The sequence below is a fragment of the Ursus americanus genome, chromosome 34 (genome assembly GCF_024610735.1).
Source record: "Ursus americanus isolate L20-20 chromosome 34, mUrsAme1.1.p, whole genome shotgun sequence".
NCBI classification, from domain to species: domain Eukaryota; kingdom Metazoa; phylum Chordata; class Mammalia; order Carnivora; family Ursidae; genus Ursus; species Ursus americanus.
Genome location: NC_142160.1, coordinates 28,087,192 through 28,209,087, shown reverse-complemented (window position 1 = coordinate 28,209,087; position 121,896 = coordinate 28,087,192). Strand labels below are relative to the sequence as shown.

The 121,896-nt window shown below is 43.6% G+C and overlaps 1 protein-coding gene, 1 non-coding gene and 1 pseudogene across 2 annotated transcripts; 2 read left to right on the top strand and 1 right to left on the bottom strand.

Moving 5' to 3' along the window:
- Nucleotides 1-232: 232 nt before the first annotated feature.
- Nucleotides 233-12,699, bottom strand: LOC123781444 (syntaxin-18 pseudogene; annotated as a pseudogene).
- An 18,505-nt stretch (nt 12,700-31,204) lies between these two features.
- On the top strand, nt 31,205-68,334 carry HSD17B3 (hydroxysteroid 17-beta dehydrogenase 3). The gene is made up of 11 exons (XM_045780842.2): nt 31,205-31,358; nt 34,752-34,798; nt 53,811-53,886; nt 55,562-55,669; nt 56,935-57,002; nt 58,251-58,286; nt 61,102-61,136; nt 62,219-62,300; nt 62,960-63,025; nt 64,411-64,560; nt 68,236-68,334. Exons 1-11 carry the CDS (start codon nt 31,205-31,207, stop codon nt 68,332-68,334), a joined length of 921 nt encoding a protein of 306 aa, XP_045636798.2.
- Nucleotides 52,822-52,927, top strand: LOC123781478 (U6 spliceosomal RNA). The gene has a single exon (XR_006776738.1). It is a non-coding gene; the product is annotated as a U6 spliceosomal RNA (small nuclear RNA).
- Nucleotides 68,335-121,896: the final 53,562 nt, after the last annotated feature.

Below are 121,896 nucleotides of genomic sequence, written 5' to 3'. Positions count from 1 at the left end.
CTTTTTTTTTTTTTTTTGCATAATCATTTGGATTTAGTTTTCTCCCTTCTTTTCAACTTCATTGTTTTTCAGCTACAAAATAAGCTTAAAACCAGAGGTTTGGGGATACCCTCTGCGAGAGTACATGTCTGTCTCAGCTCTGGGATAACATCTGGTCACAAAGCACGCTCTGATGCTAGGGAGCCTGGACCGCGCACCGTTGGCCAGGGGAAGGGGGCAGCGCCGAGGTTGCCTAGGCAACCTGTCCTACCAACCGAGGAAGAGCAAGGAGGAGGAGCGCATCGCCAGGGGAAAGAGCGCCGCCACACTCGGAAGCCGCTCTCCATCGCCCGCCATGATATCCTGTTACTTCTACAGCTGACTGGTGAACGCCAGCAACCTCGGCTTCTTGTTGTAAAAGCTTCTCCGTGACTACCTGTTAGAGTCTGGAAATTTCAACCACTTTTCCTCTGATTTGCCCCACTTCATCCAACAGGCTGTTCACTTCACCCAGTAGGCACTGATTTTCTCATCCGAACATTTGTATTTCTTCTGGGGATGATTCATCTTCCCTGTTGCCATCTCCCCAGGTGCCCGATTCAGGTTGTGCTTTGCTGGGAGTCTTGTTTGCATATTTCTCGGGAACAGGTTCTTCCTCAGGGTCTTCTGAAGGTGTCTGTGAACTTTCTCAGAAGACATAGATAATCTCGTCTTTGTATTTGGTTCTGGTTCCAATTTAGATACTCTTTACTCATCACCACTTGCTTAACTCCGGCGGCTCTTTGTCCTAACCTGCCCTGAAATCCGAAACAACACCCCTGTGCTTGCTGGAAATGTATCTCCTGTGGCTTCTGAGCAGATCCTCACCAACGTCTGAGCGTCCTGGTCTATCTGGTCTTCTGTGTATGTTATCCCTCCAAATTCAGGCACGATATGGCTATAAGCATTATTATAATCTGTCCTGTGTTCCAGAAGATAACTTCTCAGTTTGCCGGTGCACAAAATCTGGTGTGGGACAGAAGCACGTGGATGGTGACCACCTGGGTGCGGTAAGGTCTAGTACAGAGCCGGTGTGCAAGGCACAGAGATAGAGGCCACAGGCCTTTTTTTCTCCCAACCTACAGCCATCCAATCCATCAAATGAAGACAGCACCTTCCTCCAAGGGTTATTGTAAGAATGAAATGTAATAACGCGTGGAGAGTGTTTTGGCATGGCTTGGCTCCTAGTGACCGATAAAGCTTAGTTATTGTTGTGAATAATATTATTATTGTTATCATTCTTGTTTCTAATTATGGTGGGGAAGGACTCTACAGAGAAGGCATATTGGAAGGATGACTAGGAATTTATCAGATGGGGACAAAGACGGAAGACCACTTCAACTTTAAAGTCTTGGTTACATAGCCTTATGAATCATTTTTGTTTTCTGTGAATGAATATGTGTACTTGGGGATACATTTCAGGTGCTGGGACTTGGCAAGGGTCAGCAACCTAGCTGACCAGTAGCTGCTGCTCTGTGGCCATGTTCAGGAAACTGAGGGTCCCATCAGCTCAGAATCTGTTTCCTTTCTGTCATCAGACACTGAAACACGTGGACAAAAAAAGAAATACAAATGTTTGGATGAGAAACATCACCTTACGATGAAGCCAGAAAAAACCCAAGCCCTGCCTGGCAATGCTCGGGTTCAGGACATACTGTCTGTGTTCTTTCTGACTCTTTCCCCTACTCCTCCCATGATGAGCCTCAGAGCCTTTTCTCTGCCAGATGTGTCCACAGCCTGGACCAGAACATCGGCATTACTTGGGGGCTTGTTAGAAATGCTGGGTGCACACCATATCAGGGTGCACACAAACAGAATTTGCATTTTCACCCAGGTGATCTGAGAAGCACCACCCCAGACAATTGGTCCAGACCACACTTCTAGTACCGGGTCTCAGCGAGGGGTTCAGGTCTTTAGGCGGCTGGGGAACAGGGATAGGGAAAGAGTACATCTTGACTTTCCCTAACCATATTTAGCATTTTTCATTTGAAAATGTAGACAAAACCATGTACTTTTAGCTGCATTTCTGCTTTTGGTATCAGGAGTTGAGATATTTTCATATAGCTGTACAGTTTCTGCAGAAAAATCATTTATGTCCTGCTAAGGATTCTGAGTTATTAGGTAACTCAATTCTTGATATTTAATACAGTCACAAAAAAGCAGATGTTTAGTACATCATATTTAGAAAATATTGTGATAGCTTTTTTTGGTAATTAGTTTCCTTTATATTTTTACGTATTTTATTTTAGGCATTTAAAACCATTATTTAGGGAAGGAGATTGTAGCCATCCCTGAACTATTGCCGGGGTCCATGGCACTGAAAAAAGGGAAGGATCCCTGCATTAGAGGGAAAGAGAAATTTCCAGGAAATTGTTCCATTGTTGGCCTTTCTACCATGAAGGTTTGTGGCCTGAGTGGGTGTGGAGGCACCCGGGGGCAGTTTTTGCATCTGCCACCTGGTGAGAGGGGTCATTCTTCAGCCAATGGTGGCCAGCTGTCTGTGGGGCCAGAAAGAGTGAGAGCAGGAGAGAGTTAGAGAGGGGTAGACAATGGCCCGTAGGCTTCACTGCCATACCCTCCTCATTCGAAGATCAGAACAGAGATGTGGATACTCAATTGTGTCACAGTACAGAACCTTATTCTTCAAATTCTGTGACTGCTTACCTGGAGTGTAACGTTCAAGGTCTATGCAAAGGTGGGACGGCAGTGTGAGGAGCTTTGTGGACCCACTCTCCAGTGAAACACACAAAGCTAGAGAAAACCATAAAAACAACCATTTAAGATCTCTGGAAATTATCCTAGGGGCATGCAACAAATGAAGAAACACTGATTCAAGAAAACCTAATAAACTTGGTAATGAGAGTGTGGAATTGGAGCCTTGACCTACCTCCTTCCTCTCCCCTCAGCTCAGCTTGATGGAAGCTCCACCCCCAGATGGGCGTGGACAAACCAGCTCCTCCTCTGAGCTGCCAGTCAAGGATTACTGTATTTAATTAGGAGCCGCAGGCCACCAGTGTTTCTCACCTTCTCCAAGTTGGAGAGGCTCAATTCCCAGTGAGTGCAGGGCCTCCGCCTACCACCCCCCACCCATAGGTCGGAGGAGGCCCTTCCCAGGTGTGGTAAGCCAAGAATCCTGGGTTCCCAATCACCCTTGCCCAACTTGATTGTAGGGCAGAGGTGTGATACCAGAAGCTGTCAAGACCAGAGGCTACTGCCCTGACTAGTATTGGGAGTAGTGGCTCAGAGTGCCCAGAAGAAACAGTCTGTGCAGTAAAGAATTTCACCTTATGCCATCCCGATCAAAATATCAATGCTATTTTTCAAAGTGCTAGAACAAACAATCCTAAAATTTGTGTGGAACCAGAAAAGACCCCAAATCGCCAAGGAAATGTTGAAAAAGAAAAACAAAGCTGGGGGCATCACGTTGCCTGATTTCAACCTATACTACAAAGCTGTGATCACCAACACAGCATGATACTGGCACAAAAACAGACACATAGACCAATGAAACAGAATACAGACTTCAGAAATGGACCCTCGACTCTATGGTCAACTAATCTTTGACAAAGCAGGAAAAAACATCCAATGGAAAAAAAGACAGTCTCTTCAATAAACGGTGCTGGGAAAATTGGACAGCTATATACAGAAGAATGAAACTTGGCCACTCTCTCACACCATACACAAAGATAAATTCCAAATGGATGAAGGACCTCGATGTAAGACAGGAATCCATCAAAATCCTAGAGGGAGAACATAGGCAGCAACCTCTATGACATCGGCCAAAGCAACCTTTTTCATGACACATCTCCAAAGGCAAGGGAAACAAAAGCAAAAATGTATTTTTGGGACTTCATCAAGATAAGAAGCTTCTGCCCAGCAAAGGAAACAGTCAACAAAACAAAGAGGCAGCCCACAGAATGGGAGAAGATATTTGCAAATGACACTACAGATAAAGGGCTGGTATTCAAGATCTATAAAGAACTTCTCAAACTCAATACCTAAGAAACAAATAATCAGATCAAAAAATGAGCAGAAGATATGAACAGACACTTTTCCAATGAAGACATACAAGTGGCTAACAGACACATGCAAAAATGCACAACATCATTAGCCATCAGGGAAATTCAAATCAAAACCACTTTGAGATACCACCTTACGCCAGTTAGAATGGCAAAAATTGACAAGGCAAGAAACAAATGTTGGAGAGGATGTGGAGAAAGCGGAATCCTCTTATGTTGTTGGTGGGAATGCAAGTTGGTACAGCCACTCTGGAAAACAGTGTGGAGGTCCCTCAAAAAGTTAAAAATAGAGCTACCCTATGACCCAGCAATTGCACTACTGGGTATTTAACCGAAAGACACAGACGTAGTGAAGAGAAGGACCATATGCACCCCGATGTTCATAGAAGCATTGTCCACAATAGCTAAATCGTGGAAGGAGCCGAGGTGCCCTTCAACAGATGACTGGATTAAGAAGATGTGGTCCATATATACAATGGAATATTACTCACCCATCAGAGAGAATGATCACCCAATATTTGCATCAACATGGATGGGACTGGAGGAGATAATGTTAAGTGAAATAAGTCGAGCAGAGAAAGACAATTATCATATGGTTTCACTCATTTGTGGAACATAAGGAATAGTAAGGAGATCGGTAGGAGAAGGAAGGGAAAAATGAAGGGGGTGTAAACAGAAGGAGAAATGAACCATGAGAGGCTATAGACTCTGGGAAATGATGTGAGGGTTTTAGAGGGGAGAGGGGTGGGGGAATGGGATAGACTGGTGATGGATATTAAGGAGGGCACGTATTGCATGGAGCACTGGGTGTTATACAGAAACAATGAATCATGGACCACTACATCAAAAGCTAATGATGTACTGTATGGCGACTAACATATCATAATTAAAAAAGAATTTGACCTTACACAGACAGATGTCTGGCCTTTGCCCTTGGCTTCTAGGTACTTCCATGCCCTTGGAATATTATGCCTGATAGAAATGTCATTGTTCGCCTGGTGTCTTTGGGTCATACTGGATAGTCTGGTGGTGTGATTTAGGATGGGGGCTAGCCACACTAGGAAGACCAATAATGTGGTTTAGGGTGGGGACTGTGGGTGAGGCCTGGGGAGGCTGGGGACTGTGATCAGATATCTGGGCAATCAATCATGCCTAAGTAATGGAGCCCCAATAAAACTCTGAACACTGAGGCTCGGTTTGGCAATAATCCATGCATATTATCACACACTGATGCCGGGAAAGTCAAGTGTCCTGACTCCACAGAGAGAGAACAATGGAAATCCCATATTTAGTGGACCCCACTCTATGCTCTCTCTTAGTGCTGGTGGCTTTGGAATGGAATGCTATTGTGCAATTTGACTTTTTAGGGTTATTGAAAATTACTTCGGTGGCAATTTCTTTTTCAGAAACTCTCCAGGGGATTGGGCACTTCTGTTTTGGGCAACTCTTCTAGACTGAGTTGTTCATGCATTCCAGTCTCAAACTTGCGGTGTTAGCCTGAGGATCAGGGGGTGGATAGAGTTACCGTGTATACAGTTTTGAACAGAATGGTCCTGTACTGTGTATTTTATCTGGAAAACCAGTGAGGAAATGACATGTAGATGACTTGCATTTTCCAACTACGATCTTCCTCTGTTGTGACTGTACAGGAGGGCGATAGTTGTGTGGGGGTGGCTTCTGGAATCACATGGCTTGGGTTTATGTCCTAGCTCCGTCAATTTTAAAAAACAGATTTATTGGGGCACCTGGGTGGCTCAGTCAGTTAAGCGTCTGCCTTCGGCTTAGGTCATGATCCCTGGGTCCTGGGATTGAGCTCGCATTGGGCTCCCTGCTCTGTGGGGAGCCTGCTTCTCCCTCTCCCTCTGCCATTGACCCTGCTTGTGCACTCACTCTCGCTCTGTCCCTCAAATAAATAAATAAAATCTTTAAAAAAATCATTTAAAATAAATAAGTCACAGGGATGAAAAGTACAGCATAGGGGCACGTGGGTGTCTCAGTCATTTAAGCATCTGCCTTGGGCTCAGGTCATGATCCCAGCGTCCTGGGATCGAGCCCCATGTCAGGCTCCTGCTCAGCCAGGAGCCTGCTTATCCCTCTCCCTCTGCCCCTCCCCCCTGTTTGTGCTCTCTCTCTGTCTCTCTCTCACTCTCTCTCTCTCAAATAAATAAATAAATCTTTAAAAAAACTTATTGAGGTTTTATTTAAATACCATAAAATTCACCAGCTGCAAGTGTGTAATTTAGTGATTTTTTGGGTAAATGTATAGAGTTGTGCAACCATCACCAAGTCCAGTTTGAGAATGTATCCATCACCCCAAAAAGAGCCTACATCCCGTTTCTAGTCAATTTCCAATCCCACCCCCAGCCCTAGGCAACCACTAACCTACTTTGTTCAGAATGCATGCCAAGAAAATTTGCCAGTGATTGTAGGGCACCACTGGGGGTAGAGGAATAGTGTGAGGTTTGACTGCATCCTCCCAAGCACTGAGTAGCAGCTTTAAGTTCTGTTTACTAATTTACATGTGTGTCGTATTTTATTCACTTAATTTGCATTTCTAATGATGCAGAGGGTTAAATATTATACCACATGTTTGCATATTCATTGTGTTTCCTCTGTATTTAATCCTTTGCTTCTGTCTTTCACCTTAAGATGTTCATTGACCTTTGGCTTCGACATTATGTTCTGAATCTGGAGCCCCCTTTAGGCCCATATCTGGGCCAGGCCTTAAGCATTTGCATTTTTGTTTTTTAAAGATTTTATTTATTTATTGGACAGAGAGAGACACAGTGAGAGAGGGAACACCAGCAGGGGGAGTGGGAGAGGGAGAAGCAGGCTTCCCGCTGTGCAGGGAGCCCGATGCGGGACTTGATCCCAGGACTGCGGGATCATGACCTGAGCCGAAGGCAGATGCTTAATGACTGAGCCACCCAGACGCCCCAGCTTTTGCATTTTTTATCCCAGTTTCAGAGGCCAGTTCTCAAACTATTTGTCTCCATACTATGTGGAGTTGCGAGATATGTATGACAGGGAAATTTTTCGTTACTATTCATTGAGCTTTGAAAATATTGTATTTATAGGGAACAGATTGGTGGTTGCCAGAGGGGTGGCAGGATGGGTGAAATGGGTGAAGGGGGTCAAAAGACAAACTTGCAGCTATAAAGTACGTAAGTCCTGGGATGTAATATACAGCAAGGTGACTATAGGTAGCAATAATGTATCGCATATTTGAAAGTTGCTAAGTGTGTGGGTCTTGAAAGCCCACATCATAAGAAAAAAAGAATTTTCTAACTATATATGGTGATGGATTAACCAAACTTATTGTGATCATTTTGGGATGTATACACATATCAAATCATTATGTTGTACAGCTAAAACTACATGATGTTATATGTCAGTTACACCTCAATAAAAAATAAACATTTAAACAATTTGCTGATTTAAGTATACTTATGATAACTTTCCAGCATAAACAGTTTTTTAAAAAAAGATTTATTTATTTATTTTAGAGAGAGAGAAAGAGAGTGAGACAGCAGGGTAGGGAGGAGCAGAGGGAGAGGGCCAGTGAGAATCCCAAGCAGACTCCCCACTGAGCACAGAGCCCAACATGGGGCTCAGGCTCATGACCCACGAAATCATGACCTGAGCTGAAATCACGAGTTGGACGCTTAACTGACTGAGCTACCCAGGTGCCCCTATACGGTTTGTTTTCAAAATAAAAAATATATAATAAAAAATTTTTAAAAGACTACAAAATGTGTTTAAAAGTTTTACACTGTATTTAATGTTTGTTGCTATAATAACATCATTCATTTAGTTGCATTTCTTGAGCGGGGAGATAATGACAGCGAATCATAGACTAGAAAAAACATTTCCACACTGAAGAACTTGATTTTCAAATGGACCGAGCTACTCGTGTGAGTAGTAAAAGACAAATTTAGTTAAGAGTTTTTCTGAATCCACAGTCAGATATTGGCATAGAATTTCTTAACTTATTAAATGGAGTTGAATATATAAATGCATATCTATCTATCTATATCTACCTATATAGATATATATGTTTTAAAGATTTATTTATTTATTTGAAAGAGAGAGCACAAGCAAGCAGGAGCAGGGGGAGAGGCACAGGGAAAGAGAGGAAGAATCCTTAAGCAGACTCCCCACTGAGCATGGAGCCCGCTGCAGGGCTCCATCCCAGGACCCTGAGATCATGACCTCAACCAAAATCAAGAGCTGGCTGCTTAACCAACTGAGCCACCCAGGCGCCCCGAACATGTTTTTTAATATTGTGAGGTAAAGGTGGGAACTTTGGTCTAAAATCAAGCACCCGAGTGAGCTGCCACTTCCATTTCTCATAATATGGAAGGCTAAGTTACCTACATCTGTTAATTGTAGAATAAAATTTGTTTGAAATTGCAGTATAATTTACATGCAGTAAATTACAGAGACTTTAAGTGTGTAGTACAGAGTTTTAATAATGGCATACTCCCATGAAACACACACACTTACCAAAATATAGAACATCTTCATCAACCTAGGAAAGTTCCTTATGACCCTAACCACTCGATCCTGCATTTCTACCAAGGAACCAGTATTCTGACTTATTTTACTAATGATTGGATCTGCCTGTTCTTGAACCTCCTATGAGTGGCATCATTATAGTATGCACACATAGGAGATAGCTTTCAAAGTGGATCTCAATGATCCATCCCTCCTTATACTCACATCTTTGTGTAATCTCCCTTTGAATGTGGCTGGAATGTGGGCTTGCTTCTCATGCATAGAACACAGCAGAAGTGATGTGATGTTCCTTCCAAGACTCAATCACAAAAGAGTGGGTTCTTTCTCTCTCTGACTCTTCCCCCTTGCCCAATCTGATGAAGCAAGCTGCCATGTTGTAAGCTATTTTATGGAGAGGCCCACATACCAGGGAACAGCTGTGGGTGTGAGTGTGTGTGAAAATAATTCTGGCAACAAAAATGAGTGAACTTGCAATGCATTCTTCTCAGCTGAGCCTCAATATGACTGCAGTCGTGGCCACACTCTGATGGCAGCCTGTGAAAGATCTTGAGCCAGAGACAACCAGCCAATCTGTGCTTGCATTCCTAGCCCGCAGAAGTCATGAGATAATAAGTAGTGTTGGAAGGCCCAAAGTTCTGGCTGAATTTTCCTACAAAACAGATAAATAGTGCTGGCTATGTCTGGCTTCTTTTGTTCAATAAAATGTCTGATTTTCACTCTTGTGTTTTGTGGGTGGAGGAAGATATATTCTTAAAAATCTTGTAAAAGCATCAAATGCTATCAAGACAGCAAGATACTCTCGTGTAGGAGTAAGCTCTAGTCTAGAGAAATATATTGTGCACTGAAACCACATTAGCCCTACATTTGCTAAATGGGGTGACTTTGAGCCTCCATAAGGCTGGGATCCTAAAGGCTTTTGCATACTCAGGATGTAAGTGATCTGAAAGAATAGGGAAAATAGTCGATAATATTGTAATAACTTTGTATGGCAACAGATGGTAACTATACTTTCCATGGTAAGCACTGAGTAATGTATAGAATTGTCAAATCAGTATATTGTACACCTGAAATTTATATAACATTGTTTGTAAACTATACTTCAGTTTAAAAAAAAAGGGATGGGGTGCCTGGGTGGCTCAGTTGGTTAAGTGTCCAACTCTTGATTTTGGCTCAGGTCATAGTCTCGGGGTTGTGAGATCAAGCCCCGTGTCAGGCTCCATGCTCAGCATGGAGTCTGCTTGAGATTCTCTCCCTCTCTCTGCCCCTCCCCCAACTCTCTCTCTTTCAAATAAATAAATTAATTAAAGGATAGATTCAAGACTTTCCTGAATGAACTTTCCATTGTAAATTTGGCTTTGAAGCCATGTAAACATGTAAATGTTTTATATATTTATAAAACAAAGTTAAACAACAGAGAATTAAAAAAGATGCAATCCCTGAAAAAAATGAAAGTAAAAGAAACAAATACACTTACACCTCAGAGGACAAAGCCAATGTGTTAAGAATCAAGATATTCAGTGTTAGAGAAAAATAATTCAAATATAAAATAAAAGATATTAAGTAAAACTCATATAATCCTAACTTTGACTCATGAAGTATATTCACTTAAAAGAGTTTCCCAATTTTGTCCTAGAAAGCGTTAGAAATAATGACAATTTTACTAACAAAGAGTACTCTTGGTGTCCAATCTATATAGTCTCTAGATGTGGTTTTCTACTAAAAGGAATCAGGCTCCTTGGAGAAAAGGCACATTCTGTGTCTGAAGCAGTTTTTCATTCTGGAAAAACACAGACACTAGCAAAGACTGCTGGGGTCTTGTCAATCTTGTCCAAAGAACCCAGGAGTGAACTTGAAGAGGACCCACTGGCCAAAGCCTGGCCACATTGAGCACCGATAAGAATAATAACTACAGAGGATTGAAACAAATAAAAAATGTTGAAAATGTTTCATAATGATTCTCTCACCAAAAAACCTGCAAAAACAAAAACCAGACAAACCACAAAAAACAACCAACCAGGTCTTTGGTCCACCTTGCAGGATGCCAGGGAACCAACTCATTACTTAGAAACTGGTAAATAAAGAGAAAGAATCAAAGAGAAAGAATCACCTTTTCTGTATTAACTATACTTCAGTGTTCTGTGCAGTCTTGTAGTTTACGTATTTTGTTTTTTAGAATAAAGGAATAAAAATGATCGATTTAGAATATCACCATTTTGCAACTCATAATTAAAGGCTAGATCTAGGCACTGATCATGAGTGATGCCAGTGTCAGAAAAAGAGACAACCAGACATCACAGACCTCCTCTAGAAACACTCAGCACCACCTATGAAGAAGGCTTGCCAGAGAACCAAACCCCAAATTGAATCGAGTCTTTAGGGCAGGAGTTGGTAAACTGGCCTATAGTCCAAAATCTGGCCAGCTGACTTTTTATAAATTAAATTTTATCAGAATACAGTCCTTCACATAGTTATAGTTTTTTGTTTTTTTTGCTTGTTTCTGGTATTCAGAAAAAGAAAAGTGTATTTATCGAGTACTTCTTATAGCCCAGGTATTGAAATCTATCTATCATCTATCTATCTATCTATCATCTATCTATCTATCTATCTATCTATCTATCTATCTATCTATCTATCTATCTATCATCTATCTATCATCTATCTACCTATCATCTATCTACCTATCATCATCTACCTATCTCTCTCTCTCTCTCTCTCTCTCTCTATATATATATATACATATATATAGCTAATTTTTACATTATTGTTTCTTTGTTGTGTTTTTTCTTTAGGAAAGCTTGCTCTCCATTTCTGGATGAACTACATCCACAGAAAACATTAGCTTTGCCATCTCTGACTCTTAAAATTTGGCCGCAAAGTCAAATATATATATATATATATATATATATATATATAGAGAGAGAGAGAGAGAGAGAGAGAGAGAGAGGGAGAACGTGCAAGAGAGAGAAAATATTATATAGAGAGAATATATAATATATAATCAATATATAATACGTAAAATATATATTTATGTATTATATATTATATATTATACATAATACTGTGGATATATTTTTCATTTAAAGGTTTTAGTCCTCATTTTATTTTATTTTTTTTAAAGATTTTATTTACTTGTTTAGAGAGACAGCTTGAGTGGGGGGAGGGGCAAAGGGAGAGGGAAAAAGAATCTCAAGCAGACTCCATCCTGAGTGTGGAGCCCAAGGTGGGGCTCGATCCCATGACCCCGAGATCATGAACTGACGGAGTCACCCAGGCTCCTCAGTCCTCATTTTATAGGTGAACAAGCTTGGTCTCAGAGTGATTCTATAACTTGCTCAGAGAAGGATCTCTGCCAATGGGAAGAGCTGGGAAGTTATAATAAGAAGTATCAGCTCAGCTCGTTCTTAAAGTTTTGGTGGAATTTTAATTCAAATTTATGATTTTTAGTTACAAAAGTAATACATGTTCATTGTGGAAATTTAAAAAGTATTAAAAAGCACAAAGATGCAGTTAAAAAAACAAGCCCTTAAATCCACCATCTCAATATAAAAACATTGTTAACATTTTGGTGAATTTCCCTATATTTCTTTTCTGCTAATTGTCACATCTAAATGTATAATTGGGACTCACTGTTTAGTCACCTGCACTTCTATAGATGTTATTTCATTTAAACTTCACAGTAGCTCTGCAAAGTAAGAAGCATTAATCCCATTTTAAAAGAGTAACTTGAGGGGCAGAAAGTTTAGCTTGTCCAAGTCACACGACAGAACCAAAATGCATGTCTGGAATGTCTTTCTCAGAGTCCGTGCCTTCCTCCTAGCTGCCTCCCAGACCATGAGCTGTGCCATGGAGATGGCAGGGCATGGAAAGGAAAGAATCACTGGGAGGGATTGGTTCCAATGTTGGATTTGGTGACTGCTTCTATCTGTAAAGGAACGAGAGAAATTTCCAGAGGACTCTAATTTTTCCAGCCTGGGTAGCTGGGAGAAAGCTGATCTCACAAATGATACTGATTTCATAATCTGTTTAATGATACATGTAATCTCTACTAGGCAAAGTATTTCCTCAATCCAGACTTACCTCTGCTCAGGGCTCTAGTAACCATGTGATCCAGTGAAGTTTTATAAAATTTGTAATCACCAGTCATTCTGCAGTAAGGAGACCTGGTCCTGGCTGAAAATCTTGGGAGAGTCAGCATGGAGGCTAGAGCACCTCGTTTGTGTAAACCAAGGCTTACCCACACTGTGCTTTTCCATCATGGCTACTCTGTACTCAGTGGGGCAACCTGACCAGGCACCAAGCTAAAGTGTAGTAAAAAAAAAAAAAAAAAAAAAAAAAAAGTTCTCTTCCCTAAGTGGAATTTATTTTTCTCCTAGCAGAAATGAATGGGAACAACAAATTTTTGCTAAAGAAAAGAAGAAATAAAAGCATAAAATATACTTCTTCTCTAGGCAGCATGTTACTGTCTTACATCACGGACATACCAGTGAAATTATTTGTTAGAGCAGCACAGAGAGTTTTATGAAAGGCCAGAAATGCCACCCTGGGATTTGGTCCCCCAGAGTTCTACCACCAAATGAAGGGAAAGAAACATGGGTGTGTAGGAGTCAGGTATGTCTCTTCTGATTCCAGACTCTAGATCTAAGCCATACTCTGCCCCATAGACAAGGAAACGTAGCCCTGCAGACAACAGTGGGAGAGGGCCTTTGATACTGTTGGGGAGGAAAAAGTTTTCCTTTGCCTTTCGAGATTCTGTTAACTGGACCAAGAATTAAATTCATATGAGACAAATTAACAAGAGAAAATCAAATTTAGTTCTATATGTATGGGAAATATAGACATGAGAGTCCAAAGGCAGTCAGGCAAAATTAGCTATGTATGCCATCTTGAACTAAGGAGAAGGGGATAGGGGTCTGGGACTTCAAAGGGAAGGAATGCAATTCACAGAAAGATGAAAGAGAGCAAGTATTTGGCAAACCAATGTTTCCTGGACAATTCGGAAACAATGGGACATATAGAGAACTTTGTTTAAAACAGCCATGCTAGCTTCCTCCTTGTCTACCATTCCTAGTTCATATCATGATATAGTTAGCTATGGTGACATGACAGCTCTCCTCCTTCTTTTAGGCAGAGTTGAGAGAGGGAGGTCAAATTTCTTCCTGAGTCTTTTGGGCCTTGATTGTTTTCTGCTTAGCATCATCTGCATGCCAAAGTGGAGCAGCTTGGAGCAGCTGTCCTTGGTTTCTCTCTACAACACAAAAAAGGAGGAGTGGGCACTTTTCCTGGGATCCTTAGGATCCTCAAACCCTTTGGAGGTCTGTCTGACAAATTCATCTTTGACCAAGAAAGCAAGTGATTCACTGGTCAAAGAACTCCACTTCAACTACTGGCTCAATACCTAACACCCAACTCCACCCTCCACATTCCCCAAGCCCAAGGGAATTTGTTTTGTTCCTTTTTTCTCTTAGATATTCTAGACCTTCCCACTTCCAGGAAGTTCACCCTCAGGGAGCTAATGTTTACATTATTGTTTCTTTGTTGTGTTTTTTCTTTAGGAAAGCTTGCTCTCCGTTTCTGGATGAACTACATCTGCAGAAAACATTAGCTTTGCCATCTTTGACTCTTAAAATTTGGCCGCAATGTCAAATTCCCTTCATCTCTCTCTAGTGCGAAACTTCCTACAATCCTTTTCCCTAACATATACCACAGATCACTCACACGAAAGCTTTGGAGAGAAGTCCAGGCCCTTACAAATATTCTATAGAGATCCTTCTTCAGGCCTGTTTCTTCTAAATTTCCCCAGCTTCTGATTCCCCTTTGCTCTCTCCTATATATTTTTATCACATTGTACACAACTGTTGTGTCCTCTATTATGTACTGGAATAGATAAAACACCTAAATAAACATTTGATATTGGGGAGATTGTTAATGAATCCCTTTCAATCTTTTCCTTTTCATTCTCTTTTTTGCATTTCCTCATTTCACGAGCTTCCAGTTGAGATCTATACCTGCTCCCTGAGACTGCAATTTGCACCTTACCTGTACAAGGATATATCATTTCTTCCTCAAAAAGTTCTTAAACATGATAAATTTCATGGCACCACCCACACCTGTGAAAGCTCATTTTCTCCTTTTTCATTCAATGGTAAATATTTATTGACTAACTACTATTTCCAGGCACTGTTCTCACAAAACAGATAAAGTCTCAAGCCAATGGAGCTAACATTTTAGTGGCAAGAGACCAACAATAAGCAAATAGATAAACCAGTGAATAATATACTCAAAAGATAATGAACCAGAGTCATGGAAAAGAGTGCTGGGGAGGGGTGGACTGGCCTTTTACCAAACCTTAGCAAAAATAGTTACTTGTCTTCATGTTTATCAAACATTTAAGCCTTTTACTCTTTTGGCAGCACATGAAGATGCACTGAGATAGCTGATCAACAACACCTGCTTTTGCCAACCAACCCTTCAATGGGAAGAGTAATAACGCTCACCTCTTGAGGACTGAACAAGACAAGTAATCCTTGTAAAGTACATAATGCACCTTCCAATGCACAAAGCATATTAAATATAGGCTGGCCTGAAAAAAAGGGAAAGAATGGGAAGCTGCTATCAGCAAAGGCCATCTCATTTGGTCTAATTATAGTTTACTCTCCGTACTATTTGTGCTTTCTTCAGGCAGCTCATAGCTTTATGAGCAATTGACCCTTGAAGCGAGTAGCTGCTCCTGATAAAGATCTAGCAGAAAGTGATATGGTCAACATATGGCCCAGTTTAGAGAGGAATGTAGGCTGAACTTGACAGTAGCTGGTATGTCTCACTTTCCTCCCTGGGGCTCCTCTTCACCCACAGGAGCTCACTAGTCATCTGACATACAGGCAAACCTGGAATTGAGGGATGTAATTGTCCATGGGGCAACCTTGATCAACGGGCATGAGGGCCAATTCATAAACACACTTTACTTCTGTACTTAAGGCAGAAGAGGTTGCAGTGCATTCTATGGCTTCTCAGAGCCTTCCCCATAGCTACTGCACCAATTTATATTCCCAAAAACAGAGCATGAGGGTTCCTTTTTCTCTGCATCCTCACCGACACTTGTTAGTTCTTGTCTTTTTGATTTTAGACGTTCTGACATTTGTAAGCTCATATCTCATTGTGGCTTTGATTTGCATTTCCCTGATGATTAGTGCTGTTGAGGATCTTTTCCTTGTCTGTTGGCCATCTGGATGTCTTTCTTGAAAAAAAATGTTTATTCAGATCCTCTGCCCATTTTTAAATTGGATTATTTGGGTTTTTTTGTGTTGAGTTAAATTCCTTATATATTTTGGATATTAACCTCTTTTGGATGTATCATTTGCAAATATCTTCTCTCATTCAGTAGGTTGCCTTTTTGTTTCATTGACAGTTTCTTTTACTGTGCAAAATCTTTTTATTTTGGTGTAATCCAAATAGTTTGTTTTTGCTTTTATTTCCCTGTGGGAGGAAACATATCCAGAAAAATGTTGTTAAGGTCACCATCCAGCGATTACTCCTTATGTTTTTTTCTCAGAGTTTTATGGTCTCAGGTCTCATATTTAGGTCTTTAATTCATTTGGAGTGTACTTTTGTATGTGGTGTAATAAAGTGGTCCAGTTTCATTCTTTTGCATGTAGCTGTTCAGTTTTACCAACGCCATTTGTTGAAGAAACTGTCTTTTCACCATTGTATATTCTCGTCTCTTTTGTCATAGACTAATTGACCATATAAACATGGGTTTAGTTCTGGGCTCTCTATTCTCTTCTGTTGATCTATGTGTCTATTTTTGTGCTAGTACCATAATGTTTTACTACAGCTTTGTAGTATAGTTTGAAATCCGGAATTGTAATACTTTCAGCTTTGTTCTTCTCTCTCAAGATTGCTTTGGCTACTCAGGGTCTTTTGTGATTCCATACAAGTTTTAGTTTTATTTGTTCTAGTTCTGTGAAAAATGCTGTTGGAATTTTGATAAGGATTGCATTGAATCTATAGATTGCTTTGGGTAGTATGGACATTTAAATCAAGATAGGAAGTTTCAGGGATGTTTGGGTGGCTCAATCGGTTAAGCGGCTGCCTTCAGCTCAGGTCATAATCCCAGGGTCCTGGGATCGAGTCCTGCGTTGGGCTCCTTGCTCAGCAGGGCGCCTGCTTCTCCCTCTGCCTGCTCTGTTGGCCACTCCCCCTGCTTGTGCTCTCTCTCTCTGACAAATAAATAAATAAAATCTTAAAAAAAAAAGATATGAAGTTTCAGTCATCGGATTATCCCAGAGTTTCTCAACCAAGGACATTTAGACTGCTCTTTCAGTGTATATTTGGCTCTAGCTTGGCCATGCACATTATAACTGTTTCTGTTTATGTAAGCAAAATCCAGAGATCACATCACTTGTTACAGAATTTCTTTTTGATTTACAAAGTTTACATTGCCACCTCTATAGCTGGTGGACACAAGATCTTACATTTTTTTGAGTTGGAAAACTGTCATTTGGAGGGGTACAATGAACTGTCATTTTGAAGGTTGTATTTTTAGGGTGCAGACTGTCCTTTAACTCTGGAAGCAACATTTTGATGAACCTTTGGTAATGCTAATGCATCTACCACTCCCTGAGTCCCATTTTATTCGTATATATGTGTATATATGTGTATATGCAAATGCTTCAGACTGAGATGTTAAATATTGTTTTGGAATAAAAATTGAATATAAGTAGCAAATTAGTGACCGGCAACATTAATTTCCCCCCCTAAATGTAATTTAAGCTGTTTTATATCTAAATGTTTTCATTTGCCTTTGGGAAGGAACAGAGAGACAGCAGCCTAGAGAAGCAACAAGATGGCAAGGAGTGACCAGCAGAAGAGGGGTATTGTTCCAGAGCCAGAGAATATAAAATTGCCTGGCTAGATGGGGAGAACTTGGAGAACAGTTTCTTTAGGGGTTCCCAAGAATGACTTGAGAGGGAAAACTTAATAAAATACTGAACTTCTTGATGGCAGTAGAATAGAGACTTAGACTATTGTTATTTGGGCATTACTAATTTCTGAAGGCTGGAGAAGATGGGAACTTTTTAAATTTAAATTTAATTAGCCAACATATTTTGCTCGGCATAATACCCTCCAGTTCCACCCATGTCAATGTAAATGCTAAGTATTCATCTTTTCTGATGGCTGAGTAGTATTCCATTGTATGTGTATATATACCACATCTTCTTTATCTATTCATCTGTTGATGGACATCTCAGCTCTTTCCACAGTTTGGCTGTTGTGGACATTGCTGCTATAACATTGGGGTGCAGGCGCCCCTTTGCATCACTATGTTTGTAGAAGATTGGAACATTTTAATCACACATAATTCCTGATTCTCTTGCACATCTCTCTCCTCAACCCCTTTCTTACTTTCTTTTAAAAAAGATTTAATTTATTCAAACTATACAAAAACAAAAACATTTAACCCATTTCTTCCATCCCTCAACTCCTACTTTTGGGAGGTTATAAATATACATATTTATATCCCACATATAAGAGAGATCTTACAGTATTTGTCTTTCTTTGTCTAACTTATTTCATTTAGCATAATGCCCTCAAGGTCCATCCATTCGTATTGTATGTATGACTAAGTACCTGTGACTGCTTTTGCATTACCATGGCCAGGGTCTTTGCAACAGAGACCATAGGGTCCACTGAGCCTAAAATCTTTACTATCTGGCCCCTTAAGGAAAAGTTTGCTGTCCTTGCTCTAGATCTAATAGTTTAGAAGAAATAAAGGAGACAGAGGAACATGTTTAGAGATGTGATCAGCAAAATTCAAAATGTGGAAAACTCTACAAGATAAACAACTTAATTTCTTTAACAAACAAATTTTAGTAAAAGAATTTTTTTTAAAAGAGTGAGAGAGGGAAACTTTAAGAGATACATCAACTTAATGCGATGTGTAGGTCTTTAAGAAAAATCCTGATTCAAAGGTCAACTTAAAAATATGTATGAACAGGACATCTGGGTGGCTCAGTCAGTTAAGTGTCCAGCTCTTGATTTCAGCTCAGGTCATGATCTCAGGGTTGTGAGTTTGAGCCCCGTGTCAGGCTTTATGGAGTCCGCTTAAGATTCTTTCTCTCCTCTCCCTCTCCTCTGCCCCTCCCCTGCTCATATTCCCTCTCAAAAAAAAATTTAAAAATATGTATGAATAATGAGAGATGTTTAAGTATTGACTGTATTTTGATAGTATTAGAGAATTACTGTTAATGTTTCAGTTGTAATAACAGCACTGTTTTTATGTTATTCTTTTAAAGAGTCCTTGCTGTTATGGGGTGGGGAGGGTAAGAAAAGTGGGTATATGCAAAGTAACAATGGCCAGTGAAAGAATAGTTAATTTCTGGTACATAAAACACACTAAATAAAAGGCATTTATTTAGTATTTTATAGTTACTTGTATAATGTTATCGTTACCCATAACATATGAGTAAATGGGAGTTCATCAACTTAATTTCCTATTTTCTTATGTTTTGGTATTTTTCTCAATATAAACTTTTACAAGTATAAATATTTTAGGAGAAATTCTAAAAATGTATTGAGAGACATTAAGAAGACCTAAAAGAAGAGGTAGACCATGTTTTTAGTTAAAAGACTCAATACTGCAAAAACGTCAATTCTCCCCAGATCGACTCCCAGTAGGACTCACCTCAGGTTTGTCAGCATCCCAGTGGGGGTTTCCTGTCCCAGGCAGCAAGTCCCTGCTAATCAGTCTTATCCTCCTAACTGTGGAAGAGCTCTGTATCAGGCAACCCAGAGAAATTCCTCACCACGCAGAGGAGCTGCAATCCCACACTCTCCAGTGAGGTTTGAAACCCAGCTTGGAGCCACATTTGTGTGTTCCTTAGATAATCGCCTTCAGCCCTAGGGTCTTTGGAGTTCTTTTTTATGGACATTTAGTAGCTAATTCCCTACAAATAGTTAGTACTATTTTGTATTTAACAGTGCCTGTGATAAGGGAAGGGAAGGCAAGCTGAGGACAAAGCAGAAGCTGACACCCTGCAACTCCACCCCCCCCCCCATGGGATGTATGTGACATTCCTCAGGCACTCCTGGCTGCCCTAAAGGACAAAGAAACAGTCCTTACTACCTACAGCCCCTTGACAAGTCCTTGAAACAGGCACCGTGACATTCCTCTAGGAACTCAGCTGCCTCAATGTTAATCCTTTGCTAAGGGCAAAAGGCAGTCCTAGCCTGACCCCCTCCCCCCCCACCAAGATCCTGTAAGTCTACTTCGACGTATAAAAATTCCTTTGGAAACTTCCTTTATCTCTAACCCCCCCCAAGATACGTATTGGCAATCATCCCCCAAGCATATGGCCCACCGATATACATCTGAAGGGTCTCATGACTCAGGTTTTATTAGACAGTAATAAATGACCTTTTCCCAACAACAGCTAGCCCCCTCAAGGTTCTTGCTTCCAAAATTCCTTAGAGACTTACGCTATCCCTAACCCCCTCCCAACTTGAGTGTATATAATGGGCCATTCCTCACAACCCCGGGGCAGCAGCTCTTTCTGCCCACGGGTCCTGTCCCCGTGCTTTAATAAACCACCATTTTGCACCAAAGACGCCTCAAGAATTCTTTCTTGGTCGTCGGCTCTGGACTCAACCCCACTGAACCTCACCTGTATTCCACAACCTCATCATTTGGCGCCCAACGTGGGGCTTGAGTCTTTACATCTGGACTCTGAGCTTCGGTGCCAACTTGGTGAGTATGTTCTGTACTCTTCCTTTACTCTCATTTCTGGGGCTCTTCAAGGAGTACGGTCTTATTGGAACACTTTCATGTTGCTAGGTTAGGCTGTAATTCTCTAGCCCATGGCTACTCTGTGGGGAGGAGAAGGCCTGCCTTTTGGCTGGAAGTTAGTACCCTGGCCGGGATGGTACTAAGACCCAGATACTTGAGGCCCCCTCTTTACTGCTGTCCTTATACAAAGTTGTCTGTCTTGGGCACGGGACAGCTACCTAAGTGACTAGCAGAGCTGCCAATCTTAAGACTTCCGTGTGAGGTTTCCTCCTGATTGATCTAATGCGATCCCCTCCACATTCCTGGTCTAGCCGCTTCTGGCTGCGGGACCTCCACCTGGAGTTGGCCGAAACCAGTACCGGACCGAATTACAACCCAACCGGGACTGTTTCCCAGGGAAGTTGGCTGTAAGGACCACATGTGTTGGAATGTCGCTTAGACCATGATGGACTTCTATCTTTACTGTTTTCCGTCAATGTCCTCTACTAATTACTTAGGCTACAAAATTTGGTAATTTTCCCTTGTAAAACTTTTCTAGTGTTCTCTATGGGTTAAAAACAGCTGGTTCTTCAAGGCAAGATAAAATAAGGTGTGACCTTCATGGCACCACCTTCAAGGCATGGTATTTTCAGTCCATTCACCAGGCACCCATCGGCAGCCTAGGATGCGATGGGGTAGGGGAGGGACACCGGCATCCTTCTTATGGGCCTTTTATGGCAGGAATGCCTTCATGGGAAGGCAGGATTGTGATCAATAGTGATTTTTGTTGAGGGACGCCTCTGGTCGCTTTTGACACACAGGAACCTCTGACATATCCTGCGTGGGACGCCACCTGGGAGTCGGGGGGGGGTGGATTTGGTAATGGACCTTCTTTACTTTTCTGAGTGTGGCCTCAGTAGGCTGCTTCTTCGGTTCCCAAGGACTCTCCCTTGGGGTGCCTTCTAACCCATTGGAAACAATTCAGATTGCAGAATTTAGGAAAGCACTGATCTCCTGTAACACTGCATGGCTGCAGTGGGGTCTATCAGAAGGAACAGGGCAAACGGACCTAGGGTACCTTCATTGCTCATACCTAGGCCTTCATTGCTCTACACCAGGACCCCGGCATAATGGCCTCTTGCAGAATGTGTTTGCCCAAATGGGTCAGCTAGTAAACTCTCCTGACATATTGGATGACAATTATCTAAATAGGCCTCCTCCAAGTTAACCCAGGTTGCTGGAGGAAACACAGGCCATCCCTAGCAAAGGGGACTCTGACTCTCTTCTCTCGCTGTTCCTTCTAACAGATGTGGGGGCATCTCCCTCACTCATTTCCTGGGTTAATGGCTATAACTGGAGCCATCTGTGGTTAGTCTCCCTCGGGACGGGGACTTTAAGGAATATTCCCAAGCAGCTGCCGAAACTCCCTTTGTTTTGGGGAAATTCCCTGTCTTCTCTGGCCCGACATGGACTGCCTATTCCCCCTTGTTGGCGGGGAAACATGGCCTCTGCTCCTGTTGGAGCTGATGAGCTCTAAAACCGGGAACCCTCTCTCTGCCTTCTGGCAGCACTCTGCCCCTACTGTCTCCCCCTCCCCCTTCTTTCTGCACCACCTGGGGTGCAGCCTGCACAACTGGTTTCTGTACCATCCTCGGTGCCTCAGGCACCATGGCTGCTCCTCCTCCCCTCACCATCAAGGAGCGAGGAAGAGCACACCCTGGACCTAACGTTACCCACTCCAGATTTCCCCACCAGTGTCTCAGGTAAAAACTGAAAATGGGGTGGGCACAGGTGGAACATAATTCAGTATTTAAACTAAGTCAAGTTTGTTGGTTTAATTAAGATAGACCCGTCTTTAAAGTTATCAGCACTAAATGTAAAACTTTTATTCTATCAAGGTTTACTGAAGGTCAAACAAACTTGTGTTACCTCCGTTGTGAGTTGTTAGTAAAAATATGACTAAAATGATGGTTAATTGCCTGTCTCATCAAAGTTTTCATGAGTAATTGTTAAAATAGCTTTCAAAGTCTTTGGTAACCTGAATCTTTATTGCTTGGGTGGTAAATGGGATTGAATTCATTGGACATCTAGGTCCTTTTAAAATAAGATACAGTGCTGAAGCATTGAGTGCTGGATGTAGGTTTGTGCTTTTGACTACTTATTGCAAAAAACTAAGGATATTTAAATCTGGTGGTTAACATGTTTTGTGCTTAACTGATTTATAAATTTGCCATCTAAGGAATTCTGGCGTAACAGTTCACAGTTGGTTACTACTTAGTTTTCACTGGAGACTAAGATTTCTAAAAAAAAAAAAAAAAAAGCAAAACTACTAAATGTAATGAAGGCTGATGGAAATAAGGGAAGCAACTCTGTATGTAGAAAAGTAAGAGATACTTAAGAAGTGTAAGGAATGGGAATGCATTTTTGCTGAAGGTAAAAGAAGGTAATTTTGTCCTAAATAAGATGGTTTTATGGAAAAACGGCATGGGATAAAATCTGAATGCAAAAGAAAGTTGTAGAAGGAATTTTAGGTGTGGTCAGAACTGACTAAGTGTGAAATGAATGGATTTTTAAGATACAGTGGTATAAAATCTATGTCTGTTTTCTCTGTTTAGAAAGACAAAGGTTTCTTGAATTGTTCATCTGCTCTGGATAAGAAAATGGAAACAGTTTTCTCTTTGCCCAGAAAACAAAGTTTCTATGTTTTGTCATTAACAGGTCTTCAATTACTTAGTTAAAACTTCTCCGTATTAAGCTAAGTTTTGCTGACAACTATAGAACCCTACATATTTGCCTTCAAATCTCATATTGTCACCTTGGTTAAATAAAAATAGAGTTTAGTAGTGATCTGTAATCCGATTCAGGCTTGTGCTATAATTTTAAGGTTTTAACAAATTTTACCAAGATTTAAATTGTAAATGAAGTCTCTTTAACTCAATAGACCTTTTTCTTTGGTGTGCTGAGTTACTCTGGAAGCACTGTTAAACAAGTGATAAGCCTTAGGTTACATTTGGGTAAATGCGGTAACTATTCTAGAGATAATATGCAATTCCTAAAGTTTTAATGTTTTAATATAAGGTCGTCATCACTCTTTTCTGGCTATCGAAGTGTTGTGTGTTACGGAAGTAACCTGACTTCCTTGCCAGCTATTCTGTAAACTCATCAGTTACTAACCATGTCCATTCTGTGTTTTTGTTATTTGTAATTGTTCTTATTCTCTTCCAAAATGAGTTTCATCTTCAAGGAAGTTCATATAAAGGACTTTAAGGACAGATACAGGTTTTTGATATCTTTATGGAATCCTAAAACTGAAATGGGTAAGAATTTCCAGAATTAACTAAAGCTGCGTTCAAACTAAACAAGAATTAGTAACATGGGACTAAATTAACTAAAAGATTATAGTGTGGTGACTCTTGCTTAAAACATTACTGGTTCTCTAATGTTTGCTCTTCCAGATTGAGGAAACTTTCTCTTAAGACATCAGTGATATACAGAAATAAGAATAAAGCAAATTAAAGCATTTAACTTTTCTCTCTACCTGAACCCTTTGAAATTAAAAAGGTCTCAGCAAGTATTCTTTCTACCATGGCAATCATAATCATTTGCATAAGTTCAATAAGTATTGTTCTCCTTGTAACAGGACACCATTAGAAACATTGGTTATTTTACCATAAGGCTCTGACTGGAATGTCATGTTTGAGAGACATGCATAGACTCAGATATGACCAAACAGCTTTCAGGAACTAAGATTGACTTTACGAAACCTGGAGCCATAAAGCCCCCTGGAAATGGCCTGATACCTTGCTTACAGAGTTCCCAGCAGCCTCACCAGGTGAGTAAAGAATGTCACTTCCTGGCAGGTGCAGGAACCTCAGGATACTTTGGGGACCTCGTGGAGAGGAATCCGCCCAAATCTACAGGTATTACAGGCATATCTGATGGCAAGTACTTGTCTTGGCTTCTGGCCTGGAGAGGCTACTAAAAGTTCAACCTAGAGATTCCTTATAAAAGTTCCAGCAAAGCAGATTCTAAGAGATCTATACGATCAGTCACTATTCTTGCTGAATTTATGTAAATAATTAGGCCAAGTTTGTTAAAACTGGCTTGTTTTGCAAACAAATTAGTCCTGATTTGGCTATCTCTGGAAATGAGGGTTATTTTAGAGAGAAAAATTATGTTTAAATAACCCATCTTTGTGGATGTTAAATTCTAGATCTGATTGTCCCTAAATGTTTGCTTAAGCTAGACAACTTAAGGGAAACTTAAGAGAAATAGCTTTTTCTATTCCTATACAATAGCTCATGTATAGATAATCTTCATGCTTTTTATTCTATGGGACTAATAACAGGACCCATGGGCATATAATTAATTATTTGAACAACTGGGAAATGGGATTAATTCCCCAATGATCGTATAACTTGGCTATCACCTTGACCAATTCTATGTGGCTGGGATGATGAAATCATTCCCTAAAAGCCAGAGCATACCCCACTCCATAGGGTTAACTATGGGCTTGTGGAGATAATGGATGACCCCACTTTCCTTGTGACTGGACTGGATGATGACTTGGGGACGCCTTTATCTCTTGACAAGTCTTCCCCCCACGCGCCAGTGATTCCTTGTTAAGATATTAAGGCTAGACCTCAAACAAAGAAGGCTTCTTAATGCTTTCATCTGGCATAGTTAATTTATCCTAGAAGCCACCTCTCTGAATGTACAATCATAAGGAGAGGGTTTAGCCGAGCAGATAATAGCTCTCCTGGTAAAAGGGAGCCTCAAAGCTCACTGTGGGGCAGTCCCTTACTGTAATGACTTCACATCAGTTCCAAGAACAAAAGCCACCAATGGGTGATGGGAAGCCGACATATTAAATACCAGGCTATGCTTATAGGTGCACCTGAAATAATACTTAAAACCTGTAAAACTTTAAACCCAGCTACCCTTAAGCCTGGACCTGACCATTGTACTTCTATAGAGCATAACCCTAGAGGTTATTGATCTTGTTTATTCTAGTCAACCAGATTTAAGATGTCTCTGTTGAAAATACAGAGGAAATTGGTTCACCAATGGTAATAGTTTCATGGAAAAAAGGGGTAAGAAAAACTGGATATGCTATAGTCAGGTCTGACTCGGGACCGTTGAGGGCAAAGCCCTGTTAACAACATGTCTGCCCCCAAAACAGAATTAATAGCGCCCACCTGTGCTTTGCAATTGGCAAAAGCCTTAAAAATGTTTATACTGACTTCATATATATTTCCCTGGTCTTCCATGCTCATGGTGCAATTTGAAAAAAAAAAAAGGGATTATTATCAAGCCATAACTTCCCAATCAAATATGGGTCTGATCATTGCATGTATGGCCCTCCAAAACCAAGTAGCCCTTGAAATCCTGACTGCAGTTCAAGGAGGCCCAGTATTAGATGACTGGCTCCTGGCTGGGACCCCCAATGGCTCTGCAACTTAACCTGTGTCTATAGCTTCCTCCTTGCTGGATAAGCCACTGTACTCTGGGTTTTGCCTGGATGCATGGATGCATTATTAAAACCATTACCAACTCAGCCAACTTTCCAAATTTAAAACCATCGTGGACATGTTCTGTGTCTCACTGGTATGACCACCTAGCATCTATCTTTGTTACCTCTTTGAGACTGGAGAATGTTGTTTGGCATCTCTACGCCCCTATTCAGCAGGAAGAAGTTACAGAAGATGAGACCTTCCACCTTCAACAACCTTAAAGATTTAAGGGTCATAATTGTTCAGAGGGGAAATGATGAGGGAACGGAAGGCAAGCTGAGGACAAAGCAGAAGTGACACCCTGCAAACACCGCCCCCTCATGGGATGTATGTGACATTCCTCAGGCACTCTTGGCTGCCCTAAAGGACAAAGAAACAGTCCTTACTACCTACAGCCCATTGACAAGTCCTTGAAACAGGCATGGTGACATTCCTTTAGGAATTCAGCTGCCTCAATGTTAATACTTTGCTAAGGGCAAAAGGCAGTCCTAGCCTGACCCCCTCCCCTCCACCAAGATCCTGTAAGTCTACTTTTTTTTTTTTAAAGATTTTATTTATTTATTTGACAGAGATAGAGACAGCCAGCGAGAGAGGGAACACAAGCAGGGGGAGTGGGAGAGGGAGAAGCAGGCTCATAGCGGAGGAGCCTGATGTGGGGCTCAATCCCGTAACACCGGGATCACGCCCTGAGCCGAAGGCAGACGCTTGACCGCTGTGCCACCCAGGCGCCCCTGTAAGTCTACTTTAATGTATAAAAATTCCTTTGGAAACTTCCTTTATCTCTAATCCCCCCCCAAGATACGTATTGGCAATCATCCCCCAAGCATATGGCCCACCGATATACATCTGAAGGGTCTCATGACTCAGGTTTTATTAGACAGTAATAAATGACCCTTTCCCAACAACAGCTAGCCCCCTCAAGGTCCTTGCTTCCAAAATTCATTAGAGATTATGCTATCCCTAACCCCCTCCCAACTTGAGGGTATATAATGGGCCATTCCTCACAACCCCGGGGCAGCAGCTCTTTCTGCCCGTGGGTCCTGTCCCCGTGCTTTAATAAACCACCATTTTGCACCAAAGACGCCTCAAGAATTCTTTCTTGGTCATCGGCTCTGGACTCAACCCCACTGAACCTCACCTGTATTCCACAACCTCGTCACCTGTCTAAATTGCTGTGTGGTATGTTATCTTCTGAGTGGACCTGACTAAAACACTAGTAGAACTGAAGTTGTATAACATGTAGGACCCAACAATTGTGTGTGTGTGTGTGTGTGTGTGTGTGTGTGACAGACAGACAGAGGCAGAGAGAGAGAGAGACAGAGAGAGAGAAAGAGAGGAACTTGCACATCTGTGACACAGTAGAAATACAAGAATATCCACAGCAGTATTGTTCAGCATAATCTAAAACTGAATATAAATCCAATCATCTGTCAGTAGGAGACAGGCTGGCTGCAGTATGTGAAAGAAAGAGAGAAGCCACGGATAGCTCCAAGATTTCTAACCTGAACAACTGGAAGATTAGATTTGCCATTACCTGAGATAGGAAGTCTGCAAGAGGAGCAGGTTTTGACATTTGGAGATAATATCAGAAGTATAGAGCTTTTACCTCTTTGGTTAGGTTTATTACAAGATATCTTATGGTTTTTGGTGCTATTGTAAATGGAATCAATTCCCTAATTTCTCTTTCTATAGTTACATTGTCAGTGTATAGGAAAGCAACTGATTTCTGTGCATTGATTTTGTATCTTGCCACATTCCTGAGTTGCTGTATGAGTTCTAGTAATTTAGGGGTGGAGTCTTTTGGGTTTTCCACATAAAGTACCTTGTCATCTGCAAAGAGAGAAAGTTTGACTTCTTCTTTTCCAATTTGAATACATTTTATTTCTTTTGGTTGTCTGATTGCTGATGCTAGGACTTCTAGTACTATGTTGAACCAGTGGCAAGAGTGGGCATCCTTGTCATGTTCCTGATATTAAGGAAAAGGCTCACAGCTTTTCCCCATTGAGAATGATATTCACTGTGGGTTTTTCATTGATGGTTTTTATGAAATTGAGGAATGTACCCCCTGTCCCTACACTCTGAAGAGTTTTAATCAGGAAAGGAGGCTGTGCTTTCATTCTTATTGGTTTCCATAAATTGCTTAAGTTCTTCTTTAATTTCCCGGTTGACCCAAACATTCTTAAGCAGGATGGTCCTTAGCTTCCAAGTGTTGAGTTTTTTTCAAATTTTTTTCTTGTGATTGAGTCCCAGTTTCAAAGCACTGTGGTCTGAGAATATGCAGGAAATAATCTCAGTCTTTTGGTATCAGTTGAGACCAGTTTTGTGACCCACGGTATGGTCTATTCTGGAGAAAGTTCCATGTGTGTTAGAAAAGATTGGCTATTCTGTTGTTTTAGGGTGGAATGTTCTGTGTATATCTATGAGGTCCATCTGGTCCAGTGTGTCATTCAAAGTTCTTGTTTCTTTGCTGATTTTCTGCTTAGATGATCTGTCTATTGCTGAGAGTGGAGTGTTGAAGTCCCCTACTATTAACATATTATTATCAATATGTCTCTTTATTTTGGTTAACAGTTGGCTTATGTGGTTGGCTGCTCCTATGTTGGGGGCATAGATATTTATAATTGTTAGATCCTTTTGTTGGATAGACCCTTTAAGAATGATATAGTGTCTTTCTGTATCTCTAACTACAGTCTTTAGCTTAAAATCTAATCTCTCTGATATAAGAATGGCTACCCCAGCTTTCTTTTGAGATCCGTTGGCATGAAAAATGGTTCTCCATCCCTTCACTTTCAGTCTGGATGTATCTTTAGGTTCAAAATGTGTCTCTTGTAGACAGAATATGGTTGGGTCATGTCTTTTTATCCAATCTGCAACCCTGTGGCATTTATGGGAGCCTTTAGGCCATTCATGTTGAGAGTGATTATTGAAAGATATTATTTTAATGTCATCATGTTGCCTGTGAAGTCCTTGTTTCTATAGATTGTCTTTGTAAATTTCTGTTCTGTATCACTCCTGGGGTCTTTCTCCTTTTATAGAACCCCCCTTAATATTTCTTGAAGGGCTGACTTGGTCATCACATATTTTTTCCGTTTCTGCTGGTCTTGGAAGCTCCTTATCTCTCCATCCATTCTGAATGACAGCCTTGCTGGATAAAATATCCTTGGCTGCATGTTCTTCTCATTTAGTACCCTGAATATGTCTTGCCAGCCCTTTCTGGCTTGCCAGGTCTCTGTGGACAGGTCTGATGCTATTCTGATGGTCCTCCCTCTGTACCTAAGAAATCTCTTCCCCCTTGCTGCTTTCAGGATTGTTTCCTTGGATTTAAGATTTGCAAATTGTACTATTATATATCGTGGCATTGTTCTCTTCTCATTGATCTTGGGAGGGGTCCTCTCTGTCTCTTGGACACAAATGCTTGTTTCCTTCCCCAGATTAGGGAAGTTCTCAGCTATGATTTGCTCAAATATATCTTCTAGACTTCTCTCTTTCTCTACCCCCTCAGGCATTCCAATAATTCTGATACTGGAATGTTTCATTGAGTCACTAATTTCTCTCAGTTTGATTCCTTGGCTTTTACTTTGTTTTTCCCGTGCTGCCTTGGTTTCCTTCTTTTCTATCATCTTATCCTCTAACTCACTAATTCGTTCTTCTGCCTTATTTACTCCAGCAGTCAGAATATCCAGTTTAGACTGCATTTCATTCATAGCATTTTTAAGTTTGACCTGATTAGATCTCAGTTCTGCTCTTAGAGATTCTATATTGTTGTTAATATTTTTCTCAAGCCTAGATATCACCTTGATAATTGTTACTCTGAAGTCTATTTCTAACATCTTGGTTATATCCATATCCATTAGGTCTGCGGCAGAGGCCACAGTCTCTGCTTCTTTCCTTTGTGGGGGGATTCTGTTGAGGGGTGGTTGAAGGAATGTACAGAGTCCAAATTATTGATCACAACCCAAGCAAGATGCACCTGTTTTATGGGGACCTTAGGGTTGTGGGCCTCTTGTTCTTCCAGCCTGTCTTCTGGGGGAGGGGCCTGCTGCCCTATTTCTCAGGCAACCCTGCTGGGGCAGAATTGCCCTACTTCTTGTTTGGGGGGGGGGCGGAATGGGCTCAGTGAAAACCGGTTTTGGGGGCTTTTGTTCTCTGGCGGCTTTCCATGTCTCTTCTGAGAGTCAGAGCAGAAGTGACCATATCCAAACCTCTGTCTCAGAACAGAGAGATCGCAGTCTGCTCTTCACTGATCTCTCCAGGCTACACTGTCTCCCTTTCTGTCTGTGCTGCTAAAACCCTCAATCTCCTGGGCTGTGTGCCCCACAGCAGCTCTCCCAGCCTTTGCTCCCAGGGCCGGGCATGTCTCTGCCCTTTGTGCTTCTAAAACCACCAGCTGTCCCCCTGTTTGTGCGTGCCCCATAGCTCCAGATTTCAGCCTGGGGGGCTTCCCTAAAGTTCTTTCCCTCCCACTACAGGTCTCTGAGTCTGTGCCCTGTCCTTAGCACAGGAGGTTTTTGCCTTCCCGGCGCAAGAGCACAGAGGCTCCCTCCCCCTTCTGTTTATCTTCCACTATCTGCCTACAGAATCTCAGCTCCCCACTTCATACCTCGAGACCAACTGCCGGAGATGTTCTGTTTGTAGAGATCCGAATATATCTTCTTACACCTCAGGATGATTTTGTGGGTGTTCAGAATGGTCTGGTAAATTTTCAGCTCAATTCAGGGGACTGGTTGAAATAGGGTTCCCCTACTCCTCCAGCATTTTTCCCCCTCCTGAACACACTCTTTAAAGTAATTGACCATGAGCCACTTGAACAGATTACTCAATAACACTTTTTCAGGGGACTGATATATGACATTATCTTATTTATTGGCATATTGTCTGTCTCCCCTACTAGAAACTCATCTTCACCAAGGCAGTGACATGGTCTTGTTTACTATTAAGTATTCCCAAACCCTTGAACAGCAATGCTACCTGGTAGACAGTCAATAAGTATTTGTTTAGTAAATAAATGCATGACTTACAGGATTTTGCATCCTTCTTAGCATCCTTTATAGCTTCCAAATTTAGGGAAAGAACCCTGCACAGCCATTTTTTCTTTGTCCAGGCTTTATCTTTCTTCATGTCTTCCTTTTTCTTCTTTACCAGCTCCCCCATGGTCACAAAAGCCTGAAGGCACTGTAAGAATATTAGAAAGAATACTTTATTCCAAAGCCTGTGAATCAGAGGATTGTGTAAAGAAGTTACTCTAATCTAAATGTCTCTACACGGTGGAATGCAGTTGGTGACTCCAAAGGGTGACTGACCCGCCTCCAGAGCAGCCACGCCCCCGGAGGTCTGTGGAGGGGCCAGGCCATGTCTGAAACTGGTCCAGTGCAGTCATGGGGGTGGCTCTGGAACAGTTCTTCATTTTTGTAGGGCTGCTGGTGTGCCTGGTGTACCTGGTGAAGTGTGTGAGATTCTCCAGATGTATTTTCCGGCACTTCTGGAAAGTTTTGCCAAAGTCTTTCTTGAAGTCAATGGGACAATGGGCAGGTAAAGACAGCTTTCCATCTCTTGTTTCTCGTTATGTCTTATTATTATGTATATCTTGAAAGATAAATTGCATCTTTTCCTTTTGAGAGCAAAGGTGTAATTCCTTTGGGTGACTTTTATTTAGCTGCCTGGAAAGCATGAGTGAAACTGGAATTGTCTAAAAGACAAGCTACGGGGCATGAGAAGAATTAACTGGAAGAATGCCACCCAATTCTTGCCTCTGTGCTTGTCCTCTCATCCTTATTACTTGGGTTTTCTCCTTTTTGGAGTTTCTTGTGACACAAATAATAAGTACTGCAGAAATTTCTGCATCCTTTTCTCCAGATTTTTGAAGGCTCAGGGTACTGCCATTTTGTGGAAGGGTATTTCAAAATTCCGAAGTACAAATAATTTTACTTCACTTTATTTAAAAGAATTTCTCTGAACCCTTTCATGAAATGAGGGTATTACAAAATCAAGGTAACAAAGTCCTTATAGGAACACATGTTCAAGATGGTTAGATGGAATCCGGGTCTGGTTTGTGTCCCAAGTAGATTAATCACTGCCTACCAATGGTTCTATCTTCTGGAACTACCACACAGAGTTTCAGCCTGATGACTAGATTTAAGGTGAAAAACATGAGACTATGGTGTCGGCATCTCTTTGAATGAAGTGCTGAGGTTACGTGAAGAAATCCAAGAAATCCAGTGACTTGAAAAAAAAAACCAGAGAATTTAAACAGCTTTAAAAGTACCATGGCAGGCTAACTAGGAGAGATTATAAACAACCTTATAGGGCTTCCAGATAAAATACAGGATACTGAGTTAAATTTGAAATTTTGGATAAATAAGGAATAATTTTTTAGTCTATGACATCCCAAATATTATGTGGGACATACTTATACGAAAAAATTATTTGTTGTTTACTTGAAATTCAAATTTAGCTGGGCATGCTGTATCTTTACTTGCTAAAGCTGGCAACTATAGCAGATATTTAAAAAATTGCCATCTGAAAATTGTTTGGAATGAAAAATGGGTTTTTAACTGTTGCATGTTACATTTGAAGTGTGTGTGTGTGTGTGTGTGTGTGTGTGTGTGTGTGTGAACACTCCTTCAATCTTGGGGCAGTATCTCCAGAAAACTTGGTAAATAGCTTGCACTTGAGTGTTCTGGATCCAAATATCCTGCCCCACGCAGACCCAAATGTCCACACACTTGGAGGGGGTGGGGTGGTTCTTAGAACTCCGTACAATGGCTGCTCATCAGTGTAAGGCAAAACCCTTCCGAAAACACACACTCCAAAGAAGTTCACATGGGGCCAGAGACAAGAGTATTTGTTAACTCACATTAAATACACATAATCTTAACCTCTTCTTTGAGTCAATATTGAATAGAGTTATCACTAGCAAGATTACAATGTCTCTGAGCATAGGTTGATCTCTGGAGGAGCATATATTTCTGGTGGGGAGCCAGAAGAAAATCCAATTATTAAAGACAAAAACATTCAACTTCTCAGAACTCTGTCGTTGATTAGGAAATTATGTCACTGGCGTATCTTTATAGAATTGTGGTCCCAAAGTCAGATAGCCAGGTTTCAAACCCTGTTGTCATTATTTTTAGCAATGTGACCTTGATTGAGTTACTTTCTCTCTGTCAGCTTCCTCTTATATAAACTAAGGAAAGCAATGGTCCCTGCATTATGAGCTTGTTTTGAATATTGAATGAGAAGATGCATCTAAAACACTTCAAACCGTACATGGCAGAAAGTAAGCACTCAGGGGCACCTGGGTGGCACAGCGGTTAAGCGTCTGCCTTCAGCTCAGGGTGTGATCCCAGCGTTCTGGGATCGAGCCCCACATCAGGCTCCTCTGCTATGAGCCTGCTTCTTCCTCTCCCACTCCCCTGCTTGTGTTCCCTCTCTCGCTGGCTGTTTCTCTCTCTGTCAAATGAATAAATAAAATCTTAAAAAAAAAAAAAAGTAAGCACTCAATAAAAACCAGCCATTTATGATGTTATTATCTTTTTTTTTTAAAAGATTTTATTTATTTATTTGACAGAGAGAGAAACAGCCAGCGAGAAAGGGAACACAAGCAGGGAATGTGGGAGAGGAAGAAGCAGGCTCCCAGCGGAGGAGCCTGATGTGGGGCTCGATCCCAGAACTCCAAGGATCACGTCCTGAGCCGAAGGCAGACACTTAACGACTGAGCCATCCAGGCGCCCCTGATGTTATTATCTTAACTATAGTATGGACCCTATATTGGGTGATTTTGAAGATTCCCATAAGGGAGGGGAAAGTGAGACAGAAGATAACCCTGAGCATAGCACCTGTACCAAGAGGAACAGGTAATATGCATGGATTTACCTGAAAGGACCCAAGTGAACAAGTAAAACTATTAGCAGTTATGAAAATGAGAGTACTCTGGGGCACTTGGGTGGTTCAGTAGGTTAAGCGTCTGACTCTTGATTTCAGCTCAGGCCAGGATCTCAGGATCATGAGATCGAGCAGTGAGTCGGGCTCCACACTCAGCGAGGAGGCTGCTTATCCCTCTCCTTCTGCTCCTCCCCCTGCTCACACTCTCTCTCTCTCTCTCAAACAACTAATAAATAAAATCTTAAAAAAAAAAAAAAGAAAATGAGAGCACTCTGCCAGTGTGTTTCTGGAAGCTTGTACAGCTTGGCTCTTACTCTCCAATAAGCTAAATGTATGTTTTAGTCACACTTTGGGAAAGTGTACCCTCTGATTGCTATGCAAAGGTAAATTGCAGATACATAAATACTGAATTGCAGTCCAATTTCCAATTGTGACAGTCGCTTGAATGGGGTTTATCCTAGAGCTCAGTCGTAAAATAGGTGTTAGTGTTGGATATAAAAGGACTAGGTCAATCTGACTGATACACTGACTGCAGATTCTTCAGGTCCCTTTACGTCACTGTATCCCCTTTTGGCATTTCTGTGTTTTTCTCTTTGTTAAGCTCCTTATCTCCCGTGGACTTGGAGTGCTACTGTCCTGTGAGGGTGGCATGGGAAGAGGGAAACACTCGACTTTTAGGAGGAAACTTGAAATGTCCTTACGTGATAGTTGGGTGTGTGGGTAGAGAGATAATAGGGTACATTGTTTGGGGTCCTAATGAAATGTTACCTGGCTGAGGTTCTTTGTTTCATTTTGGAGGCTATCTTCCACAGCCTTACCAACCCCTCCAAAAAAAAAAAAAAAAAAGGCAGCTTCATTTGGAACATTTGATGAGGGGAGTCAGGGCTGGGAGCTCCAGAGCTGAGTGGAGTAGGGCTGTATAGCAGAAGGGTGCTGCTTTGAAATTCTGTGTCCTAGGCAGTAAGCCTGCAAACACCGTAGCTGGTGAGAAAGAGCATTTTAAAGATGAATTCTGTTCTTTAAAGTCATTTCTGCTTTTTGCAGTGATCACTGGAGCAGGAGATGGGATTGGGAAAGCTTATTCATTTGAGGTAAGTTGCGTTCTTGAGAATTTCCCTTCCCCTTGTATTGAACACACCATGATCACATGACAGGCACCCCCAACACCTTCTGATTATAAAAGCCATAGACATGAATTTATGAAGGCAAATATTTTCTACAAAAAGAAAATTTAGAAATCATAATCTCAGTCTCTGGAAATCTTTTAAAAAAACACAATGATATTAGAGGTGCCAGTATCATTCCTTAGGAGTCGTTTTAGAAATTTATGGGGACGATGTTATTTTCTAATGTAAGTATACCATAAAAGTTTATATGTTTAAATACAATTAAAACTATAAACTATTTTCCTTTTATTTATCCTTACATTGTAGGTAAGTTATATATTGATTTTTAAAAAATTATTTGTATAAGCAGGACATACTACCTACAACTGTCATTTCAAGAAGATTAATGGGCATTATAAAATATTATGTAAAGAGAGGATATGATAGGGCTGAGAGTCCCTGGAATCCAATTAGTGTCTCTGGGTATTGACTTCCAGGCTTCGTGTTTACCTGAAGATAGATAGATATATGGGTAGTTATAGTTTTTAAGAAGGCACTTAGAGTATATGTAGTTTTGTATGTTGCCATTGTTGTTATGATTATTATTCTTAGAAATTCCACATTTTCATTCATGAAATATTGCTTCCTGGAATTCTTATTATTTTATTTCTTCATCATGCCTATTACATTGACCTCTAGAATCATGTAAAACACAACAGAAAAAATAGAACCCTCAAAATTAAAAAAGGATGAAAAAATCAATAATGTTTAAAAATATAATGAAAAGGACTTCAATTACAAAAACTATATTCAATGACAGTGCAGTACCCATGTATTCTCTTCTCCCCAAAGGCCGGCGTCATGATAGATGCCAAACCATCTTGTGTGAAATGGACAGTGAAATGGATGGGGCAAGACTGCAGAGGCAGTCTTTCAGGTCTGTCCCCTAACCTCCAACGATCATTTCTTTGGTATGGACATTCTGCTTCCACTCTGTTTTTCTGAGCTAAAGAGTTCTCCGCTCTTATCCTGATTTGTATATAGCAACTTTCTGATGACGGTACTGCCCCACACTCAGGAGACAGGTGGTCATATTTGAGTGTGGAGGTGGGGGAGACCTCAGCAACCACTTTCCAAAGCTTTGTGTCTGCCTCACCCAAAAATCAGAAGGAAAGCTTTTCTAGCTATTTGCATTAGAACTGTATCACCTTTTATATAACTATTTTCCACTTTAGACCAGGTTTCTGGAGAGGGCCTAATCCCTCATCCAAAAGTTCCACGGCCTTACCTCTTAGTTCTCGAAATCCAGGTTCCTTCTTCATGATTTTGCAGATTCTTTCCTCAAATTCATGCTGACCTGACCTACTAATGGTCCACTTGATGTCTTAAGACTCGGACACTTTTCTTTCTACTTAAAGGAGACCATGTGAAAACTTAGCCATTAATTTCTTTACTGTTTTCCAAAAGCAATGGCCTGGGGGTCAGGAGCTGTGGGTTCCGGTCCTCGCTCTGGCAATAACTCTCTGGAGATTTTGGACAAGTCGCCCATCCTTTTATCTCACCCAGATTGAAATCTTCCTGGTTCTTGGTATGTTGAGTGACTTTTGATTTGTGATCATTTTTAGTTTTCTGTTATGAGACTCTGGATCTTATTTAAATCTGTTTTGGGTCTGTACCAACACTGCTTCAGCAGAGGGAGGAGGGGGTTGCAGCTTCCTCCTACCAGGTAAGTTAGAAGCGCAGGCTTTCTGCTTGGCCTCCATTAGGTGGGTGCTGCCTCCTTGTTACTGTTGGGTGGGGGTGAGAGTGCTGGCTCCCTACTGGACCACTCAGGGTGGGAGAGGCAGGAGTGCCTCCTTAATTGCTCCCCATGAGGCTGCCAGTGGTACTTGGGGGAGGTGGCCTCACCACCACTGGGGTGGTAGTGAAAGTCCTAACTCTCCACTAGTCTTCCTCTTTTACCATCCCAGGTGATGGGTGAGGGGAGGGAAGGAAAATGTTGCCTTGGCACTTCTAGGTGGAAGTAGAAGTTCAGATCCGCTGACATGGGAGGGGGTGGCTGGGATGAATGTCCTTCCTCCCCACTCAGCCTTCCTTGATGCCACCCTGGCCAGGGGTCTCACCAGGGTGGAAGTCTCACCTCCTGACTCAGCCTTTGTGGGTGGGGGTGGGGTGGGACCATAGACTGTTTGTTTGTTTGTTTGAGCTGTTTACCTGGAGTAAAGCAGTTCTTTTCTAAAGTTTTCTGCCTTGCTAGGCTGCCTCTTTTCTGGTGCTTTGGTTAGAGAGAGCAGGCTTTTGTTGGGACTTTTTATGTCTGTGTTTCTGAATTGCCAGCTTTTCCACCAATAAGTCTGGGATATATGAGGCAAAAAGAAAACCCAGGAACTCCCTACTGTGCTGTTTCTTGGGTCTTGAGGCCCCTAGCTCATCTTCTCCCTATCTTTTAGAGTCATTTCTATCTTTATGTATTATGTCCAGATTGCACAATTTAGTTGCATATCATGGTAGGAATGGGGAAAAGTACTTCTCCATCTTTCTGGATGCCTATTCTATATTGCATTTTAGCATTGCATTTGCATTTAGTATTTATATTTAGTGTGGCAAGAGAGGCTCTGCCTCCTGCTAAGGGAATTTCAAGTAGTCCTAGAAGAAGGTGGAAAACAATTGTGGTGAGGGATGGGCTGGGGGAGGAAGCGGGAGAGGGGTCCACTCTTCCCTCCCTCTGAGGCCACTGCTTCACCCTGTTTTGCTCCTTTAGCCCCTGAATTTCTTTTACTCACTGCCATACAGAGGAGGCCTTGTTTTCCCTGGCATTCCCGCCACCTGTTACAGATTATCGGCAACAAGCACCTTCCCCCAGGCAGGCCCTAACGTAAAGAAGGAAACAGGGCGCATTCATCTCTGCAGCAGTCCTTCTGTAGGGTGGTGCCACAGTGGGTTCTGGGAAAGGGAGGGCTTCCGTAGCTTAACTCCCTGAAGAAAAAGAGGCAAAACCCGTGTATGGAGCCTGTCAGCCCGGACATTCTAGAAATAAATTTGAGCCCTGCTCAAATGGACAAAGGGAACAATGCTAGCCCGATTAGTGTTTTCCACGCCCGCCTTCTGGCCCAGACCACTTCACACAGAACCTTTAAAATGTCTGTGGCTCTTGAGAGGAATGGCACAACTCAGGAGAGGCTGGAAGCCCACCAGGAAGTAAGCAGCCTTTGTGCTGAAAATGCAAATTATTTTCCATTTAATGGACAATCTTCTCTTTAGGGGGCTGATGAAGTGAATTGTGAGACAAAGGTGCTTAATTCTTTGACCACCATTTTGATAGATTCCAAGGGTCAAAATGAGGGTTTGGAGGTGGGTGTGGGGGAGAGTTTTCCATAGGGAAAGAGAGAGAGAAAACTCTGGGATATCACTGGCAGGGTCAGTCTTGAAAAGGGACAGTCCTGGTTTTTTATGTTTTAATCTTTTTATTTTTCATTAATTTTTAAAAATTTAAATAGACTTAATTTTTTGGAAACAGTTTAAGGTTGACCACAAAATTGAACGGAAGGGGCAGAGAGTTCCCATATCCCCTCTACCCCCAAACATGTAGAGCCGCACACTATTGACATCCCCACTAGAGTGACATTTGTTACGATGGAAGAACCTACACTCACACTTCATTACCATCCAGAGCCCATAGTTTACCTCAGGGTTCACTCTTCTTGACTTGATTTTGCATGGTGGTTGTTTTTTTAGAGGAAAGCATGAGACATGCACAGCTGAAAATATTCTTGTTTTAGAAAAACTTCTTTCCCCTTTCCCCTTTGCTCAGTCTGGCCATAATGGAGCTTTATCTAGAGTCACTCAAAATCGACATCATAGTCTTTGAGAAATTTTCTGTGGTTTTTAGAACCTTTTAAATAATAGCTGTGTTCCAGCCAAACCATCCCTATAAACCCCTTGTAAGTTGAAAATATCATAAGTAGTAAATGCATTTAACATCCTTAACCTACCCATCACCATAGCTTAGCCTAACCTACCGTAACATGCCCAGAACACTGACATTAGCCTGCAGTGGGGCAAAACCACCTAACTCAAAGCCTGTTTTATAACAAAGAATGGATGACCTCTTGTAATTTATGGAATGCTGCCCGGAAAGTGAGCAACGGAACGGCTGTGTGGGTCCAGAACGGTCGTCAGTGCTATGGGTCTTCCACCGTCCCGCCCGCTGGCTGACGGGAGCTGTGACTGCTCAGCATCGAGTCAGAGGGTCGTACCACATGTTGTTAGCCTGGGAAAAGATCAAAACGCAAAACTCAGAGTATGGTTTCTACTGAATGTGCATCACGTCTGTGCCATTGCGAAGTCGATAAATCCTAAGTCAAACCACCATAAGTCAGGGACCATCTGTATAATGCTGCTGTGAGCATTCATATGCAAGTTTTGGTGTGCATATACAATTCCCTTTTTCTTGGGTAAAACCTAGGAGTCTAATTGCTGGGTCGTAAGGTAAATTTATGTTTAAGTTAGGTGAGTCTTGGTCCCCATTTCTGCAGTGGTTGGTTATCAGTTAAAGCTAACACCCAGGGGTGGTGTGTGTTGGATTTCTTCTTGCCCCTCCAGACCTACTCTCTGCCTTTCCTCGCCCTGCTCTGTGCCCCAGGAGGCTGACTTGCCCCAATGGGCTCAGCTGGACTCTGGGTTCAGCTGGCTTTGACAAGTGGGAGACACTGGCAACAGATAAGAGGTGGGGAAGAGAGTGGGGTTTTTTTCCAACTGTCTCCCTGCAGGTCAAGGGGGCTGGCTGTGTCCCTTGGCTGCCGGCATAGCTCTGTCAGGTGGCCCTTTCCACACAGCTGCCTTCTCCAGTTCTGGCAACTGTTCATTCCCCAGTGCTTTGGGGCACACAGGTGACAGAGGCTCTGCTGTTATTAGCCCCAGAGTATTGTGGTTTCCTCACACTGTACCCATACATGGTTAAACATCCTTTCATTAAACTCTCCTCAAGTTACCCAATCTGGCTGTGCTGTTTCTAGCCAGGACCCTGGCTAAATCCAGTGTTCAGTTAACTTTTAAAGACGCTAAATCAGAGTCCATCACCATCTGTGCTTCAGTTAACTGGACTTTCATTAGGGTCTTCCCTTTGCCTAAGAGATGTTATAAATCATTTCCTGAAGAAATGCACTTCAAGATACGGGGATTGGCTAGAAATCGTGCACAGTCACTTCCACTCCCGTAGGAACAAAAGTGTCAGAGCTGTGAGGGCAGCAGAGTAGGCCCTTGGCCTTGAGTGGATTTAGTCCCTTGTCCCACTGCTTTGTGAGGTTTCCCGACCCCACTAGAGGGTTGACCACGCCCTGCCTCCAGCAGGGGGGCGTTACCGTGTCTACCTGGGCCGAGCTGCGCGAAAGACACTCACGGAGTGCCTAAGGGACAGGGAGCTGGGACTCCACTAACGTGTAAGAACAGGTTCACGACTGTTTTGATGCCGGCTTACTAATAAATGTTTCTGTGTGGCAGGGTTTGCTTGGAGCCTTGCTTGCATTTTGTAACACACCATCTGCTGGCTGGGTTGTGGGGGAGGAGAACTATAGCCTTGGTCTACCTCGAATTACTGGAGGCTACAAGAAAGTCCCAATAATTACAAACCACCATGTAGGCTTAAATTTACTGCGTCCCGGGGTTCCAGCCATTCAGGGTTCCCAGTGGGTGCTGCCCAGCCACAGACAGGGCTCCCCAAAGGACCAGGTGCAACTGCTCTGGCTGGTACAAAAAGCAGCCCAACTAACCCCAAAGAGGGCCAGCCCCTCTGGCTTCCCAGCTGGCTTCAGGCCCACCTGAGCTCCACAGTGCACCCACCCACTCCACACACATGTCCCTCTCCTTCCTCAACCCCAGGCAACCACTAATCTGGTCCCCATTCCTATAATTTTGTTATTTCAAGAATGTTATACAAATGGAATCATATGCTATGAAACCTTTTTGGATTGACTTTTTTTTCGACTCAACACAGTTCTCTAGAGATCTATCTTGGGTTCTTGTATCAATAGTTTGTTCCATTTTGTGGCTGAGTAGTATTCCATGGTGTGAACGTGCCAGTTTGCCTAACCAGTTACCCACTAAAGGGCATCTAGGTTAGGTTGTTTCCAGGTTTTGGCAATACAAATAAAGCTGCTATAAACATTTGTATGTAAGTTTTTGTGTGAAGAGAAGTTTCTATTTTTCTGGGATAAATGTTCAGGAGTACAACTGCTGGGTGGTGTGATAGTTGCGTGATTAGTTTGTTTGTTTGTTTGTTTATTTTTTTAAGAAACTTCCTATTTCCCAGAGCGACTCTACCTTTCCCACCAGCAAGGGAGGAGTAATCCATTTTCTTCATATGCTCTCCAGCATTTGATGTTGTCACTATTTTTTATTATCACCATTCTGATAGTTGGTAATGATGTCTCACTGTGGTTTTCATTTGCCTTTCTCTGATGGCTAATGGTGTTTATGTACATTTTTTTAGTTTAAAAGAGCTGTAAAGAAGAAAACAGCCAAAAAACCATCATCTACTTTTTGTTTCTCTGTGAATGCCCAGAGAATACTAGAAGCAAAATGCATGACTAATGATGGTGTGGCTTCGTTCCTCCCCTCCGGGCAGTTCGTGGCACTGCCCAGCATCTGCGATGGCCCTGCTGGGGGCGCTGCTCCCCGTGCCAGTGTGGCGGACCGGGGCAGAGGGCTTGTCCCGTCAGGGCTCCTGGCAGCTACAGGTAATGGCACAGAGTTGGCCCTCGGATTAAAATCACTTGGCCAGCTCTGCCTCAGACCAACTGAAGAAAAATAACTGCTTTGCCCTGTTTTTGAGTATCAGCACACACTTACTTGGCAACTTATGGCGGTGTTTTGTCTTTTCAGCGAGGAAATTCTTCTTCCTAATGTCTAACTTCCTCTCCTCTGTAAAGTACGCCTGTCGCCTCCCAGGTTATTCTCTCTCATCTTCGCCTTATGTGAAAATAGCAGCTTTTAGTTAGTTTTGTGTTCCCCTGGACTCATTGCCTTGTTACTGCGTGGCTTGACCTCAACCCTGTGATTTCGAATCCAGGCTTTGACTATCCCACCTTCCCCGTAGTGTATGTGTGTGCAAGACTGAGAGAGACAGAGGTTGTCAGACAGGAGTGTATATAATCCATTAGTGTGATTACAAAAAGTAATAAAATGAGTAATGTGTTCCTTACCACTCAGCTTAAGAAGGAGAACATCCCCAGTGTCCTTGCAGCCTGCCATCTGGTCGCACATGTCATGCCTTTCTGTTCCCCCTCTGTTACCCCACCGATGAAGAAGCATGGTCATGAACGTCGTGTTAACAATCTACTGACTTAAAAAAAAGTTATATTACACATGCATGTATCCCTAAACAACATATTGTTTGTTTTGAACCTAATGTAAATTGATTCGTTTGTCTTCTGTGATGTTTCTTATTGGTCAATATTATGCTTTTGAAATTCATCCATGCTGATGTGTATAGAACACAGTTCATTCATTTTCAGTATTGTAGAATATTCTGTGACATATGTGTATCCTTTGCTTTATTGACAGACATCCTGGTAGCTTCTATTTTTGCTAGTACAAACACTTTGTCCATGTCCTCCTGAAGGTCTTGTGCAAGAGTTGAGAACATGCCCCGGGGTAGAATTGCTGGCTTGTAGATTATATGTTGTCAGCATTACTGGATAATGCCAACTAGCTTCCAAAGTTTTGGTGTTAAAGTTATATTGACCTCATAAACTGGGGAAATTTTACCTTTTTCTAATATTTGAAAAAGATTGTGCAATTTAGGCATGATCCTTTTTTTAAAAAATATTTGATAGAACTTATTTGTAAAACCATCCGTCACTGGAGTTTTCTTTGTGGGACAATTTAAACTACTCATGTATACCATTATCAGCATCACCTTACTATTATTATTGTTATTATTTTTAGTGGTTATAGAACTATTTGAATTTTTAATTTTTTCTTGAATAAGTTTTGGAAATTTATATTTTTCTCGAAATATATTCATTTCACCTAAGTTAAAATTTATTGGTATAATTTTTTGTAGCATTCTCTTCCTATGTACAAAAAATGAAAGCAGGAAAGGAATTTAGTCCAAGGTTGTCATCTGGTTCACAAAATAACTGAGAACGTTCAGAAAGTGAGCAGAAGTATCGAGAGGTGAGGTGGTGGGGGACACAGCCAGGTCTCCCCGTAAAACAAGTTGCACCAGAGTGTTTACTCTCTCCCCACTTTCTCTCTACTTTCTGGAATTCCAATTACTCAGATGCCATTTGTGTTTTTTTCTGGAACTCCTATTATTCAGATCCTGGAATCATCCTCTATTTGTCTCTTTTTTTCTCATAATTTCCATTTTGTCTCTGCTTTCCTTTCTGCAAAAGGATTTCATTAATTTTATCCTCCATTTTATTGAACGTTTCACTTTTTGCTATCTGCTTTTGAGATTTGAAATTTCTAAAAACTTAAGAATGAAAATTTTTTTTTTAGAAATTGAAAATCGTTTCCATTTCTGAGAGCTCTTTTGTGTTCTGTTTACACCTTCGTAGAACAGCTGTTCTTTGTATAGAGTAACAGCTTCTCTTAAAAAACTCTCTTCTCCTTCCCAGTTGCTTTTTTTCCCGTTTGGCCCTCTGTCTTTCATGTTTGCAGCTTCCCACAGATAATCCTTGGTCTGTCTGGGTTTGAGAGCCAGATGAAGGGCCTGAGGACTCTGCCTGGACTGTCCGCGCGTGGGGTGGGTCCTAGAGTGGAGTGTGATTGGCTCGGGAGCCCCCAGGCCAGTGTCTTGATGTGGGTAAGATTCCCCAGAAAAGAGCTAACCTCCCGCCCACGTGGCTGAGGACTGGCTGCCATCTTTCTGGAGTCAGAACTGGCAGGGCCATAGTTTGTGCAACCCCTTGCTCTCAGAGAGGACCCCTGTCTTCGACGTGTGGAATGGAGCTGGGCATCTAGGGCTCTAATGGCTTCTCCAACAGCTCTTAAACCCCCCCCCCCCATTTAACTCCCCCTTCACCCCAGGTTTGGTGCTGATAGTGTCTGAGACTTTTGAGGATTTTAATAGTATACATTTTCTCAGTTCTCAGCCTACCCCATTGCTGGTGTAAGGCTTGGGGCGCCCATCTACTTCCTAGGAACCAAAAATTTGGGATTGCTCTTGTCTCTTATGTCCCTGTGGACTTATGTTTTTCTTGAAAAAAGTTGCTTCCCATAAAATGGGATTTCAGGAGGTAGCAAAATTAACTATTGTGTTGTTTCCTCTCGAAACCCCTTTTCTGTATTTTAAATCTCAGCTGAATCTCTAATTATTCCCGCCTTTTCATTCCTAATGTTGTTTATGGTTTATTTGTGCCTTCATTAAGAAAATAGAAATCTCCCAGTTTCATTAGTTTTTTTTTTAAAGACTCAAGTTTCAAAAGAATGTTACCTGCAATTGTTTAGTGCATATACATGCCCGTTAGATTTAGTGTATTATTTATGCGGATTCAGTAGCCTGTGTCCTTCCCAAATGTTCGTGTGTATCATCCAACAATTACCAAAAAGGGAAATGAAAATCCTCTATTCTGATGGTGTATTTTTCAGCTCTCCTTGCATCTCTCTGAAGGCTATTTCGTTAGGAGATCCAGGGTTAGAATTGCTGTACCTTTTTGATGACCTGAACTTTTTACTAGTCTTTATTTCTAGTAACACTTACATGCTTTGGTGGCCGTTTTGATTGGCATTAATAAAGCGATGCCTTTTTTCTGTTGGTTGGTATTCACCTTATGTATACAATCGTTTTCTCCTTTTAGTTTCAACCTTTCTGTGACCTTATGTTTTGGCTATATTTCTTGAAAATATCATAAAGTGAGATTTAAAAACTCTGCTCTGATATTCTTTGTCTTTACTAGAACATGGTAGTCCAGTCATTTCTGAAATCTTGTAGATATTAGGGTTATAGTCCAACTGTTGTGACCCTTTAACCAAATAACTCAAAGGATCGACCAATATTTTATCCTCAGTGTTGTGAGAGCACAAGTCTCAAAGATACATGATAGCACTTGTTAAAGTTTTATTCAACTTAGTAAGTAAGGATCCAGTAGGAACCCAAATTGCTGACTGCAGGGTGTTTGAGGAATAAGGATTTGAATAGTCAGTTGGAAGGGGATGGGGGATTATATTGCCAAGTTAGGTACCAGCTGGGCTAACTTTCTACAGGGTAATAACTGTGTCACCTCTGGGTTAGTTTCTCTGCCAGACTATTATTAAGTCCTGACACGTCCTCCATCCCTAACTTTGCTGGCTGTGAGCTCTCTGTACCTTCTTTGGCTAAGGACTGTTAAAATTCCATAACAGCAAAATTACATGCCCCAAAGTGTCTGATGAGGTCAAGGCTTCTTAGAAAAAATTCTAGGGTGATTTAAAAAAAAAAAAATCAAGCAATCATCATTTTGCCTGTATTTAAGTTTGGGATGAAGTTTTCTTTCAGATTTAACATGGAAATATAAAATTCTTTGTCAGAAAGTGTGCAAATAGGCTTATTCATTGATAAGGTTAGGGGTAACCTTAGCTAAAAAATAAACTAGAATGGCTAAAGGCAGCTGTAAAATAAGATTTTATACAGAAGAAAATTAACTTTGGTAGCATGGGTATTGTAAAACTTAGAATTGGCATAATTAACAGTTATTAAAATTAAATTAATTAAAAAATTAAAAAATATTAATTTTAATAATAACAGATGGTAGGGAGATGACACATCTACTACACTTATTTCGATGAAAACGTAGGTCTACCCAGGCAGGTGTGCTCTAGTGTTTTCTATTTTCCTTCCTTCCCTGTTCCTCACCCCACTCTCTTTTTATTCTTCTTCTTTCTCTTTTTTATTTTTTTCTACAGTAGAATTATATATATATATATATATATATATATATATATATATATATATATATTAATTGACGTGTAGTTGACATACATTATGTTAGTTTCAGGTGTATGACACAATGGTTAGACAATTTTATACATTACTCAGTGCTCACCACAGTAAGTGTAGTTACCCTCAGTCACCATAAGAAGTTATTACAGTATTATTGACTATATTCCCTATGCTGTACTTTCCATCCCTGTGACTTACTTATTATATAACTGGAAGTTCGTATACCTCTTAATCTCCTTCACCTGTTTCGCCCATCTCCTTTGTTTACTGCAGCATTATTTATAGTAGCTAAGATATGGAAACAATGTAAGTGTCCACTGAGGGATGAATGGATAAAGAAGATATGGTATGTATACACAAAGGAATGTTACTCAGTTGTAAAAAAAGAATGAAATCTTGCCATTCTCAACAACATGGATGCACCTAGAGGGTTTTATGCTAAGTGAAATAAGCCAGACAGGGTAAAAAAAACAACAACAACAACAAAAAACCAAAAACCAGATGCCATATGATTTTACTTATATGTGGAATTTAAATAGCAAAACAAATGAAAAAACAAACAAAAACCGGAGGTAGACTCTTATTTGTTAATCAGAGACACGAAGATTGAGTTGCTATCATGGATCCATACAAGGTTCCTCTCTCAATTTCTTTTTTTTCGTTACCATCTCCCATTTCTCTTCCTCCCACCTGCAACCTTGCTAATATGTTTGGTGTGTATTCTTTTGCTTGTAAGAATTTTTATGAAATGTTTACTGTTTTGTGAACATTTTTTCATTTATGGAAATGCTTCACTAATCCAGATACAGAAGAGGTCTTTCTGTATTTAGTTTGGGGAAAAAAGCCGCTGTTCTTGTTTTTTGTAACTTATTTTTCAAAAAGATACAAATTTGTCTTTGCTATAGTACGATCACGTTCAGTTCTCAATTGCCCAATATTAGGCAAAGCCGTGGAGGCCTTGTGTTGAGACAGTGGAGCCAGTGGATAGAAACGTTAGGGCTGGGACCGAGGTGAGACATGTGTGGTGACCATGAACCTGAGCGTGAGACCCTCTTTAAAATTTTGCACCTAGGTCCTTTGCTTCCGTCATCTCAGTTTGAACCCTGGACAAAGCCTAGATCCCTGAGTCATTTCATGGAGGGGTCTGGCCCGGACTGTCGGGTTCTCTGCAGAAAGCATGGTGTGAGGAAAAGCAAACTTCTCCTGCATTATGCCACTGATGTCTGGGTCTATTTTGTCACTCCAGCTTTGCCTATCTTGTCTTGCTTACTACAAAGTGAGAACAGTAACAAAGGAAACACAGTGAACAGGAAAACTAAAACAAGATAGCCATGGTAAATTTTGCAGTCTCAGTAAATGTGCCTTGGTTATATTTCTTGATAAATAACAGATACTCCGGAAGAGCTAAAAAAAAAAAAAATCCAATGTTAAATATAGGAAGGCTGAAGGTAAAGGGATGGAAAAAAACGTATCCTAGGAAAATGCAAGAAGAAAGGAAAGGAGTGGGAGCCATATCAGTATCAGACAAAATAAAATTCAAGATAATAAGAGAAACATTCATATTGATAAGTTTCATATTATTCATATTGAGCCGATCCTATTTCTGACAATAATAACTTCAAAATATTGTAAGTAGAAACTGATTGGAATAGAAGCATTTGATGAATTTGCCACCATTGTGGGAGAGTTCCATGACTCTTTCAGAAACAGAAATATACAGTGTGACCAGTTTTTTAGATAGGTGGTCTTGCCAGGACTCACAGGGCACACTCGATCACAGTTTCCCTTTGTCTCTTTGTTTTTAATTAATTGTTTATTTTTTAAATAATTTTTTATTATGTTATATTAGTCACCATACAGTATATCCTTAGTTTTTGCAGTAGTGTTCCATGATCCTTTTGTCTCTTTGAACCTAGAGTTCCACAGCTCTGGTTCTTTCTCTGCCTCTGGTCCTGTTACTTCACTGATCCCTCTTAGGTAAAACGAGGTCTTCTGGTCACTTCCAGATGCAAACAGATTTCAGTTCCACAGTCCCAGTGTCCAATCACCTGCAATAACCAAGATGCTGGTCATGAACTGAAGTTCAGTCTTCTCCCTTCCTGCAGCTGGGACCTGCTTTGGAGACCACACTCATGGGGAGTGATATGGCGCTGTGCTCTGTTTCTCTTTCCTGGTTGCCCACTGAGGTGTCTGCGCCTGCCAGGGGTGGGGAGCAGGAGTTTGGAGTGGGTGGGCGGAGAGAAGGAAGGGTATGCCTGGTATTATCATGAGAGGGAGACTGGCTGTCTGGGCTTGGAAATGGTTTCACGCTCACGCTCCCTATGGGGCACTTTCCTGGGTTCTCTACCCCAGTGAGCTCCTCTCACATGGCTCTGGTGAATGGGCTCTCATCTTGAACCCTGACCTCCTCAGCCCTGAATTCTTCCCCCAGCTCTGGTTCTGCTGAGGTCTGTTTGCCTTGGGGTGGACATTTTGCATAGAATTTCACCTCACACAGGTTCTCTCCCATTATCTGGTCCTGGAAAAAAACAAGTCTGAAGGGTGGCCTAGCCCACAGCAGCAAAAAGCTCCAATGTCAGAGCACCGAGAAGCCATGACTCTTGCTCTGTAGATTTGGGGGAGCATTTGTCAGATGGGTCTACAGTTTGAGCATAATGAGTAAGAGATAAACCTTTGTTATGTTAAACGGCTGAGATTTCAAGATTACCTTGTGACCACAGCATTGCTGATTAACTGATTCAGGCAAAAACAAAGGTGGGGAGCGATAAACAAGAAAGCATATACAACAGGAAGTGAGATGAATGGTATCCCACTCCCTTGACTTGAGGCAAGAGGTAAGTAATGCTCCTCCCTCACCCTGGCCTTGGGAATTGGAGGCACAGCTTGGCTGCAGACAGAAACAAAGAAATCCTCTTCATGAAACTCTCTTAATTGCCACGCTCTTTATCTTGTCATGGTTTTTTTTTTTTTTTTTTTTTTTTTTTTTTAATATGAGTGAGGGGTGACCTAGGGATGGGCTCAAGAATCAAAAATTATTGGTTCTTAGATTTATTTTGAATATATATATTTTTGTTTTTCTCTCTGAAATCCCTTTGTGATCTGATTTCTATTGGGTCTTTGCACTTCTGTTGAAACTTGTAATTTAACATCAAGTTTATAAGGAATTTGAATACCCTCTCATACCAGTTTAACCAATACTTGGTAAGCCATTTGGTAAACCTCAACTTTAATTTGAGAGACAAAAATATATAAAACCTAGCCAACGAAAAGCAAATACACATTCCTTAAGGATATATGTGAAACGTTCATAAAAGTCTACTTATTGTGCTACAAAGAAAATTGTGATAAGTTACAAATAGCAAAAAAAAAAACCAAACCATTATGTTTACTGACTACCATCAATAGAATTAAAAGTGATTTTAGAGAATGATATCCACCCTCTCATCTATATTAAAAAATTATACTTTGGTGTTGCTCCAGTATTAGAGAAAAAATAAAAATGAGCACTCCTGTGATTTATGGTCTAAGTGCTATGTCAGTGAAGATTTTTGGCTTTAAATTCCTGTTTTAGAAAATAAGGAAGACTGTAAGTAGTCTTCGCTTTCAAGAAATTCGAGAAAGGAAACAACAAAATAAACGCAAAAGAGACGAAGGAGGAAGTTAATAAAGAGAAGAACAAAAATGGGTGACAGAAGCAACATAAATAAACTGCTCATCCAAAGCTGCTTCTTAACAACAACAACAACAGAAAAGGGAAGAAATCTTTGGAAAACTCAAGAAAAGAGAAAAAAAGAAAGAAAAGGAACATTAGGATCCTAGCTACAGTCAAGATTTTTTTTTTAAAGTAGAGGAAGAAGAAAAAAGAAAGGAATAAAAGACTATTTAAATCTTTGTGTTACTACATTGAAAATCTAGATGAAAAACACGATTTTCCTATGGAAACATAACGAGCAAAGTTGGCTCAAGTCATGCGTGAGATGGAAGAGGCAGTTATGAATAGCTCTTCCTATATAAGAAACCCAGATATTTTTACAAGTAAATATTATGAAATCTTCCAGGAATAAGAAGAGAAATCCCAAAACATTTCTAGGATGCCCAGCCAGTTTGATTTGCCTGGGACTAGGGCAGATCCTGGGATGTGGGACTTTGAGCTTTAAAACTGGAAAAATGCTGGGACAAGTAGGTGACCCTACAGGTTTCAGGAATTGTGTAGACAGATTAGCATGACTCTGTTATCAAAATGGGACAAAGATAGCATAAGAGAATTGGGATCCAAGTTAAGTATTAGCAAACTGAATCCAGCCATTTAAAAAAGAAGTGATTTGGCAAAAAGGAATAGATGAAAATATTCCCAAATTGATAAAAAGTGACTTTCAGAAATAACAGGAAACCTCATACTTTGTATTGAGAAACATTGTGTAAGTGTTCTCAGTATGGTAGAGGACAGACCATATATTTGCTTAACAGAGTGCAGGAGGTATTAGCCAACATAATGAGGGCAAAAATATGCAAATATTGGAGAGGGAGGGACAAAACTGTACCTTGTAGAGAATATCATTGTCTGTGATGAAAAGCCAAGCATTGACGAAGAAGCTATTACAATGAATAAAAGAATTCGGCTGGATGGCTGCGCCGAGTTCCTAATCAGAGAGAGTAACAGAGTAGGATATAGAGAACAAACAGCTGAGGCTGTTGGGTGCTTGCCGCGTGGCGGGCTGTGCACCACGCACTTCTAGTGTGTTTTTTCATTTGATTCTCAGAACAATTTAATGAAGTATGTCGATTGGTGTCTTCGGTTTGCTAATGAGGAACGTCTGGTCTGAGTAACTTGTGCGCACAAGTTTAAGTGGTGGAAAACAGGAATTGAACCTACGTATTTCATTCTAGAGTTTCTTCTGCTTTCCATAATAACTTAATTCATGATGACAACAAATAAATGTAAGGTATTGGTGGCAGGAACAGCTATATGTCCTCCCAGACCCCTACTCTTTTTTCCACAGTGGAGACTTGTAGCTGGAGGTGGCTGCCCAGCAGGGGCATTCCCAGACTCGCTTCCAACTACGTGGGTCCATGTGACTAATGCAAACTAACAAGAAATGTCCAAGATTTATAGGAAGAAACTTCTAAAAAGTTTTTAGAAAAACACATAACATTGGGTTAAATGGATACCAAATTTATGGATGAGACAACTGATTACTGCAAAGATCATAAGATTATAAAATATTATTTCCTCTATATATCTCTAATTTCTATATACTACTTGACTAGACAATTTTATCATTTATTTGGAAAGTTAAACTAAGAAGATAAAACAAACACATTTTGAAAGAGAATAATAAATGGTAGGAACTTCCTGTTCCACATATCAAACGTCAAAGCCTATTATAATAAGATTGTGATTCAATCAGAAGGGGCACTGGCACAGAAACTGGCCGGTAAGTCAGTGAAACAGACCAGGTAGGTCATAAACAGACCCATGTACATATAAGAGTTGGGCAGATGACTAAGTTAGCATTTTAAATCAAGAAGGAATGGAAAAATAGAAAAATGTCAAGAAAATTGCCACCCACCTTGAAAAAAATAATGTTGGGTGATTTCACACTCACATTATTCTCAAAAATAAACAAACAAGAAAGATAAAAACACTGTGAAGGGTTATAGGAAAATATCTTTATATCCTTGGAGTTAGGGAAGTTCGTAAAGGAAATTTTTAAGAAGCCATAGCAAATATCTACAAACTTGATAACATGAAAATTAACATATAATGTATGGTCAAGGTGCTGTAAATAGAGGAGAAAATACTTGCTAAATATATAGTGGGCAAATAATGAATACACAGAATATATTAAAAAACCACAAGACACCTACCAATTTTTAAGAAAATGACAACCCAGTAGAAGAAGGGGCAAAGTGTTTACACTGGTAACTCACAGAAACATACAAAAACTGCTCAGCCCCACTGAGAATTGGAAAAATACAAATTAAAACAATACAAGGCTATAATTTCTAAACCATTAGGTTGGGAAAAGTTGAAAAGTTTGCTAATAAAAAATATTGGCTTGAGTGTGAAGAAATAGCTATGGTTATATTTTTGGTGGGACAGTTTCAAGGAGCGGCATTTGGCAACGCTGTTAAAATTTAACAAGCGAGCGCCCTTTGATACAACAATTCCACTTCCTCTTGCCTATCTACTCTAGGAATTAATTCACTTGTATACACAAAGAGCTAAATAGAAGGGGGTTTATTGTAGCAATACCGGTAATAGGAAAACTTGAAAATAACTTCAGTGCTCACCCAAAAGTGAACTACGGGACACTATGAAGCAATAGAAAAGGATCAACGGGGGCGCCTGGGTGGCACAGCGGTTAAGCGTCTGCCTTCGGCTCAGGGCGTGATCCCGGCGTTATGGGATCGAGCCCCACATCAGGCTCCTCCGCTATGAGCCTGCTTCTTCCTCTCCCACTCCCCCTGCTTGTGTTCCCTCTGTCGCTGGCTGTCTCTGTCTCTGTGGAATAAATAAATAAACAAAATCTTTAAAAAAAAAAAAAAGAAAAGGATCAAGGGACTCAAACTGGACTGATAGGGAGATAGATACGCTATTGAGAGATAAGACACATCATTAAGGTAAAAGCACAGTATTTACAATGCCATTTATGAAGTGCGAAAGGAAAGAAATCCCACAAAACGAATGTTTATTGCTGTGTGTACCTCCATACGCACGTAGATGCCGAGAAAAAGACAAGAGGGTCAACAGCAAACTGAAGGAGCCTGGGGGCGGGTAAGGAAGTGGGACTGGGGGATTTGGGGACGTCTTTTACAATGGGCTTGTACTTGCGTATTTCATAGTATAATTTAATAAATTAAAATAGAAGAAGACATAAATGCTGATGCCTCAACCCCAGACATTTTTATTTGGATGGTTTGGGTGGGGATTACTGTTTCCTTTGACACCTCCCTGGGTGACTTGGAAACCATTGGCTTGAACATTGACCTGTTGGCTATTGGAGATCCCATGTTATGTCTTTAATTCAGCTTTGTTTTGTGTTTTCTGTAATATATCATTCCGTCTTACAACAGTGGCACAGTGCTCGCTTCTGCAACACACACACTAAATCTGGAACGATACAGAGAAGACTAGGAGGGCTCTGCACAAGGATGACACGCAGATTCATGAAACGTTCCGTGTATTTGTTAAGATGGCAAATTGTATGCTCTATGGATTTTATCACAATTGAAAAAATAAAAGTATAAATCACTTAATTAAAACCACAGAGAAAGATTTCACTTAACAGACTCCGTGGTCACTAACTCACATGTCATCAGTCTCGGCTTATACGAATGCTGGCTTTTCCTTTGGTCTTCAGGGAAAGCTCTAGCTTTTCTCTCTGCGACAGTTTCAGGTGTGAGGAGTCTGGGCCTGTCCGTGACAGGCACGGCGAGGTGGCCTGTCCATTGTGCCATGTTAGTGCGTGCCTCCCCTGCACGCTGCCACTCAGCCCCCTGCGTCAAGGCACCATCTGCTCTGAAGAAGAGCTCCTTCCTGATCTCTGGGAAGCCTCGGTTTACCCTCTGTTCCTTATTCTACTTTTTGTCCTGCTGGGAGCCAGAGAACAGAGAGAGCTCAGGCTCACGACCATGCCCGAGTGAAGTGAACCTTGAGAAGGTCCTTGTGAATAGCAAGCAGCTCAAAAGTTTCTGCAGAAATACTGCTTTGTAACAGGGGGAGCTGCCCTAGACTTGTTATCTACATGGTAGTATAAATCTTCCAAATGTGGAATTCAAGCACACATTTGAGCCCAGACATTTCTGATGAGAAGGCGTTTAGATTGTGGGTCTGTATAAATAGTTCTTGGCACATAATGAACAAAAAAGTAGACTACTCTTGTTATGTCACCTCGAGCCCGGCCCAGTGTGGCTGTTCCGCTCATGATCCAGAAACCTTTGTCACAACCCAGGAGGGGCAAACCCACTGTGCTGTGGCCAAGGGGCTGATGCTCCAATTCACCGTGAAAACAAGCCTTCCCTATCTGCTTACATCTTTCTCTTTTTTGGTTTTCCCACCCTTGCTCCCAGCTAGCAAGACAAGGACTCAACGTCGTGCTCATTAGCCGGACACTTAACAAACTACAGGCCATGGCCACAGAGATTGGTGAGTGACCCCGAGAAACCAGGGAGATGTTTGTGGAGCCCACCAACCAAGTCTGCTTCTGTCCTGCGTCGGAAGCTCCATCAGTGCCTAAGGCTGGCTGCTCCTGGAGCCTGGGCACTGGCCCTTCTGTGGGGAGCTCACTGGACAAAGTTAGGTGCAGGACATAGGCAGCTTTGGTTCAGCAGGGATTCCTTGGGCTGGATGAAGTAGGAACAGACTCATGCACACAGAGGTCCACTATCTCCTTTGGTCCTGTGTCTTCATCTCTAGAATTAGTTCTGCTCACCAACAGGTCCCAGCCACCCTGTTGCTTCTGCTACTCCCTTCAAAAACAGGATCTGTTTGGGACTTCATTTCCCTATGTCTATGCCCTGTTCCTTGCAGGAAGGTGAGGGGTGATGCTTACTGCTGTTTGTCAGATTTTTTAAAAGAAGACTTGATCCAGGGCTGCCACGTATGGTTGTGAAGGTTGTACACTGTACAACTCTATGAGGCAGCATTTACATTACAATGTTTTATTATTATGACTCACTGTGAAGTGTTCTTAGTTAATAATAATTTTATCCCTCTTTTGGTAATTTATTTTAATAATTAATTATTAATTTAGCAATTCATAATGTCCTTAACTCAAAGGAACGAGTCTTCAGTTATGAAGACTTGTGAAGACTGGGTCAGGCTATCAGGAAATGGTGTTGTGTCCTTGAGGGAGATTTGGGATGGAAGACGGATGTGGGAGGTATGGGGCTGGAGGCCCAGTGGAGGCTCAGTGCCCTTCAACTAATGAATTCTGCTTTTGTTCTGTGTCTGGATATCAAAAGTACTCTGACCAGGACTAGGACATTCTTCAGTGCTTCTGTCATAATGCTAAGATGTGCTTTTTATTGTCCTCTTGAAAAGCAAGAAGTGTCTTTGGACTGAAAGCACCTCCCACTCCCCAAACTAAACCTCAAGATCACTTCTCCCAGAAATACTGGGTTTAACCCCAAAGCTGAGCAGGCAGCAGTTGGTGAAACCTACCTGTTGCTTTCATATCCGCCGAAAGCTCCGGCACAAGGCCAAGTCCACACGGAACAGCGGAGTGGCATGGAGGGAACAGAGTGTGGGTATCTTTGGGCAAGCTAGCCTCTCTAAACCTTAGTTTTCTCCTCTTGAAAATGGGTGTAAAATCTACTTCACAATGTTGTAGAGAGGGTTAAAATAAGATACTGTGTATGTAAATGCTTTGTGAATGCTAAAGACTTAGAAAAAACAGAGGATTGCTCTAAGCCAAGGGGACGCTGAGCAGAGGCAATATCACACTATCCTCTCACAGCCTCTAGACTGGGGGTCTCATACTAGAGCATGGATCAGGGTCACTGGGAGTGCATGCAATAATGGATCGCTGGGTCCTAGTCTCAGGCTTTCTGGGTCAGTAGGTCTGGGGTGCAGCCTGAGAATTTGCGTTTCTAACAAGTTCCCAGCGATGTGGATGCTGTGGCCTGTGGACCCCACTTTGAGAATCACTGCATTAACTTTATTTTGGTGCATGCACTTGTCACCGCAGTAACTCTTAGAAACACCAGAAACCATCACTCACAAATCTTTTAGCACATTACAGGAGCATTGGAGAAGTCCATGAGCAGGGGAGGGATTTGGATTCCCGTTCATTCAAGAATCCCTGTTGTCTCCAATGCAGAGTGCACTACAGGGAGCAGTGTGAAGATTATACAAGCAGACTTTACCAAAGACAACATCTATGACTATATTGGAGAAAAACTTAAAGGCTTAGACATTGGAATTTTAGGTAAGTAAATGGCAAAACACAAAGCTGATTGTAAGACATCAGTGACGTAATTATCTTAGTGACACTTGATTTTTCTGTGGTAAACTTGAACTTGACTCTGGACTGTCTTTTAAGCTGTAGCATTCAACAGAATATTATAGCTCAATTCTTCAAGAGGCATATTGGATTAACAAATTTATTTATGGCTTTGGAATGCATGAAACTAAGATATGTCAACCTTCCCAATCACATTTTATAATAGAAAAATGGATTTTTTCCCACTGATTTGGATGTTAGGAAGAATCTCAGAAACACTGTCCTGAAGAATTAGTTTAGCAGACAAACATTGCTGTGATTGAGTCACGAAATAGTGAGTCAGCATGGTTCTTTGAGAATTGACTCTGGTATTCAGGAAACAAGACAATGATAATAATAATATTTAATATTTTTTCTGTGACATTTTATTACCTCATACAGAGCACAGCGTCTGTATTATACTTGGAAAGAAGATTTGATTTCTACACTTCCTATTGAATTTTAAAAATAATTAAATTTTTTACTAATAAAAATGTAAACCACATTGTTGCAAAAAAACCAAAAAGAATACACGAGCACATAAAAGATCTATAAATTTCTTAAAATCCCAACAGCCTGAGATAACGCTTTGATGTCTATCCTTCCAGACACATACACGCAAATGTTCAACACTGGGACGAAATTTACATACTGTTTTGTAACATTTTTTAAAAACCGTAACCACAAATGTTTCCCCGTGTCTTCACACTGCTAAGCAGCCGCAGCGTTGTGTGAGCGTGTCGCACTCCACCGTCTGGCTGCCCCTGGTCCACCTGATGCTCCCTCTTACAGGACAACTGTTTTCTCCTCCAATTTCCTAGTTATCAAATCATGGGGCAAAGAACAGCCTTGTCTCCACATTTTTTCTGTACATGTTTCCTTAGGAAAACTTCCCAAGAAAAGGAACTTCTGGGGTTGAATATAAACATGTTTAAGGCTTTTTTTTTTTTTTTAAAGATTTTTATTTATTTATTCGACAGAGACAGAGACAGCCAGCGAGAGAGGGAACACAAGCAGGGGGAGTGGGAGAGGAAGAAGCAGGCTCCTAGCGGAAGAGCCTGACGTGGGGCTCGATCCCAGAACTCCGGGATCACGCCCTGAGCCGAAGGCAGACGCTTAACCGCTGTGCCACCCAGGCGCCCCATGTTTAAGGCTTTTAATAAACATTCGCTACCGGCTCTTCTGACATCTTTCTATTCTGCCTCTGTCAGTCAACAACGTCGGAATGCTTCCAAACCTTCTCCCGAGCCACTTCCTCGATACACCCGATGAAATCCAGGTAGGCCTGGGCTCTTTCTGCGGATGATTTCCCCTCACTGCAGCCTGGGCCCCCTGGCTGGGTAGTCCCCCGGGCCTGGGAAGGAGTGCCTGGGACACGGTCAGGCCGAAGTTCTGTATTCCGCATGGGTGTCTGTGATCTCTCTCTTTACCTTAGTACCTGACACACGGGCAAGGGCACCACTTTTCACGACCCCCTCTGGAACAGAGACATCCTTCTTCTCTGCACATCAGAACGTACCTGTCCACTGTCCCGTTCTTTTGGGGTTCTGTATTCTGCTTTAATCTTTCGGGGCTTTGTGTCGGCTAACAAATTCACATCTGTAGTTATAAGTGGGAGAAGGCCAATTCTTTGGCTTTCTTTGTCTTCGCAAGTCATAGGATTTCTTTGAGCTTTCAGCGTTAGGAAGGTCTGTGCTGCAAACTGCGAGGCTGACCGACCCATGGGGCTGCCGCAGAGGGCAGGAGCTTGTTTGTTATGCATTTAAGAGTCCTTGAAAGCACTGTTGGCTGACTCTCCTCCAGGCCCTGACTTTCGGAATCACGGAGTTATACCCCCTGTAAACAGGCTGTCATGGTGTTCCCGTGGTCCTATATAAGCCCCAAGTGTACTGCATGGGCAAATAACGCCGCCTGGCAAAATTCCCCTCCTGGTCACATATCTAACCCCATCTAACTCCCTGTTGCTGGCACAAGTCTGTGTCTCTCCATTAAGCAGGCTCCATTCTTGCTTCTCTTTCCCTGTTTATGTCTGCATTAGTGCTTGCTTCTATCTGTCCCTCCCTTCCTTTCTGTCTGTCTTGGGTGATTCCAGTAGATTCTCTATCTGGCCCCTTGTAGCCCCAAACCTCTACTTATATTACCATTCACCTTTCTATTCTCCATGCTATTGTCTTCTAGGCCCACATATGCTCACCTTGCTTCCTCCAGATGGAAATTAACCATCTCCCTTTGAAATAACGTGTTTTGAAGGAAAGTCCCTAAATTTTGAAGGAAATTATTTCTTAATTAACTTCTTCATTAACTTCTCAAGATCACATTCGTAGAGAGTCACAGTGGCTGTCAGATGCTCACCGGTCCCAGTGTGTGCTTGGTGGCCCTGAATTAGGAATCAGTTTCCAGGCTGTGCCAGTGAGGCGCACTGCTCAGACACACGGTTTTGCCACTTTATGGTTCTTTAGCGCTGACTACTTCTCCGGAGACTTTCTCAAATCGCCAGCTAATCCGTGGTTGTGCTTGTTCATTACAGAGTCTCATCCACTGTAACGTCACCTCGGTAGTGAAGGTATGTGCTCAGTATATGCGCTGAATGCATTAAACTGTAGTGACTGTTGAAATCCGCAACTCGGGGAAATTGCTTTCTCCCCTGAGGAAGTCTTTGACATTGAACTGCACTTGGTTGAGAAGCCCCTTTGTGGTCTTTTGATTGTCGTTTTCTGTTTTCATCCAGAAAATACAGTGATGAATTTATTCTCCAGACTATCTGAATCTTATTTTTACATCCAATTTTGTCACATGTCAGAACATATTAGACCTGATGACACTGCAACTTATTTGGGAGAACAGGGCAACTTGAAAAAAAAAATACCTTCTTCCAGTTTTAGTTTTTGGTAATAGTGGAAAGCTCACTCAGTTTGGAAAAATGACAGAAGGCTTGGCTTGGATTTTCTGGACTTTTGATGTTCAATAAATATTTGTGGGAGTGAAACTCAAGTTCGTTTGTATTCTGATCTCATCTCAACTGCTGGTTAGTTGGGCAGTGTTGCTGTTTAACTCCCTCCAACTTCCGTTCTTCCTCTGCTGTTGAGACAGTGTTGGATTAAAGGGATGTGTCGGGGGCCATTCAGCAGTTGGGTTCTTTGATCAGGGTCAACTGCATCAGCCTTTACAGGCGTGGTTATCCCAAAGCTGTCCTGTGTTGTGCCTCTGAATGAGTAAGAAAAAGGCACCCCCCTGGGCGGACAATTCGGAAGAAGGTGCTGCTTTAGAGTGGATAGATGATGCTTCTGTGTGCACACGATGTCTCCCTTTCCTTTGAATGGGGAGAGCCGTTCTAACTGCCTGTGAGTGAACCCTGGGCTTTCAGCTTACAGTCACCCCACAGCTGGACACCTTGCTCAGTATACAATATTCCCAACTGTGCATGGCAGTCCTTGTGACCACTCTGACTAACAGCAGTGAATCAGGTATGATCCCTGGTTTTATAGTGCTGGGACCCCAGTTAAGGAGCAGCAGGTCTCATCTTTATAGCAAGGCCTGGGAGAGGAGGGCTGGTTTCCCAAAGGAAAAGAGGTTGCCATCAACATAAGGAGGGAGATGGATGCTGAACGAACCATGTAAAATTATTTTTAGGTGGATGAGCTGAGTTGATCGTTGGTTGGTCTTCTGTAAGCATACCGGTATTTTATAGTTTCCTGCTCAGTTTTCATTGGTACATACATTCTTTTTATGCTGAGCAATCAATAGTTTTTTTAAAACCGCAGCTGGTGTAATTGTAAGTTTTATATGTTCAACTGTTTTCTGCTGCCTTACCACTAAAATCTTTCATGTTGTTTTACACATTGATCTTTCAGGCTTGGTCCATTTGGTCACAGGGTTTCCCCAATGTATTTGACAACCCTCTGACTCCTTTAGCAGAGAATTGCTTTGATTTGCTAAAAAAACGTTGTTATATATATTGGTAGACACTAATTTCCTTAAATAGTGAAGAAAACTAATTGAAGATTAGCTTTCTAAGTACACCATGCCTCAGTTGGCCGCACTGGTTGGAAGCATGCCTAGCACCACTTAGTTACCCCAAAGGAGTCATCTGGAAATAACAGAATTCTCTGTCAAGGGCAGAGATGTGGGAATGAGTTCGTGGGCAAAGGGAAGTTCGGGTAAGAGACTAAATTTCAGGAGCTTTGAGACAGAGAGACCCACAAAGCCCAATGTTGTCTCTCTGTTGGGATCATAGGGAATTCAGGTGGGAGGCTTGGAGGAGATGCTGGTGCTGCCAGCATCCTGTGGCGCCCTTCGTGAGGTGGGCCGAGCCAAGGGGAAGGTAACGGCATGATCCAGTCCTCATGCTTCTCTCACCTCCCTCCAAATCCAGTGTTTCAGGAGATAGTCTATGGCTACTCCAGCCCCCACTGCTGCCCCAGGGCAGTAGAAACATTATCTGGAGTTCCCCAGGCTTGGGTTTAGGAGCCTGCCCTGTGATATAGGGGCAAAGGCGGGGACAGAGCCTACCAGGAAGCTCCTGCAGGGCCCCCAGACAACATGGAAAAATAGGCAAAATTTGTGTTCCGGTCTTCAGTCCCCTTTATTTCTCTGCCCTTCCCCATGTGTTTGGATCTTTTCTCCTCAAACCTGCTCCTGAGACAAGGCCTGATGCCACTCAGTTGTCCTTTTGAGAACATATCAGTCTGTGGGTTTGCCTCTTCCTTAATTCTTAAAAGGGGTGCCCTGTAATTATGAAGTGAAAAGCTCTCTTAATGGGCTATTTAAGTTCCAGAACTCGTTAGGAAGACCTCTTCCGGGACTAGCAAGTTGGGACAGGGAAAGGACTTCTCAACCTGCAATTCCAATGGACAGACATGGGCTCTCTATGCAGCTATTCCACAGACCGTCTGCAAGCTGCTTACGTGGCTGCTGTTGGACTGAGATGTCCTTCTCTAGCTCATGCCTTGTATGTGGATTGTTCGTGGACACTGGTTAGGTTTCCTGACGTCCCCCCACTTCTAACTCGTGGGTGAGGTTTATGATGGCCAACCTACTTACACCTGTCTCCCAGAATGAAGAGTATCTGGGGAACCCATGGCCAGAAGCCAATTTCCATAATTTTTCACTGCCCTCATTTTCCAGGAAGACGTTAGGTTTATGGGGACGAAACCAGAGGATTCTAACAGTTTGCTGTTTGTCTAGGTTGCCTTTTGTGGGCTGTAGTCAGACTCTAGTGTTGCCAGAATTACCTCCGACAAGTGTCAGCAGATTTTCAAGGCCACCTGAGAGATTAAGCTCATTTTCTGGCTTCCTCTGGCTCCTACTTCCCTAAGCCCCCACCCACTGGATACTCAGCTCCTTCGTCAGAGGACTTAACTCTACCCCTTCTCTTATAGATGACACAGCTAATTCTGAAACACATGGAGTCAAGGTAAGGTCTGTTTTTGAAAAAGCACAGAACAGCATGGCCTCCCTGGCCTGGCCGTTAGCTGACCTGGGGACTTGGGACACGGTGAAGGCGGTAGGCGGAGAAAGTTCATCCCGCTGCAGCTTTAACCAATGGTAGAACTGTGATGAAGGACGTGCAGATTGCAGGAGAAAATGTAACATGCTGGACCAGGCCAGCTTCGCAAACAGATAAGCATAGTTGAAGTATAGGGCAGCAGTACTGGAGGAAGAGAATAGCCATTTCAGCACACATTGTATTCAAAACATGAACTCATGGTGAACATAAAAGAAACTTCAGAGATTGGCCTGAGATCAAGGCCATTTCTTATTATTACTCAAATTTAGTAGAAAAAATCACCACCTATCAGTGTCTCTATTTAGTGCATGGTTTTATTATCCTATTACAACACCCCTTAGGGAACTGGCTTTTTCCCACGTGGTATTCATTAAAGGCAAATGGTTGATAGTTTTATCTTCCCAAGAGGAAGAAGGAGCTTGGCCTTATGGTCTAATTGGCAGTTTGTTGGTTTTTTTGGATTGAACCATCTATTTGGGAAGGATTAAAGTTACCAGATTTCAAGAGGATTAAGTAAGGACCCTGGAGACTCGTGTGTGGGTCCCTGTGTGAGTAGATGATGGGCTGTCAAATTCTGCCCAAGACAGGATTCTGCATTTGACATCTGTCCCTGTGTGAGTCATCTTGAGGAGTTAAAAGGGACCTTGAGCTCATGTGGTCACATTTGAGAAAGAAGGGTCCCTTCCCCCTTGAGTCTTGTCTGAGCTGAGTTGGTCCTCGGCATTTTGGTGGGGGATCTCTGTTGCAGCAGAACCCCTGTTTCCAGTCACCAGCCCTTGATGTCAACTGACTGCTGAGCGGGGTCACTGCTTGGTGTCATGATCCAGGCCGTAGGGAAGCGTATAGCTCTGGGGAGCAGAACTCGTGGTGCACATCCTACAGGGGATGGACTTTTCCAGTGAAAGTCACAGGAGCTCTTTTGCTCTCTTTCCTCTCAGGGTTCGTGTGATCAGGCAGCAAATCATTCAGAACTTTCCTTTGTTTTCTAGGCAGAAAGGCCTTATCTTGAACATTTCTTCCGGTGTGGCCATCTTTCCCTGGCCTCTCTACTCCATGTATTCGGCTTCCAAGGTGAGTGACAGCATGGAGGCCAAACTTCTTCCCCTTCTTTCTCTTGTTTCTCCCAGTTGGCGTTTTCCTCTGGACTTCAGATCATCTGGCAAGCTGATGGACAGGCTGGCCTGGAGGGCAAATGTCCAGAGGGCTTCTATGTACAGGGCCCATCAGCAGATGTCTGGGTACAAATTAGAAAAAGGCACTGGCCCTGGGCTGATGGAGCCCTGCAGCAACTAGCAGGAAAGGCACAGCCCCCCTGGGACTCCAGGCCCTACTCACCTCGTTGCCCCAGAGCCCTGGTCTCTTGCTGCCAGCAAGTAACACTGGAGCTTTCTTCTGTCCTGGGGGCTGGCCAGGTGTCCCATACCCTAGTCTTAAAAACAAACCCTCAGAGGAGGGGGTGTTCCCAGGCAGGGAGACAAGGGAGAGCTTTCCCTGGGTAGGGTCGTCTGTATGCAGTGGCCCTCGGCATGTATTTATCCCAAAATGTATGCTCCTGCTCATTGAGGGAGATTTTCCCAAGCCAAGAAACAAAGTCCTAACTCCCATCAGGCAAACTGCTGCATTTTAAGGTCAAGCAGGTAGGCTCCCTGCAGTGCCCTTCGAAATCTGAATCAGTTGCCTCAGATGACAAAACAAATTCTCCCTTAGCTGTTTTCTCCTTCTTGCTCCAGGCTTTTGTGTGCACGTTTTCCAAGGCACTGCAAGCAGAATATAAACGGAAAGGAATCATTATTCAGGTGAGGTTAACAGCGCTGGGTCTTTGGGACGAGGAACTGTGGCTCCCCATGGAGCTGGGGACACTGCCTCCTGCAGGACCGGCTGTGCACACACAGCCAGGAGGGAGGGTCTGGATGACACCACGGGAGTTCCTGTGACCATCACAGTGGCAACTGAGCCACCCTAGTTCTGCCTGCTGCTGCCCTCCCCCATGCCCTGGAGGAGGAAATGCAGTGAGTGAGCACTGCATCAGGACAGAAATTGGGGTCTTGTCTAACCACCCTTTACTCTCTGACCCAGGTACAGGAGATGGGCTTAGGTGGGAGGAATTGTGGAGAAGATACAAAAGAAAACAGCAAATGATCCATGTTGGAACGAGGCAGCAGGCGGGGGTTGGAGGTACTTTGGGAGCTGTTCATCTGTGATGGGCCCCAAAGATCCCCACACTGTGGTTCTTTAGTAGTTGGGGAAGAGGTACTTGGTTTCCTGTTTCACCTCCATGACAGAACCATCGTGGAGATGACCTTGTCCCAACCGTCAACAGAGCTGGGTTGTCACAGCCATCTGTAGTCTTGAGGTGTCAGTGACATGCATGGGCTTGGTTCAGCAACATAGTTAGAGCTAAGTGCTTTCTGGAACCTGGAATAAACAATTTGCAGACATTTTTTGTTATTGTTTAGGAAGAAATTTTATGACCTACTATTAGAAATGAAAAAGGCACACTCAGGGTTAAATCTTTAAAATGATTGCTGTACATACTGATGGTGTTGGCTTCGCAGGCCATGATGGGTGGTTGTTTATTTTTCTTACCACAACAGGAAAGATGATCAAGTATGTGTCACTCCTGGCTCCTAACTGAAGTGTGAAAGTGGGAATCCAAATTTAAATAGCTCCAACTTTGGTTGTATATATTAGCAATAAGCTTCTCACATAAGGTTGCCAGATAAAATACAGGACTTCCAGTTCAATTTGAATTTCAGATAATAACATTTTTTTTTAGCGTAAGTATACCCCATGCAATACTTGAGACATATTATACTGAACTTTTTTTCCTTGTTTTTCTGGATTTCAAATTTAACTGCCCTGCATTTTTATCTTTGGTCTGGTCACCATGTTCTAAGAGATAATTCATGTCCTCCGTCACCCTGTGTACATTTGAACCAGCTGACGTTGTGTGGCTAAGGCCTCAGCTTGAGTTAGTGATGAAATTAAACCAGAAACCAGTTTTTCTGATTCACAGCTCTGTGCCAGTTCTATGCCTTTCCAGTGCTCCATTATTAGTGGAGATCCTGAGACTTTTTACAGAAGAACAGAGTTGGAAAACAAAGGGAGGGTTAGAATAGGGGTGCATTTCTTGGGGGTGGGCAGATTGCTCCTGTGTTATGGCCTCGATTCCCCCTTGTAGGTGCTGACCCCATATGCTGTTTCAACTGCCATGACGAAGTATCTACATGCCAACATGATAACCAAGACTGCCGACGAGTTTGTCAAAGAATCTCTGAATTACATCACGATTGGTGATGAAACCTGTGGCTGCCTCACCCACGAACTCTTGGTAACTGATACCTCCTTCCTCGAAGCACGCGGTCCCTGCAGAGCTCTCCTTTGCTGTTGGAGCAGCCAACCCTGTCCTCTCGCGGCCAGGCTCGTGCTGCCGAGGCTGTGCTGCTAAGCGGTCACATAGCCAGTGAAAGAGCGTATGTAGCGAAGGCGAGAAGCTGGAGCCCCCAGGCTCAGTCCGTAGATAACCCCCTACTGGCAAATATTACCCTTGGCTCACCCTCACTTCTTTCCTCAGAAAGTAAGGTGGCTCCCTGAGCTGTCTGGAAGAGCAGACCAAGACACAGGAAGGTCCTTGTGTCGGGGTGGGGACTGGGTGCTGCTGTCTTCTCTGGCTCCCTGCGTTAAGAAATGTTTTAATATCTGGCTCTCCAGGAAAAATACCCCAAACACATTGATTTGTAGGGTTTGCTGATTTTCATGGTTTAAATACTCCCCCGATGGCTGATTTTAAGCTCCCATTGTGTGTCCTTGCCCTGGATTTAGGAATGTGCAGAATAGGCTCTTGAGAGCCAAGTACAAGCTGATTCTAGCACAACATGGACTCCATCGAATCTGGAAGGAAGATTTAGTGGCATAGGGTATGAGGACGTCTTACCATCCCTGGGCTGCTTTTAGAAGCAACCACAAACATGAAACAAAGGTAGACTGACTTTTGCACGCTGATACTGGAAACAAACACAGACAGTGTCAGTGTGGTTCTGTTTCAAGTGTCACCAAAAAATTTTAGACGTATCTTTACTTTCCCTTCACATGTCAACTTTCTCCTCTGCCTCATGTCATGGGAATTAGGTTTCTCCCCGCTCTGCTTCTGTCTCAGGTGCTAGAAGGAATACGTGATCCCTTCCCAAGCGTTCAGTTACCCCCGGGACTCCTGGGGACTCTACAAGAGACCCTGACTCGGAAGATCACTTGCTGCTTTTACTGCAGAGCCTCAGCGATGTGCAGCATCCCCAGTGTAAGACACGCTACCGAGTGGACACACGGGAAGAATCTAAGCTCTTGACCTTGCCTGTTGGTGATCTGGTCTTTCTCCAGATCACTACTGGCTGCATGGCAGGAAAACAAATTAATAGAATGTCCAATGAGTTCAAATTCAGTTTGATCTAGTCCTCCGAGCTGGATATTTAGGAAATGTGCTTTTTGTTTCTTATTTAAAGGGTTCAGTCTTTCTGGGAGCATGCCTTTCTCCTGCCTCTCTCACTGAGATGATATCAGGGAGAAGAATCTTCACGATCTCCTGCTGGTCCTCAAGTGTGTGTGGCTGTTGTCCCACATCTACCTGGTGGTTGTTCACCTTGCTGATTTATGACTCTGGGGAGCAATGACCCTTTCTATCCATTTGGCTTGGTCAGTGAACTCCTGGCTACTAAGGACTGCAGAGCCCTGAATTGCTGTACTTCCCTCATGCAGCCATACACCTACAGTCCATCTGGATCTTTGGTTCATAAAGGCCCTTTGGCTCTCACTTCTGTATCAGCATCAACATGGACTTGACTAATGCTGGAAAACCAAATGCCAGCACCTCTCTTGCCATGCTGAGATAATGTTCCCCAAGAATGGGGGTGATATCTCCTCCTCTGCCCTCAGTGTCCCCTCTATTTATTTATCACATGTTCATATTCTTTTTTTTTAAAGATTTTTTTTTAAATTTATTTATTCGACAGAGATAGAGACAGCCAGCGAGAGAGGGAACACAAGCAGGGGGAGTGGGAGAGGAAGAAGCAGGCTCATAGCGGAAGAGCCTGATGTGGGGCCCGATCCCATAACGCCGGGATCACGCCCTGAGCCGAAGGCAGATGCTTAACCGCTGTGCCACCCAGGCGCCCCACATATTCATATTTTTCACCTGAATCCCCTGGTATCCCAGCCCTCCACCCAGCCTAGGCCCACGTATAGAAGAATACACGTCCTCTGGGATGTTGATGTCTTAAATGGAATCCATCAACATTTAGAAAATGTTTTCTCAAGACATAGCCTGGCTTGCAAGATTATCGTCTTGCTACACAACGCAATTCTAGTTGTCAAAAGTTGAAAAAAAAATTTTTGTCTTTTCTCTTTTGATTTCTTATGTAACAAATCAAATCTCTTCTGGCAAATAGAGGCCAAGAACAGCCTAGGCAAAAGAGTCTTCGTGCCTATTGAAGCAAAAGAGCAAACAAAGGAGAACACACAAATCTTTAAAGCCATTAAGGCCAATTGAGAGCCTGCTGGAATTTAGAAAAATCATTGACTCTGAAGTTTGAGCAATCAAGTAGAATTGACTGGTAAACAAGCAAACCTTCTATTCCAGAAAGGCAAGGCAAAGACAGCATGCACTTCGCTCCCGAGGAGTTTTAGGACCGGAACGGGGGCTGGAATAGAGCCTCTAATGTAGGGTCCATGTGGTACTCGGGGTTACTTCTCTTAGATCATTTGGTTCCTGATTTATAGTTGAGGACGCTGAGATTCAGGCTAGCTGAGATACCCAAGGCCACTTGGTGGTAACGGTGAGGCTAGGGTTTTAGTCCACCTTTGTGCAGTGCCATGCTTTCCCTGGTTTCTTCTACACCATCCTTCTAGATTGGGAGAAGGCAGACGACAAGGAGGAGACAGAAGAAGGGACCTTTTAGAACATTTTCTAGGGACCTGGAATTTTAATTTATTTTCTTTATGGCTGACTTCATTAAGCCAAAACATTTAGTTTTAAGGCAAGGCTAATGAAAGGGCTTGATTTTGCTGTGACATTAAAAAGCTCTAAAGGGAATAATAATGAAGTTCCTGAGGAAAATGTTGCATTCACTCATTGACTTGGCTTGTGGAGGAAGGGTTTTATTTTGTTTCCCCAGAAGCCGTCTTTGGTCCCCTGCTTTGAAATATCTCAATGAGTGCAATAGTCTGAGAATCTGAGCTTTCTGAAGAACAGGAACACTTACTGAAACGCTTACACTTTCCTCTGGTTGAAATCCTGTTGTTCAGTGGGGAGCAGTACGTTGAGGAGTGTTGGACGCCCAGGATTACCCTGCGGACAGAGTGATTGCTTCCGGGGGCCTGAAGCTGTCTTACAGGACATGGGTATGATCCGAGGGCAAGAGGCCTTTCAAGGCCTGTGCGTACTGCCTGGCGTGCGTCCAACTAAGCCTTCATGCCTTGACTTGAAGCCCCCCTCCATACCTACCCCCCACTTTTCCAAGCAAATGTTCCATGTTAGTGATTTATACTTTGCTGTGTCTGGCTTTTGTTCATAAACTCTTCGATGCATTTGTGTCTTTGCTTAGTGCCTACCACGCCTCAGCATTATGCCAGGTGGTGAAAGCATTTCTGATTGTTTTCTGGAATCTCCTTGGTGAAAAGAACATGAAGACACTGGGAGATTGGGCACTAGGAAGAGGACGTGCTCGCTAAGAGAAGGAGAAAGGGGAGGAAGCGTGTTCCTCGGGACAGAGTTCTTTTCATTTAGAATTTCCTCAGGGTTGATTCTACAAGTGACGGTTTTGGTTTCTGAGAAAACCTTGTTTGCTGCGAAAGTGTCATAAGACCTTTAAATTTTAGCACGTGCCTAAAAGATTTTGAGCCTTAAGTCTAGCAGTCCGAAAAATATTTTTAAAGATGGTGAATATACACTGAGGCGTTCCTTTCTCATTCGCTTGCTCTTCTTTCTTCCCCAAACACACGTTTTTGTCTATTTAAGCGGAGCTTCCTGAGCCTGATCCCATCACGGGTTCTGTACAGCAGCACATTCCAGAAGAAATACATGGATTACCTCAAGCAGAATACCAACACCGTATAGTCCAAGCGGGCCGACGCGCCATCCAGCGGTGTTCTCCTCGCCACGTTCCCCGTTGGCTGCAGAAAACTAAGGAGAAGAGCCCCCTCTCCCCTGACGCTGGAGAAGCCATGTCACAAATACAGTCCCCAAATACAACTTCCTTTTTTTTTTTTTTTTTTCATTTTTCTTGCGTCTTAGGAAAAGCTGTAGTGTGAACACATGCATTGTGCAATGGGGTTTAGGGCTTTGTGTGCGGAAAGATGAGGGTGTCTATAGGGGAAACTGGAAGAATTTCTATGTGGGATTGTAATATAAATGTGGTGAGAAGGAAGCCTCTGATACTGTGAATATTGAGAACGTTCACACAGAGAAGCTACCTTTGTGGCTGAGTTAAAGAACGTCAGCAGTTACCGAACTTTCCCGAGCCTGCTGTAGTTCCAGAGCACTCGGACTGGGCTCCTCAGAGACCCCGGAAACTCTAGCGGAAGGGGTGGGGCCCACAGCTGCATCAGGCCAGTTTCTGGGGCCTCCCATTTCAACTAATGCAGAACCAGTTTTATCTATTTTATTTATATTTGGGGTTCTATGTCAGAGTGTGTGCGTAAAAATAAAACAGAAAAACATACATTGATAAAAATAGCTGAAAAACCGTTGCTGTGGTGCAGGTGTTGATACCTGCAGGAATGAGACTTTTATAGGTCTCCAGCTTTTGGGGTGCTGGGCTGTCGCCTTTACTTGTCAACATATAGGGGGTGGTGTGTGGGGGGAACTTCTTGCCTTCAGGTCTTGAGGGAGTCGGAGGAGGAGCAGACCAGTGAGCGTGTTTTGGCTGGCCCGGGTCAGTCTACCCTGTGCTCCCCCCAAGACATCACCATGCTCTTGGCTCTGCAGACACTCGGTGGCACTCATCTTTTCTGAGACCATCAGAGGCACTTAGGGTGTGAGAAAAGAATTTATGTACTGTTGCTCTAGTTATAAAAGGAGTCTGGGAAATTTGGTTGGTATTTATGGGGCATTTTGATGTTTGGGGGGAAGCTCAGGGTAGATAGAACATTTAAAACCTGGGTAAGCTTGGAAATCATGGGCTGAAATAGCATAGCTTTTATCAAACCTGGTCTGGGGAAAAGACTGGGAAAAATTCATTCTGAGGTATGGAGATTGATTTAAATTTTATCAGTTATGGGTAACAATAATAACTACAGTACAGAATGTTTTGATGGTGCCCATAGGTATTGGTTATTCACCTGTTGTCTTCTGTCCTAAGCCCCACATTTCATACTCTGAGGATGTTGGGCAGGGAAATTCCAGGCTCAGGTCTTAAGGCACTTATGCCAGCCGGCTTTTTTGTTAGCTTCTGCCCGTGGGAGGCAACTTTGGGAGAGTAAAAGAAGGTGAGGGCTGAGGGAAACTCCTTCCTGTTTGCATTCTGGTTACCATCCCCTTGCAGAGGGGACAGCGGTAGCCAGCCTCAGCACCACCCAGGAAGCTGGATGGTAGCACCAGTCCCACAGCACCCCTATCAGGGCACTGAGCATTAGCCATGCAGAGGCTCCCCCTTGCAACACCCAGTTCCTGGAAACGGCACCTGCTCCGCTGGTTCTGCCAGCCCTGCAGTTATTGATACCTGAGCTCCTAAGTACCCTCTTTGTGTTCTTTCCGCCTCCTGCTGTGGTGTTGCCAATTCCTTCTACTAAATCCCTTCTCTTTGTTGTTGTTTTTTTATTTTCTATTTATTTTTTAGAATAATTTTTTATTGTTATGTTAGTCACCATACAGTACATCCCTAGTTTTTAATGGAATGTTCCATGATTCATTATTTGTGTATAACACCCAGTGCACCATGCAATACGTGCCCTCCTTACTACCCATCACAGGCCTATCCCAATCCCCCACCCTCCTCCCCTCTGAAGCCCTCAGTTTGTTTCCCAGAATCCCTTCTCTTTGAATCGCTCCATGTGCTTTCTCTTTTTGTCACTAGTCCTGACAGACTACGCTCTGCTGATTTTCTTGCCTGATCTGGGATGCAGGCTGGATGGGTGGACTTTTTTGACCCTGAAGAATCAGAAACTCTCTATCAGTCAGGGTCTGCAGAGGAAACAGAAGGCATGATCGAGCAATTGGAGGAATTATTTGCAAACGTGGGGAGGGTGTAGGGAAGTCATCAGAGCTAGGAGAGTTGTGCTTTTATTACCCCAAAGCCTGAGGGGGCTGGGAAGGGAGCAATTATAGACCCAGTGAGAGAGATGGAGAGAGGGACGGGGGGGAGGGAGAGGAAGAAGAAGAAGGATGGAGAAAGAACAGTGTAAGGAACACTGCCTCAGAGGAGCTTGACCTCTAGCTGAGAGATGCTGCCAGGCTTTGGCCACCCCAAAGAGAGGGAGATGTCCCCTTCATCCCCATTCCTTGTAATGTTCCAGGTGGTATGGTAAGAGCCAGTAAGTGGTGCCAGTAAGTGCACCATTTGTTATCTGTAACAAGCCTCTTTCAACCATGGTTGAGTTTATGCTAATGAGGTGATTTTGGAAAGCCCCTAAGGATGAGAACTGGTTGCCAGGGCTACTGACCATGTGATTAGAAGGTTGGAACTTTCAGTCTTATTCCTTAATCTTTGGGGAAGGTTGAGAGGATGGAGGTTGAGTTCGATCAACAATGACCAATAATTTGATCGATCATGCCTATGTAATAAAGGCTCTATAAACTATGGGTTGGGAGAGCTTCTGGGTTGGTGAACATGCGGAGGGCTAAGAGGGTGGCGTGCCTGGAGAGGGCATGGAAGTTCCACACCTCTTCCCATGTACCTTGCCCTATACATCTCTTGCATCTAGCTATTCCTGAGTTGTATGAGCTGTTCCAGCAAATGACTGAACCTGAGGAGGGTTCGTGGGGACTTTCACTTTATAGCCAGTAAATTGGTCAGAAGCTCAGGTGACAGCCTGTACTTGCAACTGGCATCTGAAGTGGGGGCAGTCTTGTAGGACAACCTTTAACCTGTGGGATCTGATGCTCCTTTCAGGAAAAGAGTGTCAGAAATGAGTTAAATTGTAGGACACCCAGCTGGTGTCTGAGAATTGCTTGGTGTGAGAAAACCTCTCCACACATTTGATGACCAGAATTATTGAGAGTAGAGTGTTAAGAGGAGAAGCAGTCGTGTTTTTCCTTTGCAGGAATAAATACCTCAATTTCATTCTGCTGCTGTCCTCTGGGTCTCTTGCTGGTGCCTCCCATTGGTCACATCTAACTGGACGCTAGCTCACTGATGTAATTCATGAGGTTAATCTCCTGAGGCACCAGGTTCAGGGGTGGGGGAGAACAGAGATTGGATTTGGAGGGAAGGGATGCAACGGAAGACCCACATAATAAGTGATTTTCTCAAAGTCATACCATTAATAGTTGGTAGCTCCTAGATGGGATGCTGGGCTTCTACCTACACTCAACTCTATGTTTCAAAAGGGGTAATATTTTAAACCCAAAGAATAAATATTTTATTGTGGAATTCAAGATTTCAGCAAAGTAGGAGCCATTTTACAGACATTAAAGCCCAATCTGCTTAAATGTGAGACAACCATGTTCCAGTTATCATTGCCATGTAACAAGTGATCCCCCACTTGGTGGCATAAAATGACAACCATTTTCTTGTGCTCACAGATTTTGTGGGTCAGAAAGAGCACATCGGGATGATTTGTTTTGCTCCATGGTATCTGGGGGCTCAGTTGGGAAGACTCAAAGGCTGGAAATGTGTCAGCCTCTGGAGCTGCATGATTGCTTGTTACATATCTGGCAATTGATGGCAATTATTGTCTGGGACCACAGCTGGGTCTGCTGGATGGAAACCTACACATGGCCCCTCTATGTTCTGCGTGGTTTTACTCACAGCTTTGTGGCTGGATTTCAAGAATGGGCATCCCAGAGAAAACCAGGAGGAAACCATACTGTCTTGTATGATGAGCCTTGAAGTCACATGACATTATTCTCAAGCCCTTCCAGATTCAGTGAGAGGGAACACAAAGCCCACCTCCTGATGGGAGAAGTACCCAAATATTGTTGTGGCCATCTTTAGAAAATACAATGAGCCATACTAATTAATCTTACAGTAAGTGTTTGTCCTAGCATGGATCATAGGGGATTACTTGGCATTTCAACTATTGATGGAGCAACTTATGAAAGTGTAGGCATCTAAACCTTTACATCCCATCTTAGTAAATTTGCCTTTGGGGAGGAACTTCCACTACCAGCTTAGGTGAACAAAGGAATGCACTTCAGCGTACACAACCTGGGGCAGATTTTAGATCTAGTTTTTAGTTGTGTAATATGTGGGTTTATCCAATGTATTAATCCTGGATTGATTTGAATGATTGATTGTCTAGCAAGCTTTTTGTGGGCCTTTATTTATTTTTTCAAAAGAATTATTTATTTATTATTTGGGAGGTAGGGGCAGAGGGAGACAATTTCCAGCAGACTCCCCGCTGAGTGTGGAGCCTGACGTGGGCTCGATCTCACAACCCTGAGATCATGACTGAAATCAAGGGTTGGACACTTATCCAACTGAGCCACCCAGATGCCCTAAGGGCCTTTAAATTAAGGGAGGATTTCCTCATAGCAAAGGCCCCAGGATGTTGAAGCGAGGGTCAAAGAGGTCTAGCACTAGAAACTAGCTGACATTTGTTGAATACTAATAATGGGTAAGGGACTATGTAAATCTTCATGACAACTTAGAAAGTAGGAACTACTATTAATATTACCGTCATTCTACAGATAAGGAAATGAAGACACAGAAAGGTTGAGTAATGCCCATAGGTTCACCCGACCAAGTGAGTGGCAGAGCTGGGATTTGAACATGGGTCATCTTCTAGGCTATGGTAGAGCCCTACTTGCCTCAGATAAGGTTCTTTAACTGGGCTTAAGAACAAGAGGTGAGCAGTATTCCCCCAACACTGTGTTTTTCACTATCACATATCATGGAGAGAGGGGAGCAATTAGGCTTTGCAGCCAAGCCCACGCACCTCAATTTCAACACTGACCACTTTCCTAATTTACCATTGTCTGGGAAGCATTTGGGAAGAAGGAGTCTTGCCAAATATCTCTGAACTTTTGTTTCCGCTGAGCAGTACTGGGCTCTCGTCTCTCGCCTGATTCTCTTTTTGTTTGGAGAGCTTGGAACCCCAAGGAACAGCATCAGCAGCTGGTCATTTTGATAGAAGGATTCACTCCGTGTTCTTCCAGCCTTCCATCTGTGCTACCTCCCAGGATGCCAAAGCCTGGAGAAGCCCTCTGACAACACTCGGAGCAAGAGAATGAGGTGATTATGGGCTGCTGCTCTGAAAAAACGTGGGAGCTGTTGCTGGGGCCGCTCCCTGGGGCATCATCCATGTCTTGCTCTTGTGGGATGGGAACCAGAATGCCCCACTTCAAACAGACTCCATTAGCCCACACTTGCCAGAGAAAACTGAAGACGGTCATCCCAGGGTCAGCATGATTTTAATCAAGTTTGTCTGCTTCTGATGCCAAAGAACGATGTTTATTCTCACTGTAGTTTATCCACTGTGCTTAGGGCTCAGCCTGGCCTGACTTGCTACTGCCCTCTAATGGGCTGGGTGGGTCTTTCTATCTAATCCTGTAGGAATTTTAGAACAGAATCCAACTTGAGAAAAGAAATCCCTCAAATCTTTTTTTTTTCAGTTCTTTTCTTTTAATTGAGATATAATTGACATATAACATTATATTAGTTCCAGGTGTACAACATAATGATTCGATATATGCATTTATTGCAAAATGATCAACACGATACGTCTAGTTAACATCCATCATCACACATGGTTACAAGTTTTTTCTTTCTTGGAGAACTTTAAGATCCACTCTCTTAGCAACTTTCTTTTCTTTTTTTTTTTTTTTAAAGATTTTATTTATTTATTCGACAGAGAGAGAGACAGCCAGCGAGAGAGGGAACACAAGCAGGCGGAGTGGGAGAGGAAGAAGCAGGCTCCTAGCGGAGGAGCCTGATGTGGGGCTCGATCCCACAACGCCGGGATCACGCCCTGAGCCAAAGGCAGACGCCCAACCACTGTGCCACCCAGGCGCCCCAAGGAAGTTTGCACCTTTTGACCACCCTCACCCATTTCGCCCCTCCTTACCCCCCACCTCTGGAAATCACCAATTCGTTTTCTTTATGAGCACAGGTGTTTTTGTTTTTTGTTGTTTTTGAGGTCCTACACATAAGTGAGATCATATGGTATTTGTCTTTCTCTGTTTGACTTATTTGTCTTAGCATAATGCCCTCAATTATTTTTGTGTGCTGCCTGTGTGTGTGTGTGGGGGGGGGGGTCTGTAGGAGGTTCATCAAGAGACAAAGAAAAGGAGCAAAGAAAAGAAAAGGACTGTTTCAGGTTCACACACTGTTGAGATGGTTGAGAGTGGGCCTCTTGGGGGTCTGGTTACCTCATCAGTAAAATGAGAAGGCCTGACCTCATGTTCTATAATTCAGCTCTTATCGTTTATAAATTTTAAGGCAGTTTTGGAAATAAATTTTCTTTCTCAAACTTTGAAAAATAAATTCCTAATTATAAACATTTATGCAGAGTAGGAAATACAGAACCAATAGATGAAAGAGAAGAGAATAAAGATCACCATTTATCCCATCACCCAATATTAACCATTTTTCACTGATTGTGGATTTTTTTTTTAAAGATTTTATTTATTTATTTGACAGAGATAGAGACAGCCAGTGAGAAAGGGAACACAAGCAGGGGGAGTGGGAGAGGAAGAAGCAGGCTCCCAGCGGAGGAGCCTGAGGTGGGGCTCGATCCCAGAATGCCTGGATCACGCCCTGAGCCCAAGAAGACGCTTAACCGCTGTGCCGCCCAGGCGCCCCTGATTGTGGATTTTTAAAATAAATGTTCTCTGTGTCTGTGTGTCTAAGTGCAGATTTTCCATTCTGCCTTTTGCCTTAAGATTACAGCATGAGGGGCGCCTGGGTGGCACAGCGGTTAAACGTCTGCCTTCGGCTCAGGGCGTGATCCCGGCGTTATGGGATCGAGCCCCACATCAGGCTCTTCTGCTAGGAGCCTGCTTCTTCCTCTCCCACTCCCCTGCTTGTGTTCCCTCTCTCGCTGGCTGTCTCTCTCTCTGTCAAATAAATAAATAAAATCTTAAAAAAAAAAGATTACAGCATGAGATTTCCTTGTGTCAATTCAAACGATGATTTACAGTGGTTACTTAATACTTATTCATACGACTAAACATAATTTATTTTACCATCCCTTTTGCTTTGCATTTAGGTATTTTTTACTTTTAAATAAATAAATATTTAAGTTATAAATAACTTAAAAGAACGTACATCCTTGTACGTGCATCTTTTTGTTTGGTCGATATTGATGATGCGAGTATTATTATAATGGCTGGTGAATTCACATGCTATCCAATTCCCTGTTTGAAGTTTACACTCAGATTGTTTTTAGTCTATTCGCAGAGCCGGGCAGCCGTTGCCACAATCGATTTTGGCATAATTTTGGAACACTTCATCACCCCACCTGGGAGCCCCGTACCCATCAGCAGTCACTCTCCACTCCACATCCCCCTCCCAAGCCCCAGGCAGCCACTGATTTACTTTCAGTCTCCTTGGATTTACCTATTCTGGGCTTTTAATATAAATGGAATCATGTAATATGTGACTTTTTGTTATTGGCTTTTTTTCACGTAGCATAATGTTTCCGAGGTTCGTCTGAGCTGCAGCATGTGTCAGCACCTCATTCCTTTCTGCTGCTGAATAATTATCAAGTGTGTGGATAAACCACACTTTAATTACCAGTTCATCAGTTGATGAACATTTGGGCTGTTTCTACATTTTGGCTATTATGAATCATGCTGCTATGAACATTCGTGTACATGTTTATGTGTGGACATGTGTTTTCATTCTCTTGGGTGGACACCTGGGAGTGGAAATGTGGATCATGGGTAAGCTGCTGAGGAACTGCGACGTTATTTTCCAAAGTGGCTGTACCATGTTTATGTTCCCACCAACAGTGTGTGTGAGGGCCCCAGCTTCTCTCCTCATCCTCACCAATTATATTCGTTTTTTCCCCCATATTTAACACATTTTTAAAATTATGTTCAGTTAGCCACCGTATAGGACATCATTCGTTTTTGATGTCCTGTTCAATAATTCATTAGTTGCATATAACACCCAGTGCTCATCACAACATGTGCCATCCTTTGTAGCCATCATCCAGTTACCCCCTCCCCCCACCCCCTCCCCTCTGAAACCCCCAGTTTGTTTCCTGGGGTCCATAGTCTCTCATGGTTCATCTCCCTCTCTGATCTCTCCCCCTTCAGATTTCCCTCCCTCCCCCTATGATCCTCCATGCTATTGCTTATGTGCCACATATGAGTGAAACCATATGATAATTGTCTTTATCTGCTTGACTTACTTCACTTAACATAATCCCCTCCAGTTCCATCCATGTCGATGCAAATGGTGGGTATCATCCTTTCTGATGGCTGAGTAATATTCCATTGTGTATATGTATCACATCTTCTTTATTCATTCATCTGGTGAAAGACATCTTGGCTCCTTCCACAGTTTGGCTATTGTGCACAATGCTGCTATGAACATTGGGGTTCTTCTTTTCACTACATCTGTATCTTTGGGGTAAATACCCAGTCGTGTAATTGCTAGGTCATAGGGTAGCTCTATTTTTAACATCTTGAGGAACCTCCATACTGTTTTCCAGTGGCTGTACCAACTTGCATTCCCACCAACAGTGTAAGAGGGTTCCCCTTTCTCCACATCCTCTCCAGCATTTGTTGTTTCCTGTTTTGTTAATATTTCCCATTCTAACTCTCACCAATACTTGTTATTATCTGTGTTTTGATTATAGCCATCCTGGTGCATATGAAGTGATATTTTATTGTGGTTTTTATTTTTATTTTCCTGTTGGCTAATGCTGTTAAGCTCCTGTTAATGTGCTTATTGGCCATTTGTATATCTTCTCTGGAGAAACTATTCTCAGATCATCTTGAAATGAGGTGGTCTTTTTAAACTGACGTGTGTGTATTTTACATGCTGATTATTTCCCTGAAGTAAAATTTCTGGATGAAAACATCTAAACATTTTTAAAGTTCCTAATACTTATTACCATTTTTTTCCTAGAAAAGTTGTATAAACATACCTCCATCTTTAGCAGTGGTTCTCAACCAAGGGTGTGATTTTGTCCCCTTGAGGACATTTTGCAAAGCCTGGAGACATTTTTGGTTGTCCCAACTCAGGGAAGGAAGCTGTTACTGGAATGTCCCGTGGGTAGAGGCCAAGGTTGCTTCTAATTATTCTGCAATGCACAGCTCAGCCCTCTTCCCTCCACCCAAGACAAAATTATTTGGCCTCAAATGTCACTAGTACTGATGGTGAGAAACATTGATCTTTGGTTTATGAGGGTGTCTGTCTCAATATAGGATTGTTTCCCCCCATCAATTCTTGGTTTTAGAATTATGTTAATCATGCCTGGCCAATGATAAGCCATTGTACTTTTTAATTCTTCCCGTTGGGATCAGTATGTCTTCTTTCAGTAAAAACGGAAGTGTGATATATTTAATTTACTCCCACAGCTATTTGTTACTTAATGCTAGACCCAGAGGAGTTTAAAGAAAACCAACAAGACTTTAACTCAAAGGATGCAAAGCGGACTATTATTTAGTATTATTTTTGGTACCTCTTATGTGTTATGGACACACGCATTTCCACTTATCACAGCACGCTGTGAAGTAGTTATCGTATTAGTTAGGTTGAAGTTCACTTGTGAACTTACAGTGGTGTAATAGAGACTCCAGCGGCGGCTTAAAAATGAAAGACATTAATTTCTTTTTCATATGAAAGTTTGTAGAGGGCAGTCGAGGGCAGGAATGGTAGCTCAGCTGAATGAAGCTTTGAAGTGCCCAGGTTCCTGCCGGCTTGCCACTACCCTACTCCTAGAGTGTCCGAGCTGGTGGCTGGATCTCCAGCAGCACATTCACATTCAGGCAGCAATGGAGGAAAGCGGTGATAAAAAAGGAGCGGGAGAGTATGCCAGTTTCATTTTAAGGAAGATTCCTAGAAGCTGTCACGCAATACATTCTTTTATTTTCGTAGGCAGAGCTTAGTCACCCTGCCACACCTAAGCGCAGGGAGGGCTGGCTTTCTGCGACACCATACCTACATCCCAAGACTTCTATTACTGTGGGAAAAAATGGGCAACAGAGACAGGGAGACAACAGCCATCTGTGCCCAATTTTTGCCCCCCTTTTACAGATAAGGACATAGACATTAAATGTCATAAGCCACATAGATTAAAAATGTGAGACCTGAGATTTGCCCCTACTCTGCCTGATAACAAAATTCATGGTTTTTTCCTCCTGGTATATCACATCACCTTTCACTTAAAGTTTTAATGAGGTACCAAGACACGAATCAATTATAAAACAAGGCAGATATTTGTTAAGCGTTAGGATATGTGGCAGAAAGCAGTGGTCCCCCTCCAGCAGTAGGCTGTGGTTTTAAAAGCTCCCATGTGCCGACCTCACACCAGAGCTGTGACTCCGCCCTTTGGAGAGAACACACAAGGATCTGTGTGGCAGAGGCCCCTGACTTGGGAAGGAAGTTGGGCAGCTCATCAAAAAAGTTTGGTTAAATCTGGGAATCATAGAGGATAATGCATACTTTAAACGTTTAACATTTTAATTTAAAAAATTATTATGGAAAATTTCAAACATACACAAAGTAATTAGACTAGTGTATCATACCCTCATTATACTATTCAATAACACCAACGTTTTGCCACTCCTGCTTTATTTATAATTTCATTTTCTGCCCATTGCCCACTTGAGTTTTAAAGTTCCATTTTCTTTAAAGTAAAATTTACTTACATTAAAATACACAAATCTTAACTATGCAATTTTGACAAATGGATACAGGTGTGTGAAACATAATCCTATCAAGATATGGAGCATTTCCATTGCCCTGGAAAGTTTCCTGAGTTCTGCCACTATGGATTAGTTTTGTGTGCTAGAATGTTATATAAATGAAATCATACAGTATGGATTCTTCTGTGTTTGGCTTTACTTGGTATCATGTCTGTGAGATTCACCCATGTTGTTGCATTCGTTCCTTTTACTGTTGAGTATTATTTCAGGTAGGAATATATCACAATTTGCTTATTCATTCTCCTCTTGATGGACATTTAGTTTTCCAGGTTGGGTTATCATGACAAATACTGCTAAGAACATTTTTGCCTGTTTTTTTTTTTTGGACATATGTTTCCATTTCTCTTAGGTTTATACCCAGGAGTGAATTTACTAGGTCAAAGGGTTAGTGTATTAAACATTTTATTTTAACTTAAAACATATAAAAGTATATTCTTTTGCCAACCTTTTGATGTAGGGCCAAGTCCTTTCTTTTAAGTATGCGTCCACTGATTGGAATTGCTAGCCTTTCTCATATAAATCACATCCATATAATGCATCAACTACAATATATAGGTTTTATTTCTTTAAAGGGGAATGAGAACTTAAAGACATTTAAAAACAATCTGAACGCTGAATCCTTTTGGATTTTCAAAAGCCCTGCAACAATCTTTTACAGTTGTCTCGTCCACATCTAATTTAACTGAAGTAATTTTTGTCTATTTGCTTTTATTGAGTCTTTCCAAAGCATTCACCTGTTTTCATTATAATATTTTTTTCTTTTGATGCCAAGATTTTATTGGTTTATATAATTTCAAATTCAATTGCATAATTATAATAATAAAAACGATCGACATAAACAGGTTTGGGAACAACACGATGCCTTCTCCTAAGAAATGAAAGGGTACATAGCAGAGAGGAGCCTTACGCTTGGTAGTAGATGTTCAGTAAGCATACTCACTGATTTGCAGTCAGTAGGTTTTATAGAGAGAACAAAGAGGGCCAGTTTCCTCTGGTTACTATTGCTGGGTAATGACTCCAAAACTTAGCAGCTTAGAGCAACAATTTCATTGTGCTCATGGATTCTGCAGGTTATGAATTCATATAGGGCACGGTGTAAAAAACTTGTATCTGTTTCAGGGTGTGCAGAGTCTCAGCTGGGAAGTTTTGATGGGTGGATGTGACAGTGGCTGGGGACTGGAATCATCGGAGGGTCTCTTTATTTACACGTCCAGCAACTGATGAGAGCTATTGGCAGGGATGTCGGCTGGAGCTGTTTGCTGAAGCCTCCCTGCTTGGGCTTCCTCGCGGCACAGAGATCTTCTTACTTGGCAACTCAGCTTCGACGGAGAGTGTCCCAGTGAATTTGCAGAGTATGCATTTTTAAACCTAGTGTACAGTTACTTCTGTTTATTCCAAATAGATGATATTGAACATCTTTTTATGGACTTTTTGCCGTCCATTTATCTTTTTTGGTGAAGTGACGGTTCCAGGCTTTTACCCATTTTTGAAATAGGTGGTTTTTTTGTTTTCTTTTGTTTTGTTTTGTTTTTTTTGCTTGCTTGTTTGTTTCTTACTGTAGGGTCTAGAGAGTTTTTATGTATTCTGCATACAAGTCCTTTGAATTTTGCAGATATGATTTGCAGTGTTCTGCTCCCCCCATCCCCTGTCTGTGGGCTTGTCTTTTTATCCTCTTAATATTAAGGATCTTTTGCCAAGCAAACATTTTTAATTTTGGTGAAGTCCAATTGATTACAGTCTTCTTTTTTGGATTGTGCCTTTGATGTTATATCTAAAAATTTTGTTTGTAATCTTAGGTCACAAATATTTTCTCCAGTTTTCTTCTAAAACTTTTATAATTTTACTTATTGATCTATGATTCCTTTTGAGTGAATTTTTACATTTTAAGTGAATTTTACATTTTAAGTGAATTTTACGTAATGTGTGACATTTAAGTTGAAGTTCTTGTATTTTGCCCATGATTGCCTAATTGCTCAAGTACCATTTTGTGAAAAGACCACCCCCTTTCCATTGATTTCTTATTGCATCTTTGTCTAAATTCAGTTTGCCATCCTTGTGTGGGCCTATTTCTGAAACTTGTATTCTGTTTCATTGATTTATGTGTCTATGCTTCTTCTGACATCACGTTATCTTTATTGCTATAGCTATGGTAAGTCTTAAAACCAGGTATACTTTAAAGACATCATTTTAGTTACTTTGTCTTTCTGTATAAACTTTAGATTTACCTCGTCTATCTCTACAAAGAATACTGCCAGGATTTTTGACAGAAATTGTGTTAAACCTGTAGATTGCTTTGAGAAGAATTGATGTCTTCACTAAGTGAAGTCTTCACAGTGCATTAATATGGTATGTTTCTCCGTTGATTTAGATCTTCTTTAATTTCTTTCATTAGAGTTGTATAGTTTTAAGCACATAGATCCCATACATATTGTGTTAGATTTATACCTAACTCTTTCTCTCTTTCTTTCTCTTTTCTCCCCAGCAATTATAGATGGTATTGTGGTTTAAATTTCACTTTCTATTACTAGTATATAGAAATTATTTATTTTTTTTTGCATGTTGGCCTTAAATCCTGTGCTTTGCTAAGGCCACTTATTATGGCGAGAACTTTTTTGTGGGGCACCCGAGTGGCTTAGGTGGTTGAGTAGCCAACTCTTGGTTTTAGCTTAGGTCATGATCTCATGGGTTGTGAGCTCAAGCCCTATGTCAGGCTCTGTGCTCAGCAGGGAATCTGCTTGAAGATTTTCTCCCTTTGCCCCTACCCCTACTTGCAAGTGCACCCTCTCTCTCTGAAATAAATAAGTAAATTTTTTTAAAAAAGAACTTTTTTTGTAGATTCTTTTGTATTTTTTACATAGACAGTCATGTCATCTGCAAATAAGGACAGTTTTCTTTCTTCTTTTCCAAACTGTATGGTTTTTATTTCCTTTTCTTGCCTTATTGCACTGGCTAGGATTTCCAGTAGTATGCTGAATCAGAGTAATGAAAGCAGAAAAATCCTTGTTTGTTTCTGAGATTAAGTGGAAGCATTCAGTTTTTACCATTAAGTAAATGTTAGCTATAGGTATATTACATCACTTTTAATATTCTAGTGTATTTAGCCAATGCCTCTATTGGGCATTTGGTTTATTTATTTATTTATTTATTTATTTATTTATTTTTATTATAAACAAGGTTTCAATAAATGTTCTTATAGCAAAAGCTTTATGCACATCATAGCTACATACCCCTAAATGTCCACATTCTTTACTTTCCTCTTTTTATTATGAATGAAAGATCCCTGCTCTCATCCAAGGCCACTGTCCTTTGGTTTCCATCCCATCTTGCCTATAATTGTCTCTTCTCCTTTCTTCACTGTCAGTTTCTCTCTGACTCCTTGATCATTCTCATCAGCATACAAACATGCTCTAGTATGTAATATTAAATAATATTCCTTACTTGTCTCTACATCATCCTCCAGCTGCTGCCTCCTCTCTCTGTCCCCTTTCATGGGCTTCCTGAAGGAGTTTCCCTTTGTCACTGCCACCATTTCCTCATTTCATATTCTCTGTTCAGCCAATTCCATTCAGCTTCTGTTCTCATCTCTCTCCTGTGACTATATTTGTCAAGGTCAGCAATGACCCTTATGTTGCTAATCCTGCAGTCACTTTTTCTTATTTTGATTGTCATCCATGTGACTTCATGATACCACACTTCTGTTTCCTTCCATCTCACTGGCTGCTCCATGATAAACCTGCTAATTTATCCTTCCACCGGCCATGGCATCCAGATTCTCTTAGTTTAGTACAATGAACTTGGAAGTTTTTAATTTGTTTCTATTCTACAGAACAGTTTAAATAGCAAAGACATTTCCAATTACCTGAAGGTTTGAAAGAACTTGTCTCTAACACTACCTGGATCAGCATATTTTTGGGAGATGATTCTTAGTTAACACAGTCAGCTTATTCCACAGCTATTGACTTATTGACATTTTTCTCTTTTTCTTTTGCCTGATTCTTCCCTCCTTGTTGGATAGTGATGTAAAGCATGGACAGCTAGCTTAGAAGATTTTTATGTATTTAATGGACCCTGTTCTTTTCATTCTAATTTATTTCATTTATTTCAGTTAGGTCTAGAGGATGTTGTTCTATAAGGAGAATGAGGATGTTTGCAATGTTAAGCAGTGAATCTGTCCCGCACAGACTGTAGGATTAAGGGAAATAAAAGAAAGTTGAAGTATCTCTGTGGTCTTCCACTCTCCTTTTCCACTTTGCACATGTTGCATAATGTGTGAAACTCTGCTGCTTTGCCTGGACAGTGAGCTCTCTGGGATCTCACCAATCCAACAGGAGATTCTGCATCAGGTTCAGTCTCCCATAGGATCCTTGGCTTCTTCCTCTCCACCAGCTGGCTGAGCTATGACTTCCCAAGGTCCATAGGTGTTGGGCAGTTGGCTTTCCCGGATAACTCTTTTTTTGAACTGTTGGCACCCAAATCCAGATTGATGCCCAAGTAGTATTTCCCCTAGAATGCAAATCCACACTACATCTCCAGCAGAGAGCCCTGGCCCTGGAACCCATCTCGTGGGGATAATGCTGATCTTTTCTATTGAGTTTCACCAGTGGTATGACCTAAATTGTGTCTCTCCACATTTCATATGTGGAAGTCCTAATTGTGGGAACCTCAGAATGTGATCATGTTGGGAGATAAGATCTTTAAAGAGATTGTTAGGGTAGATGTCTTAAATCCAATATGACTAGTGTCTTAATAAGAAAAGGAAATTTAATTTGGACACACAGAGAGACACCAGGGGTGCTCACACAGAGCGAAAGACCATATGTGTACATAGGGAAAAGCAAGGTAGAGAGGCCTCAGAAGAAACCAAACCCACTGACACCTTGATCTTGGACTTCTAGCCTGCAGAACTGTGAGAAATAAATTTCTGTTGTGTAAGCCACCCGGTCTATGGTATTTTGTTATGGCAGCTGAGCAGAGTAAGACACCAAGAAAGCCTGGTTTTTGGTCCATGATATGGGGTGTGTGGCATTTATTTTAAGCCTAGTGCCTGATGGGCAGGTGGTATCTGGAATGGACCTGATTTGTCATTCCCACAGTGACAAAACAAAACCACTACTGCGTATCAAGAGACGTCAGTAGAAGATGTCAAGAGTGTGACTGTAGAAGGAGTTGCTGAAGCAGGAGGATCGACTACACTAACTAGTGCTTTAGGGACGCTAGTCCCAAAGGTCTCATCGTATTTGATTTATAGATAAGAAAACTAAAGCTCAGAGAAGTTAAGCAGATTGTCTAAGTTTTATGCTGAGTGTTAGAACCAAGACCAGAACCATTACAATATGGTCCTAACTATGAAGATGCTTTACTGACCACCCTCAAAAAGATAACATATCCATGCTGGGAAAGGTCTGGTAGCTGGGTGGGATCTGTAAAGATCCTGGTGGCCAATGGGTACGTGTTCTTCAAGACTAAGAGATGATATAGGTCGGGTCCCAACATGAACTAGACGAGGAAGGATATTTTATTTCCCAGAAGACTATGGTCATGAACCACTGTGTAGTGAGTAGTGTGGGAGTGTCAGTCGCTGACCAAGGCATGAGTTGATTCCTTAAGAGGAGAAAGAACTTCATGACTGAGAATTTCTATTTAAGGGAGTTTTAAGGACAGTCATCTGGACGAGAATGGGGGCTAAATACACCATTTTACTTAGAGTGTGTGTTATTGGAATCGCTTAGGATGTGGGGAGATAGCATTTTTGAAAGTCTCACTTTCCCAAAATGCTTCCTGGTGTTTCCCCTGGTTGGTGATACTTGTCAGGGCATGTGGCACTTGACTGTCCCCAAATATTTCTGGGAATGCCTGGGTGCGGAAGGTGTTGCTGGGTGTGGACTTTGGGTTGCTGCCCTCTCTGATTTGTGTCACCTAAACTGTTGGTTTCCAGACCTGATTGTTGCACTGGAGTCATTAGGACAAGTTGGAAAACAAATTTGTGGGCTCTACTCCTGACCACCTGAATTAGCCTGTCCTGAATATAGCTCAGGGATCTGATGTTTGTTGTTATTGTTTCTAAAAACAGTTTAAAAACATACAAAAAGCTTGTACATATTAAAAGTGCATAATTGAACAAGTGTTGAAACTATGACCACAATCAATCACCATCACCTCAATATTGATCGCTACCTGTTAAACTGTTGTTTAGGTTACCCAACCTGTGATGTTTCGTTACATCTGCTTTAGCAAACTAGGCCCCCCAAACTTCACCGTGCCCTTTAGAATCCCTCGCTCTTGCCCCATCCCAACCCCAGGAAACCAATGATCTACTTTCTGTCACTGCAGATTAATTGGCATTTCCTAGACATTTATGTAAATGGAAGACTTTTTAAAAGTAATCTCTATGCCCAGCATGGGGCTCAAACTTAGAACCCCAAGATCAAGAGTCACATGCTCTACTGACTGAGCCAGTCTGGTGCCCCGAAATTTATGTAAAAGGAATCATACAGTACGTACTCTTTTTTTGGTCTGGCTTCTTCCACTCAACATAATTATTTTGAAATTCGTTCCTGTCATGTTGTTGTGTGATTAGATCATTCCTTTTTACTGCTGATTAGTATGCCATGGATTGGCTGTACAGCAATTTATTTATCCACTCACCTGTTGATGGACATTTGTGTTGTTTTCAGGTTGGAGGTATGACAAATGAAGTTGTTACAAACATTCATGTTCAAGTCTCTGTGTGGACATGTATTTGCATTTCTAGGTAAATACCTAGAATAGAGGGGCTGGGTCATATGAAAGGTATATGTTTAATTTTTTTAAACTACCAAACTACTTCCCAAGGTGGGTATACCATTTTACATCCCCCCAACTGTGTGTGACAGCCCCAGCTGCTTCACATTCTTGCAGGATCTGAGTCTTTCACTAATTCCCCAATGACTGTGAAGTAACAGGCCTTGTACCAGCCTGAGACTGTCCTTTGGGCACTGCAGAACCAGGCAATGCTTCCGAGGACCCCGATCAGCCGGGTAGAAGTGGGGAGTAGGGAGGGTTTGGGCCTGGAACGAAGTTCCTCTGTCTGAGAGATGATGAAATATCACACACATGAGCTGTAAGCTAATCCAAGATCCTGCTATTTTCTTCTAGAACACTCCTAACATCTATGCCAGTTGAAATCTTGATATGAAAAACATCAAAGCCTACCTGAAATTCAATCTTTCTTCTTTCTCAGGAACTTCTTATCACTTGGCACCACTTTTATATGATGCCATAAGAACAATAGAGGGTTTGGAGTTAAGTACATGTGACTTTTAAATATTATGTAATTTCTTATACCTATTTTCTTATCTTCAAAACCAGTGAAAGAATGCAGCCCTTGGGGTTGCAGGTGAAGCCTCCAGGACCTGGCTCATGACAGGCATCCCGCGAATGCCATCTCCGCCCTGCCCTTAGCATTCTACTCTGTAGTCAGACATTCATGCACTTGGCTTCTTTCCCCTCAAGGGCAAGAAATGAGCTCACCCAACTTTATTACCTAGACAGGACTTTGTGCTCCGGCGGCATGTGCTCCATAAACCTGTGCCGGCTAGTGGCATATATCCGAGGACACTGACTGATCCTTCTCTCTGGGCTAGGACAGTTTGGGTTATATCCCTTTGGGGACCCTTAGACTCTTGAGTGGGGATCTGCCGTCCTGGGAGCCCCCGTCTGGTGACTTTGGCCCTAATTCAGAGGCTTTGCTGAGTTTTCCTTTTTCTTTTTTCCCCCATTCGATCAACAAGTATTTTTGTCTGTCTAATATATGCTTGGTGGTGTGCAAGGCACTGGAGATCTGGTGTAAGGGACCCTGGAGCTGTGGTCCAATGCAGGAGACGGACCACCAACCCGCACAGAAGCGGAGGTTGAACTTCAGCTGTTAACAGGTGATAGGCACCGCAGAGAAGGGTCCCCAGTGCTTGGAAAGCCTCCTGGAGATTTGCACTAGTCAGTGGCGAGAGAAGCAGGGCGGCCACTAGCACAAGGCAGGCAAGGCGCCCAGGGGGCAGCATCTACGGAGGGCTCACTCTCAAGTCTGGGGCTTTAGCGGCCTCAGCTCCAGCGGCTTCTCTTTTACATCTAGTTGGAAATAAAGGGCACAGAAAAGCTTGCTGATTTCTTTTTTTAAAGATTTTATTTATTTGTTCATGAGAGACAGAGAGAGAGAGAGAGAGACAGAGGCAGAGGGAGAAGCAGACTCCCCGCAGAGCAGGGAGCACGATGTGGGGCTCGATCCCAGGACCCTGAGATCACGACCTGAGCCAAAGGCGGACGCTTAACTGACTGAGCCACCCAGGCGCCCTGATTTTTTTCCGTGAGCAAAATGTTATGAAAAGAATGGGATTTGAGAAAAGTCGTTCTTAATCCAAGAAGGCACCTGCCTCCCAGAGGCTCACAGAACTAGGCTGAGGTGCAGTTGAGCCCTACCTTTAATAGTCATGAAGCTTTTTTGTTGAGTTTTTGGAAGATATTGATTTAAAAAATAAGTTTTTAGCAAATAGAAAGATGCAAGCTTATTTTGACCACACAGCTCGCTCCACATTTCTCAACCTACCGAAAGTGTAAGAACTCTAGTCTCTATTTTGAATATGAATCAGGTGTGATGACTCACCGTGTTGATTCCCACTTCTGAGTGGTTCTCGTAATGATTCCCACTTCTGAGTGGTTCTCGTAACTGGGAAAGACTTTCATAGAAAGCATTTGTCGGTAGTGCCAGGATGGACCTTATGTTGGAATAAGCCAGGTTTTTGAGAATAAAAACATAGTCGTGAAGCTTTGCTCTCTGCTTCAGCGTGCCTTTGTAGCCCCTGAAACTCGAGGAAAAGAAAAGAAAAAAGCTTATACACCAGCGTCCAAGCAGGGGGTGCAGCCTTCAGCCTCCCTAGCTTCCGCCAGGGTCTTTGGCCTACATTACCACCCTGTTTGGCTCCTGGCCCTGCTTCAGGGCACAAGCATATTTTATGCAAAAATCACTCTCTCGAGGGGGTCCAGGTGTGATCCCTGCACAGGCGGGTCAGTGCCCTCAGGGGCCTGGCTCTACAGGGCTCGTGGGATTTCTTTCAGGAGCAAGGGGATGGGAAAGGAGAGACTGAAGCTGGAGGCAGCCTTCTGTAAATGTGTTAATGTGAACGGATAGGACAGTTTAAACCGGGGCACAGCTTCTCTGAGCCAGAAACTGTGAGAATGACAGAGAGGTGAGTCAAGTGGGCTGTGACGGGGCACGTCAGCAAAGTGGACACCCTGCAGAGGCGAGGCCTGCGCTGAAGTTGAGGGGCTGGTTCCGTCCTTGGATTTTGCCAGCAGACATTGCAGTGCACAGCACCCCCAGTCCGACCCCTTCCCTGGGCTCAAGGAGGTGGGTGGGGAGAGGTCTGTTCCTGACAACCAGAAGACCCCAGGTGAGCCCAAGCTCAGGGCTGGGCTGTGTTGGAGAGTGTTAAAAGGCACAGTGTTTCTCGAAAATCCTTTTAAAACCGGATAGTGACTATTTTGCTGTGTGCCTGGGCATGTGTGTGTGTGTGTGGGGGGTACAGTCTATACATTACCTCATGTAATTGTTACAACAACTCTGTGATGTAAGCAACACAGCTTTCAATTCCTTTCCTCCTTTTACAGAAGAGAACAGAAAATTCCAGCACCTTGCTCGAGTTCCAAAGCCACACCCAAACCTGTGGCTTTAACTCCCCATTTGGAACGTTCTCCTTCCCAGCGTGAGTCCCCCAGATGCTCTGTACCGCAGTCCTTAGTCCTGGCGTAGGCAAGCCAACCCTCTAGTTTCACTTCCCCCCCTTCAGGAGGCAGAGGTGCTGAGTGAGGGGCCTGGGGGGAGTGCAGGCCCCCGGTGGCGCCCGGAGCCACCACACGAGGGCAGTGTGCCTCCGTCTAGCGCTCCCATGGGGTCCCCCTCAGACAGTCTGCCCTTTTCTCTGCAAGGCTGGGAAGTACTGGCATGGGTCTGAGTCATCCGTACACCTTGCAGAAATTTGAAAAAATGGGAGGTTGGATAACGAGGGCCTCCCCCGTAAATGGGAGAGCAGCATCTTATATCTTTTATGATCATGCCCTCTGTTTGCTTTTATTGATCTGGCTGCGGTCAGTCTGTCCAGGGTCCCATGGAGATGGCTGGCCTCAGCCTCTGCTGAAAGGGGGACTAGGCTCAGACCTTGACTGGACAATGTTTCAAAGTAACACTTCCTTGGGACACTAGTCAGTGTGATCAGCCTGGCGGGGGAGAGGGGAGAGGCGGCGGGAAGAAACGTTCATGGTTGTTACGGAAAATGTGGTCCTTTGCCCTACAAGGAGCAGTATCAGAGGTCAGCAGCCACTAGATAGACTGCAGCGCCCCCTGGGCCTGGCGGGCTTTGTCCGAGGACTGGCAAAGGACACGTTTTCCCAGGTCCACTCTGCACCGGGCTTGATGAGAAAGACACAGGCGTAGGCCACTGGTCAGTTTTTGTAGCTTATCTTTTCACTAAGAGTGATGTTGGGATTTCCTTCAGTTCCCGAACCCATGCAAACAGAATGCCATCCCTATGAATCTGAAGGGGACTTTGGCAGTGACCTCCCCGCCTCTTTGGGAAGGGGTGACAGCAGGGCCCCACTCTGGCGGCCACCCCACTGAGGGGCTGCTCATACCCCGCGGGGAGAATCGGCTGCAGCTTTCAACTTAAAAGAACCTTGTTCTTCTCTGGCTTCTGTCGGTCGGAGCTCTGGCAGGGAGGGCCTCCTCTCTGCGAGCTGGGGGGCCAGCGGCTGACGAAGATGACCTGCAGGCCTTATCAGCACTTATCTTTCAGTAAAGCCCTCAGAGGCCAAGCTTTGTGTGTGTCTGGCCCTCTGACAGCCTGGGAGGGCAGAGCCAGGCTTTTGTTCCTTGTTCTTCCCTGGCTGTTGCAAACTTTGCTGTCGGCAAAAATCTATCCCGTGGCTTCGTTGCACAGGCTTCGAATATGGACACCTTTTCTTTCTGAAAAGTTTTTCTTATTATAGAGCTAATACACATGTTATATTTTAACCTATTATTTTGGAATAATTTGGGGCTTATAAAAAAGTGGAAAAATTATACAAAGAGTTCCCATTTACTTTTCGCTCAAATCCCCTCAATAATAGCATCAGAGAGTGACTTGCAGACGTGATGCCCCTTGGCCTCTCAACGCTTCGGTCTGAAGTGCCTAGAAACATGGCCACAGTCTAAGGATCAAATCGGGACATGAACGCAATGCACTAGCTAGTATTTCATCTCGGACCCCATTCCCATTTGCCCCATTGGCCGCCGACATCCTTTCTGGGGTCACACCTTGGGTTAGCTATTGCATCTCTAATCTGGAACAGTTCCTCTTTCTGACTTTGTCTTTTATGACCTAGACATTTTTGAAGAATATAGGCCAGTTATTTTGTAAGAAGTCCCTGAATTCGGGCTTGTCTGGCGTTCTCTCGTGATACAGGGCAGAACCCCACAGAGGTGGCGCTGGGCTCCTCCCAGGACATCCTGTCAGGCGGCAGATACTGTGCTTTTGTACCATTACTGGGGCCATTACTTTTATCACTTAAGTGGTGTCTGCCAGGTTTCTCCAATGTCAAGTTATAGTTTTCCCCTTCATAGTTGGTGTCTTGTGACAATCCCGCCTCTTACATGCATTATACAGTTTAGATAACTTGAAAAGTATAGTCAAAGAGAAGGGCAAAAACTCCCAGCTCCCCACCCAGAGATCACTGCTGCTTTCATACAGGCTATGTATTTGGCTTACTTTCACTGGAGTCTCTGTTCTCTTTTGCTGCTAACCCTCAACCCCAGCTGGAAATGGTGTGCTCCTGTGGCTGATAGGCTCATGTGGCCTGTCCCGCCATTCTCCTGGGGGCACTGTGGACAGAAGTGTGATTCTGATGGAACTTTTAGGTCTCGCGCTGGGAAGAGGGAGATGTTTTAAGTAAGAGAAGCCTTTTAGCCCCTTAAACTCAGAACCCTGGAGCCTCCTTCCAGGTGAAGAGGAGAATGAAGGTAGCCACTCAGAAATATGGGCTTTTATTACTTGTGGAGGACAGACAGAAGGGCCTTGGGCCCTGGAATGCCACCAGGAGCTCAAAACTTCCCTCACATGCCCCTGGAAGGACCTGAGAGGCAAGAGAGGGAGGTGGCCAATAGCAGGTGAGCACTAAGCCAGCTAGCCCACTGGAAGGTTGGAGCAGTCCCATGGGAAAATTCAGGGAAACTCACAACTCAGAATTAGCCAACCCAAGGCACAAAGGAGTCGGGGGATTGACACACCAAACTTGAGAGTAACTGACCCAGGGCTATTAGTGGGGGTGGCAGGGATGCGTTAAATCCTCAAGCCTTCCTGCCTGTTGCAGGCACATGGCAGAGTGACTGCTGAGGCTCTGGGGGGAAAGTCTCTGGGCCAGAGCTGCAGATCCCAGCCGCGGGAAGCCAGAGAGTCGGGGAATGTGGGACACTGAGACATACTTCAGCAGCAAGTTCAGTGGGCTCTACACCCAATGCGTATTCCTGTCCATTCATTTCTCTTTAGTTCAACTGCTACTGAGGCCACTCTCCTAGCCCAGCCGCTGTCCCTGCCCACCTTCCGATGGCAGCAGCTTCCTGATGGGTCTCACTCCCCAATGATCCCTTCTCCACATAGTAGCCAAAATGATTCTTTAAAAATATGATTCAGACTAGCCAGTCCCTTGCTTGAAACCCTCCACCAGCTCTCCATGGGCTTGGGGTGGATTCCAGTGCTTTGCCCTCATCTTTGGCTCTTGCATGATCTGGCGGCCTATGACTGTGTTTTCCATGCAAGAAGCTTGGAGTGTTTGCATATCACTGGTCAGAGAAGGAAAGGAAATACAATTTTACTGAGCATGTCTCCGAGTACCAGTCCCTGAGCTATGTTTTCACAGATTTATTTAGTCTGTTCTCCTCCATACCTCCTTCATTCACCCCCATCCAGGGCATTGGCCTATTTATGTTTCTGGGACCTACTAAGCTCATCCCCACCTCAGGGTCTTTGTACCTGCTTACTGTTCTGCCTGGAGGTCTCCTGCCTCAGATTTGGCCCAACTGCTGCTGCTTGGTGGTCAGGTCTCAGCTCAGAGGTTAGCAAACCTAGCAGAGCTTCCCCCAGAGGGGGCCATGTTACAGTGACGGCTCAGGAACACGGGCTGGGTAGAGATGTAAGTATAAAGAGAGGTGAAGGGGCAGGGTCATGAAACTCGAGCCCGTGTGGAGTACACAGTAGGCTCAGGGCGGTGGGGAGGTGGAAGGGTGCTCAGCTGCTGTGGGATGACTGGGGGAGAGGCCAGGGAGCCCTGCTTGGTTCACGGTGGTGCTGTGGGTGGTTGGCCCAAGTGCTTGGGAAAATTTCAGGAGACATGAAAATAGAGGGACAAAGAGCCGGACCTCATGGGGTCATGGACACTGATAATGAACGGAAGGAAGATGGTTATTCACAAAAGAGTGCAAAGATCTTGAGGCAGATAAAAACCGTTTTTGATCAACATTAGTCAGACTGGTCAGATTAGCAGAAAACCTGTTAGCTTCCATGGAGTGAATTTTGGCCAGATTAACTTTGAGGGTATCTTGAATGAAGGAAGCCCTCCAGGTCTTGGGGCACTAAGAACAGGCCCCAGTGGGTTCCCTAATGAAGATAGGTGGGCCGATTATTCAGGGAGCAGCTGGGGCCCAGCAGTTGGAAATAGGAGTAGACAGCTTCTCTCATGATTTAGGTGGGAGTGAAAACAGCGGGGGGCAAGGGAAGGGGTAGAAGAGCCCCCCAAAGCACATCTTCAATTTTCCAGCAACTTTACATTTCAGGGAACTAGGCTACCAGTCAGCCAATGTGCACCTGTGTGCTGGGGACAATCCCCTGTTCTAATGCTGTGTTCTCTTTTTGGCTAAAGTATTCTCAGGTCTTCATGTGGTCAGATCCAGTCCACGGTGGCTTTCCTGGAATAGCCATTCAACAAAAGCCTGGCACCTCGACTTTGTTTCAGCTCCTTTGCAGCCATGATGCCTTTCTCCTAGCGTGCTTACTTTTCCCTGTCACTCGTCGCCCTTAGAAAGTTATTTGTGGGAATTCTTTGAGGCTTGGAATGAGGGAGTGTCTTCGGGGAGCATCTGTGCTTTCCTTTGCCACCTGAGGCCACTGTCCATCTGGAACACTTTTAAATAAATTCACAGCTTGAGGTTTTGTATATTTGGCTGCAAACACTGGTGAGGGCGGGCTTGTCGGTACAACTTTTCAGGGATGGTTTTCCCTCCCCCTGCTCTGTTCAGCACCAGGCAATTTTTCTTTGCGGTTCCCTGGGGAAAGGGTGGTGCAGCCTCAACAGTCACACTTTTGTAGTAGACTTCCCACCTTGGGTGGTCCCTAGGTGTCATCTTCCTCCCCAGTGCTCCAGGACGCTGTGAAAATTAGGGCTCAAATGTGCCAAGTTCAGCAAATGCCCCAGGACAAAAGAGCTTCAGATCACAGCTATCTCTCTGGGTTTCTGGTTTCATTTAGATTTGGCTTGATAATGATCAATTCTTTGATGCTGTACAGAAGGAAAAAAAATCAGCATTTTTGGTTGTTTTCAGTGGGAGAGTTGGTTTAAAGACTACCCAGTCTTAGGAATTCCACATGGAGACCTTTATTTTGGTCGCCTTTTACCCCCGGCTCTTGCAGCCCATCAGTCATGTGGGCATACACTCTTAAGCAAAATTACGTTGCCTCTAAGTGGATTTTGCCTTCTACCTTCCATATCTTGCTGCCTATCACGGTGACCTATGAGCCGAGCGATTCCTTAGTGCTCAGCTCTCTGGGGCAAGGAGTGAGCTGTTGGTATTTAGGGTGCTGGGAGTTGTGGGAAAACAGCCTTCTTTTCCTCCCCCCCACCGCCCTGCCCTGAGATGTTTCAAGTGGCTTGTTTGGGAGCAGAGGGGCTTCTATTCTGGGGATTTTAGACAAAGCACAAGAAAGAAAATATTCTTTTCCTGTGGCATGAAACAGACTCTAAACAAAGGACTTTATATGCCAAGGCTTTAAACAAAGATCCCATAAAGCGTGTTTCCCTCAATCTAGCTTTAAACCAGATTTAAAGAACTTGCCCAGCCCATGCCCACAAGGGAGGATTTCATTTTATTATTACTGTTTTGTGCCTGCTACAATTATTCATAGAGCCATTGGATTGTGAATCATTCTTTATAGTGTGTGGCGTGCACGGGAGTGTGTGCGTGCCCACATGCGCACACAGAAGGGTCTGCCACAGATAAGCGAAGACTCCAGGTTCCCCTGTCCATCTGCCTTTGCATTATAGTCCCTGATTAGACAACTTCTTTAGACTGTGGTGGATGCTGAACAAAATTTAAGACTCAGGAATGCCCTACCATTAATTACTAAGTGATTTTTAAATAAATCGCTTAACTTCTCTGTAAGTTGAGAGTAAAACTCATATGTCACTGGGTTGTTGGTAGACATCTAATGAGATAGAGTACACAGAGGGCTCTGAAGTGACCCACCTACAGCACTGCCATCTTGACTGGCTGCATTGCTGCCCGTAGTGCGCCTTTGCTGTGTTTGGTTCTCTGTCCGAAGCTCAAGGCATTCGGGTCTGACTGGGAGATGGCTTCGTATTTCAGGACACACGTCGGCCTAACATACTGCAAGGCCTCGGAGTGTGTCATTTTCACACCGTGTGAGGTTTGACAGTACGGCTTCTCACAAAGGTAATTTAGATTTCAGGAAAAATCATAGACAATGACATTGCATTTGTACAGTATTTTAAAATTGTCCTAGTGTTTGGATATTAACGGACTTGGTTCTCATATTAGTTCTGCATGGTGGGCAGGATAACTCCATTTTATAAGGAGGGAAGCTGAAATTCAGAGAAAACCAGGAATTCATGTGAGAAGTGATCACTTGGGCCTGTAACTCAAGTCTGAAGTGCTTCCCAAGAGACCCTGCTGGTGTTCCAGTGAAAATGCCATCTTGGTTTAGTCTGGTGGCCCAGTTCCTTGTTTGTAACAAAGGTGCCAAATATTCTTTGATGACAGAATGTGATAGTTTCCTTCTGCTGTGTTAGCTACGAAAGCTTAATGACACTTTCACAATGGTCGTGTGGAGCCCCTCTGGGGAGATTCTGAGATGGTGTAGCTGAGGTGGCTGTTCATTGCATGTCCAGGGATCTCCTTCATGAAAACTCAGTGTTTGAGCAATCGATATTCTCCTGAGCAGTAGGCACAGGTGGATAATCTAACTTCCCCAAGGTGGATTCTGTTGTATTGAGTGTTCAGTTTCAAATAAATGATCATATTTCCCTGTTCATATCGACTGCTAGAACACAGGATGCCGATTTTAAGGGACACGCATTGAGAGCGCATAACTTGTATGTGATAGTATGTGCTCTTATGTTGGTTCCATTTCACATTTATACTCTGGCTTTTTCCTCCCCCCCCCCCACATTCTAATGTGTGTTCATTATAGTATTATATTTTATGCTCCCTAATAAATCACTTAAAAGACTTTTAGAAACAAGTTCCCAATTAATAAACAGAAGAATGAAGAAATACATAAGTAGGGCTAGAACTAAAATGTTATTATGGGTTGAACCAGTCATTGAATGTCTAATGGAGGCAGGGATATTTCAGGTCAAATTCATTCAAACTAAGTATGGAAGTGATACCAAGTGAAGAAAGCAATGTGAACAAAAGGATGAGGTTAGGAATGGGTGTGGCATTTGCTTAGAGGTAAAGGTCTGTATGAATTCATAGTGAGAGATAAGAGTGAATATGTGAGTGGGGCCCATTGGTGGATAAAAGCCGTGTAGAGAATTTCAATCTGATTCAAAATACAATGGTGGATTGGCTACATGTGTTTATCTCCTATGCCCTCAAAAATCACTAAGATGACAGTAAAGGAAATATAAGGGTACAACTCACAAAGGCCAGCATATCAGTAGAAGAGAGATTTCAGAAAGTCTTGGGAAGACAGCTGCAGGAGAAGTAATAATGGACAGAACAGGGCCCACAGTGTCCATTGCAAGTGCTATCAGAGGGGAGACAGGTGACAAGAGGGTTTACTCGTCGCCCAGAAGCTGTCAGGTCTCAAAGGCACCAGGTAGCATGGAAGGTGGAGCAAAAGCCAAGGGTTGATAAAGGTCTGCATGAAGCTGCCCACTCACGCAGTAACCACAATCCTCTCCCTCAAGGAGGTTGGAAGTTATCTTGTGAGTTGAGCCAGATCAGCCCTGGGCTAGGGAACAGCTGGGGCAGCAGGCGGAGCAGAGAAGAGGGTCAGATATAGGGTTGAAAGTGGGAAGATAGGTTGAAAGCCTTCCTATTGCACCACAGGAGCTCCAGATTTCTTAATGAACCTTCTTTGCTCTCAGCACGTCAAAAGGCAGACATGTCGCTGGCCCTGCTCTTGCCCCATAGCAAGCAAGAAACTGAAGAAGCCTTGTCTTCAGAAACCAAATGGCCCAAAAGGAAGGCTTGTCACCTACTGGCTCAAAGGGAACCCCATAGATGGAGAAGCTCTGGCTCCCACACTAAGCTTTCTGTCAGACTTCAGCACCTAAATCTTGAATAGCAGCAAATAATCCTGGATCATCTGATATTTAAGGAACATCGCTAACATTGACAGAGTCAGAATACAAGAATCTGGAGGGAAGAGGAAAAAAAAATGCCCAGAACACAAGAAGAGACAACAACAAAAAATAACCACAAAAACTCTGAGACATAAAGTGATATAATTCATCTGTATATCAAAAATAAAAGCCTTTAAAAAAATAAACAATAGAAAACCAATCAGACAGTAAGAAGAGCGTCTGAAACTTGAAAAAAAGAAAAAATATCAATAGTAAAGTTGAAATAGAAAATAAATGCCCCAAGAGGAAGAATGAAAAGGCAGAGGTGGAGAAAAATAAAATATAAGACACATGAGAGGATCAGTCAAGGCTGTCCAAATATGAAGAAGCCAAAAAATGGAACCAAGAAAAGGAGACGAAATAAAAAACAAAAAAACATTTTATCAGAATTTATGGATGAATGTCTAGAGCGGGCACTCTCCAGCATGGTTGCCATTAGCCACGAAGGCTAACGAAATTAAAAACAAAATTAATTGAAATAAAATAAAATTAGTATTTCAGTTCCTCTGTGAAGGACCACACGTGGCTAGCAACCACCCACGATGTTGCGCCACACAGATAAAGGACATTGTCATCATTAGAGCCGGTTCTGTGGGACGGTGCGGCTCTAGACAGAAAGCACCCACTAAGCACCCCGCTTACGAGTGAGAAGGCACTCTAGGACATTACGTTGTGCAATTACCTAACTCCTAGCTCCTGCTCTGCCTAGCCTCCTCTCACCACAGGAGCCACAGGAGAAGGAAATATGGAAGGTCCCTTCCCTGGCTTGTTTATTTCTCCCACTATAAGCTTCATATCTAAATATAAAAAAAGTTTACTGGACACCTTCTGGGGCCCAGGCACTGGTAATAAGCATGTGACATCCCTCGTGTCATTTCTCTGTCACACCAAATCCAAGAGGTGGATTCTTCTGTGCCCATTTCACCGAAAAGAGAAGGAAAAGCTAAGTAGCTTGCCCAAGGTCACACAGCAAGACCTTCTGTTTCCAAGACCCTCTGCCCTAACCATTGGGCTCGACTGTTCGCTCTCTGTAGGCTGTGAGTGTGTATGTGTGTGTGTGGGCATGCTCGGAGCAGGGGCTGTTTGATTTGAACTTTGACAAGTTTTCCTACTTGAGGGATTAAAAGCATAGTAAAATCCAGAAGCCCCAAAGGAATGACCGTTCCCCCTGACGAAATGTCAGACTAGCAGGTCTAGACAATTTTAAGGGATGGTTTCCCTGGCGTTGCCTCAAGACACAACCCACACCTTGTACTTGATCCAAGTGACTCCTCAAACTAGGTCCCATCATAGGTGCCTTCTGCCAGACCCCACTCATGGTTCTGTCCCTTGGCAAAGCAACGGAGGGCCCTGAGGGAAGGTGGGAGTAGAGGGGGAGAAACCATGACTCCCTGCTTGAAATCCACGAAGCCCCATTGCTTTAGCTCCCAAGGGTGCTTTCCTCTTTGCAAGAGGTAAGAATTAAGGCCAAGACCTGTTGCAAAAAAACTACAAATGAGGCTCCAACTGGGGCGTTTTAATGTGAGACAGAGCAGCCTTTGGGAGAGGCTGCACTACCGCAGGCGGTAGGAGAGGCGACAACTTTTTAAGCTCCGTCTGCAGGCTGGTACTGCGCATGCTCTCGGGATGCCGGAAGTCACGTCCTTCTCTACCTCTTTATTTGTGCTTCCTTCTAAGCTATTTTGAAGTGTGGTGGTAGAGCATACTTCTCTTTATGCTCCTTTTTATACTGCCATGAACTATTTTCGGAGCATTAGATTTTAACGCAAGTGCTTTTTTTTTTCCTACTAGGAGAAATTAAGGCTTATTCATGGGCAGAAATACCCAAACCATGAGGTCTAACAGTTTCAAGCTGAGGCAGGAGGGTGTGTGGGGTGCGTGTCTAGGATAAGGATGAGGGCACACAATAGCCTCACATGTTGATACTGGGAAGGACGGGAAAGGAAGGGAGGGAGGGAAAGAGGAAGGAAAAAGTGAAAATTTAAAAAATTGCACTGCCAGATGACAGTTTTGTGGTGACGCAAATATTTCCTTATTCCAGAGCCACTTGCCACTCACGCGGGCCATCCTTTGTCACAGAATGCTGTCATTCGGGGGCGGAGAGACATCCCACGTATCCTGGGCTGGCGTCTGAAATGCACCGGAAGAGCCCTCTCCTTGTGGCGGGAAGAGTGTTGCCACTTGACACGTGTAGCCATGTGTGTTCGTGTAAACAGCACGCGTGCCCCCAGTTCATATGACTTCAACCTGTTTGGAGTGCCGAGTTGTTAGCTGAACGCTAAATCAGATGCAGGTTTTCCAGAGCCGCTCTCTGAAGGGGGTAAGCCTACTCTTTTGGTAACTGACAACACAACGGAAAAGTTCAGTTCTGAGAGCCAACTGGAGCATCTCAGGGGAACAGCTCTCCAGAAAGATGCCAGGCTTTTAGCCCCAAAGCTGAAAATGGCCTGGTAACCAAATGGGAACCCTCCTGGCCGCCGGCATTTCTGTGTTCTCAGCGAGGGCTCTGAGGGATGCCGGTAGTTCTCGCACCTGAAAGACTCCCCGATAAACCTGGAATTGATTCAAAGGAGTGGAATTCTTTTTCCTTCATGAACCAAAATAGGCACTATTGCTAACGCTTGATTTTTACCAATCCACCTCCAGAGAGATTAGATCAGACAGCAAGATGAAAGTGTTAGAGATACAGTCTGATGAGAAAAAGGAGCCCACACGTGTGCAGAGGGGAGAGGCTTAGATAACTCCCCAGGACATTTTGCCCACCCGCTCTCCTTGCCCCAAGTCACCACCTCTTACACCCTACGCCATGGCATCCGTGCTGGGGAGGTTGGAGGCTGTTTTCCTTTTGATGGAGTCTCCAGTTTTCATTTATTTCGGTCACAAACCCAATGCCTCTTAAGCAACCTTCTTGTGGCTCCAGGCCCAGTGCTGTTGTTAGTCGTGAGCACCTAATGGGTGAGAGGCTTTAATTAAATCTCCCCCTCCAGTGTGTCCCCCAATTTTGTTGCTGTGAACCAGCGGAAACTTCCGGCACTTCACAGGGTGCGTGGGTTGGACAGCGAGCATCGCAGTCAGGATGACCTCGAATCTCAGGGGTTTAAAAAGAAAAGCTTCCATCTCGCTCACGTCCTCACGTCATTACACTGGCCGTCGCTCGGCTCTGTGTTAGCTATGCTTTGGGATCCAGGGTTGAAGAGCACCTCTGTCTGGAACTTGCTGCTGTGATGGAGAGAAAAGAGATGCGGCCGACCACCTGCCGGCTTTGAATGCTTCTGCCGGGAGCCGGCACATTTCGCCTCTGCCTGCCTTTCATTGACCAGAGCAGGTCACTTGGCCCTTCCCGTGTTCCACGGGGAGGGAATACCTAATCCTTCCTGGCAGAGGGTCACCGTCAGGAGGACAACTGCGATATTCCATGGAGCCAGCAGGGTTCGCACTCAGAGGGGCTTCTGACAATTCTTGGACCGAAATTAATACAAAAGACTTTCCTATTTGTCCAAGTAGTCAGAGAAAGCCTAAAGTTGGTGATGCCATTGCGGGAGGCACCCTGCAAGCCTGGCATTACCATTCCCCGAAGTATCCTATGGAGCAGGAGTAATGTGTGAAGAACATTTTCTTTCAGTTCCACCCTTGCCTTTGAAGCCCAGCCACACACGAAAGTCCCCGCTCAGGCCTAGGCCTGCCCAGCGTGGGCCAAGCCTCACTCTCCTCCCAGGCCCTGGAGAGCCCGCCTGCCTACCCTGGGTGGCCCAGCCCTGCGGAGGCATCTCCCTCAGGAGAGCGGAGGCCCCTCCATCCCATCTGGACCCCAGAGCCCAACTGTCTTGGCTGAGGCTGCCCAGGGTGTCAGTCAAACTCACGAATATTCTTTTAATACTGAATAACCATGTAGGGCTGGCAGGGCTCCCTCCGCCTGACAGATGGCGAACACATGCCTCGGGCAGCCCAGCACTCCACATCAATCTCTCTCTGCTGGCTTTCAGCACATCCTTTAGGCCAAGGCCCCTTTCTAGCTTCAGCTCGTGATTGCAATGCAGAGTCTCTTCGGAGGGCTGGGGGGTGTGGAGAGATTTTTCGGAGGAGGGGCAGGAAGTTCCCGTGCTGCTATCAGATGCTGTTAGATAGATGATCAGATTTCCCCCTGGCAGGGCTGGTCCTCTGCTGATTAGCTGCCCTAGCAGCTCCTGTGTGGGCAGAAGGGCCTCGAAATCTTGCCAGCAACTGGGAACCATTTTCGTTTGTAAGATTGGACCCTTCCCATTATCACTAGGCTTTTCTTGTACTTTGGATTTCAAAATCAATCTTTTTTCACATCCCCTTTAGAAGCTTAGAGCATGTTGGAAAAGACAGCTTGTACAATTTGTCAGAGTTTGTTAAGAGAGGGGGATTTTCATGAGCCCATGGGCACCTGGGCCAGGAAAGCCGGGCGCTCCGTTGCAGGCTGAGCATCCGGCTGAGGTCCGAGTGTCTGGGCATGCCAAGCTGCTCCTACTCATTGCCATGGCCTGAAAGACCATCTGCACCCTGACGCTCCCGGATACCTGTCTCCAGCCCAGGCCTTCCCCGGAGCTCCAGCTCTACCATCACACAACCTTCTAGATGTCTCCATTCAGATGCCGCGAGAGCAGCTCAAACTTCCCACATCCAGAACCAAACTCATGAGTTCTTTTCTGAGGCTCGTCTTTCCAGCAGTTTCCACAGTCTCAGTGGAGGTTGCCACCCTCTTCCTCTGCTTAAGACAGAAACATGGGAGTCGATCTTGGTTTCCTCCTCTCTCCTCAATCCATCTTGCCCTTCAGACATCTGCTCCACCAGCAAGTCCTTTCCTATCTGCCTCCCACCAATGTCGTGAGTTGGTTCGCTTCTCTTTGCCTTCATGGTCGCCAGTGCTAGACAAGCTTCTGTCGCTTCACTCCAGACTGTTTTAGAAGCCCTCATTTCTGGGACGCCTGGGTGGCTCAGTTGTTAAGCGTTGGCCTTCGGCTCAGGGTGTGATCCCGGAGTCCTGGGATCGAGCCCCACATCAGGCTCCTCTGCTGGGAGCCTGCTTCTTCCTCTCCCACTCCCCCTGCTTGTGTTCCCTCTCTCGCTGGCTGTCTCTCTCTCTGTCAAATAAATAAATAAAATCTTAAAAAAAAAAAAAAAGAAGCCCTCATATCTGCCGTCCCATCCCAACCCTGTCCTGATCTTTTCTCCACGTAGTAGCCATTGGGATCTTCCAACATAAGTGAGGCCATTTCAGCATTAGGTTGGGAGCCTTTAATGACTAAAGAGGCAAACTCTTTGACAGTCACAGGCTGGTCTCCGGCTCTGCTTCCTGCCCAGCATCAGGCCGCCATGCCCTCTCTTTCAGCAACACTGGCCTCTTGCAGTTCTTCTGTCTTGCCCAAACTCTGTTTGGCCTCAGGGACTTCACACGTGCTTTCCCCACTGCCTGGAATGCACTTACTAGCTCTCCACTCGATTGACTTATTTTTGGTCATTTAGGTCTTAGCCCAGAAGTGTGTATCTTGAGAGAGATGTAGAGGTGACTCTGGTGACTAGAGGCTAAGGGCCAAGCAAGGATTTATGGAAAGGGTGCATACTGGGGAGGGACTGGCTGAAGCTGCCCCGTAAGGCATTAGCGGGGCTTATAAGAGTGCGGAAAAGCTGAAGGCAAGCAGACCGGTTGGAGAGGGGACACAATGGGCCAGGAGAGTCTGGGGGAGGTGGCCTAACTTCAGCAGAGCACCAGCGGACCAGTAGCAGGTCGGTGGTGGGCATCGGTCCATCTATAATTGCTGACACTATCGTCTGAGAACCTGTCTGAGGCAGGGAAACATTCTTACACCAACTGCTTTTCCTTTCTGAACTCCCAGGGGCTGGCATTTCCAGTTTCAATGATTCTAAAGGATAATTTTACGTCTGTGGCTCCTGTTGGCCGCACAGCTTGCCTCGCTTGGGATTTGGGATAGATTACCGTCGCGCAGCTTAAGCAATGCTGGCGTCCTGCACACGTGCTTCAAGACAAGGAACCTTCAAGGGCGGAAGGAGGCCAAGCTCTTTCAGAGGAAGATTCCCACGCATCTTGTTTGGGGCACCCTGCCGAGGGAGCACCCCACTGAGGGAGCACGGGGCAACTCCAGGATCCTGTGCTCCCAGGGGCACCCTTGGCAGGAACATCCTGGGGCCATCAGTCCAACACCACAGCCAAATAAAAACCTTCCAGAAAACAGTGTGAATCACTGCTTACCAAAAATAGTAATGGTGGGGGGAAACCCAAAGCCATTTTCCGTGCACTTTCTCACACCATGTACTTAAAGTCTGTTTTCACATTGTGTATTGAATATACTGAATTTCACATTTAGTGATTTTCCTCATTTAAAAGCTTGTTGGGGCTCCATGTATCACCTGACTGTTGTGTCCTTGGTTTGCTTACTGTCTGGGTGAGTAAAAGGCTCCTTCAGGTGAGTGCAGAGGCAAAGGGCTTATTTCTTCCCTCCCTTAGCTTGAATTGATCTCTTAAGGAGAAAGTTTTACTATTTTATAATTTTTCATTCACGATTGAACATGAAAAGCCATTGTTAGTGGGGAATGAAAAGAAAATGCTGATTTTGAGAAACAGACCTGGGGCCTCTAGCACGAAATCGAGATGTAGGGTGGACAGGGAGTCCCTGGCTACTGTTTAGATCACAGTCCACTTAAATGGTTATAGAAACACAGGACTTAGGGTGTTTAACTTTTATGATGTCTGAGACATGAAGAAACCACAATTAGATACTTGGGAAAAAATAGGCACAGTGGTACTCTGTTCTGCAGATCCTTTTTGTAGACAGCGGAGGATTTATTATTCCATGTGACGTGCCCAACCCTGAGTAAATTCACATTTGAGCAGATCATGTTATTTTGTATTCTACATCTGTAAGCCAAGATGTGCCCCCAAGAGGATCAGAGGAAGGAAGCTGGGATTGATCCGTTTGTGGCATTGTACTCTCTTATCTTGCGGCTCATTCTGTTCAGATTTGGGGAGAAGGGGGGGATGTAGGGTTTTGAATGAAATTTGCTTTGTAGAGTCCAACGCCCCCTCCCCCTGCCGCCGGTGTTTATTCTTGTATGAAGCTCAAAAAATATCCATGAGTTTTATCTGTGTTTTTTCCTCTATCTCGATTTTTTTTTCAAATATTTTATTTATTTATTTGACAGAGATAGAGACAGCCAGCGAGAGAGGGAACACAAGCAGGGGGAGTGGGAGAGGAAGAAGCAGGCTCATAGCAGAGGAGTCTGATGTGGGACTCGATCCCAGAACTCCGGGATCACGCCCTGAGCCAAAGGCAGACGCTTAACCGCTGTGCCACCCAGGCGCCCCTCTATCTCGATTTTTAATTGGTAATATGTAAAATGTTTATAAAGCATATGCAGTATTTAAAAGGCTATATAATGAACAGTAAGTTACCTTCCTACTCCTGTCCCCCAGCCAACCTCTGTTATCAGTTGTTCTTCTCCCTTATCAGAGATGACCCCGTCCCTCCCCACAACCGTCTGTGTGCGTGCGTGTGTGCGTGCGTGAGAGAGAGAGAGAGAGAGAGATCGTGTGCCTATATGTATGCTGAAGATGTAACCGGTAGCACACTACATCCCCTGCTCTACCCCTTTCATTGTTTCCCTGGACATACGTCTTTGGGATTGAAACCGACCTGCTCTATAAACGAGCCCCGTGAGGAATCTCTCCTCCGTGAATGAGGTACTAGCTGCAGCTCGTTGGAACCTGCTTTGTTTTGTATCACAGTTGCTGAAGGAAAAGAACCATGACGAATTTACAACCCAATTTTAGCTTTTTCTTCAGCTTTCTTCTCTTATTAACTTCCATTTTCTCGTGTTTATTCAGGGTCTCTCATCTTTCCTTCTTTCGTCTCCCATTACTATTTTGCTTCTCCCTCTTTTCTCTCTTGCACACACTCTCTATTTCGACTTGGCCCCCTAAGAGCTGTTCTTGCTGCCTCTGACATGTTCTCATTTCTTTCCGGCAATTTTTCTTCTCCCTGAAGATTTAGCCCAGCTTTGCATGGGGCAGCCCCTTCATGTCCGTGATTGACACAAGATGCTCTTTTTGGCAATTGGAGGTCTATCTTTTTGGTAAAATATATTAGTCCAAGAGGGTTCTACTTGAAGTGGATGTTATTTCTGGTCTGCAGGGAAGTATTGCTCATCATTTCGGCTTTCCAGCTGGGTGGGACAGAAGGAGGCCGGAGAGGCTTGTCCGCCAGGTCAGGAAGGGGCTCGGGGATTAGGTGAAGTCAGGATTCGTCATCCGCTGTCTCTTTCTGCCCAACAATGAGCAGTCGTCTGTGAGAGACGAAGACAGAGAGAAGGGAAATGCAAATGGTCAGAGGGGCAGCAAGAGGGGCAGGTGAGGGACCCTGGGTAAACATGGGAAATAGCTGTTAGTAACAGAAGGAAGCTGCTGCAGGAAGCCCGGCAGCCAGGAGGGTGTCGCTGTAGACGGAGATAACTCAGTGCACATGTAAGTCTCAAGGAGGAAAGATCTCCTCTCCCTCTGTCCTTGCACAGCCCTGCATTCACACATCAATTCCAGGTAGGCTCAGGGGACAAGGGCAATGTGGACAAGCGGAGGAGGGGCTGGCTGGTAAATGGGGGGCAGGTGGGAGAAGCAGGGAGAGAAGAGGTGGTAGATTGTAACATGGAAAACAGGGCCCTGCATTTACTGCTCCAGCCAAGACCTGGTTCAGAAGGTTTGAGATGTTGGGTGGATGGACACTTCTTCTTGCCCTCGGGCAGAGCTGGGAAAGAAACGGAGGGGTTCCTCAGAGGTGGTTTGGGCAAGATGGAGCATGTCCTTCTGGCTTTGCTCAGAGCACTCCTTCTCACAGAAGCTTCCCCAGCCACGCTGCCCCCAACACACCAACTCCTGATGCCCCCAGTGTTGCTTTTCACCTGAGCACTTGTCTCCTGCCTACAGGTTGCTTCTCTTGCTGTTTTCTTTTCTTCTGTTGTTTCATGTTGTAGTGCTTTCTATCTCCCCTCATTAGAATAAAAACTCTAGGGTAGAGATTTCAGTCTGGTTTTTTTCTTCCCATTTTGTTCACTTCAGTAGCTCCAGTGCTCAGAACAGGGCCTGTCACATAGTAGGTGCTCATTAAGCACTTGTTGAATGAATGAATGAATGAATGAATGAGCAGTTAGTAAGAGGACACTTTGTGATATAACCAGGGCAGAGAGGGCATGAATGTTTCTTTAGCAAAATGAAGCCAAGCTTATTATTCCATAAGAAATATGGCCAACATCACATTAATTGAAGGAGCATGAATCCCTGGTACAGATAAGAAATGAGCATCTTATGACTGAACTCAATCCTCACTGAAGCACAATGAGTTGGCTTCTGGATGTTTTCAGAGCAAACCAGGTGTAATGGAAGCTGCTGGTCATTCCCGCATGCTTGCTCCTCTACCTTACTGTCCCCACACATCAAAGCCTGGGCCTTCCTCATCTGAAGGGACAGACAGCCCTTCTCAGGGAAGAACAGCAAATGGGGCAGGAAATGGGGAGATCTGCTTTCCTTCCAGGGGTAAAGCCTCAAGGGGGACCCTAACCCAACAAGCCCATGGTGCCCACTGCTTCTGTGCAGCCTTGGGAAAAATCCTTCCACAAAGCAGAACTCCTCAGAAGAAAACAGTTAGTGTTTTCTCCCAGACCCCTAATGAACCTCATATCCCTGTTTACCTTGGGCACCTCAGTCATCCTTAAAGCCCCATGGCTCCTGGCCTCCCCTCTACCATGCTCCCCCATGCTCCAGGGGTTCATGGCCTGGGATTAGCTGATCCCCCATATCCCCAGTCCCTTCAGACATCATCATGGCATCCAGCGTTTGTGGGGTCCGGCTTGTTTCTGAGTGTAGAGAACCCCACTTGCTGTGGTGGAGGCAGCTTGTTTGCTTATACTCCAGCCCCTCAGGGTGGGAGGTGGAGCTCAGTAGCCTCCTTACTCTCCGTTTCTGCTTCTGGAAGGTCTCTAGGCCTCTTCCTTCCTTGGCCTTTCCCAGCTCAGTTAATGGTTTCACCATCCAACCAGCTGCTTTGATGAGAAACACTTGGTTTCTCATTTCCTCTCACACTCCAGGTCCAATCCAACAGCGGTTCTTCTGGCCCTGCTATAGAAATGTGACTCACTGAGACACAGGAAGACGCATCTGGATCTCTACAAATGAACATCTCCAGCTCTGAGTATTGAGGTACGAAGCGGGGAGCCGTGAAACCGCACACAGATATCGGAAGATAAATGGAAGGGGGAGGGAGCCGCCACGTTCGGGCAACAGGAAGCAGTAGCCACCTGCACGGGGAGCGGGCAGGGCTCACGGACCGGCACCCGCGAAACAGCAGACTGAGACCGTGAGCTGGGAGTGCGCGCCACCAGACTGAAACAGAGCTCCGGTGCGCTCACTGGATCCACTGAGACCGGGAGCTCCGGGAGCGCGCGGGGCGGCTGGTGGCTGGCGGCGTTAGAAACACAAAGGACAGAGACGCGCCGGCCCTGGAAGTGAGGGCTGGGACGCCGGGTGTGGGGCGCACATCCCGGGACGCTGCAGGGTTGAGCACCACCAACAGAAACAGAGTTAAAGTGCCCAGATCATCAGTGGAGAACAGCCCGCGATCCCCTCTGTTATGAGACAGAGGCTGAGATCTGGCCACTGCTGCTCTGACTCTCAGAAGAGGCACAGCAAACCGCCAGGGAAAGCCGCCAGAGAACAGAAGCCTGGAAGTACCGGCTCACAGCGTGCCCATCCCCATCCCTCCTCGCAGGGGACACGGAGACTCTACCCAAACAGGGTTGCCTGAGTATGGGCGCTGTAGGCCCCTCCCCCAGAACACAGAAGGCAGGCTGAAAAATCAAGAAGCCCACATCCCTAAGATCCCTATAAAACAAGGCGCATGGCCTGGGTCCCGGTCAATAATTTGGGCTCTGGACAACCCCGCAACCTCTCCTCATCAGAATGACGAGAAGGAGAAATCCCCCCAGCAAAGAAGAAACAATGAGTCTGTGGCCTCTGCCACAGAACTAATGGATATGGATGTAACCAAATTATCAGAAATGGAGTTCAGAGTAACAATGGTCAAGATGATGTGTAGACTTGAAAAGTATTAACGAAATGTTAATGAGAATATAGAATCTCTAAGGGCGGAAATGAGAACGAATCTGGCAGAAATTAAAAATTCCATGAGCCAAATGCAGTCAAAACTAGAGGCTCTGACGCCCAGAGTAAATGAGGCAGAGGAACGTATTAGCGAATTGGAGGATGGGTTAGTAGAAGAAAAAGCGAAAATAGAAGCTGGACTTAAAAAAATCCACGCCCACGAATGTAGGTTACGGGAGATTACTGACTCAATGAAACGATCCAATGTCAGAATCATCGGCATCCCCGAGGGGGTGGAGAAAAACAGAGGTCTAGAAGAGATATTTGAACAAATTGTAGCTGAAAACTTCCCTAATCCAGCGAGGGAAACAAACATTCACGTCCAAGAGGCAGAGAGAACCCCTCCCAAGCTCAACCACGACAAACCTACACCACGTCACGTCATAGTGCAATTTGCAAATATTAGATCCAAGGATACAGTATTCAAAGTGGCCAGGGCAAAGAAATTTCTCACATACCAAGGCAAAGATATCAGAATTACATCAGACCTGTCTACACAGACCTGGAATGAGAAAAAGGGTTGGGGGGGAGCATTTTTAAACCTCTTTCAGAGAAAAACATGCAGCCAAGGATCCTTTATCCAGCAAGGCTGTCATTCAGAATTGATGGAGAAATAAAGACCTTCCAGAATCGCCGGTCATTAACCAAATTTGTAACCATGAAACCAGCCCTACAGGAGATATCAAGGGGGTTCTATAAAGGTGAAAAGGCCCCAAGAGTGATACAGAACAGAAAGTCACAACCGATACAAACAAAGACTTTACTGCCAACATGGCATCATTAAAATCATCTCTCAGTATTCAGTCTCAATGTGAATGGCTTAAATGTTCCCATAAATGCCACAGGCTTGCAGATTGGATAAAAAGATATGACCCATCCATTTGCTGTCTACAAGAGACTCATTTCGAACCCAAAGATGCATTCAGACTGAGAGTAAGGGGATGGAGTACCATCTTTCACGCCAATGGACCTCAAAAGGAAGCTGTGGTAGCAATTCTCATATCAGATAGATTGGATTTTAAACTAAAGACTATAGTTAGAGACACAGAAGGGCACTATATTATTCTTAAAGGATGTATCCAACAAGTGGATATGACAATTATAAATATATATGCCCCCAACAGGGGAGCAGCAAGATACACAAGCCAACTCTTTTTTTTTTTAAAGATTTTATTTATTTATTCGACAGAGAGAGACAGCCAGCGAGAGAGGGAACACAAGCAGGGGGGGTGGGAGAGGAAGAAGCAGGCTCATAGCGGAGGAGCCTGATGTGGGGCTCGATCCTGGAACGCCGGGATCACGCCCTGAGCCGAAGGCAGACGCTTAACCGCTGTGCCACCCAGGCGCCCCCACAAGCCAACTCTTAACCAGAATAAAGAGACATATAGATAAAAATACATTAATAGTAGGGGACCTCAACACCCCACTATCAGAAATAGACAGAACACCCTTGCAAAAACTAAGCAAAGAATCAAAGGCTTTGAATGCCATACTCCACGAGTTGGACCTCATAGATATATATAGAACACTACACCCCAGAACCAAAGAATACTCATTCTATTCTAATGCTCATGGAACATTCTCAAGAATAGACCATGTTCTGGGTCACAACACAGGTCTCAACTGAAACCAAAAGACTGAAATTATTCCCTGCATATTCTCAGACCACAACACTTTGAAAGTGGAACTCAACCACAAGGAAAAATTTGGAAGAAACTCAAACACTTGGAGACTAAGAACCATCTTGCTCAGGAATGATTCGATAAACCAGGAAATCAAAAATCAAATTAAACAATTTATGGAGACCAACGAGAATGAAAACACAACAGTCCAAACCTATGGGATACTGCAAAGACAGTCCTAAGGGGGAAATACATAGCCATTCAAGCCTCACTCAAAAGAATAGAAAAATCTAAAAGGCAGTTTTTATATTCTCAGCTCAAGAAGCTGAAACAGCAACAGAGGGACAGGCCTAATCCATGCAAGAGGAAGCAGTTGACCAAGATTAGAGCAGAAATCAATGAATTAGAAACCAGGAGTACAGTAGAGCAGATCAACAGAGCTAGAAGCTGGTTCTTTTAGAGAATCAATAACACTGACAGACCTCTGGCAAGGCTTATCCGAAAGAATAGAGAGAGGACCCAAATTAATAAAATTATGAATGAAAAAGGAGAGGTCACAACCAACACCAATGAAATTGGAAGGATTATTAGAAACTTTTATCAACAGCTATATGCCAATAAATTAAGCAACCTGGAAGAGATGGAGGCCTTCCTGGAAACCTATAAACTACCAAGACTGAAACAGGAAGTAATTGATTTTTTAAACAGGCCAATTAATTATGAAGAAATTGAGTCAGTGATAAACAATCTTCCAAAAAATAAAACTCCAGGCCTGGACGGTTTTCCTGGGGAATTCTACCAAACATTCAAAGAAGAAATAATACCTATTCTCCTAAAGCTATTTCAAAAAATAGAAACAGAAGGAAAGCTACCAAACTCATTCTATGAGGCCAATATTACCTTGATCCCCAAACCAGGCAAAGACCCCAACAAAAAGGAGAATTACAGACCGATTTCCCTAATGAATATGGACACCAAAATCCTCAACAAGATCCTGGCAAATAGAATCCAACTGTACATTAAAAGGATTATCCATCATGACCAAGTGGGATTCATCCCTGGGATGCAGGGGTGGTACAACATTCGTAAATCTATCAGTGCTTAGATTTTATTCAGAAACAAAAATTCAGAAATCATATGATTCTCTCAATAGATGCAGAAAAAGCATTTGACAAAATACAGCATCCTTTTCTGATTAAAACCCTTCAGAGTGTAGGAGTAGAGGGTTCATTTCTCAAGCTCATAAAAACCATCTATGAAAAGCCTACAGGAAATATTATTCTCAATGGGGAAAAGCTGGAAGCCTTTCCCTTAAGATCAGGAACACGACAAGGATGCCCACTCTCGCCACTATTATTCAACATAGTACTAGAAGTCCTTGCAACAGCAATCAGACAACAAAAAGGGATCAAAGGTATCCAAATCGGCAAAGAAGAAGTCAGACTGTCTCTCTTCGCAGATGACATGATACTCTATATGGAAAACCCAAAAGAATCCACTCCCAAACTATTAGAAGTGATAGAGCAATTCAGTAATGTGGCGGGATACAAAATCAATGCTCAGAAATCATTGCATTTCTATACACGAACAATGAGACTGAAGAAAGAGAAATTAGGGAATCCATCCCATTTACAATAGCACCAAAAACCATACATTACCTTGGAATTAACTTAACCAGAGACGTAAAGGACCTATATTCTAGAAACCATAAATCACTCTTGAAAGACATTGAGGAAGACACAAAAAGATGGAAAAATATTCCATGTTCATGGATTGGAAGAGTTAACATAGGTAAAATGTCCATGCTACCCAGAGCAATCTACACTTTCAATGCTATTCCGATCAAAATACCGATGACATTTTTCAAGGAACTGGAACAAATAGTCCTTAAATTTGTATGAAACCAGAAAAGGCCCCGAATTGCCAAAGAACTGTTGAAAAGGAAAAACAAAGCTGGGGGCATCACAATGTTGGATTTCGAGCTGTACTACAAAGCTGTGATCACAAAGATAGCATGGTACTGGCACAAAAATAGACACATAGACCAATGGAACAGAATAGAGAACCCAGAAATGGACCCTCGGCTCTTTGGGCAACTAATCTTTGATAAAGCAGGAAAAAACATCCGGTGGAAAAAAGACAGTCTCTTCAATAAATAGGTGCTGGGAAAATTGGACAGCTACATGCAACAGAATGAAACTTGACCACTCTCTCACACCATACACAAAGATAAACTCCAAATGGACGAAAGACCTCGATGTGAGACAGGAATCCATCAAAATCCTGGAGGACTACATAGGCAACAACCTCTACGACATCGACCAAAGCAACCTTTTTCATGACATATCTCCAAAGGCAAGAGAAACAAAAGATAAAATGAACTTGTGGGACTTCATCAAGATAAAAACTTCTGCACAGCCAAGGAAACAATCAAAAAAACTAAGAGGCAGCCCACGGAATGGGAGAAGATATTTGCAAATGATGCTACAGATAAAAGGCTGGTATCCAAGATCTACAAAGAACTTCTCAAACTCAATATGCGAGAAACAAATAAACAAATCATAAAATGGGCAGAAGATATGAACAGACACTTTTCCAATGAGGACATACAAATGGCTAACAGACACATGAAAAAATGCTCAAAATCATTAGCCATCAGGGAAATTCAAATCAAAACCACACTAAGATACCACCTTACGCCAGTTAGAATGGCAAAAATCAACAAGGCAGGAAACAGCAATTGCTGGAGAGGATGTGGAGAAAGGGGATCCCTCCTACATTGTTGGTGGGAATGCAAGTTGGTACAGCCACTCTGGAAAACAGTGTGGAGGTCCCTTAAAAAGTTAAAAATTGAGCTACCCTATGACCCAGCCATTGCACTACTGGGTGTTTACCCCAAAGATACAGACGTAGTGAAGAGAAGGGCCATATGCACCCCAATGTTCATAGCAGCAATGTCCACAATAGCTAAATCATGGAAGGAGCCGAGAAGCCCTTCAACAGATGACTGGATTAAGAAGTTGTGGTCCATATATACAATGGAATATTACTCAGCTATCAGAAAGAACGAGTTCTCAACATTTGCTGCAACATGGACGGCACTGGAGGAGATAATGCTAAGTGAAATAAGTCAAGCAGAGAAAGACAATTATCATATGATTTCTCTCATCTATGGAACATAAGAACTAGGAAGATCGGTAGGGGAAGAAAGGGATAAAGATGGGGGGGTAATCAGAAGGGGGAGTGAAGCATGGGAGAGTATGGACTCTGAGAAACAAACTGAGGGCTTCAGAGGGGAGGGGGGTGGGGGAATGGGATAGGCTGGTGATGGGTATTAAGGAGGGCATGTATTGCATGGTGCACTGGGTGTTTTACGCAACTAATGAATCATCGAACCTTGCATCAGAAACCAGGGATGTACTGTACGGTGACTAACATAATGTAATAAAAAAATATTAAAAAAAAAAAGAAATGTGACTCACATCTGATCCCTTCCCCGTTGGTCACCCTGGTTGGAGCCACCCTCATCTGTGACCTGATTATTGCTCTTGCTGCTCTCCTGCCCGCTTCCCCAAATCCATTACCCACAGTGCTCTAAAAGGAGAGAAATTTAAAAACCACAAACCAAACTTAACAAACGCCACTTAAAACTCTCCAGTGGTTTCCATCACACTTAAGATAAACCCCTAAACCCATGGACATCAATTGGCATTGGTTTTGGATTTGGTAAATGTAGAATTTGGTAAATAGATGACTCAGCTGGAGAATTGGGGAGCTGAGGCCCTGATGATTGCCTCCACAAAATGGACACATCCTAAAGTCTAGGTTACTATTGGAATTATTTTTGCAGTTGTGGGGTATGTTTAAGGCTGTTTCATCCACGTGAATGAGGTCCTGTAAGAAGGTCGGAAAGGCTCACATGGAGAAAGTCATCCTGTGGCCTGGCAAGGGTATCACCTGCTCTCTCTCGTCATGAGACCTATGTGCTCACCCGTTAGGGCCACGCAATTTCTTGAAGGATAAACCATATGTACATTTCAAACTTTAAGCTCCTCATTAGGCGTCCATTGACACTACTCTGCTTGGGATAGGGAAGGCTGCCTTATCACTGCTGAGTGGTGCTGAAAGTCTTGACTCTCCACTGGGCCTCCTGACACTGCCCTAGCAAGGAGGGGGAGGGGACCTTGTTACTGAAGGTACAAGTGGAAGTCCAGGCTTCCCATATGGTCACCATTGACACTGAGGGAATGGGGTGTCTTGAGAGGGGTTTGTCACTGTCGAATGGGTTGAAAGTTCTGGTTCCCCACTGGCCTTCTTTGGCACCACCCTGGTGAGGGATTGGGTGAGGATGGAAATCTAAGTTATACAACCTTTGTTGGCAGAAGTGTTTGGGGGTCTTAGTTTTTCCCGTGGTTTGGCTGGATTATAGTTGTTGTCTAAGTTTGTCTTGATGGGCTGCCCTTTCCAAGGACTAGAGAGAGAAGGCTTTTCTTCCAGATTGTTTTTGTCTGTGCCCATTGGTATTTTGGGATTGGCAAAAAGTGGATGTCCATTGCAGATTTAGAAGCTTTCTAATGATAGAGGCTGGGGCGTAGATGCTGCAATTCACTTTTGAGATGGTTTTAATCCTTAAAGGTACTGAAAAAGAAGCATATGTCAGGCTCCAGGAGACACTTGCGTGTAAGAGGAGAAGACTGTCCAACTCAGCCGTGGGTATTCAGAAAGGTTTGACGAATTCTAGTCTCTAAGGTGTCTACACAAAAGGGCTCCTGGCTTGTGATCATGGCCACATAGTAGGAGGCTGACCACAGAAAATTAATTTTGAGAAAAGCAAAACCATAAAAGCAAATCTCTGAAGACCTTCCGGGGGTGCTTTAGGAATAAGCTGTTGTGGGGCACCTGGGGGGCCCGGTCAGGTAAACATCCAAGTCTGGGCTTCAGCTCGGATCCTGATCTCAGCGTCATTTGATGGAGCCCCTCACTGGGCTCCATGCTGAACATGAAGTCTGCTGAAGTTTCTTTCTCCCTCTCCTCTGCCCCTCCCCCTGCTCGCTCTCTCTCTCTCAAATAAATAAATCTTATATAAAGAAGGAATAAACTCTTGATTCTGGGCAAACGATGCTCAAGGGAAGATGGCACTGAATTTAAGTACAGTTCTAAAATTGTAGGAGCATTTCGGAAAAAAATCCCAAACAAACCCATTAGATGCTGAGGCAGTTGCCCTAGTTGTATCAGCCACATTTGCTCAGGACACTCCAACGACACTCCTGTTAGCTATTAAACCTCTTTGTCCTCGGGAGAGGGATATTCCCTTAGCAGAGCAGCCCAGGTGTGGCTGTGGCCACCCCCCTTCACCCTGCAAGTTGATACTTCTTTCTTGAGTTATTAGGGGGCGGTCTTTCCATTGAAGCCTCCATGAGGGGACAGTCAGTATTCCTTTTCATAGGGTCAGACTGTTTGGTGGTATGAAATCTTTGCTTCACACAACCAAAGAACCTCTTTAGCTTTAATTTTTAAAATCAGGAAGGTATAAGTCCTAGAGTCAAGCAATGGACTGGGAATATAATACATGTTTAACATCTCTACACTGAGGATGAATTCTGGGAGGCTGGTTATTGAAAGATAGATTGTTGGGGTCTTTGGAGCTGTCAGCAAGGAGCTGCTATTTAAAAGTAATCTCTTCTGATTGGATTTGAAGGTTTTAATGAACCTGAAATTTTACCAAGGCTATTTGTCCAGATGTGCGTAAAACACTAGGCAGATCCCAGGTTCGATCATGGCAATTCCAGAGTGATGATCCAAGTGCCCATTCTGTAGAAGCCCGGTGGTGACGTTCTCTAGGGAGCTTAGTCTAGATGAAGAGATAGAACCTCAACATGTGAGAATCTGAAACAACAATGAAAGATTTGTGATTTGAAACCAATGGCTGCCACATGATTAACGGATCAATAATTTGTACATATTATGCTGTGCCAGAAGGAGAGAAATCTTTCTGGTCTGGAGGGGGTGGCGTTTGGACTGGTTTGGGGAGGAAAGGAAGGTGGGATTTGGAAATGTAGAGTAGCCAGAGGAGTCAGCCTAGATATTGAGGAGGCATAGACCCAGCAGAGAAAAAACATGGATTTTGGAACCCACACATGACCTTCTCAGGCAGTGAGAAAACCAGTTTAACAGGGAAGGAGAGATTTTTATCGGTGTAGGTGGGGGCTGGCTCATGGAAGGCTTTGAAAATCAGATTCATGATCAGCTGGTACTTATTCATCACTGCCTAGGTGCCGTGCAATGTTCTGAGCACTTAACGTGTGTCTTAGTTCTCATGTTATTGTGAATATTATTGTCGATATCATTTTGTAGCTGAGGAAACTGAGCATGAGGGAAGCTGAGTTGGTGTAAGTGTGAGGAGCAGGTTATGAATCTGGGTCAGCTCTGCTCTATTGCCCCTTTTAGAATAAAGTTGTTTAAGTGGCCCTCTTGGCAGTAGGGGTCCACTGACAGATGTGGTGGAAGGCTTCTCGGGGAGGAACAGGTTTACTAATAGTTTATGGTGAATACATACTTTGAAGGGCTAATGGACCCCCAGCCTTCCTGGGGCTGCATTTGTACCGTGCTCCTGCGGGACCACCGAAAGGCATTACCCAGCCTCCCAGGTAGCTGAGTCCAGGCACAACAGAAAAGGTGAGATGAGTTGACACACTTCCTCCAAGTGATTTGGGGGTGGAGGGCTCTGACCTACTTGTGTGGAATCTCACATTGAGCCCAAAAGGAACCCATGTCTTTCCAGTGGGGCTGGGAAGTCAGCGGGGAAGCACACTAATTTTTCTTTCATTCATTTACTCAACCAGTATTAGCTAAGTGCGGCCCATGTGTCAGGAATGGAGCTGGATGCACAGAGGCCAACTGCTCTCATGGAGATTAGCCTTAACTCATGAGATGATTTTAGATGTCTGTGTGCTATCAGTAGAATGGAGTGTTGTAACCAGGAGTAAAACAGGTGGTGAGGACAGGCCTGAGTTCAGGACAAGTGGGACAGACCTGAAGGACTCAGGGGAATGGCCAGGTGAAGAACAGGGGCAGACACTCCCACAGAAGAACAGGGGCAGACACTCCCACAGAAGCAATAGGAAGTACAAAGGCCCTGAGGAGAGAACGAACCGGGTGAGGTAGAGGAAAGAAAGACCAGGTCGGCTAACGAGGACAAGTGCGGAAGTGTGACAAGAAATGGAGACTTGGAGAGGTGGGCAGGGTCAGGCCAGCCAAGGCCTGTTGAGGTTGAAGTAGAAGTGTAATTTTATTCTGTGTGTGATGGGACATCATTGAGGTTTTTGATCTAGGGAATAAAGAAGATTGTTTCATTCACATGTTTAGAGGGGTTTGACAAAGTTTTGTCAAACTGCTCTTCTGAAGAAGAGCCTGGTACAAGTCACTGGTGACATATACCAAAAGCAGTGGTTGGGTGGGAGGTGGGGGGCTCTCCCATGAGGAGCCCTCTAAGATGGGACAGAGGGTTGGTGGCCTTCTGTGTCTCTTCTGTCACTGAGAAGACCAGAAGAACCAGGATTCTGAGGGAATAGTTCTTAGGAATGGCAGATGAGACCTCTTGTAGTTTTTGGTACATGTCATGTGGGAGGTGGGCTTCATGTCCCCAGCCCTTGAACCTGGGCAGGTGGGTGACTGTTTTTGCCACTGGGGTGTGGTGGAGTGACACTATGAGACTTTTGAGGCTGGGCCATGACAAACAATGCAGCGGGAACAGGCGCTCCTGGGATTAGCCCGGCCACAGAGGCCGCATGTGTGCCAGTCCCAGGTGAGCCTGCCAACGGTCCCTGCCAAGGTGCAGGACATGACAGTGAAGCCATCTGTTAGCTGAATACCACAGAGTGACCTTTGTGACTGCCTCATGAGGCAAAGGCCCTTCCCGAAGTCCTGTCAATAAAGTCTTACCTTTAAAATTGTGGGTTACAATAAAACAGTCGTTATGTTAGCCACGAAGTTTTGGGGTGGTTAGTTAAGGAGTGATAGTAATCGGAACGAAGTCCTGTTGTTATGGGCCTTGTCTCTCTTCTTCACCCCAACCTTCAGGGAGAAGATCTCCTTAAGAGTGTAATCCTTTGGGGGCACCTGGGTGGCTCAGTCGGTTAAGTGTCTGACTTTTAATTTCGGCTCAGGTCACGATCTCAGGGTCCTGAGATCGAGCCCTGTGTCGTTGGGCTCCATGCTCGGGGGGAGTCTGCGTCAGAGGCTCTCCCTCCCTCTCCCTCTGCCCCTCCCCCCATTCACACGCTCTCTCTTTCTCTCTCTCTAAAATTAAAAAAGCAAAAAACAAAAACACGATCCTTTGTTAGACTGAACACCAAGGAAACAGAATCTCCCACCAGTGACCTGGAAACAGAGGGTGGTGGAGGCCGAGACTGGCTAGCCAACAAGACCTAAACCTGGTAGTGTTACCCGAGGTTCTCACATTGAGGGTAAATCTAAGGTGGGAAGAGGGCTGCATTTTCGATGGGCCCAGGTCCCATAGCGTCCCATGGTGTCCCAAATAAACGCCGTGAGTAGGGAAGGAGTGGCAGTTCAGGGCTGAGTGGAGCTCTGTGGCTGTACTTGCCCTCAGGCTGCGTCTGGCTACACTGGGACGGAATGGTCTTCTTACTGCAGACCCCAGGACTACAGAGTTTGGGGTCCCAGGCACCTACCTGCAGAAGGCTAGGTCCTGCAACCATGGCTGACGTGAGGGTCATGACCAGTGCCCCAGAGGAGGACAGAGGCATGCCCTGTGGCCAGCAGCTTGTCAGAAGACCCTCATACAAATTTCTTAGGCTTATTTCCTCAGGGACTTTCTATGAACACAGCAGAATACCAACTCCAGAGCTGTGATAAGATCCCAATTTGATCTGGCTTCTGTGTCATCTTGATTTTGAGAACTGGTTCTGTTCTGAAACAAAAATATGGGTGGTGCTTCTGGATAAAAAACAGTCAAAATCCATGGTGTTTCTTCATGATAAAAGTTTGTGAAAAGAAAAAGCTGTGTTGGTCCCAAGCCTCTGGGTTGGCAAGTTGACCTCTGGTTTGGCCTCTTTTCTGCATGTCACAAAGTGAGTTTATAAATGAGTGCTTAAGAAGACTCCAAAACAAAAGAGAAAAGCCTCTTTGGCAGAATGATAGTGGGAGCGGAGCTATCTCGCTCTGGGACAAACGTCATGTGAGGACTCTGCGGCCACTCCTGAATTGGGCTCCCTTGATTGCATTATGCTTTACAACCGGTTCTTAAATTGGCCATGGGATCTTATGCTCGTTTCTGGAGGCGAGGGGCCTGAGGACAAAGGCAGGATGGCCATCCAAAAGTCAGAGGTGAACGCAGTCCACAAGTTTCTTCCCCGGGTCATTCATTAAGAACCATCAATTCCACTGTCACAGTCGGTCACTCTACGGTGTCTCTGACAAGAATGAGGTCCGCCAGCAGCCAGAGACTAATAATGCCACACAGATTTCCACTTTCCAGATTGACTGACTACACTTTGGTCTTTTTACTTTTAATCTCCCTTGTACTTCATTACTTACTATTAAATACTTTGGGAAGCACACTTCAGTTATGCTTATTAGGCTATCTTTTCCACAATATGCATATATATACATCTGGGCATGCATTTCTGTTAGTTTTAGCTCAGTTTTCTGTTGTTCTTTGATCCCAAGTTGGAATTGTTCATGTACATATTTTTCCAGTTTTATTGAGATATAACCAACACAGCTCACTGTACAAGTGTAAGGCGTACAGCAGAATGGTCTGACTTACATATGCTGTGGGATGAGGACCCAGCATCTCATATAGATACAATAAAAACGTGGAAGCATAAAAAGAAAAAAATTTTTTTCTTGGGATGAGAACTTGTAGCCTTTCCTCTCTTTCTGGCTTTGCCTTGTACCACACAGTGGTGTTAACTTCAGTCATCATGGTGTGCCCTTCATCCCTGGTACTTCCTTCTTGTAACTGGAAGTCTGTGCCTTTTGACCACCTCCCTCCAGTTCTCCTCCTCCATCCCCGCCTCTGTTAGCCACAAATCTGATCCTGATCCCTTTCTCTATAGTTTTTTTTTTAAGTGGCATCATTTATTTAATAGTAAATGTCAATACTATGGGATTCTATGGCATTAAAAAAAAAGTTGAAACCAATAACATGGTTCCCCATTTCTTGAGTCTCTACTGATCATGCCCCTTATGAGATTACACACTGTTATCACTGTTACGTGGTTGTAATTAGTGTTGATGTCAGCAGAGCGTCGTCAAATAAACAGTTCTGGAAACCAAAAAGCAGAACATCAGCCAATTGCTAACTGTTCTTATGTCCTGAGACCTTAAATTATTGTTATTCTTTTTTTCACTCATATACTTCCACAAATCAGAAAACTAAAGCCCAGAGATGGAAATCTAATTTACACAAAACACTGCTCTCAAAGGATTTTCTTTTCTTTTTTTTTTTAAAGATTTTATTTATTTATTTATTTATTTATTTATTTATTTATTTGACAGAGATAGAGACAGCCAGGGAGAGAGGGAATACAAGCAGGGGGAGTGGGAGAGGAAGAAGCAGGCTCATAGTGGAAGAGCCTGATGTGGGGCTCGACCCCACAACGCCGGGATCACGCCCTGAGCCGAAGGCAGACGCTTAACCGCTGTGCAACCCAGGAGCCTCTCTCAAAGGATTTCCTATGAGAAGATAATGGATCTTTTCTCTTTCCTGTAAAGACTTAGTGAAACAAATTCTCAAATTAAAACCTACTAGTAACCAGGAATTTGATGATAATTCATTTGGCACAGGTGTACTGTGAGTTAGCACATCCTCCAATTTCTTTCATTTTCATGTTTTAATATTCTGGTTCAGCAGGTCATGGTTTCGAGAATCCACCCCTTTCTCCTCCGCCTTCCCATTTCCGAGGCTTGATCCCATGCCACTCGCTTCGCAGCTTCCCAGGAGCGCAGCGTTTGCTCTGTTCTTTACGAAGCCACCTGGCAGCCATGGCGGAAGGGGGAGGGGAAGAGCCGTGCGCACGTTCACCTGCAGCCGGTTCACTGATGACCGCTCTTACTGCCTCTGTGCGGGCAGGAGAGTCGGGGTCTTAAAAGCGGAGCGCAGTCCCCACGTCGGGCTTCCCGGATCTCCGTGTCATGGTGGGAAGCCCCCGGTTCCTGATCGGCGCCACTGCGTATTTTCAACCGTCTTTGGTGAGAGTTTCAGAGATGGGCAGAGCATAATTTTTTAAAAAAGAGGTAGGAGGCAAGGAAGCAAAGCAAAGCATGGTTGACATTTTAGAGCCAGCACAGCCTTCTAGGGAAGAAGGGTTTCGTTACGTTAGGTCCATCATGACGGCCCTTCTCGCACACGAGGGGCATGGAGGCCGCAGGCACCTGCCGCAGGGCCCACACGGGGAGAGCCCGCTGGGCTGGAGAGGCGGTCACAAGCAGGCCTGGGGGAGCGGGCCGCTAGCCCTGCCCCCAGAGCACACACGGGGGCCTGCGTGGGGCGGCCTCCCGAAGCCCTCAGCTCACCAGCGGGTTGTCTGACTTTCGTCTCCACTGGCCACTCCTTTCCAAGAGACAAAGAGCGGCTCTCTTTGAAGAGGGAAGACTCAAGGAGGTCTAACCACAAAAACAGTGGGCAGAGAAGTCTTTGTTGCTCTTCCCCAGCAGGGCTCCGATTTAAAAAGAAAAAACAAGCAAACACTCCCCCGGCCCTTGCAAACATTCTCCAGAAACACACAATCTAAAAAATATATGTTTTCATTGCAGTGCCAGGAAAATAGTTAATGGTATCGATGACTACTTGTGGATGAGGGCTGCGTACACAGGATCTCTTGTGATGTTTACAACTGCCCCTGTGGCAGGAACTGCGGTATCCCCATGCTACAGGGGAGAGGACTGGATCGACCCAGAGCTCATGTTCCTGACCCCCCTCTCCCCCATGCAGTGTTTTTGTCTGTGAACTTGGCTCTCCGCCGGGTGGCAATGGCTGCCTCCAGAGAGGAACTTTCACAGAGCACTGGCTCTTCATCAAGAACAGTTTTGCCCCTAGGGAACATTTGGCAACGTCTGGAGACATTTTGGATTGTCACAACTTGCCACTGGCCAGGGCTGCTACTAAACATCCTACACTTTGAAGCACAGTCCCCGTGACAAAGATCTGGCTGCACTTGTCAATAC

Excerpts from the sequence above, each read along its gene's own strand:
- HSD17B3 (XM_045780842.2), top strand. The coding sequence starts at position 31,205 with ATGGGGGTGGCTCTGGAACAGTTCTTCATTTTTGTAGGGCTGCTGGTG. Across the intron at positions 57,003-58,250 it reads ATACACCCGATGAAATCCAG|AGTCTCATCCACTGTAACGT; the intron begins GTAGGCCTGGGC and ends TGTTCATTACAG. Across the intron at positions 61,137-62,218 it reads CTGAAACACATGGAGTCAAG|GCAGAAAGGCCTTATCTTGA; the intron begins GTAAGGTCTGTT and ends TTTGTTTTCTAG.